Source organism: Leucopleurus acutus (assembly GCF_964270905.1).
Source record: "Leucopleurus acutus genome assembly, chromosome: 17".
Lineage (NCBI taxonomy): Eukaryota > Metazoa > Chordata > Mammalia > Artiodactyla > Delphinidae > Leucopleurus > Leucopleurus acutus.
In genome coordinates this window covers 27,213,133-27,357,311 of record NC_139159.1, presented here as the reverse complement: position 1 = coordinate 27,357,311, position 144,179 = coordinate 27,213,133, and positions in this window count along the sequence as shown.

Sequence of the window (144,179 nt, the reverse complement as noted above, 5' to 3'; positions counted from 1 at the left end):
GGGAGAGAAAAAGTGACTTCCTAAGCACAGAGTTGGTGATAGTGAGGTTCTACAATCTTTTTTTTTTTAAATTTTAATCAATGAAACACAGCTTTTTAAAAATTCTAGTCCACTGAGGTTTAAGCCCTTTCAATAATACATATTTGCTTAGATACCTTAACTAAATTATGAGCAAAAGGATAGGGAAAAATTATAGTGATACTGAAGTGGTCTTAGATAAAAGGTGCTATAAAAGTGTTATTTATTATCAAAAGAAGTATGGGAGAGACTGTTATGTCTCAAGGCAAAATTTGCTAAAATAAAAATATTCTGAAAAATACTTGAGTACTTCTATGATGATTCTAACCTTTGGATTTGTTAAGGCATCTGAAAAGTAGTAATTTTTTTCTTACAGATATAAACTATATTGAAAGATATGAAAAATTATGAAACATATAATGGTATATTATATGAGGTACATTTCTCTCCAATCACTATGTAGCTGACTTTGTTTTCAAGAGAATTTCTGTAAAGTGTTTTTCCCCAAACTCCACAATATTTTACCCCACTTTCTGTTGTAAATAACCTGAAAGATTGCTATGTTTTGTCACAGACTCTATTTCCTGCTCCTCCCAAAAGCTCTCATCCTTTTCATCACTCTTGTGAAAATTTACCTTAAAAGTAATAACATCTACCTGTCATTATGGTGTTCATGGAAGTGGTGAATTGTATACATCATGCAGGTAAAGAGCTGATTAGCCCCCAAGTTACTCATCTCTGATATCACTAGTTATCAAATAGTGTAAACATGTTCTTTACCAGTACTCTATCATTTCACCCCCAGTGGTCCAGATTCTCACTGATTGTTGTTGTTGTTTGCACAGTGTGCTTGCATTATCTTTCTAAGTGAACTTAAAACCTATGCTGCTTTAAGGTAGACATTATGGATATCCCGTCTTCATTTTGCAGGTTTGAAAATTATATCCAAGGACTTCCCTGGTGGTCCAGTGGTTCAGAATCCACCTTCCAATGCAGGGGATGCGGGTTCAATCCCTGGTCAGGGAATTAAGATCCCACGTGCCGTGGGGCAACTAAGCGCATGCACCACAACTACTGAACCTGTGCACTCTGGAGTCCATGCGCCTCAACTAGATACAAGTAAGCGCTCCGCAACTAGAGAGACCCATACGCCACAATGAAAGATCCCGCAGGCCGCAACTAAGACCCAATGCAGCCAAATAAATTAATTGATTAATTAAAAAAAAAGAAAATTATATCCAGAGAAGTTGAATCATGTGCCCTCTTAGATCACACAGCTTTTTAATGGTTTTAGTGCTTATTAGTCATTTTGATACATACAAATTTCACTTTAACATACATACAATTCATGCTTCCAGTTTTGGAGACTCTGTCTTCCTATTATCTTTTGGTTAGAGGTAAGGTCTTCCCTCCTGCAGTAGAACCAGAACATTCCAGTTACTTGCTTGCTCTCTCTGGTTCCAGGCCTCAGAGCATCAACATGTGACTCAGGAAGACATCATCTGGGACTGTGAATCTAGAGCAAGTGACCCAAAGAATTAAGGGCAGTTAAAAACCAACTATAACCACAGCCACAGTGCAGCACCCACGTGTGGTGTCAGTGCCAATAGTGTCAGTATGGTCAGTGTGGGGTCCAGTATCAGCAACAGAATGATCCTAGCCACTATTCCAATGGCATGATTTTGCCAAGTAGCTGTCTTAAGTTCCTAACCATTTCAAAATCTGTGGTTTCCAGCATTCCATTTAACTCTATGAGCTAACGACTTCCTTCCAAAAAAAATTCCTTTCATGGTTAAAACCCATATTTGCTCTCTTTTGTTTACACCCAAAATCTCTGAATATAATGTCAGTATTGAGTTAGCACACAGGCTTACCGACCCGTAAAGCTTTATTCTTTTTCCATCATATGTATCTCACTGCTTTCATAAAATAAATTTAATTTTCTAGGCCCTATCAGTGGTACCTTCCGCTGCCAATAATTTCTTTTAACTGTTCAATTTTTTATCCCTTTATTTATGATATAAATTGGGTTATAATGACTAACATCAATTTTTTACATAAATAGCTTATAGAGTGTAGGCAAGGTATTGACTTTTGTGGCCAATATTAGTTTTGCAACACTGTAAATCTGTTTCATCCTACAGATGAAGAGTGATTTATAAGTAATTAATAAACTCTGGAAAAGAAAAACAAGTAGTGTCTATCTGTAAATGAGAAAAATATTGGATGAATATATGAGAGACATATTTGTGCCTTCAATATGTAAGAAAGGACAGGTGGAACATTATGTAAAGTATAAAATGTATCAGACTGGTATATCTCAAAACTCCCAAACAGCTATGTATTTTAACAACTGACTGGAGGATAGTTTACCATTAAAAGGAAGACTAGTTAATAATCAAAGTGTAGAAATCGTTCATTTATTTACTTACTCATTCAGTTATTTGTTCATCAGCGAGCAGTTCCAAAAGCACCAAGCATGTCCCAGTTGTCAACTCTGGTTTATTACCTATGAAAGTTTAATAGTGCCTCTCACTGCCAGTGGACGTTTGTGCCCTGAAGTGCATGGGCGGGGGAGGGGGGTTACATGCATTGCATAGAAAGTTAAAAAAAAAATTGAAAATTGGAGCTGAAAATAAGATTTTCTCTAAATTTCTGTATCCAATATATGGTAGACTTTTCTAAATTATATATTAATTTATCTTAAAATGTGGCAATTAATTTTCCGATGTAACATTTTAGCAACATTTTAAAAGCTTAAACTGAACAACTAGAAAAAATTATGAACTGAAGAACTGGTGTGAAATGTACTTTCTTAGTAAGTATTGTTTGTAAAATTTTTAAAATGCAAAGCCATGTTTTATAAGTTAGCATTTATGAAACTTAAGATTTATCACAACATACAGACTTTTTACTAACATAAATATTATTTATTTTTGTAAATTCAGGATCATTTACTCTTTTAGTAACTTAATTTAATTATAACAGTAAATGACATTTTATTTAATACCAGATCACATTCACAGTTTTAATGTTATTAAACTCCTAATATTTTACTAATTGGGGGAACAAATAAACCAATGTTATATATTAATACACTTCTTATTTTCCTCCAGCTATGTCAATAAGTTGCAATCAAGGGCTTTTTAAGTAGGTCATATGCTACTTCATTGAAATATTAAAATATTTTAATTTTAGTTTCCATTAGAGGGTTATTGTCAGAGCTGTTAGAGATCTGTATTGTTTATGAACATCATTTGCTGGTCACAGTATAATCCATAATACTTGATTCCTTAATGTAAGCCACATTGGATGAACCTTAGGCTCCTAGTAATAAAAGTAAACTTTATATATTAAAATGGCAACCTCCACCATTTTCTCAGAAGTGATGGCAGGTGGTGTGTAGACGTCCCCAGGGGGTGGGGCAGGTGGTAATTATATATGCATTTTATTTGGTCTCTTCCCCTATCAATCACTCTCACTCTTCGCTCTCCCTCCCCTGCCTCCCACTTGCCCCGCCCCATGTGAATGGCTTTAGGTTAGGTACTGCTACTCTGGTTCTAGCACTCAGCCCCCACCATCCTCTTTGGTTGCACATTTGTGTTGTGTATTTGGCCCTTGAGGGCATCTGAGTTTGAGAACTGAGAGTTACTGCATAACAAGACTAAACATAAATTGGAACAGAGTGTGAAAGACAGAAGAAAGACTCTCCTCTTGCCTTTAAGGAGCAGAGAATTCAGTAGTAAAAACAAACAAATACTACTATAGCATTCAAAACAGCGGTACTCATCTATATTCCACACAGACATATCCAATGGAAGGGGTACATTTCCACCAGTATCGGTAATTGCTGTGCTGTGATTTTTTTTTTTTGGCGGTACGCGGGCCTGTCACTGTTGTGGTCTCTCCAGCTGCGGAGCACAGGCTCCGGACGCGCAGGCTCAGCGGCCATGGCACCCGTGTCCCCTGCATCGGCAGGTGGACTCTCAACCACTGTGCCACCACGGAAGCCCTGTGCTGTGATTTTTGCAGCAGTAGCAGAGTAAGTTCTCTTGCTGTAAATCAAAATATGTAATTAAAATCTCAGGGCGTTGGGAGGTGAAGAAACAGAAGCAGAGGTGAGCAGTTAGAAAATGCTCCTGAAGTGATTCTTGGATGCCTCCCCTTATTCACCTAGCTCTACCCTTCTCAACTCCTCCTCCGCCTCTTTCTGAGAATCACAGATGCAGACAGGGTTAAATGGAATCACATTGCAGGGAGTTTGTCTATAAGGATAACGATACCAAAAGGCTTCCCTGTCTCAGGGGTGGTTTTGCACTGTGCCAGCCTGGAAAGGCTGAAAACTGAATCTCCCGGAATTCCCTTTCCTTTGTGGTATTGGGTTAGGTTGGCCATACAGGAATATACACGATGTTTGGAAGGTGGCGATAAAGCATCACTCATTATCCTCAAGAGGTCTGTGCAGGGCCCCACGAGCCGCTGCATTTCACTCCCTCTGTGGCTAATTTGATGGCACCATATCGCACAGGAAAGCAGCCAAAGTGGCAGTTCGTTCAAACTCACCCTTCTCCCCATCCTCTTCCAGTTCCTTGGTGTCCTGAGTGAGGTGCATGTGCAGGTCCCTGATGAAGGCCATCAGTTTCTTCAGCAAATAGCCAACAACACTGAGTTTAGGTGTAGTGACAGATGGACATGGCTTCCGGTTTGTCCTTGTGGGTTCCAGAGTGTCCTCATGGCTCCCAGCTTGTCCTTGCTTTATCTCTGCTTTACGTCCAGCTGTCCAGTTGACTTACAAGGACATCATGCTTGTCATCACATGCGTAGGTAGCAGCTTTCCACAGAACTTCTTCACCACTAATTAGTGTTTTTTTCGGATCCCTCAATCACCCCTTTTCAGATCTTTATTTTCCCAGTGTTTCTTACAATTGTGAAATGTTTAATCCCAATAATAATAAAAAAATATCCCTTAGTCTAAACCACTCATGATGGTTCTGCTTTCTTACTCAAACTCTAATTTATATTATATATATGTATATACACACACATTTCATATATATATATATGAAAGCCTTTAGTAGTGCCTCAATTCCTGTGAGACTGGCTAAAGTGCTATTACCCAGAGAGGAAGAAATCCCTCTAGAGAGAATAATTAGGGACACATGAAATGTTGAGATGTCTGAAACCATATGATCCCGATAAGAACAAATACCCAACTCATGCAATTCCTCTCTGTACTTTACTTATCTTGGTGCCTTCCCCTCTGTAGCAAGTACTATGCTGATACTTTGCTACCAGTGATCTATATTCTAAGGAAATGTAACTATCTCCTGATTGTATCCTCTGCCTCCAGCACTCTCTGGCATTTTGTGTCTATTCAAGAATTACTTACTGAATGAATGAAGGAAGGAATGATGCAGTGAATGAATGAATGCTAAAGGCACTTTCCATCCACTGAAACTTCAACATAATAATGTTCACTGATTCTCTACTACATTATTATGCACAGTACTTGTTCGATTTTAAATAGAATAACCTGGAAGATAAGAATTATTATTGGAATTTTACAGATGAAGAAACAGAGATTAAGTAGGTATCTTGCTCAGAATCACACAGCCAGTGTATGAGAATAAACTTGTTTGTCTCACCCCAAAGCAGCGGCTTGTTCTGCTACATCAGGCTGCCTATCAAAAGAACCTTTTCTCTGGCGAAGCCTCACACAGGCAATTTTATCTTGACTTCCTTACCCACCCATCTCCCAGGAGCATGTTCTCCTTCCAGGGTCAGTTATTATTTTTCATTGTTTATTTGGTCAGCTATTCTCAAACACAGTTTTCTGCAGATTTAAAATGCCATCTGGTCCAGCCTTTGATTCCTGCTTCTCCCAAATTCTGCCTTGTGAGTATGACTCAGCCTGACCTGCTTCTGCTTTCCATTTTAAACCTGGCTAAGAATGACATCAATGGATAAAAAAAAATTAGTCATTGGCTTTTCGGGTGAGCTGTGGCTTTGGATTTCTTCTTTGATGTACAGGACATGTGACGAGATTCACTGCAGCTCTGAAGCAGCCATGCCGTCAACTATGGCAGCAAACCTAGTCCTCCTGTCCCAGTTTCCTAACTGTCCAGTTTCTTCCAATGCCTCCCTAGTGGGTGTACTCAGGCCACTTCCCAACTTCCTGGTTCTCTGTGGCTCTGACCTGGGTGCCCACTGCCTCATTTCCATCACAGCCGCAGGCTTGAATATTGGAGTGCTAGAACACAATCCAGGTAGCTGGAACATCAAACTTGTATAACTCCGATGGAATATTTTCACACAAAGTGAGGAGTGGGGCTTATCATGTCACTCAGATTAAAGGCACAAATCATTATTTCATATGTATTCTGAAATCACAGTAAATACATTAGCCCATTCACTGCAGAACAGCCACATCAGCAGTTCAGATTTGGTCTTTGTTGTGGTTGTTGAAATAAGTTCTTAATGTGCAATGCTCAGTAGTATCTGAGTAATACATTACAGTAGACATGAACCGAGTTTTGATATTTCCTCTTTGGAATGAATTATGCTTATTTACAAGTTAAGAGTGGGTAGTTCTAATTACTTACCCTGTTGTGAGTTTTAATGACTGACCTTAAGCTACAGAGGGTTTTCCAGCTATTATTTCCTGTAGAGTTTCTAAAAGCAACAACTCTTATTAATATTTGTAAAAGATAATGTTGGAAAAAAGGTAATGTTAAAATCAAGGCGCTCTATAGATATATTTAAGGACAGGAAAAGGTATTACCATTGAAAAAACTGTACATATTTTCAAGCACAACACAAATATTGTAGCAGTATTTAACTGAACTATTTTAAAATAGTGGCAATTATACTTCCTTACATACTTTTCTAATTTTTAAACCATAAAATTACAATTTGAATATACAGTCTGACATAATTAGAACTATGCACAGCTTCTAAAGCGTGCATAGGAAAGGAAATGCTAATCCACTTCAAGAAAAACTGCTTCTTAAAATGGCAAAACACTAGCATTTTGTATTTTTCAGGTTTTTTAATTTCCTGTTTTTGAGAAGTTGTTGAATGTAGGATAATATTTTGGCCCTGATTCTGTAAGGACAAGCAGTCTGGAGACCTGACTCCCTGCAGAGCACAGCGAGAATTATCCAATGTCATTGTCCTCTACAGATTCATAGAACTGTTGCTGTGAAAAAAACATGGCAATGAATCTAATTCATCCTCCAACTCAATGCCTGCCGGCATATCACATACCTCTCTAGAGAGATCGAAATGTATTCTATTTTTAAAGATTTCCAGAAATCCCATAACGTCACTCAGTAAATCCTTCCAGTGTGGAATTACTTTCCACACCAGGAAACATTTCCTTATATCTAACTAAAATCTTTTATTCTATAGTATCTTTGTGCCCTCTGCTTCCTCTTGTCCTATTTGCAGTCAAGATTAGGAATGGATGCTTTCTTAAATATATATATATATATATGAATCACTTTGCTGTATACCTGAAACTAACACAATATTGTAAATCAACTGTACTTCAATTTAAAAAAATGGATGCTTTCTGTATTGTCTTATTTATTGGTGTTTAATCTTCACTGGAATGAATAACTCATTATAACTTTCTTGAACATTTCAGTGTATCTTTCACTAGAAAGTTCCTAAATATTTCAATGTCTTTTACAAGTAAGTAGTTTTTATGTTAATACAATGTCTTACAAACTTCACAACAATTATTGGATTAATACAAAATGTTCATGTTTATCATCTAGCACAAGTGCTTACCTGGGAGGGTCTCAGAAAATATTTCTTAGTAGTTTACAGGAGTATGGGGTTTCCAAACTCTAGCATTAACTGAACAAGTAAACCCTAAAAAGATCAAAGAGTATTCAAATAACACCCCTGTGCTCCACAGCAAGAGATGAACACACTATTTTAAATTGTATTTCATTTTCATTAATTTAGTTTTAATAAGCCATACGTAGCTAATGACTACTGGATTGCACAAGGCATGTCTAGTAAATACAACTATAAAATTGTATATTAGAAATTTTATTTGGAAATTATTAAATTTTAGAAAAGTGAGTTTATGTTTTTTTAATCTCAGAGCATATCCTGTTACTGCAAGAGTGAATTCAGATTCTAAAAGTATCCATTTTGTATATACAAACTGGGAAAGTCTGTTCTTTCTTTTATTATATAGTTATTTTATGAAATTAGTATTTTCCAAGTGTCAGACAAAATATGAAAATGTACAGGTAGGAATACTAGCTATAATTAAAAATTCTTCTATTTTAAACTAAAATAAAAGAAATGATTCCTGAAGATAGTTAAGAACATTAAAGATTTAAATATTAAACTCATATATAAAATAAGTATATTGTAAGCAGAATAAATGTTTTCTTACTTTACTACAGCACATTTATCTTTGAATTTACAAGTAATTCATTACTAATCCAGCAGCTAATTCAATCCTTCATTCTATTCACTTCACAAGGATATATGGTTAATTTAACAAATGTGGTTTATGCTGATTCAGTAGAAACCTACAAGATAATAGCATTAAATTTTGGAAATTTTTGTCTGGGTTTGTTTGCACTTTCAAACCCTGTCTCAAAATAATTTAAGGATTGTTACCTTATAATTCAGTCTCTCACCCCCACCTCCATCCCCTAGGAAATAAAATTACAGATATATACTGTGAAATAATAATGAAAAATAATATTTCCTTTAATTCATATTTAATAAAATTGATTAAATTGGTTAAATAGTATATATATATATATACATATATATATATATATATATATACACCTGTAGATAGATAGATAGATACACACACAAACATATCTTTTCATTTTTTCATTACCAGGTTCTATTTCTAGCATCTGTATTCTTTTTTTTTCCAGTAGTTTAATCACCTAGTCCTTGTTCACCTCATAACTGAACTACTTCAACAATTTTATAACCGTTCTGGATCCCTCTAACCTTGCCCTTATCCAATAAGATACCATAAATCTATTTCACATATAGTTCGTGTAACACCACCCTCTTACCTAAAGCATCTCTGGAAGATTTTGGCATTTTGTCATCTGAATCTATGACATTAAATCAACCACCTCCTCATTCTCTCAACATTCATATTTCTAAGCATTTTTCAATTCCTCATTAACACAGTTTTATCAGTGCAGCCAAGCCATTCTTCCTCCATGACCAGTTCAAGATGGCTTTATTTTCTCCATATTTTCTTAGCCCTCAATGTCATATCAATATTCTCACTGTCACATATTCATCATTTCCTTCAAGCCCCTGCTAAAAACTATGCCCATGATTTGCTAATCTATCATTCACTAATCTCTTCTCTAATCTTTTGCTAATCTGTCCTGCTTTATAGTTTTCTGATCTCAAACCTCATAGCAATAAACTACAAAACTTCACATATTCATAGAGGTAACAGTCTTTATTATTTTACAGAACACACATGCACACTCACACACACACAAAATTTTGTCTTCCTGCCTAAATGCTGTGATTCTGGGGTATTCTCCAAATTCCGCTGTAAAGTCCTATTCCCCAAATATTTCATTTTGGGTTGATAAATTAATAAAATGACTATTTCTTACCTAAACTAAATATTTTAAATGGGGTTTAGAAATCTTAAGACCAATGACTTCACTAAAATATTCCAAATGAAAAACAATAAAATATTGATATTTAAATTCATTCCTTGACATCTCTTTCTATTTGCTACTTGAAATTGTTTGGTGAAATAATTCTAATTTAACTTAAATGCAAAATATAATTTTAATGTCTCTAAAAATACTAATGTGTTGTTCAAAATTATTTTTTATTTCAAAATTATTTTCTTACTAGGCTGTCCATGCAGATGGAGAACCAGATTTCAAAGAAAAATTCTTATTTCCTTCATGTAGCAGAAGAAAAAAAGCCAAGCATTTGAAACTTTATTATACTAATTAAGTTTCTTTTTGTTTCTCTGTTAATCATTTTCAAGATTAACTGCTTTTAACTTTTGATTTCTAATGGGCAAATAGCCATCAGCAAAAAAGTTTGGCAAGTTAGACTATAGTAAATAATAAGAAAGAAAAAGTTGAAGTCTAGCTAGTTCAGTATAGGATGATGAACTACATGAGCCAATAATTTAAAAGAAAATATCCTAAAATGATGAAAATTTTTTTCTAGAGATCAAACAATATAAGTTATGTATTTCACTGAAAGTCCTGAGAACATGGATTAAAAGTTGTTTTCACTAGATATATTTCCCCAGTGCCTAAGGTATTGAGCAAGATTTCGCAAGGAAATCTTGACCTTCAATTAGTGTTATGCTGGACAGAATTAATCAGACTCCTTAGGGCTAGACACATAATGAGAATTAGTGCAGGGTAAGTTTTAATTTAACTTTATGGTGAATGTCTGTAATAGCTGTAGACAGTACGTGGGAATTTATGAGATGCCACTCAAAATCAGGGAAATCAATCATTCTTCGCCTTCAGCTGCTCTTACATTTCTTCTCTGCTCTACAGTGTGTCAATCACACTTTTTTTTTCCTGGAAATTTGCTTGTCACAATGATCAGAGACAGTACTGGCATAGGTTGGTGGGGTCCCAGGTGTGTCTCCCTGCAATATGAGGGACAAAAGTACATATTGTAGAACTGTTCTGCATTCCACATGCTCTTCAATGTGCCTCCAGGATTGGAACTAGCATGTTGTTATAGTTTGTTTTATTCACTGTGTTACCAAGACTTGTTCAACATTTTAGAAGAGGTTGATAGCAACACCACTCATGCTGTTTGTGACACCAATACAGCACATATGTGTCAGTCTGATCACCATTGCTATGTTGTGGTGATTCTACATATTGCTGCAAACATCATGTACCCCACTGCACTATATATAGAGTTGCAAACATCCAATTACCTCATTTTGAACCTTGCCTAAACATTTACATATCGTTTAATTTTTCTATTTTATGACAAATAGATCATTAAATATATTTTTCGTATGAGGTATATAGGCAAATTATATTGTCTATGAATTTCACTTCAGATTACTAAAAGGGGTTTTAGTGTCTAACAGGGTTGAGAACCACTGTTCCAAGCCAACTGCGATGATCCCTTCTCTTTTACCAAGCACTCATCATTCTTTGCAGCAAGGGGAGGCCAAGGACAGGGAAAACTATAAAGAAGTAAAGAAGTCCTCTGGTGGTCTTAGAGGAAAACATTTACTTACTGCTTATTCTAAAAGGGGAAAGAGTAGAGGAGATCTTGTCAAATCTTTACTCTTCCATCCTCATGCCTTCAATGAAAACACAATTGCATTGTAACAATGAAGCAACAAACTTGGGAAAAAAAGGGCAAATGCCACTGAACCAATGGATCACCTTGGAACTACTCTCTCAGTCTTCTTGATATATCAGGTTAGAGGGGTTTACATGGTTTAAATGACTGTTATTTGGATTTTACACAGCCTAAATCAGTTGTACCTGGTACACAACTGAATTTATTGAATAATACCTTACCTTCAAACCTGGTTATTCCCCATTGTTCTATGCCACCATTTACCCAGCTGTTAATGCTAATAACCTTAGAGTCACTTTTATTACTGTCCATCTCCCACATTTAATCAGTCTTAAATACTATGGATTTGACCTCATAAATATGTGGAAGTCATTTACATTTTCATTTTCCCCTTTCAGCATCTTAAGCCAAATGACCATCACATTCTAATTGCATTTTCTGCTATAGCCTTCTAATTGGCCTCACTGGGTCTCCCTCACCCCCAACCATGTTCTATACCCATAACAGACTTAACTTTTTAACATACAAATTTAATCGTATTAGTCCTCTCAGGAAAATAAGCCTCCTGTTGTTGCAGAACAAATTTCCAAAGCCTTAACTAGGTACATAACATCAGTCCCACAATCTACACATTAGCCAGGTTATTCCCCTTGCCTGAAAAACCCTTCTTCCCACTGTCTCCACCACCCCACCCAAGTCCACACACAAACTCCCTTTTCATTACTAACTCATAGCCATTTTCAAGTGAAGTCAGCTTAAAACATCACTTCCTTGGAAAAGCCTTTTCTAACCATATATTCAGTCAGCCAGGTGTTACTCACTCTCATGAACACTAAGCAACATGAGGACAGTTGATATGACATACTTATCATTGTAGTCCTGCTTCCCTGCAGAGCCCTTGTCCTAGACTAAGTGATCAAATGATACTGGTAGAATGAATGGAAGAATGAACTATTTAATCTCCCCAATCTTATTCTAGATATGACAAACAATTTTCCTAGGATAAAATTTGGCTCTCTCCCTAGGTCGTCCTCAGGGAGGAAATGAACTAGGCATGTCAAACAGAGACCTGCCCTCTTAAAAGTTGCATTTGCCAATATAAATTAATCATTCTGATTTTACACATGGGTCTCATATGATTGTGATTAGTGTGAGACAGAAGTGCTCTTGGATGATCACAAAAATCAGATTCATTACAAAGCTGAGGGCTGTTCCCTGGAAGGTGGTAAATTAACCTAAGTAAAGCTAACTTGTGAGGCCCTATTGGTGTGGCTTTCCCAAAGGACTATTACCCAGAAGTAAACTGAAATCTTAAATTCTTACTGTGATAGGGCAAAAATATCAAAGTATAAATAGGCATAAGCTTTCTGCTATCTGCACCTTCTAAGAAGGACTCTTCCATTGCTCTGCTTGGCTCCAAAAACTCTTGTACTGATTTAAGAATTCAATGTAGAGAAAAATTAGAAGACCCTTTGAGAGGCTAAACTGCTTTATACAAGAATGAATTACATGCCACAGAAAATGTAAAGTTAAGAGGGAGAAGAGAGTCAAACTGGAATGAGAAAGGCCTGGAGCTAGAGCTGGAATTCCAGCTAGAGCTGGAGAAGTGAGCTATGGAGAGCTGTCTGGGTGAATCTGACCCTGTGAGAAAGAGAAGGAAGAAAATGATTTCTTAGGAAGTTTGCTTCATGAAGTATGGTGTATGATCCCGACCCTACTGTGCACTAAAAACATTGAGTAAAACTTCTAAGTAGAACTGTCCAGAGTTGGTTTTATATTTTATTTTAAGGGAGATCATGCCTTAGGGCAGGAATGTAGGATTACAAGGCTTGTCAAATACACTGAGTAAACTGCCTTCTAAAAACTTGAAAACTCTTACAAACTGTCTTCAGTCAGCATGGCTTTCACCAAGCTGGGTCAAAAGAAAAGTCATTACTATATATATAAAATTATAATTCTTAACACAGCTTCTAATAATTTATTCACGTAACCACAAGGAAATGTCTTTTAAAGGGCCATGTGAAATAACAAAGATCAGAGCAGAAATAAATGAAATAGAGACCAAAATGGCAAGAGAAAAGATTAATGAAACTAAGAGTTTTTTTTTTAAGGTAAACAACAGACCTTTAGCTAAACCTACCAAGATAAAAAACAGGGAGAATGCAAAGAAATAAAACTATAAATGAAAGAGAAGGCATTACAACTGATGCCACACAAATACAAAGAATCATAAGAGACTACTGTGAACAAGTATCTGCCAAAAACCTGAACAAGCAACAAGTATCTGCCAAAAAACTGAACAACCTAGAAGAAATGGATACATTCCTTGAAGTATACAACCTCACAAGGCTGAATCAACAAGAAATAGAAAATATAAACAGATCAATTACTAATAAAGACATTGAATCTGTAATCAAAAATCTCCCAACAACAACAAAAAATACATAATTAGATGGTTTCACTGGTGAATTCTCCCAAACATTTAAAGAATAATTAATACCAATTCTTCTCAAACTCTTCCAAAAATCAGAAGAGAAAGGAACACTTCCAAATTCATTTTATGAGACCAAAATTATCCTTATACCAAGACTAGATAGGGACACTGCAAGGAAAATAAAAGTATAGGCCAGTATCCCTGATGAACATAGACACAAATTCCTCAATGAAATATTGTCAAACCAAATGCAACAATATATTAGAAGGATCACACACCATGATTAAGTGGGATGTATTCCAGGGATGCAAAGAAAGTTCAACATCCACAAATCAATTAATGTAATACACCACATTAACAAAATGAAGGCCAAAAATCATACAGTCATCTCAATAGATGTAAAAAAAAAGCATTTTACAAAATTCAACACCAATTCATGATAAACACTTTCAACAAAGTGATTATAGAGGGAACATACTTCAACATAACAAAGGCAATGTATGACAAGGCCATAGCTAACATCATACTCAATGATGAGAAGCTGAAAACTTTTCTTCTAAAATCAGGAACAAGACAATGATACCTGCTCTTGTCACTTTTACTCTCCTTTACTTCAAATTGATGCCTTTTATTTCTTTTTCTTGTCCAACTAGGACTTCCAGTACTGGGTCACTGCTTGCACATGGCATGATCTTAAATACAGAAAACACTAAAGACTCCATCAAAAAACTGTTAGGACTAACAAATGATTTAAGTCAATTTGCAGGATACAAAATCAACAAAAATCAGTTGTGCTCCTATACGCCAACAAGTAACTATCAGAAAGAGAAATTAAGAAAATAATCCCACTTACAATAGCATCATAATAAATAAAACAATTAGGAATAAATTTAACCAAGGAGGAGAAGGACCTGTACCCTGAAAACTATAAGACATTAATGAACTAAATAGAAGATGACACAAATAAATGGAAAGATATCCAATGTTCATGGATGGGAGCAATTCATACTGTTAAAATGTTCATATAACCCAAAGCAATCTACAGATTCAAGGCAATCCTCATCAAATTCCAATATCATTTTCACAGAAATAGGAAAAGCAATCCTAAAATTTGTATGGAACCACCACCACCAACAACAACAAATCCTGAAAGCCAAAGTAATCTTCAGAAAAAATAACAAAGTTGGAGGCATCAAACTTGCTGCATTCAAACTATATTACAATGCCATAGTAATCAAAACACTGTGGTACTGGCATAAAAACAAACATAGATCAATGGAACAGAATATAGAGCCCAGAACTAAACTCAAACATATATGGTCAATTAATTTATGACAAAGGAGCCAAGAGTACACAATGCGGAAGGACTGTCTCTTCAATAAATGATGATGGGAAAACTGGACAGTCAGATGAAAAAGAATGGAAATGGGCATCATTTTATACCATATACAAAATCAACTTAAAGTGGTTTAAAGACTTGAATGTAAGACCTGAAATAGTAAAACTCCTAAAAGAAAACATAGAGGGTAAGCTCCTTGACATTGGTCTTGGCAATGATTTTTTGGATTTGATACCAGAAGCAAAAGCAACAAAAAACAAAAATAAACAAGTGGGACTACATCAAACTAAAAAGCTTCTACACAGCAAAAGAAACCTTTGACAAATGAAAAGACAACTAGTGGGATGGGAGGCAATATTTGTAAATCACATATCCATTAAGTGGTTAATATCCAAAATTTACAAGGAACTCATACATCTCAGTAATAAAACAAAAACAAAAACGAATAACCCAGTTTGGTTAGACCCAATAGGATCTAAATAGACATTTTTCTAAAGAAGACAAACAAGTGACAAACAGGCACATGACAAGGTGCTCAGCATCACTAATCATAAAGGAATTACAAATCAAAACCACAATGAGATAGCACCTCACATCTGTTAGGACATCTATTATCAAAAAGATGAGATAAATGTTAGTGAGAACATGGAGAAAGGGAAAACCTTGTATATTGCTGGTGGGAACATAAACGCATACAGTCACTATAGAAAACAGTATGAAGGTTCCTTAAGAAATGAAAAATAGCACTGCCATATGATCCAACAATCTCACTTCTTGGTATATATCTAAAGGAAATGAAATCATTACCTGGAAGAGATATACATACTCCCATGTTCACAGCAGAATTATTCACAATATCCAAGGCATGGAAACAACCTAAGTGTCACTTGACAGATGAATAGATAAAGAAAATATAAGATACAGGTAGGTAGGTAAGCAAGTAAATAGATATAGATATAGACACATAGATATTCAGCCTTAAAAAAGAAGGAAATCCTGTCATTTGCAACAATATGGATGAATCTAGAAGGCATTATGCTAAGTGAAAAAATAAGCCAGAATGAAAAAGAAAAACACTGTGTGGTATCACTTACATTTGGAATATTAAAGAACTGCTGAACTCATAGAAACATTAAGAAACTGTAGAAAAGTGGTTGCCAGGGGATGGAGGTGGAGGAAATAGGAGACAGTGGCAAAAGGGTACAAACTTTCACTTATAAGATAAATAAGATCTGAGGATCTACTGTATCAGTATAACATGGTGACTATAGTTGGTAACACTGTATTGTATAAATGAAATTTGCTAAGATAGTAGAACTTGAATATTCTCACCAAATAAAAGGAAAAAAACGTGAGGTGATGGCTATCTTAATTAACTCAATGGGGGAGGGGAAATCCTTTCACAATGTAGATGTATATCAAATCATCACATTGTACACTTTAAATATCCCACAATTTTGCCAATTATACCTCAATAAAGCTTGAACAAAATCCTGATAAAAAGGGGCCACATGAAAAAATGTTTTAATGGTAATTGCCTCAGGCATGCAAACAAAGACCTACACAAAAAGCACTTTTCCATGGTTAGTAATTGGCAATAACTTCAGACTCTCAAAAACTATCCTAGGATATTTAATAACAAATATATCTGTGTTTGAAAACTGAAAACCTCTTACATAAAGTAATTATTTTGTAATATAATAGGTTTCAAAGAGGAACAAAGATATTTTATGACACTATCAAATATGAATGAAAATATTTATATTTCATTTTAGAAGACTTTATTAAAAAATTTACTCAGCACTGTTAACACCACTCAAAGAACAACTTCCAGTCCTCTAACAAATTCTCACAAATCTCTTTTTAGGTGGTTGAAATGCTTTTCATAAGTTAGAAATTCAGTCAATGTTCAGTCTCATACTTTATAACAAACCTCTGTATGCCCTATGACCAAAGAGTGAATCTTACTTTCTGAGTGATTCATTGATTAATTGCAAATTTGCATTTCTAAAAGTAGAAATTTGATGAAAGTTCAAGATATAAGGAAATTATAAACATTGCCACAGCTGGAATCTATTTAAGTGGAGGGATAGATTTCATGAAACTGTAAGTTTATATTGTTTATGATTGAAAAAATATAAAAGAAGGGGTGCATTGGGAATACTGCTGCAGTAGGTATCTGTGTGAGATACAAAAATTATGAAAACACAAGTCCTGTCCCATAGGGGCATACAATCTAGATGGAACATGTACACATATAATCAAGACAGTATGTTAAATGACTCATTGGAGTAGTAATGACAGTAAAAACAACAGCTCTATGAAGGCCCAGAATTTGGTATTTATATTCAAGTAAAGTTATTTTCTGGCTTTAAACGAGTTTGCAATTCTTTTGTAGAGTAGAAAAGTCATAGGTTTTGCAGTCAGAGCTCAATGGTCAAATTCTAGCTGCCCAAATGGGCAGTGTAGGAAAACGGCTTAACCCCTCCAAGCTTGTGTTTCATTGTCTTCAGAATGGAGATGATAAAATCTAATCCATATCGTTGTAATGAGAAATAATTGAGCACCAAATGACAGCAGATTACTTGTCATATAGTTTACATTCAATGGGTATTAGTTCCCTTTCCATTTCACTAGCAGTTTTTAAATGCAGCCTATTTCCATATTTAATCCAATTATCTAGTCTCAATCACCTGCTAGTCCTGCAGCTGTGGGGAAAGTAAACTGTCTGATCCTCAGTTTCCTCTTTTATAAAATGGGAATCCAAGTGGTACCTACCCACAGGTATCACAAAAACATATCAACTGCCCTTTCAAATATCCTAATTTTATTTGAACTCTGTCTATTGAGATTTTTAAAGACTTATTTCTTCTCGGTATTTATAATTTCTGTATCTCCTATTGATTAGCTTTCCTTTTTCATTTATTATTCCTCATTAATTCTGGTTCAATTTATATAAATGAGGGGGATATAATAAAATTAAAAAAAAAACCCAGCAACTTGTTGAAGGGGTTTCAGTTTTTCAAAAGTTCTGAATTACTGAAGAGTATAACCAGAGAAAGAACCAGGTAAAAGCAAAAACAAGGGGGATCTTCTCCTCTGGACTTAGTACAGGGGGATTTGTATTACTAGCACTGGAATAGCAAATTAAAGGAAAAAGAAAACTTTCTAATATCTCCACTAACAAAGCAAGAATTAAATTAAAGAGATATTGGTGGATATAACTTTCTTAAATGAGGAGCATTCTTAATCAGCTTGCTTTAAAGTCTCTGCAGCTCCCCCTCCACAGCAGGGTAAAAGTCAGGCTTACAGATATATATCTCAATGGAAAAATTAACAATTATTGTATGCTGTGAAATTAACTTCTCTATGTCACTTTGCAAACTCTCACTCCCACCCCATTCAGTCTCTATAAACTTAAATTCTTTTTTTTCTTAAGTAAATTGAAAATATAACCAATGTGTTAAAATGCCAAAAGATTTATTATTACAAATATATAAGCACAATGTGCATTTCAAGATCTACTGCATAACAAGCACTTTATATACCCTCCAATAAAGTTGCGGAGCAACCATATTATGCCACAGATAAACAGCAAAAACAGAAACAAAAATTACTAACCTTAAGAGAACTAACTAGGACAAATGAGAAGACACTGCCAAGAGAAAAATTTCAGATTAATAACAGGACAGTTTGTCAGAGAGCACAGTCCAAAGATGGGCTATATTCAAGAACAGCGAGGTGGCCACTTTCTAGGGATATTGTAGATGCAAGTCAATTACCCACTGGCCAGCAAAGCAGTAGAAAGAAATTCAAGTCATCCCTGAGAGGTGGAAAAGTCCCTCTGTTCATGGGATTCTGTAATGCTAAGTACAAATAATAGAGTTAACCACCTTTTGAAATGGATACCCAATTACAAAATACACATTCAAAAGAAACCACAGTAAGAAATAGCCTGAGGAATAAACCATGTGAATATAAGTACGCAATATCATGATTGCTTTCGGAAAAGGAATATGGGAAAATGAATTCAGAGTTTAAGTTTCCTCTTAGTTATTGATCAGTTTAGAACGTTCTAAACAAAATATCTAGGTAATCAGATCCAAAGTGACAGTAAATTATTATTCAGTATTGAACTGGTTTTAATTGGGTATCACAAACAAGCATTTCACTTAAAGTAATATTGTATGATATCTAATGTTCAAAGGAAAAGTAACCCAGAACAAACAGAAGGGAATAAATTATTTATCACTATTGTTTTTGATAACTTTTTTTTTTACTATTAACAACATGATTGCAAAAATCCATGCTATAACAGAACCTCCCAGCCCCATCAGGCCCCCTCCCCATCCCAAGGTGGTCTCAGGTCCTTAAAAGCCCAGGGTCATTATCTACTCCAAGATAACTCCATTTTACCACTGAACAAAGATAGCTGAAAAAGCTCTTGCGAGCAGAGAAAATAACTCTTCTATCGATCCCCCTCCATCAAATAGTGCTCCAATCTTCCCTTCTAATTATAGCATTTCAGTCACCACAAAACTCCTTGCCCCTAATTATTTGTAGCCATTTTCCTCTAGAGAGTTTTATTTGTGTTTTGTTATTTGGCAGTATTGTCGCAGTGATAATGAGGAGGGGCCACTTGTCATTGTAAATGGTGCAGCACTCTGATTAATGTGCCTTTGTGAAGTGTACTGTAGCGCTCTGATCCTGGAGCAATGTACCCATGACTTGTTTTTACTTACTTATTTGCTTGCTTGCTTGCTTACTGACTTACTTATTTCATCTTGGGGACCTCAGGCAGACCAGTATAGTACTGGGTAAATCAGGGACAATATAGATTTCAGAAGAATATTATAAACCCAAGTAAATAAATGTAAAACTTGAAATCATGGGCAAATATTAGGAAACAATTTCTTCATTTTAGCAAAAGCTTTGCAAATAACACTCAATTCCAACTGCTTTTTCATAGTTCTACTTCTGTACAGCAAATGTTATTAAATGTTATTACAGTTGGCATTTGGGGCCTGTGAATTGGTCGACTGAAGGAGGTATTTGGCAGTGGAGAGTATACAGGGGTAATTTAGTTATAGGGCTAGCCAACTGTGGTGGGCATTGGCCATACACAGGGCTGCACACTGTCTTTTGAAAAGCCCTTTGGTACTTGAACAAATTTTCAAAATATGAGTTTCTCCATTCTCATTCAAAGGTCAAACTGATATTCCCAAATTCCCTTAAATTGTGATGGAGGTATGTGATTGAGGCTCCAGAAATCAATTGCAGGAATTGAGACACTTGCATTTGGATGGGAATAATGTGAGGAAGAAGCTCTTAATTCTGTTGGAGGTTTGGGGGTTTTGCTGTAGCCTATGACTATTCCTGGTAAAAGCATCAGGGACAATAATGACCCAAATGATGCAAGGTCAATTCTTGGCCCAGACTTAACCTCATTGGGATGGTAGGCATTCCTCCATCTTACTGCACAAGTAGCTACAGGGCTAATGCTCTTGTGACATGCTTGTAAGCTTATCTCCTGAAGACTTAGCTTCAAGTCTGGTTCTCCAGGATGATCACCAATTCTCTGAGTTACCAAATGCCTTATAATTAATACCTTTGCTATTTAAAGTCTGTATCCGTTGGTTGCAATTAAGAGCAATGACTAATACTGATTGGCTGCAAGATTGAGCAGCGGGGAGAAAAAATATGAAGGTAGACTCAAGAATCTAAAGCTCAGATAACTACACATGATTGACCTGCTGAGGAAAGGTGTCCAATCTGCTCCAAAGGATGCAGCAACAGAAGTTCTAGGGACCTTATTGTACCCCAGATTAAGTCAGAGACTGATGTGGGTTTGGATCTCAGCTCTTGTACTTTTTCAAGTTTTTAAACTGTAATACGTAATATCATTGTAAGAATTGGATATAATCTATGTAAAGTGCTTAGCACAGTTGTCAGTATAGGTTGTTTTTATACAGACAAGAAAGGGACAATAGCTGAGTATTCTGGGTGAATCACCTAATTTGTGGACATAGCCCCGGATAGAGGCAGGTATAAATGCTAAATTGGGTACCTGGGATCTTAACCAAATAAAATGGGTTTTAGGCCCTGGTTCTAGGTGTGGTCTGAAAATATGACAAACTTAGGTAAGAAGGCAAACCCAGGAGAAGTCAGCAAATATGGTGTCTGAATGGTTGCTTCCTGGACCTGGGGGTGCCAAGACACTAATCTCAGAGACAATGATCTCAAGGCGTAGAGCAGCAAATCTAAACCGGTGGTGTTAGGCTTCTCTTCCCTGTCCAGTCTGTGTAAGGGTTGCCTGAAGAACAGGTTTGAACTCAGACTGCAGGTGAGGGCTACTTTAACCATCAGTGAGTGGACCACAAATGTCAGAACTCTCCACTTCTCTCATGTTAATTTACATACACACACACATACACACACACCACAAACCTTCTATCATAGACCTGGAACCTATAAGAAAGTTGGTTCTCAATAAATATTTCTAGGATTGGATTAAACATATAAATTGAACGCTTTTGAGAAGCTGCTGGAACATGGTTTTCTTATTATTCTGAACTCCAGAAAAAATGTTCAAGGTCGATAAAGCAGTAACAGTTCCTGGTGGTTTAATTGCCTGGCATTGTGCAATGATTTGCTCAGTTATATCCAGACACTTCTATACATTAAATGGACAACTGACTGGGTAAAATAACCAGCTTTATAAAGTGATGTTCATGGCAATCTAGCTGCAAAACAGCCTGAGAGGAATGGATGGCAGTGGGACATTCAATGAGTTCTTGCAAGGTGAACTGAAATGAAGCAATGGTAAACAGAGGATGCAGGAAAAAACGCATGCAAGACAATTTCAAGAGCAGTCATACCTTCAAACAACAAACCTGGTCTCAGGAAAAGTCACAGCATTTCACAAGATGGCCTGGCACAAAGATACCAAATTGTAAGATCTTTACTCAAAGGGGATGGGATGAATTGGGAGATTGGAATTGACATATATACACACTGATACTATGTATAAAATAGATAACTAATTAAAAACTACTGTATAGCACAGGGAACTCTACTCAATGCTCTGTGGTGACCTAAATGGGAAGGAAATCCAAAAAAGAGGGGATGTATGTACACGTATAGTTGATTCATTTTGTTTTACAGTAGAAACTAACACAACATTGTAAGCAACTATACTCCAATAATGTTTTTTTTTTAAAAGTGATTTTGTCAACAGAGCCTAAGAGGCAAAGCTGCAGACACTAACACTCTGCAGAGAAGCTAAAGTTGCCAATTCCAATCAAAGCTAAGCAACACAAATGATTAGAAGACTAAAATATTCAGATGCAGTTTATGCATACTTTATATTTTCTGCTCAGAAAATAGACAATAGGAGCCTATGCCCTTGCCTGGATTAGAACCAAGATCAACCTATAGGTAAAAAGTAGTTTTAGAGAAAATATGAAGGATGCGTTAGATTAAAACTAAATAGGACAGATGGATGAAGATGTGGCACATATATACAATGGAATATTACTCAGCCCTAAAAATAAACAAGGGCCTCCCTGGTGGCGTAGCGGTTGAGAGTCCATCTGCCGATGCAGGGGACACGGGTTCGTGCCCCTGTCCGGGAGGATCCCACATGCTGCGGAACGGCTGGACCCGTGAGCCATGGCCGCTGAGCCTGCGCGTCTGGAGCCTGTGCTCCGCAACAGAAGAGGCCACAACAGTGAGAGGCCTGCGTACCGAAAAAATAAAAAAAAATTTAAAATAAACGAAATTGAGTTATTTGTGGTTTGGTGGATGGACCTAGAGACTGTCATACAGAGTGAAGTAAGTCAGAAAGAGAAAAATAAATACCATATGCTAACACATATATGTGGAGTCTACAAAAAAAAATGGTTCTGAAGAACCTAGGGACAGGACAGGAATAAAGATGCACACATAGAGAATGGACTTGAGGACACAGGGAGGGGGAAGGGTAAGCTGAGATGAAGTGAGAGAGTGGCATGGACATATATATACTACCAAACATAAGGTAGATAACTAGTGGGAAGCAGCCACATAGCACCGGGAGATCAGCTCGGTGCTTTGTGACCACCTAGAGGGGTGGGAGAGGGAGGATGGGAGGGAGACGCAAGAGGGAGGAGATATGGGGATATATGTATACGTATAGCTGATTCACTTTGTTATAAAGCAGAAACTAACACATCATTGTAAAGCAATTACACTCCAATAAAGATGTTAAAAAAAAAACTAAATAGGAAGAGATTCTAACTAATCAACAAGGGACAGGGTTATTCACCTTAGAGAGGATAGATTGGGCAGGCTCCTCTGAAGCCTGGAATCACAGATGAAGCAGTAACAGATAGAAAATAAGGTCATCAGTGGTTAAGGGATGGAGAGACCTTAACACAGTAAGGGTTAGAGATACCAGAGATTTCATATGGATGGGGTGGCACCGAAGGGCCAAGAACAGAATCTGCACAAGAAAGATGCAAAAATGGAAAAACAACGGGAAGGACAGCAAAGCAAAGAGGTCAAGAGTTTAGAGTTCTTAATAATAACAAGATGGAGGGGCTAAAAAATACTGCAGTAGTAAACATGCTTATTATAAATATTTCATAAATATCAACTCTGTATTATCAGAATTTCTATTTGTGTATACTCATGTACTCCAACATGTTTACTTTTGATCTTTGGACTGTATTACTTTTCAAGTCTCCAATAAAATCAACATTTTGGCATAAAAATTCCAGGCCTGAAAGAAACATTAGAAACTTTCATTTATCAATTTCCCCTACAATTAGAATAATTATTCATTCATTCATGCAGTACATATTTATTAACTCTCTACTATAAATATAAATACACTCTCGTGATAAACAGTAACCATTTATAATACAAAAATCAACATGAAGAAATAAAATTACGTTTAAAGAAAAGTTAGCTTGTCAGTCAGTCATTAACACCAGTAATAGAAGCACCTGAGGTTTACAGTCATCTGAATTTGGCAAATCTAATCATATACTGGATGTCAACTTGCTTCAATACTAATTTATATAATTTTAAAACTTAAGCAATGCAGTATTCTTTCCTCATTATTACTGGTATTGCATTATTTTATTCCGTATTATTATTGCAATATTTTATTTATTATTATTACTCACTGAATAAGTACCACAGAGGAAGATAAAATCAAGCATTTGTCCTTAACGAATTTCAGTTCAGGGTGGAAACATCCAAGCAGGCAAACCACTGCATTCAGAGTAATTTTGGATACATGAAATAACAGAAATTCATAGAAGGTACAATGGTGGTCCCAAATAAGGAGAAATTAATGCAGGTTGGAGGGTTGAAGAAGGCTTCATAGAGGGGAAGAACAGGTAGAGGTATAAAGTAGTAACAGGCAATCTGGAAGACTGCCACCCAGTGCATGGTACCTGAACTGTCCCATGGCAGGCCTTGGAGTTATAGTTATTAGGTAATGTCCCCATTAGCCTCTGTAAAGATCCCCAAGAGTAGGATGGAGTCTTTCTGGTTCACTGATATTTAACACCGGCATCTAGCACAGGGCCTGGCTTATTGTCAGTGTTAAATTTCCATTACTGGATAAGTGAAGGAATGTGCTTCCATATTCTAGAATATGGAAGCAGAAAGAAGAACAGGGCTGAAACAAGTGGGGTTGGAGAGGGACAGACTGGAGAGTGTTTTAAAAGACAGTATTGGTCATAACGAAAAAGAGTAGACTTTACTTCAAAGGTGATATTTCAACCAATCAAATTCATTAATTACTTAGAGAAGACATGAAAAGACCCATGGATCCAAAAGATACTATTGCGGTAAATATAAAGTGTTATGGATTGAACGGGAAGAGACCGTTTAGTAAATACAACAGAATTTTGTTTAACTTCTATGATGATGCTTTTCCAAACTGCCTTTTTGAGAAGAGGCTAATATTTCCTAATGCAAAGCACATGAGTACCATTGATCTAACAGGCTCTGGGAGCATCTTCCTAAGTAACATTAAACAGGAAGCTCTAGTTGGTAGCTGTACCTAGCCCGGTACACACCAAGACTATATACTCTTTGCCTCCCAAATAATTTTAATAGTAAATATAACAAGGTAAGTGTTATGCTGGTCAAACTACAATCTGGTTGCTGCCATAATCTTACACATTTCCCACTTTAGTCATTTATTCACTTAGGTCACTGCCTGGCCCCTGAAAGTATTTAAGTGTGTTATCCTAATTTACTTACAATACTCTTTTTTAAAACAAGATAGAAAGAGAAAATTGTAGAATTTAAAAGTATGGTAACAGAGTATTTCTTTTGAAAAACAATATAGCTTTCTTTTATGTAATAAGACACATTTTTTCTTGATTAACTGTCAGAATCACAAGCATTTCTTAATAGTTTAATTTGTATTACACTTAATCATATTCTCCTCTGTGAGATCATGGGTTGCAATTGCTATGAAATATAAACCAAAGAAGAAGTAAGTTCCTTTTCAAATTTCCCTCCCACTGTGGCAAATGCCTTTATTATAAAAATGAAATTCTTGTTACACAAGATCACATTATTAATGATAGATAAACATTTTAAGAAGTACTAGTTGTTTTAATGTGAAATTAGACACATTGGGGATTTTTCTAAGTGCGATCAGTAAACCAATTGCCGTACCTCAGGGCCATATCTTAAAATTTTTATATAAGTTGTTTTTGTCTTATTTTTAATTGTGAAAACATATCCGATTGTGGTTAGTCACCTGTTCATATGCAGCTTTTTTAGAGAGGGAGAATTAAGAAAAGAAAAACAATTCCTTTAAATTAGAGTAGAATTACTTAACTCATTTCTTCCTTTCAATTATAAAATATAAGACTGCTTATTCTGTTTGGCCTTCCAGTTTTTCAATTTTGTATTATTTACATGATTCTTTGCTGAGCTAGGTAGAAAGGGATCAATGTTAGGATTGATAAATGTATGTACTTTACTTGCTTTTAAAAGTGCAAGGAGGATGTATCTGATATTCCGAGTGAGCAGAGCAATGCTTATCTGCATTGCTGAAGGTCTGCAAAAGTCCCATAAATTGTAAAAAACTGACAGAACTAGTATTTCATACCACTGTGAATATAACTTGCTAACAGTATAAAGCTATCAACAGTAAATATTCTTTGTACCTTTCTGCGAGAGGATTTTCCCATGAATTTTCATTAAGAGGTAACATACAGAACTAAATCTTTAAAATACACCCCTTTGATAGAAATTATTCTTTAATGCCAGTACACACAACTGTCAATTTCTGATCCACTTTGAATGTAGAATGATTTAATTCTTTACTTCTATGATGAATACCAAATGATCAATGGTTAAGCATTTTATATCACTTTTTAGATTTTCTTTGCATTTGAGAGATTTGCATACTTCCATTGTGACTCTTGTTTCAGATTTGGAACAGTAGAAAAAGCTGGAGGCCTTACTGGGATTCTGCTTATCTGATATACATTATATATAGTGATTACAGCTAGGACAAAACACCAGCTTCAACAGACTTTCCCATCCAGATCATTTCTTTTTTCTGTAATATACTGATATAACAAAGGAAGCCAAAGCAAAGCACAACTTGACTAAACAAAATACTGCTCAGGCATGCAGAAGGGACATGAGATGAATCTGCATTACCTTGGCTGGCTGGGTCCCACTGTAGCACATCAAGGATTAATGGGCATATGAAGCTTAGGTCAAATGTTTATTTATTCAGTAAGCAATTATGGAAACCCTTGACTTATCCATCACCATTTGGAAATAAACATCTACTTCACTGATTTCTTTAGATAATGGAAACTCACGCCTTAAACACCAAAGCTTTTGGGTTAATTTTCATCTTCTGTGAAATGTATTAGATATTTCTCTGTTATGTCTGTGCTGATGCCTTCACGGTGATTAATGTGTGTAGGCCTGGTTGCTCTCATTCTAAATGACTTGGGATGACTATGCTTTTCGAGTTTTATAGATATGTATTTTTAAACCGTTCTGTACCTTCACTTACTGTCAAGGTATTGTTAACAATTTTTGCTACTGTGAATTTAACTGACTTTATAATGGGTTTTTTTTCTGTTAAAAATTTTCTAAGCAACGGTTTCCTGAGTAACAGTTTGGTTCTCCTCTAAAGTAAAGTAGATCAATTTTAGTGTAAGTGTGTGTGTGTGTGTGTGTGTGTGTGTGTGTGTGTGTCTGTGTGCACACATTTGTATTGCATTTAACTTGTCAGTGCAGTTTGATTAAAATATTTTTTTCTTATCTCTATAATGACAATGATAATAATAGCATTTACTCTTTACCATGTGCCATGCTCTGTGTTAATCACTTTACATATGTAACCTAATTAAATCCCCATTACAATTCTGTAAGTTATGATCTCTTATTGCCTACTATAGTCTACACATGGCAAAACTGAGGAAAAAGATGTTAAGTGAATTTTCCAGTTTCCCACTGAAGGTAGTGTTAAGAGATAGAGCTCAATAACCCAAGGCTGTCTGATTCCAAACACTCTCCCTTCTACAACTTCCAAATGATTGATATTTATTATTACTGAATAGTGAATTGAATAGTGACTTCATGATGAATGAAGCATATCTAAACAATGGTTTTCCTTACTACAGGTCCACACTGACATAACATGATTATAGGTATATCAATGCAAAACTGATTTTTATTATAGACAAGCAGTGTTTTTTTAACTTTTTATTTTAGATTGGAGTATAGTTGATTAACAACGTTGTATTAGTTTCAGGCATACAACAAAGTGATGCAGTTTACAAAACAAGCAGCAGTTTAAAAAAGGAAATATTAAGCACTAACTATGTGCCAGGTGTTAAGGAACTGCGTATCTACTAACCTCATTTATATCTCAAGCAACAATTATCTCAAATTTAGAGTCAAGGAAAACTGCATTCAAAGAGCTAGAATTGGAACTCAGAATTTCTACATGCTAACCTCTGTGTTTAACCAAGTTCAGAGGAAGGTTAACATGATTATGTAATAATAAGGATAATGCCACATATACTTGAAAAAATGGTAATGTTTAGTCCAGGAAAGGCAAGGCTTAACAGAGACATGATACCTGTCTCATAAAGTGAAGGCGTGATTTCATGGAGAAGCATCAGATTTGCATTAGGTCTTCCTGCTAGCAGGACTAGAAAGAGCCAAAAGTAAATTTCCGCTGAGTGTTTCGTTGTCATTTCCCTGTGCTGATGGAGGAGCTGTTTTCTAGTCCATCTAGGTTACCGTCTTTCAGTGGTTCTAATGTATGGAGTAGATCAAGTTACAATTTTGTTCACATGGGCAAATGGTAAATCACAAGCCTTGGTACCAAGACTGACCCCAGGTCCCCCCTCAGCGCTGGGTTAAGCCTGCCTTCAGTTCATGTCTGACCCAGTCTGAGTTTTGGCGCTCTTTTGGTATGTGGCACTCTTTGGCTCTTATGATCTTTGAGGATATCTCTTAATTATTTGTGAGCTCATCTATGCCTGCAAAAAATTTATTTTATTTAGAATGCCTAGGCTCTTATTTTGTGATTTCAGGTTACTAATTTTCACATATTTCCAGAAGCATCAAAATGACATTCCTTGGAAAACCATAATGTTCTATAAGAGCACTAAGTATCATCATTATTTCTATTAGTGAGATTCTAAATTATTATCACTGGAAGTTTACCTGAAGATATAGATAACTAGCAGTGAGACAATATGTTAGTTAACATTGGACTTCTGTTTTCAGGGTGATATTATACAGAATCCCAGAGTATAAAACAGATCAGAGAGGGCTGACTGATTTGAAAGTCTGGCAGCAGCTACACACTAAGTTTCCTCTCCACTCAAAATTTACATTAATGTGCTTGTTTTAGTAGAAATCTTATATGTTTCCCCAGAGAATTAGCTGGGTTAATATTGCTAATAACACTCAATCAGTTCCAAGATGTTTTATTCATTTCAGCACCACAGCTAATTTCAGCCTTTTAGATTTATTAAAATATACCTCCTGATTAATTGATCTTAACATCTTTAGTTCTTTTTGGATAATTCCTATTCTACATGCTTCCATGTTCCTAGTACAGTTAGATTCATTTCTTTCTATCACTTAGGAAATCAGTACTATATTTTAAAGCGCAAGTGTCAGCACTGTGGTCCCACTCTGTGACTAACACTCATCTCTATTTAACTTCCCTCACCTCTAAAATGGGATAGTGCATAAACTTCCCATTTTACAGAATTATTAAGAATATGAGTGTTGTAAAAATATTCTATAAAGTTTTATAAAAGTTGGAGCAATGTAAGGTATCTTTTATTCTCTAAAAAGAATTTATATTAAAAACAACAACAAAGACAAATATTTCATATCAAAACACTTTAAGCTATCCCTAATTTCTTGGTGCACTCATTTACTACTTTGGCTAATGCATAGTTTCACTTTTTCCTTTGAGTTGATTTGAGCTGTAAAAATTGTCCAATGGATAGAATATGCTATGGCACACAGCATGATGCTGGAAATTACCAAGCACCTAGTGAATGTGAGCCCCTCTTTATATTATCTTCCCTTAGAGAAAAAGTTGATAGTTAAGCAGAGAGAGAGAGAGAAAGAGAGAGAAAATAAAAAAACTCTATACACTTAAAAGGTGAGTTGAGTATCTTTTACCAGCTTTTACAAGGTGTATTGCATGCCTATTTACAAAAGTAAGGAAACTGTCAATTTGATGAAGTACAACTCACAACTCATTAGTGTGGAACACAGAAGTATTCCACATCAAAAATGACTGCTGAAATATTCACAATTACCAGCTGCTCAGAAACCATTTTATATGGATAAAAAACATGTCACATTTAATTTATCAGATGCTTTCTACTGTCATACTTTTCTTTCATTTAATGTACTGAAAAGTTATAAAAACAACTTTAGTCTCGCTGTAGCCATGTATAGACATCAAGAATAACACAAATCCATTATCTACCACGATATAATTGTATCTACATGAGTGAATAATCTTCTACAGCTTCTTTGCACTCAATTCTGAATTAAGTATTCCTTTAAAGATATCTGAATACATAACACTCAGTATCTCTGTTAGAAAACTACCATTTCAATATAAAGAAAAAAAAAACACATTCATTCCTGAAGCTGTATTCCTTGAATGAGCTGACATGATTAGCTCCATTTCTATAGTCACTAAAATGGGAAACATCATCAGAAAAACAACGCTGTATTAATTTTCTAACAATATTGAAACAAATCAAATGTGAAAATAGAACAGTAATAGTCTAGCTTTCCACTGTGTGTAATTCTGTGATGTAGGTTTCATGTAACAATGTAATAATCAAATTAACCCTTTGCAAAGTTCATCAGACACAGCCAACTGCTATGACCTACCAACTCTACCTTGAAAAGCCCAAGAATAAGCAGACTAAAACAACCGTATATACACTCACTCACACACACACACACACACACACACACACACACACACACAGTATAATTATCCCCAAATAAATACAAATGAACAAGCTAACAATAATCCATGTGTAGGTTTCAGTCTTGCATTTAATCCAATGTAAATAGTGTAGTGTTCAGACTAGTGTCTGCGGAGGGCCTTGTTCTCCTAGGCTCTCAGTGAGCATCATTTCTGCTCCACAACACTGCATGCCATCGGCTCAGTCATGTTCTGGACTCCGAATGGGTGGCCCTCACTTTCTGCTTTCAGTATCAGCTGCAGCTATGGTTATGGCTCTATTTAAACTGTCATCAGAAGCTGTTTAAAACCATGAAAAAGAAATAAGGCCTGCTTCTTTAGAGTTTGTCATCTAAAGAAATTTGAAAATTCCCTAATAATTAAAGATTTGTCTTATTTTTAAATAATTCCCTAACTACTCTAAAAGTATCTATTAGAACACTTAGCTCTTTATATACTTTAAAAATATCCTATCCTGTCCCTAAAGTATATAGAAAGCTATAATGAAGCTCTTCCCTGATATGAAATAAAATATTGCTATCTATCCTTCCTATAAATTTATTCATACTTTACTTGTTGCAAAAAGGATTTTTCTAATGCCAGGCTATAATTGAAGGAAAATGTGAGGAAATTCACTGAAAGAAAAAAAGAAGGGAAGGAAAATAAAGCCTGTGTTTTATCTATAGACAAAATATATGAACCTTGGAGTTTTGCACATTTTCTAGACGTGAACAAGCATACTAGCTCCAGTGGATATAGTGGTCATCACAAATGAAAAACATTCAACTGTAGTGTCCAAAACATTAAAAAAAAAAAAAAAAAAAAAACTACTGAGGAGAAGTACAGCTGTTCCTAGAACTGAAAACTGAGGGAAAATTCTCCTGTAATCTATGTAGAGAAGTTGCTAATAATAGAGTAGTATAACCAAACAACCTCTAAAAAATACAGATTTCTCAGGATGGTCTTACACTGTCACTTAGATGAATACAGTATAGTTTTTTCATGTTTAAATCAGTTCCATAGTGAGAAGCATCCTTCAAATGTTGACCACTATTCTGGAATAGCACACCTGAATGCCACTCATTCTAGTCTTTAATATTCATTAATTTATTTATTGAGCAAATGTTCAAGGAGAATCCACTACTTGACCAATTGCTCCTGGCTTGGAGAAACACCAGTAAAGAAGATAAACAAGATCTCAGTTTTCCAGTGGCTTATATTCTAGTTGAGAGGGGCAAAAAGAGAGGTGGCAGCAGTGTACATAGAGAGGAAATAGATAATAAAAGAGTAAAGAAATAATTGAACCTAATAGTTCTAGATCTGTGCTACAGAATAAGATAGCCACTAACTACAGCTGGCCCTTGAACGCTTGAAATATGGCTAGTATGACTGAGAAACTGAACTTTTAATTTCCTTTGGTTTTAACAAATTTAAATTTAAAAAGTTGTATGTGGCTAGCGGTTACCACACTACCAGCACAGTTCTAGACAGCGTCAAGTGCTATGAAAAAAGAAAACATGGGGAAGGGGGATATATGGCAAAGAGATTATATTTGAGCCTAATTCTGAATAACATGAAGAAGCAGCTATTCAAACACCTGGGACATGATGATCCAGAAAAAGGGAAGAATAAATACAAAGGCCATGAAGCAGAGTGCATGATTAAAGAGACAAATGAGTATGAGAGTTTGAAACAAGGCCCATGTGACCAAAAGCTTAACATCAAAGGCAAAGGTGGGAGGATGAGGCTAAAAAAGGGCAAGTCACCTTTACATATTTGTAATATTGGATTTTGCAGTAAATCTAAGAGGTTGACTCTAAGAAAACATGAATAAGCTGAGTTCTATACTGATTTCGTACTCCTTAGCCAATAACATATTCCTGGTCCAAAGAAACAGAGCCAAGTAAAATTTGGAATGCATCATAAATAATGTTGTTCTTTTTGGCTTTCTCAACTAGTGAAATAAATTTGATTAGAGATAGAAAAAGCATGTTTTGAGCCTATCTTCTTATAAGAAATAATATCTTTTCTATGTTCTTAAGCTCAGTCTATAATTTTGAGGGCAAGAACTGTTGACTCCTTTTTAAAAGTGAAAAAAAAATAAATCTGAATCTAACCAAAGAGGACCACACTAGTAAAGTTAATAAAGTTAAACACTGGGAAGGACAGGAATTTACATGATTGAGTGGCACTTGGAGTGCTCTAGAGACAGGACATTTTCATAGGATGCTTTATTATCAACTGTGCTATATGGAGGGGCAATCAGATGCCAGCTTGTAGTCTACAGACTTCAAGGCAGTTGACTTTGGAATGTAAACTAGAGGAAAACATTTTTCCTTAGTCAACCAGAATCTGAGAATCCATAGCCCCACTCACTAAATACATACCTCAGGTGATTATGGCAGCACCTCATTACCAAAACTATGGGTTCACCTCTATCTTCCCAAAATGATGAATTATGTCTCAATGTATCAAGACAATGTCATGTTTATAGTAAACTTTTCTTTTAATATGACTCACTTCTGAATGTAACCATTTCTGATTTTTATTTTAGACGTCATTTTTCTAACCTGGTCAAGACTTATTTTATGCCATTTGTTCCTGACTCAATATATTTAACAAATTAGAAACTAGAGGGCTTAAGTCTACATTTTCTGGACATAAATAAAACATTTTGCTTTTGTTTTGTTTTTAACAATGCATTGAAAAGAGGCAAGAGGGGAACTTCTTCAAGACAAGTAAGTTTGATTTGTTTGTTTTTTACCAAGTTCCTTGGATAGACAAATTTGAACTCTCTCATTCCACAAATCAAACCAGTCACACCAAGTTAAAATGATAGTGAAAGGACAGTTCCACAATGTTAAAATGACAGTGAAAAATACATCTTTTACCTGGACAACGGTATCACTGGAAGGACTACAGAAAGTACAGAAGAGATCATTAAAATGTATTCTATGATGCTGGCATCCAGGTTGAAAAGTTTCTTCTACATTTATCCCACATGTTACCATTAATCCATGTCAGATTACTTAAATATAAATCTAAAAAGAAATTTTCTGTGATTAATGCCTTTAACTCTAGAAGAATGACCTAAAAAATAATTCTCTTGCCTCAAAATCCCAATGTCCCCATTGTACTCAAAGTCAATGCAGAGATATTTAATTCTGCAAGAGTGTGGATAGAATAAGTCAAAGATTGCCCACATACACCCCAACGTCCATGCAAATAGTATGGAATTTAAAAAGCAGAATGTAGGTGTCAAAATGAAAGCACATTCATCTTGACAGGAACTAAATGCAATCAGGAAATAAGGTTTCCCCCATATGAATACCAGGGAGCTCATTAGTAGCTCCGTTGAAGTAGACAAAAATAAAGCCAAAGAATTCAACTTTCTACCTGCCAATATTGTTTTTGATGATCAAATATGTAAATGACTTTAAATATTGACTATGGTGAGCTAAATGTGTTAAAATCTATTTTTAAAAAAAGTATAAAACATGGTCTCCTTAGAGCTAGCCTCTCTGGTCAAATTCTAAAAAAAAAAAAAAATTACTGTTGAGGTGAATACTCTAAGGGATTTTCTGCATTAGAAAATATTCAACCACTGACTTTTCCAAAGATAGCTATCACAGCTCCAATTCCCACATAAGCCATTTGACTCAATTCTAGAAAGCCAATCTCATTTGACCCAAACTGGAACATGGAAGAATTTTTTCTGAAAATGAAGGAGTCTGCAAGCTTTCTAGACCAATCCACCTGTATTAAGGAGGAGATCATTGCTGACTCAGCCAGATAAGGAAGATAAGGTAAATGTCCATGGATTACTATTAGGGAAATGGGGGTAGACAATGAGTGGTCCTCTCAAAGTCAAAAGTTAGAAGACTTCATGTTTCTTCTAATGGTTCTTAACATTTTTCTATTTTAGCTACTATTAAGATGTAAGTATGATTTTCCCTATTAGACTGAGAACTTTCTAAGGATAGACTCTGCTTTCAATTCATGTTAATAGTTTCTATTGTGCCTCACACAGGTTATTTCATTTATATAAGAAGATCGCTAACATTAAAGGACACCTCTGGCTCTTTACTGGGCACTTTTATATGTCATCTCACTGATATTCATGAAAGACTGATCAAAGAACTAAAACATTGCATTTAGGTGTCCAATGTTAACATACAAAGGTGAGGCCATGAATTGGTTATTTAAAAGTGTAAATTCAGAGGGAAGGGAAAATGGAGAGTTATTAACTGCTGGGCATAAAGTTTCAGTAAGGTAAGGTAAATAAGCTCAGAGATGTGCTGTAAAACATTATACCTATAGTCAACAATAATGTATTGTTCACTTAAACTCTGTTGAAAGGATAGATCTCATATTAAGTGTTCTTACCACAATTTTTTTAAAGGTGTTAATTTAGAGTTAGCCTTCAGATCATTCTCCTGGTAGGGGAAAGAAATCAAAAAATTAAAAAAAAATAATACATAATTAACCATAGGTAAATGGAGTCCAAAGAAGCTATATTACTCTTCTGTAAAATATTTAAGAGTATTTCTGTCTTCCTCTCCCTTTCTGGAAATTTTGTTCCTTAGTTCAGGAAGGTAGTAGAGTACAGTCTGCTCTTATGCGTAAGTGGTGTGAAATAAAAGGACCACTGACATATTTTTAGGGAAAGCACCCAGGGACCTTCAATAAGATTTAACTGTCTGGGTTCACATGTGGATCTTAGATTAGTTTCCAGGTCACCCCTCCTCCCCTCTGACTCTTCTCTGAATCCAAAGAATGGCCTCTGGGGATGCATCTTTGCTGCCATTATACAGCATACTTCCATTAGAGTCCTTCTCAGGTTCTGAGAGTCACTAGGAAGACAGACACTAGCAGCCAGCAATAATAGGTTGGAGTTTAAAGTAATAAACTCAGAGACATTCAAAAGGGGAAAATCCTTAAAAACCTGAATATTATTATCAAGGTTCTTCATGAAATGTGAATAGTTAAGATGGCTCTTTATTAACCTGTTCCTTCATTGATCATTTGGTTACTTGTTTTTTGTTTCTTTGATTTTTTTTAATGGGATCAAATCTTGTATAATCCTTTTATTTGCATTTCTCATGCTCCTGAGTGACTTCTCCTTTCCCTTTGCCTTCTGTTTTTTCCTTTGAATCAGACTATCAACAAATAATGGGCACTGGATCAAACCTTGTGTAATGCTTTAATTTCCCTTCCTCAAGCTGTGGACCCTTCCACTTCCCAGGTGCCTTCTGTATTTTCTTGAGAATCTGACCCTGAAAGTACTAAAAGAAAAGTATGTGATAGGTAACTAGAACCATAAGGCTCAAAAAAATCAATAAATAAATAAGTGAGATGACACTTTAAACTGACATTTTAACAAAATGCCCTTCTGTTTTACACACAAAAGTCATTGTCTTTTCCTTATAAGGAAAGATATTATTTGAGAAAGCCACATTGCCTATGGAACCAAGAGAAAGTTACAATCCAGTAAGACATGGAAGTAAGAAAGCCTGTAAAAAGTAGATTCAAGAACTCCCAAATGTTGGAGGAGGAGTTATTAAATGTACAGTTAAATAGCGTTGATTATTTTAAGAACTTCATAACGCAAACGTAATTTCACATGATTCAAATAATATAGCCTATAGCTGTTTACTATAATGTATTGTACAAATTTAAGGAAACGTTAAGATTTGCAAGACTATAATTGTAGGGACTTCTCTGGTGGTGCACTAGTTAAGACTCCACGCTCCCAATGCAGGGGGCCAGGGTTCGATCCCTGGTCAAAGAACTAGATCCCATGTGCATGCCGCAACTAAGAGTTCACATGGCACAATCAAGGAGCCAGCGAGCTGCAACTAAAGAGCCAGTGACCCACAATTAAGGAGCTGGAGAGCCACAACTAAGGAACCCGCCTGCTGCAACTAAGACCTGACACAACCAAATAAATATACAAATAAATAAATATTTTAAAAAGACTATAATTGTGACTGAATCATTCTGAAAAGATGGAAACTATGTGTTTGATTACAGAATATTATGCTTAACAAGTCAAGGCATGTGTAATATTATTTGAACATTGTCATTGATATGAGAAAATAAGACAATGATAAACTGATTTTCTTTTTTTAATTAATTAATTGATTTATTTTTGGCTTCATTGGGTCTTCTTTGCTGTGCGCGGGTTTTCTCTAGTTGCAGCGAGAAGGGGTTACTCTTCGTTGTGGTGTGCATGCTTCTCACTGCGTGGCTTCTCTTGTTGCGGAGCATGGGCTCTAGGAACGCAGGCTTCAGTAGCTGTGTCTCGCGGGCTGTAGAGCACAGGCTCAGTAGTTGTGGCACACCGGGCTTAGTTGCTCCGCAGCATGTGGGATCTTCCTGGACCAGGGCTCGAACCTGTGTTCCCTTCACTGGCAGGCGGATTCTTATCCACTGCACCACCAGGGAAGTCCCTGCTTGACTTTATCTCTGCATAACTTAGTAATAGCTAAATTTACTTCAGTGACAAACATTTTGGGAAAAAATTAATTTGCATAGGCTTTCCAGGTAAGTTTTTCTTATTCAGAAAGCCTTTCTCATAGACTCTGACTATGAGCATAGTTACTGACTTCAGGATGCATAATGAAGAACGAGCTTTCAGGATTTCCCTGGTGGCACAGTGGTTAAGAATCCACCCGCCAATACAGGGGATACAGGTTCGATCCCTGGTCCAGGAAGATTCCTACATGTCGTGGAGCAACTAAGACTGTGTACCACAACTACTGAGCCCCCCTGCCACAACTACTGAAGCCCACGTGCTTAGAGTCCATGCTCCACAACAAGAGAAGCCACCGCAATGAGAAGCCCGTTCACCACAATGAAGAGTATCCCCCTCTTGCCGCAACTAGAGAAAGCCCCTACGCAGCAACAAAGACCCAACACAGCCAAAAAAATTAAATTAATTAATTAATTAATTAAAAAAAAAAAGAACGAACTTCCTGGGGATTTCTGAGGATGGCTTGAAGAAACCTGTGGAGTCCAAGTTCACAGAGTCTATAACCTATCCAAAATAGCAGCTCTTTTAAAAGGTAAATTTGGGTTTTACTACATCCAAATGATATGAGGATGATTATAAGAATTTGATGCTGTGTCTCCAGAGTTACACATACTGTAACTGTATAGGATAAGATGAACAGTCTTCTTTCTGTGATTCAGACACATACGCTCTGGGATACTGCTTTAATAGTAAAGATCACAGACAGTTTTTATAAATGAAACAACCGTGAAATTACAATGATGAATATTATGGTGACTAGCTGCTTGAATAGTTCTTAAAATATTACCGATACAAGCTCAGTCTCTACAGAGATGTTCTGATGAGCGGGGATAGCATCCTAAGCATTAAGATGATACAATGTACATTTTCAGTAAATCGAATAAATATTCACTATTCTGCCTGTTTATAGAGAAAGTATATTAAATTCCTCAATAAAATCCAGCTTAAAATATCAGTGTCTCTTTATCATTTTCAAGATGAAATACTGTCCATTTTGCTTAGCATACAACACCCTCCATGGCCTTTCTCACCAGGCTCAACTTTTAAATCTTATCCAAATGAACATAATGGTTTAGTTTTATAGAAATTCTTGAAATTCCTCAAACATACCACCATGTCTGTACCTTTGCACATGCTATTTTCCTTGCAATAAGTGTTTAAAATGTTGGTTATTACCCAACCGTAACCAATAATACCCACTGTATTGATTTCATGACTCATGACTTGTTCACCAACGACACTTTGAAAAAATATGACTGAGGGAGACAGTATGAGAAAGGAAATAAGTCTTAGGTAGAACTTTGTGAAATCTAAAATTTTACTGCTAGTTTAGGGAGGATGAGCCTTCAAAGAGAGGTGAAACCCAGATACTTAGAGGCAAATACAGGCATGCTGTGAAGGAGGGAAAGGGAAGAGTATTTGGAAAAGAAAGAAACTATTATTTTTACTCATCACTTACAACATAGTAGCTGAATGACAGCCATCTGATGAATGCACCATATGGTATTCCGCCAGCTCGCAGTGGATAATGACTTTGTTATTTCTATCAATAGTTCTCAGGACCAACAATGCTATCACATGAGCCGTCTTATGAATGCATCTTTATGCCCTTGTTCTACTATTTCCTTAGCATAAATTCCTATAAAATTATCAGAATGATGCTGTAAATAGCATAACACTTAAAATGTAGTATATATAGCCAAACTGTCTTCCAGAAAGACTGAAAACCATACTCTTGTCAACAGAAGATTAGAGTGTTTATATTTTTATGGACCCAAGCTACTGGAGCTAATACTTTTTATTCACCTTTATAATCAGATAAGTAGAAATATTAGTATTTATTTATGTTTTTAATTGGCATTTCTTTTATTTCACTGAGGTTATGCATCTCTTCACATATTTATTAGCCATTTCTATTGACATTGTGAACTTAATATCCACATTTTTCTAATTTCTGTTGAGATATGAGCTTAATTGTTCTGCAGCACGTGGGATCTTCCCAGACCAGGGATCGAACCCGTGTCCCCTGCATTGACAGGCAGATTCTTAACCACTGTGCCATCACGGAAGTCCCTATTTATGATTTTTAAGTTCTTTACATATTCATGATAATACAGTTTTTTCTGATTTACCAGTTTGTTTTTCATGTTTTAACTATGACATAGTGCTTTTAAAATGTCTTGAAGGGATTTATCTGTTTTCCAGTAAGGCAGAGACTCTCTGAAAAAACAAAGACTCATGGCTGCATCTAAAGGCATCAGATTGCTCTACATCCTCACTATGCAAAACAAAAGGTAGCTCGATAGCACAGTTGTCATTTAAAATGCAAGAAATTGATGGTAAATTAAATTATGAGGAATAAAGGAGTTCTAACAGAATCTGCTTATTTAATAACAAGTCACAGTGATTTATATTGCATTAGTAAAAGAAATACTTTTATTTATAACAATAGAACAGAAAAAATTACACAGGGAAACACTAAACCTTAAAACCTTATAAAAATATGGTAATATATGAAGTGAAGAAAAGTGCAAAAGTTCGTGGCTTAAGGCATTACCTTTCAAGTACACATTTGCCAAGGCAAGACTATTTTGTGTGTATATACAAATATCACACTCCAAAGCGATTGCTGTTGACAGGTGAAATTTAAGCTCACAAAGGACAAAGGTAATGCAGTAGGCAGGAATTATTTGAAGTATAATGTCTATCAGATTAATGTAGACTTAATGAATGATGATCATTGTGCATTAATACCATACGACAACTTCATGAAGAGCTCTTTAAAAGCTTCGAGTTTAAGAAAACTTGGGGTAACTTGGTTTTGAAGAAGTCACTCGGAAAACTGACAGATTTCTAGGTTTAGAGATTTCTACTGCTTCAAAGCTTACAAAGAGGGGCTTCCCTGGTGGCGCAGTGATTGAGAGTCCACCTGCCGAGGCAGGGGACACAGGTTCGTGCCCCGGTCCGGGAAGATCCCACATGCCGCGAAGCGGCTGGTCCCATGAACCATGGCCGCTGAGCCTGCGCGTCTGGAGCCTGCGCTCCTTCCAAAGAGCAATCCTTGTCTACATCTGGAAGGTTGACAGTCTTTTTCTGTGAAGCGACAGATGGAAATATTTTAGGCTGTGTGGGCCTTACTGCATCTGTCACAACTATTCAACTCTCCTATTGTAGCAGCAAAGCAGCCATAGATACTTGAGGTAAACAAGTGGGTGTGACTGTATTCCAATAAAACTTTATTTACAAAAACTGGCAAACTGGATTTGGCCCATGGGCCCTAGTTTGTGGATCCTTGGTCTACATGGTAAAATTCAAACACACAGAGCCCTTCACATCACATCACAAGATATCTCCATGGGCTCATCTCCTACTACTTTCCCTCCACAAACTCTCTACATACTGCCATATTGAACTTATTCCTGTTCTCTACATTGTGCCATTTCATGACACAGCTTGTTTTCATAGCCTATCTCACTACTGTGCAGGAAGAAAAGTAAATTTCCTCTGTACTTCTGAGTTCTTGGCTCAGACTCCTGTAATAAAAGACATTAACAGAGGAAAAACAAACAGAAGTTTATTAGCATGTATACCTCATGTATGCATGGTGGGTACTCAGGAAAAAATGAGTTTCCCTGAAGTGGCTTAGAATTCAGGATTAAATGCCATCTTAACAGGGGTAGTGGGGATGCAGGCCTCTTAGAAGTCAATTGATTTTTAGGAAAAATGAATGAGCCCTTAGAATAATAGATGGGAGGTATCATTGCTTGTTACAGTGTGTCTGGGTGTGGTGTGGACTTCCAGTCTCCTCTCCTGTGATAAAAGTCAATATTGGTTGATGAAAATCCCAGGGACGGGACCAGGCTGTTGACAGCTGAGTTTCTTTTGAAGGATAAGTCTTTAGGCAGATAAGCAGAGTTCAGAGAAAGCCTCTATCTGCATTTGCTGTTTTTCAAGTGTCATCAGCTCAAAATAATCAATATACCAAAGTGGCATATTTTGAAGTGACATGTTCTGATACATTTCACTACCTAGAATGTCTTAGCCTATTCTTCCCCTGGAAAATACATTGCATCATACTCCTATCCTCCACCCCTGCTTATCATAAGAACTAATTTATAATCTCCAGGGTAAAGATTATATTCCATTCATTTTAAATCAACTGGATCTGGCTTATGGTGAGAGCTCAAAAAATGTTGTCTCTGAAATAAGACCGGAGAAGTCATTAATATAGGAGGTAGAGACTGCGAGTTGCCTCCCAATAGCCATTAACATCCTTAGTAGTAGTAGAGTTGGTATTTTAAGCCAAACTCATGGCTGCTTAAAAAAATGACTTTTTTTTTCATGGAAAGGCATTTTACTTTAAATATAGCAGTGTGTACATTCAATCCAAACTCCCAATCTATCCCTCTCTCCCACCCTTCCCACCCGGAACCATAAATTTGTCCTCTGAGTCTGTTTCTGTTTCGTAAATAAGTTCATTTGTATCATTGTTTGTTTTTTTAGATTTCCCATATAAGTGGTATCATATGATATTTGAAAATGAGTATATTTAAAACCTCCCTGGCAAAAAAGTTCTGTCCAATGGGATCAGCATAGAAGTAATGTATGCAAATTCTGGGCCATGCCCTTAAAGGGAGAGGACATAGATTTTTTTTTTTTTTTTTTTTTTTTTGCAGTACGCGGGCCTCTCACTGTTGTGGCCTCTCCCGTTGCGGAGCACAGGCTCCGGACGCACGGGCTCAGCGGCCATAGCTCACGGGCCCAGCAGCTCCGCGGCATGTGGGATCTTTCCGGATCAGGGCACGAACCCGTGTCCCCTGCATCGGCAGGCGGACTCTCAACCACTGCGCCACCAGGGAAGCCCCCCAACATAGATTTTTATGTGAGAAAGAAATTATGTTTTTAAATTACTCTCATTGCAGTGTCTGTCATACATGATTACATTGTCACGTTAGTTATACTAAAAACAATATAATTATAATTAATATACTTAATGTTAGTATTCTGATCTTAAAATGTATTGCTACAGAATATGAAAATATTTATTTATTAGGTGGGTATATAATTTTTTAAAATACTCCTTGTTATTATAACTGTATTTTAAAATAAAAGTAGCTTAATGTTTAAGGCATAAACTAAATAATTAAAATTTTCAACTGTCTACCTGTTGTAGCAATTATTTCAATTGGGAAAAGTTAAGCAATTAGCTAAATGCAAAGAGAAAACACTCTAATTTTATCTCCTACAAAAGGAATGAACAGTCCAATTAGGACAGTAAGTGGCCATTAGCAGAGAAGTAATCAGAAAGGTTAGACTCTGATACAGTTTAAAATGGACCATGAGAGTATCTTAAACAACATATTAAGGATTAGAGTCATAAACAGAATTTTCCTTGAAATCCAGGTGCTATAATTTATACAATCATATATGGCACTATAATGTAAGTAATCATATATGTATATTAAATTGTTAATACTTATTATTCTTAAATAAACAAATGAGACACAAATGTTTTTATTATTTGGATTTTTTCCCAAGAGACACATGAAGAAGAATATACAAGAGGGTTAAATTCAGGTTCAGATTTGTCAGTTGTCAGTTCAGAGTTTGTTAGTTTTCAACTTGAAGGTGAAGTACTTCTGAATGATGACACTTTTCAAGCTTTGGCTTTACCACTGGTGGCTGAAATGAAGGCATGCCAAATGCCAGAAAAGCTGAGGCAATCAGGGAACAATGAGTTTAATATATTTCATCAGTTATGAAGAGTGATTTTGTAGTAATAGCAGAGGCTGTCAGAGACCAGTATAATTACAGGAATTTATCCAGGAAAGGGGAAATCTAAAATTCCATGAATGAAATTGACTAGGACATCAAGCATGTAATGTAACAGAATCACTTGGTCATTAAAAATATATGTAGTTTGATGATAATGAAATAATGAAGGTAGTATTCGAGAGTGAGTGGTGAGGTGCTCTGTCCCCATAACAGTGAATCTATAAAAGTGGACTTGGTGACCTCCACTGAACATTCCACAGAAATGTGGGTGTCTTATATATTATATAATATAATATATAAATATAAAGGGAAATCACACTCCTTTCCCACCAGCACAACCATCCTACGCTACAATGGGAAATGTTATTGGAAATCTGGGCATGGATAAACCATGTATACAGTTTGATCCAGGTTTCCTAGAATTACGAGTACCAGAGGAAGTAACAGTGCAGGAGGTAAAGAGCAGAAAGAGCCTGTATGATATATTTAGGACCATTTCCTAACGAAAGCATGGTGTTATGGGTTATGTGGGAGGCACACGTCAGTGACAGAATTATGAATTTAACACCTTCAGAATCCCAGGTAGGAGGTAGAGGGCTACAACTAGTTTCCCCAAGTGAGAAATTGTTTGGAAATTGACATTCATGCATTTGTGAAGTAGGAAGAAAGCAGGCTGCAGAGAAGCATGAATAGTTCTATAATATTAATACTAAATAGTGTAAAAACAAGAGCATCACACCAGTCACCAAAACTTAATTTTAAGTAAAGTGTTAACTGAAAAACGTAATACTGAAGAAACATAAACAGGGACTTGAAAAATTCCAAAAGGAATACAATCCTTGCAATGAAATTCCACTGAATGGGTTCTTAATATATTGAGAATTTTAATATGTTTCAGGCACTCTTCAAAAGAACTTGATGAGGTTAACTTTAAATGAGGAAACTGAGTCACACAATGGTTAAGAAAGGTCACTAGTAAATGGCTCTAGACTATACTACCAGTAAAAGTTCATCTTGTTTGAAGTACAAACTATGAATAATGTTACCCACAGTCATAGGAAGGAAGGAAGGCAGAAGGGAGGGAGGAAGGGGGGAACAAAGGGAGGAAGGGAAGGAAAGAGGAAAATTAGCCATGTATCAATTAAAAACTTGATTGATTCAACAGTAAAAGAACCAAGATATTCAATAGTCAAATAACCAGTAGACTTAGTTGAATAGTGCAAATCACCAATATACTAATCTTAAACCAATTAGTGAAATAGAGACCCTTTAATTCATCAAAATACATGTTTAGTAGATAGAGTATCATCACTCACAACCCACACACTATCACAAACACACACACAAAATTCACTGGAGCACAGTTCTATGGTTTTAAATATGCTATTAACTATATTACATGATTCAACTATAGAACACAAGAGACTCACAAAATATTTAAAAAGATGATTACATAACTGCTGTAGTGACATTCCAATCTCTTTTAACACATTCTAGTATTCCAACCCTGTGATTACCAGAATAATTGCTGCACTGAGTCATGCTGTAGCACTCTCATCTGTTGTAAGATGGCATGTTTAAAATTTTAACAGACAAAACACTTGTTTGGTGATGAATGATGGAAATCAGAATACAAGAGAAATTTCCTTTCATGGTAAATCCCTGGAATTTACAATGTGTGGTCATGTAGGCAGCCCATGATTTTCCTCATTCTGTTTATTTGAAGATATTTAATTTAGAACTACATTTCAAGCGCCTTTACCTACTATTGTACTGGTCTACCAATTGAACATTGTGCATTGAATTGCAAAAAGGAAAAGAGACTTCCTTTTTAAAGAGCTCAGCCCTAGGCCAAGAATTGGAATGACTTTTTGTTTGTTAAGAGACATATATGGAGATAAAAGGAAAGCATTATTCAAAGTTCCAAGGACAGCCTTTTTCAGAAACCTAGGTCATCTAAAACCTTCTATCAAATGATTTTAAATTTAAAGGAACAAGAAAATGAAAATGCTTTTTATAGCTAGCTTGTTAGATTTAGGCAAAATTTATGATACAATCGAGTTATATTATTTATGTGTTATATGAATGCCACACTGCATATCTTTGTATAAAATAGATTTAATTTTGTATGCAATATATTTATCATATATTTATGAGCTTTTCCTAAAACTTGAGGCATGTTTTACTATTTTAAATGATTATGAGGGATTGTAACTCATCTAACATTTATTAAAACAACTTCTATTTACAAATCCCAAGTTGGAGGAAACAGAGATGAGTAAGTTATGGTCCTTGCCCTTAAGAATCATGCGAAGTACTGCAGTCCATCTTTGCTTGGAGGAATATTATATCACAATTTAGAAGGACAAAATGACGGATTCCTTATTCTATGCATCTCCTCTATTTAGCTTCTACCCCAATCCTGGTCCCATAACCCAAAAATAGTTGATACTCTCAAATTCTACTTGCAATGTCACTAACTTTATTATAATAATAGCCTTTTCACTAATTTAAATCATATGAAGTGATGGATGTGGGGTACTTGATGAAAGCATCCTTGCATTCTAAATTGATCTGCAGAGGAAAACAAGGTTTACAGCAGAGGGGGAGGAAGGTCTGTGATCCAAGAGGGTTGGCTGGTGTCAGAGAGACTGGAGACTGATTAGGGAAAGGACATGGGAAAAACAGGAGCTGGTCACCCCACACATGGTCACTGATGAATGAAGCCATTCTAGATTTGAGGTATCCAGCTCAGCTTCATAAAAGGTAGCCTTAACCCCATATTAATAGAATAAACAAAATCAAGTCTTGGTTAAGGTAGGGTCTCTGGTTTTGAATCTTGACTGTCACTGACAAGCTACTGAAATTCTTTGTACTCTCTTTTCCCTGATGATCTTCCTTGTTCTGATATCTGCTTTCTCTGAAATTAAAATAGGCATGTCAGCTTTCTTTTGAGCATGATATATTTTTCTCCATCCCTTTAGATCTAAGTCTGTATCTTGAAACCCTTTCAGCTATAATCTCCCTATACCTATACTGGAGCCCTGTTAGCATGATGGTAGCATACAGAGAAGAGGGAGAGTTCCGTAATCTTATGACTAAGTCTTCGTCTTTTAGTGGCCCCATGTTCCAAGGTTCTGACCTACACAAATAAGGGTTTCTTCAGTCCCCCCGCAGCCGCCAGGTGACAAAGGAAGACAAGAGGTACTGTAGTGGCAGAAATCCCCCCTACCCCCTTAAGATCTTTTTCCCTGAAGAGCAGGTCTTTGTGATGGAGAACACCCTGAACATACTTCACAATGATTACTCTTCTTTTCTCTTTTCCAGAACCAAGAGAGGATCTTAGTTCCTCAGGAGGTAAAACCCATGAAAGTATGGGTGTATTCCCTAAGACTATACTACTCGGAATTTTTCACAATCACACTAGTCCACAGCCTCTAGCCATTCATGAAAATTATAATTTAAAGATTCCTTAACCAGTGTACTACTCCAGGGCTTCTGCTCCAGGTAAACAGATCTTGGATGTGCCTCTGCATTAGCCTCTCTCCAAATTTCAGCATGGCAGTTTGCCACGAGACCTCATTTATCTGATGCTTCCAAGAAAAGCCATTGACCTTCAGTTTGTTCAACTTTTTCTTGTTGTAAGGACATGACTGATGACTTCCAAGATCATTACATGTTGAAGTTAAAATCACAAGTCCTGCTTTTAAATCTCTTCCTTTCCTCTTTATTTTCCCGACAATCGACTTTCTTTCCCTCTTCTTTCTAGTATTAGACCAAGAAAAAGCTTTTTACCACCATACAAATGATAGTCTTCCTTAACCAATGACTTTTCTTTAGGAAATTTAGATATTTTGAGACATCTCAAAAAATGAAAACAAGTTGAAGAATGGTGCCATGATAGGTCATCAAGTCTAAGTAAGAATTACTTTCATGGAAAATTCCAAGGCATGGAATTCTATTACTCCTAGAAATTCAAAAGTTAGGCAATAAACAGAGACATTGCTGAAAGAGATAAAAACTTCCTAACAATCTTAGCTGGAACCATGAAGAATCAAAAATCATATTTTAATTTTCTACTCTAGTTCATTTGAGTCAAACAAACAAACAAACAAACAAAAATGGAGTACACAGAAAGGCACTGGGAGAAAAGAAGTCTTTATACCTACACATAGGAATAAGGTTATTGTGTTCCCGTACATAGCAGGTATTAAGTAACCATTTGCTGAATGAATGAATAAATGACTCCATTTCATTTTAACTTTAAAGCCAACTGCAAATATAAATTAAGTTCTGTATGTTTTGTATTTAATTGTATTATGCAGCCAACACACAGGACATATACGTATATAAAGTTGACCCTTGAACAACAACTGTTTGAACTGCATGGGTCCACTTATACCTGAATTGTTTTCAATAAATATGTATTACAGTACAACACAATCCACAGTTGGTTGAATCCAACCAATTCAGAGGGATGACTGTAAAATTATAGGAGGATTTTCTACTGCAGGAGGCAAGGTTGATGCCCCTAAGTCCCGCATTGTTCAAGGGTCAACTGTAATTACGTGTGGAATGCAACTTTATTACAGTGAAATAAACTGGGAGTGGGACACAGGTTTGTTTGTTTGTTTTGCCTGTGTGTATGTGTGTATATATACATATATACACACACATATATATATATATATATATATATATATACACATATAGGCTGTATGGCCATATATAGCCATACATATATATTCATGTGTAGGTATATATGGTACACATACAGAGAGAGAGAGAGAGAGAGAGAGAGGAGTGGAAAGGGGATTGGCAACCTGAATAGATAAGGAAAATTTCAAGCTTAGAATGCCCACCATGTACCTACCTATAGTTCATATCACTCTAGATTAGATAACACACATTATTAGTTGGTATTATGCCCTTCATGAAAAAACTAAGCAAATATAGTGAATCTGAATCTGATATCATTATTCTGACTTTGACAGATGTGTTTTCTTTCCTATAAAACCAATTCTACTACAGAAATTCAGAATTTCAACTATAAATGTTGGAATTTGAATATGGAGAAAGTGCTTACCCAGCTTACTTTTTTTTTTTTTTTTTTTGCGGTATGCGGGCCTCTCACTGTTGTGGCCTCTCCCGTTGCGGAGCGCAGGCTCAGCGCAGGCTCAGCGGCCATGGCTCACGGGCCTAGCCGCTCTGCGGCATATGGGATCCTCCTGGATGGGGGCACGAACCCGTGTTCCCTGCATCGACAGGCGGACTCTCAATCACTGTGCCACCAAGGAAGCCCCCAGCTTACAGTTTTAAATGAAAACATTTTACTTAAGGATTTATGTACAACTGACACCATTCATGTATTTTATGTATATTGCAGGAATCTTACATATACATTTTAAAATAATTTGGAGAACAAGAAACAGAATAAAACTGGTTACATGTTTGTATTCCACTTTCACAAAATTCCTTAGAGAATGTGTACCTTTTGAAAAACAATTCTTTTATGACTAACACCATTCAAAAGATACATTTCCTTTGGAAGTTTAACAGGAACACATTCTAATATATTTAAGTGATGAAAGGATGAAAAAAATGTGTTTCTTCACCTCAAATATATCTTCATGTTTCCTAAGTTTTTTCTATAAACAAATGACTCAGAAACTGTTAGTAATAAAAGCTTTACTTACCTTTGGAAAATATCGAAACTTCCTAAGAGACCTGTCTCCTAGCTGTGATTAAAGGAATAGGAAGTTAAAAAGATGACCAGCAAAGCACTCTGACCATGTCATTTGGTATCTGCAGCAACCTTTAGAAGAACTTAAGGAAACCCTCCCTCTGTCTTGCTATCACAGACAATGAGAAGGAATTTTGGTCCCGCTCCTCAGAAGGAGAGAAAGTTATGCATTTGGTCAGCTATTCACAACATAAATGCAGTTCTTTCTATTACGAGTATTAAAACTACCTTCAGACTAAGGGCAAAATCTGACCCCTTGCAGAGGTAAAACCTTTCCTAGAAAAACTTTACCATCTATATTCACCACGAAGACAGAGTACGGTGAAGAAATATTGAGAAATTATTTCCAGCTGACTTAAAACAGTCTTAGCATCATGCATAAATACAACAATTTCTCTATTTTAAATGTAAGTAGAACAAATCTATTGATTCTATGAATGTACAGTAGAAGGGAGACAAACCGTCTTCAAGATGTCCACTTGAACACTGTGTTCCAGCTCCTGATGCAATTGTATAATTGGCTGAAATTCAGCCACATAGGGAAGCATGTATATATCTCAGATTCACTTAAGAAAATGCTCTTGGTTGAGAATCAATGCAAAGAGTGTGTTAAGCACTTCAATTCACTTAATGGTCATTCCTAAGCAAACCAGTCTTACCCATATCAAAACCAACCCATATTCTGCACAAATAAAACCTGTAAGAATTAGATAAGGAGGAAAAATATAAATCATTTTACATTGATTTAATTTAAAATATAAATATTTAATATTATTTTAAAATATTTAATATTTTAAATATTTAAAAATTTTACAGATAATGGAACGAATGCATTAGCTTCATAGAATCTCACTCCCAGTTTGTCTAGATTATAACCATTATTGTAACAGAAACTATATCTGTCCTATTCTCCACTCTATCCTCATCACCCCCATTCTGCCATTGAATTGCTGAGTATTTATTGAGACACTTCTTTCTGTATGCCTGACACTGTGCTAGGCAGTAAGATTTTAAACAACAGGTAAAGACATTTGATCTTCCTGACCAAATGGCCAGGAAACAGTTAAAAAAAAGTATGCAAAACAAGAATACATTTATTTATAAATGTAACATTTATAAATGTAACATCTATAAATGTTACAATTGTTACAAAAAAGCAGCGCCACATGATAAAAGTTTGCCACAATTACAAAGTCAGTGGATGTTTTAAGAGGATGTGATGAATGATATGATTTGAAAGATAAACAGGACAGGAGGGGCAGGCAGAAGATATAACATATGCAAGTGTCCAGTGGCTTGGTATAAAAGGGGGAGTGAAAGAAAACTACTATGGCTGGAGACCAGAGTTAAGAGCAGGGACTAGTGTGTTTTAGACGCAGATGGAGAATTAGGATGGTAACATTTAGCTCATATTAAGGATGTAGGTCCTCATCCTAAGAACAATAAAAAGATCTCTTTGGGGATAGGATGGAGGACAAACTGTTAATCAGGGCCCAGGTTCACAGGAATGTAGCCTGTGCAGATGCCACAGGGTTACGTCCTTAGTTTAATGCTCTGCTGTTGCCATATTAAAGTTTTAATAAATTTTGAAAAAAAAGCCTTGCATCTTCATTTTGCACTAGGTCTCACAAATGATGTAGCCAATCTAATTGTAGGGGGTCAACAATGGATTAAGATAGGTTTTATGGATATTTTAGTTGTCTATAAAAGAAATAATTGTAAGACTAAGGTGAAGGTGAAAGGAAATTATATTTAACAGGAAAAAAGTAAGGGTGATAGACATAAATATTTAGTAAGTGAAATAATTAATTAAAATAATAAAGAAGAGGAAGAAAGAGAAGGAAGGAAAGAAGAAAAAGAGAAGCATAAAATAGCCAGTTTCCATGAAACCTAGGATGTGCTTTTAAAACTGTGCCAAATTACATTTCACTTGCCAAGATAAAAAGCACAGCTTTGATCATGACACTTCTCTCCTCAAAAAAGTTTAATAATACAGAGGGTATTAACAGTTACCTAAATAAAGTCTATCCCTTTTCCCTTTCCTCCTTGCTACCAGAGGCCTGACTGTGTTCAGTTGAAACCCCTCTTTACAAGGCCGTGTGCTTCAGCAAGCCAGTCAGGGCAAACCCATTCCCTTTGGTGGTTATTTGTTTAGAAACAGGGTGTGGCACATTTCTGTCCAATGTGATGTGATGGGAAATCTGCTTGAGAGTTTCTGAACGTACTTTCTCATTGCTAAAGAAACACATCTATTTCCTCCTCCCCTCTCCCACTTGACCTTGCCACATAACCCAGAATCAGTGCAGCCATCTTGACATGATGAGGAAAGAGACTACAAGCTCAGAATAACACGGCAGCAAGACGCTAAAATCCCGTGCTCAGCTGCTGAATTACAGAGCCTCTAAGCATCTACTTCAGAAATTCTAATGTGCGATCATAAAATTCCTTTTGTTTAATCCTCTACTAGATTTAATATCCTTGAGGTCAGAGGCTGTTTTATTCATCTTCGCTTTGCCCCAAGCATCAAACACAGTGTTTTCAATCTCATAACTATATCTTACGTTATGAAAGGTGAGTTAATTTAGGAGCCAAGGATTACATGTAGCTAAAGTATCACAAAATAATATTTGATACTGATTTACATGTACTTCATCCCTGCTCTTCTCATTATATTCCATTTAACTTGGAATCATTATATTGCATAAGAAGTGGGTATTTTTGCTTCTATGAATCGTAAAATCGAGTTGTGGAGTGCTTTTGAGAATACGTAACCTAGTTAAATGAAGTGTTATTAAATTTTAATTAACATCTGCTATTCAAAATTAATCAGATTCATAACTAAAATCGTGCTCAGCAAATGATCTCACACACACACACACACACACACACACACACACAATGAAGCTCTCTAGTAATTTCAAATTATGTTGTATTTCAAAAAGGGTTTAGTATGTTATTTTCTCTGCTGAAATACAGAACCCCCTATCTGGGTTTTTTTTTTTTTTTAATTGTATCACTTTATTGCACTTCACAGATACTGTATTTTTTTTACAAATTGAAGGTTTGTGGCAACCCTGCAAAGAGCTAGTCTATTGGAACCATTTTTCCAACAGCATTTGCTTACTTAGTGTCTGTGTCACATTTTTTTTTAATTTTTGAATTTTATTTTATTTATTTTTTTATACAACAGGTTCTTATTAGTCATCAATTTTATACACATCAGTGTATACATGTCAATCCCAATCACCCAAATAATCACACCACCACCACCACCGCCGGCCACTTTCCCCCCTTGGTGTCCATACGTGTGTTCTCTACATCTGTGTCTCAACTTCTGCCCTGCAAACTGGTTCATCTGTACCATTTTTCTAGGTTCCACACATATGAGTTAATATACAATATTTGTTTTTCTCTTTCTGACTTACTTCACTCTGAATGACAGTCTCTAGATCCATCCACGTCTCAACAAATGACCCAGTTTCATTCCTTTTCATGGCTGAGTAATATTCCATTGTATATATGTACCACGTCTTCTTTATCCATTCATCTGTCAATGGGCATGTAGGTTGCTTCCATGACCTGGCTATTGTAAATAGTGCTGCAATGAACATTGAGGTGCATGTGTCTTTTTGAATTATGGTTTTCTCTGGGTATATGTCCAGTAGTGGGGTTGCTGGGTCATATGGTAATTCTATTTTTAGTTTTTTAAGGGACCTCCGTACTGTTCTCCATAGTGGCTGTATCAAGTTACATTCCCATATATGACAAACCCACAGCAAACATCATTCTCAATGGTGAAAAACTGAAAGCATTTCCTCTAAGATCAGGAAGAAGACAAGGATGTCCACTCTCGCCACTATTATTCAACATAGTTTTGGAAGTCCTAGCCACAGTGATCAGAGAAGAAAAAGAAATAAAAAGAATACAAATGGGAAAAGAAGAAGTAAAACTGTCACTGTTTGCAGATGATGTGATGCTATACATAGAGAATCTTCAAGATACCACCAGAAAACTACTGGAGCTAATCAATGAATTTGGTAAAGTTGCAGGATACAAAATTAATGCACAGAAATCTCTTGCATTCCTATATACTAATAATGAAAAATCTGAAAGAGAATTAAGGAAACACTCCCATTTACCATTGCAACAAAATGAATAAAATACCTAGGAATAAACCTACCTAGGGAGACAAAAGACCTGTATGCAGAAAACTATAAGATACTGATGAAAGAAATTAAAGATCTTACCAACAGATAGAGAGATATACCATGTTCTTGGATTGGAAGAATCAATATTGTGAAAATGACTCTACTACACAAAGCAATCTACAGATTCAATGCAATCCCTATCAAATTACCAATGGCAGAACAAAAAATCTTAAAATTTGTATGAAGACACAAAAGACTCCGAATAGCCAAAGCAGTCTTGAGGGAAAAAAACGGAGCTGGAGGAATCAGACTCTCTGACTTTAGACTATACTATAAAGCTACAGTAATCATGACAATATGATACTGGCACAAAAACAGAAACATAGATCAAAGGAATAAGATAGAAAGCCCAGAGATAAACCCATGCACCTATGGTCAACTAATCTATGACAAAGGAGGCAAGGATATACAATGGAGAAAAGACAGCCTCTTCAATAAGTGATGCTGGGAAAAATGGACAGCTACAAGTAAAAGAATGAAATTAGAACACTGCCTAACACCATATACAAAAATAACCTCAAAATGGATTAGAGACCTAAATGTAAGACCGGACACTGTTAAACTGTTAGAGAAAAACATAGGAAGAACACTCTTTGACATAAATCACAACAAGATCTTTTTTGATCCACCCCCTAGAGTAATGGAAATAAAAACAACAATAAACAAATGGGACCTAATGAAACTTCAAAGCTTTTGCACAGCAAAGGAAACCATAAACAAGATGAAAAGACAACCCTCAGAATGGGAGAAAATATTTGCAAATGAATCAACAGACAAAGGATTAATCTCCAAAATATATAAACAGCTCATGCAGCTCAATATTAAAAAAACAAACAATCCAATCCAAAAATGGACAGAAGACCTAAATAGACATTTCTCCAAAGAAGACATACAGATGGCCAAGAAGCACATGAAAAGCTGCTCAACATCACTAATTATTAGAGAAATGCAAATCAAAACTACAATGAGATATCACCTCACACCTGTTAGAATGGACATCATCAGAAAATCTGCAAACAACTAATGGGCTTATTTTTAATGTGATCAGAATAGAGACTGATAAAGATTCCAAATGTAAAGAAGGGTAGTCTCTTAAATTTCAAATTCTTGAGAGATGCTGAGTTTAAATCATTGAATTTATGGGTACAGAATGAGAATAAACATTTGAACAATGTAACATATTTTATGCTGAAATAAAAAAAATAAAGAGATCTACCAGGGAAACAACTACAATTAAATTTAACAATGTTTAAGTAAATGGAAGAAAGGATATTAGACAAAATAGTAAATAACTTAAGATTTAGCTTTTACTCAAACCATACTTACCAAAATGCACATGTAATGGATAAAATCCACCTTTCCTAATTTTCTACCTAATTTTCTATATCAACTAATAAAACATGTTAACACAAGTATTAATAATAACTTGAAAAAACTTATGGAAGTTAATTTATCTTTCTCATCTTTCTCAATTTTGAGCATGATATTACACAATTACTTTATGAGAAAAGAATAATGAATGATTTAGAGTACCTGAAATATGGTCATAGAATGGAACTCCACCAGTAATTTTCCATACCTTTCTTAGCCAGAATTTCTGTAAATTGCAAACCAGGCATTTAGACAGACTTAGGACAGAGATGCTGAAGAGTAAATTGATTAACAAGAGAAGTTCTAGTAATTCCTAGGAAATCAAAGTAAAGATTGACTTTGATAAAATTGTGATAGAAACATGAATTTAAAGAACTTTCTAAATGTCTGATTAACTGGGTCTTAAAAGTTAGCCAAGTGGAAGACACAGATTTTACATACATCAGTAATCATATGCACGTGCAATTCCCTAAATTGAAAATAATAATTTTTACAAAGTATTAGATTCTTTGCTTTCTAGTCAAGTAATTTTACTAAACATGATCAGTTACGCTAAAAGCTAAATCTTACTCCAATTTTTAATGAACTATTATCAAAGCAACCTATAATTTTCATTAAGTTTAAAAATTCAAGGAAATATTATATACAATTTTAATACTTGTGTACCTGATTCAGAAAATAAAAAAAATTGGCCAGGCAGTGGAATAGCAGAATTTGGAAATTTCTCATTCAGATTAAATATTCAGAATTTGTTATAAACTATGCAGCTAGTGACTATCTTAGACTCAGGTTATATTCCATAAAAAGGCTACAAGAATCCTCATTGTATGCAAAGTCTATTTAACTAGGCATAGATTAACAAGAAATTGGGCAGCTAATTCAACCAACTTTGATCAATGTATAGATTCCTCTGAAATTAATAATCTTCATTATTTTGCCTAAGGTGAGGCAAAATTATATGGTTCAAAATTCAGGAAGTGCAAAAAAGGCAGTCATTGAAAGTCTCCTAACGTGCAATTCTCCCTCAGACCTGCAAGTCCTCCTCCCACAAGTTGCAAATTGTATCAGTGTCTTCTATATGAATTTAGGTATATATTTTTGCATATCCAACAAATGCATATAAATATTCTTTGCCTCTCTTTTATTCAAATAGCTTTATAAAGATGATATAAAATTAGTAAGCACACTGTTGGCATATCATTTAATATGACTGGGAGATGCTCACACATCAGTTCATAAAGGCTTCCTCAATACTTTTCAAAGGTGGCTATTATTCTGTAGTGTAGACTATAAATCACTTAATCACCATTTTCTTATACATATGGAAATATAGGTATAGAAAAATTCTTAGATGGATTGTGTGGATAAAATGTAATTTATCTGAAGGACATTAATTTTGTTTCCAGTGTTTTGTTATCATTAATAACATTAAGTGAATAAATTTTAGTCTATATCCTCTTATACACATGGGAATGTACCTACAGGGAAATTCTTAGATATGCATGGTAATTTCAATAGCAACTGCCAATTTGCTTTCCAGCTATGCATGAGAGCAACTGCCTCTCTAAAGCCACACACCAGAGAGTGATTTTGAAGGAATTCAATATGTTTAAGAGCTATTTATTTTTGTGAACGTTAACTCATATCTTTAGCCTATTTTTCTATTGAATTTTTCAACTTTTTCTTACAAACTAATATTAGCTCTTTATATGTATCTTGGAAAATATATATCACAGTCTGTCACTTTTGTCATTGTATATTGCTTATGGTAATGCACCGGCAAAATTTGTTTAAAGTGCTTACGTATTATTTTTTAATTGGGTTTGAGTTTTGTATCATATTTACAAAAGTTTTGTACACATGTATGTATACACACATATGTTATATACACATGTATATGTATTTGTAATTATTTTTCTTCCAATATTTTCCTGTTTTTTTTCTTTTAATTATACATGTATTTTGTGCTCAATTTGGAATGTTGTGGGTTTAAGGTAGTACACATGGTCCCAAATTTACTTTTTTCGAGGTAGATACAAGATTGTCCAACATCATTTATTGTATAATCCACCCGATTTGAATGTCACTTTTATTTTACATTAAATTCCTGTATGTATGTTTTCTATTTCTGTTTTTATTTTGTTTCTGCTTTATTGTTCTAGCAGTCTTTCTAAGTTTATATACAGAATCACATCTGTCAAATGATTGCAGCTTTATAATAAATCTCAGTGTCTAGTAAGGCTAGTTTCGTATCATTACTCTTCACTTTCTGATATTTTTCTTTTAACTATTTATTCTGGTTTTATTACTTAGATATAATGCCATCAGTTACTAAAACAAAATCCCCATGGTATTTTACTGGGATTTGGGGAATTTCAGAAATTTTTAGATAATCAGTCCTCTTTTGTAGAGTCAATCTTCCAAGCACATAGAATAATCTTCATGTAAGTCTTGCACATTTCTACAAGGTTATTTGTAGTATTTTTGCTTTCCTAGTAGAGTAAAAAGGAGTTTGAAAAAAATCATTCTATGTTTAAACTATGTTGTTTGTGAATAGAAAAAAGTGATTTATTTTCCTTGCTAAATTCTTCTATTGTTTATAATAGCTTTTCTGTTTATTTTTTTGATGTATTTTTCAGTTAACATCATTATTTGCAAAGATAATGACTGTATATCTGGAAAACATTATTATATACATATTTAAATAAATAAATATATATACTATGTAACAATATTTGTATGTATTAATATTTTCATCTTTGTGTAAGATTATTTGCCTCTTGTTATTTATTTATTTTTGGTCATAGTGCATTCTTCCATTTTTCTTAATTAGGTTAGCCAATTTTTTCTCTTTCAAAAAGTAGCTCTGAGATTTCTCTTTTTAAGAAGTTTTATTGTTCTTTTTGTTTTTTCAATCCATTATTTTCCCATTTTACCTCTATTAATGTTTCCTACTTTTCTTAAGTCCACTGTTTTCATAACTTAGATGCTTAAGATATTTAATTTATTTTTTCCTAATATAAATGTTTAGGTGTGTGAATATATCTCTGAGCTTCCTGCCTCCGTTCCAACTACTTAGATATTAACCATTTCTATTTTATAAATTTTCTAGAATTTGTACAAGGTTTTATTTTAGGATTACTTTTTCAAATAGAAGGTTTTTATCAACTATTTTTTCTTATTTTTAATACCACAGTGGTCAGACTCTTTAACTTTTTAATGTTGTTATTAATTTCTTGTTTTCTTTTTTTTTAATTTTTATTGGAGTATAGTTGCTTTACAATGTTTTGTTAGTTTCTACTGTACAGCAAAGTGAATCAGCTATACGTATACATATGTCCCCTCTTTTTTGGATTTCCTTCCCATTTAGGTCACCATAGGGCACTGAGTAGAGTTTCCCTGTGCTATACAGTAGTTTCTCATTAGTTATCTATTTTATACATAGTGTCAATAGTGTATATACGTCAATCCCAATCTCCCAATTCATCCCATCCCCCCTCCCCCTTGGTATCCATACGTTTGTTCTCTATGTCTGTGTCTCTATTTCTCCTTTGTAAATAAGATTGTCTATACCAATTTTTTCAGATTCCACATATATGCATTAATATATGACATTTGTTTTTCTCTTTCTGACTTACTTCACTCTGTATGGGATGTGTTTTATTACAGAATGCTTTCTGCACTTCTTCTACTTTGACTAATTGATTGAAACTGTCTTTACAATCTAAGATGTTATCAATTCCTATTAATTTTCCACTGATGCTATGAATGTATATTTGATCTTTTTAGGTTATAGTAGTGTAGAAAGATTAATTTAATGTATCTAATTATATTATTTAAATCTTCCTTATTTTTGTTTAATTTATCACTGACTGAGACAGGTAAATTAATGTTTGCTGATAATGTGACTCTATTCTATTTAATTCTATCTCATATGGTTTTTGCTTTTCTGGATGTTTTTGTTTTTCTGGATGTTTTTGCTTTTCTGGATTGCTTTTAGAGGTTTAAGCTATATTGTTTGTATACAAAATAATTGTAATTGCTATACTTTCATTGTATTATGTATACTTTAACATTATAATTGTGTATAAATTAGCAGTTGGCCTTAATTCAACATTCTGCAAATTAACAGTCACAGTCTTTGATAGCTGTTTATTGGCATTTTTTAATCATTGCCCATGTTTTTATTATCATGCTTATATTATCAATCATTAAGAATCATCTTATTATAGAAGTATCTGTTGTTTAAAGGACAAAATTGAGCTTTGATTCGTGATCAAATATAACATTATTTTTGCTTTAATAGTTATACTTAACCCATATTTATTTATTTATACCACAAATATTTGTCTTGTTCCTGACAGTTCAGTTTAATATATTTCATCAATTTTAATATGCACATTTTTTCACATTTTAACCTCTCTGAAATTGAGATGGATTATTAAAATCCATGAAGTAATACACTCTTCAGCCTCTTACAGTTGCTTTTGGGTAGGGGTTGTTACAACTTCACTGGCATGTACAAACTATCTGAAAAGCACACTGCTTTCTTCCTCATTCTAGGTGGCATGATTGGACACCTGCAGTTAACAAACCATTTAAGGACCATTTGACCATTGTCTGAAACCTTCTGTTGACCACGTTAGAAAGAGACCTTGAAAGCACCAGGATGCACCAAATCAAAGGCATGATAAAACCTGGGACAGAGGGAAGACTATTTTAGATTTTTCAAAGACTTAACACATAATAATATGTTTCTTGTCTTTCCATGTATTCCATGAGCTCTTATTTCTCTATGTTTGGTACTTGGTCATAGATGCATAAGATTTTTTAATTTGGGGAGAGATGGTTAAAATTTTTCTCTGCTATGTGGCCACATATTTTTTGTTTTCTGCCTTTTATGTTCATTTCCTTTTTCCTTTTTTTTTTTTGCAGAATCTTTGTACAGACATTTTGTTGGTTCCTTTTTGATTACTCATCCTTTAAGTCTCTGAATTTTTCCTTGATGATCTATTTACATATGATTTGTGTTTAGGAGGGATTATAGCTATTTCTTAAGATGAGTGGGATTTTCTTTTTCTTAAATAGAGTTTTGGGTTGAGGTTCAATAAGCCTTTATTTATTAACAGCTAGTGGAAATATGCAACTAATATTTCTTTTCACAAGTCAAGGACTTCCTTATTTACGCTGCTATGGAGACAGATGTCTTCCTAAAAGTACAGCTTAGGTGAATATTCTTCATTTATCACCACCCTCTGTTTGTGGGAAACCAACTATATTCTGGGAAGTTCCTGACTCAAGCCAATGCACCCCATTCTAACTATTTCAAATAGAGAACCTGGTCTTGTGTCTCAGAATGTTCCCTGCACCTTTGAAAAGTGAACTTGACTAGCTTTCTGAGATGTGCACTGTGGGCGTCTCCACTCCCCTTTCTTCTTTATTCTCTTCTCTCTCTCCACGGGTTTGGTAACCCTTCTAATTTACTGTCTCCACAAATATAATTAGAAGTTTGTTTTCTATTCTCCTTCTGGCCTTGAGTAATTTTCAGAAGGAGAAAGAGGAAATGTTTTTTCTGAATGTCATTTTTAATTAGTGTTACTTTAATCAATGAAAAAATTTACTTTAAAAATATATATGGCTATGCATTTTTAAAAATTTGTCTGTGAAAACATATAAACTGGAATTTAGAAGGAAAGATGATATACTTTCTACTTTCTTTTTACTTTTCTGATCAAAGACCCATTGTTTGTATTTTCCTAGGTTTTAAGGCAAAAACACCTGTCCAGGTGGATTTAGAGACTGATTTATCACATTATAGGCCAGGGTGAAGTATACACATAATCAGCTGAATCTAAAGGGAAGGAAGAAAGGCAAGTCTACTCTACATACATATGCACAGAGAAATTCCAGAAAAGTGGTTTCTATGTTCTTCCTAATTAACAGAAAGGTTACTGTTCCTCCCTCTGTAATGAATGCAAATCATCATGGCAGGTGCCAACATGAGTCCCCCATTCACTGGTGGCCTCAGGAGCACTGGTGGCTGCTTCAGGAGTTAGGTAAGTTGGCTATACTCACATAGATACTGTAACAGAACTTGTCACTCTTCCCCCATCCACTCAAGATAGAAGGACCTCGAAGGCTTTCAAATTGTCTAACTCTTTCCATGCTCTATGATGTACATGCTAAGACTGGGAAAAGTTCCCTCAGGGTAACTTCTGGTGTCTCTCCCCAGTTTTCTTGATCCTGATCTGAAGTACCAGAATACAGAGCTCTGGTAATTCGACTTACTTCCATGAGGATAAGAATTCTGCTTTTGTAGAACAAGTCTCCTAGAGTTACGGGAAGGCTTTGTGCTTCATCTTGGTCCAAGACCGTTAATCCTCAAATCCTCTGTCCACTTCCAATGCTCTTCACTTTCAAGCTGTGGTAGTTCCTTCAGCTGAACTGAGGGAAGGTGGCCCAGCCCTGCACCTCCTGGTCAGTGGCCTTGGGATGTCCCCTGAGAGGAGGTTTAACCCTGGCCCAGGCAGTTTCCTAAAGTTGAAGAGAGGTACCACTGGTACTTGAGGCAACTGAGGATAGGTGTATTGGCCCTGATGAGAGATCAAGGAGGAGCACCACTGAACCCACTGCAACACTGAAGCTTGACCAAAGCTTGTTAGATGATAGTCTGAAAACACTTAGCCTGGTAGACAGGGTTCCAGCATCAACTTACCTCGCAGACCCACCCAAAGTCTAGCTTTGGAAACAATATTTTTCTTTTTATTTATCATTTATAAAATGTCCTAAAAACTCATCACAGCCAAAATATTTGCTTAAGAAATCTTACTTGGGCATAGTCATAGACATCTAAGTTTTATTTTGAATGCTGTTGGAATAATTTTTGCCATTGATAAAGGTTACTAGTTTCCGAAAATCTCTTTGCCTTAAGATACTGGAGCTACATGTTCTTCTCTTGTTTTCTTCCCCTACAGATTGTAGAATGTCTTCCTTCATTTCACGTTAATATTCTACTTTACCTTCGGTTTTCCAATCCAAATCTTCCTACTGGTGTTGAACTATTCAGTAACGGAGGCTATGTCACCTCCTGAGATGAATGATCCCTATTACACTCAATTACCAACCAGTGTGGTTTCCTTACCATAAATGGAGGAAGAGTAAGAATGGGACTAGAAGGTGGAATATAAGCTTTTTAATAAACTAATATGACAAATGACACATTATGAATTCAACTTATACTCCTAAATTATCTATAAATAACATAAAATAAACAAATACAATTCAAGGAAGTTGAAAAACATATACATTCTTTTCATTTACTTCTTTTTCATGCAATTTCTGTTCCTTTTCCTCACATTTCACACAATTAAAACTATACAGATTTTTTTCTAATTGCCCCATATATTCCACTAAATTAAAGCTTATTCATATTTTCTAAATAACTATGTGCTTTTAATCTCCCCTACTTCCTGAACATATTGTTTTTTATTTTATGTGAATGAGCATATGTTGCTGAATAAACATCAGCTGAATGACTAGATGCATTATTAAAGGAAGGATCAGTGACAGCTAGAGTTATACCCAAGTCTTTTATTACTCCATATGAAGAATTTTTAAATGAAAACAATTTACCCTGAAACAAAAAACTCTCTTGATTCAGTTTTCATATGAGCAAATATTATATGCTTAATAAATGTTAGTTATATGCTTGGATGAAAGAATGAATAAATGAGTGAGGTTTTTTACTCAATAGTTCATATATGTCTTAGGTTTTAAGCTTAAAACAGAAAAACTAAAGCTATCTTCTAGTTTTATCACCTCAATTTCTCACTCTGTTAGGTTCAAGCACTTTTCACAAATCAGCTCTGTATCATTTGTTCCCCAAAAGTCATATGAAAAATAGTTTTAATTAAAAAAATGTAACTCGACAATAAAAGCCTTCATCACTAGTACACAAAAATTTCAAGAACAGAAACTGTTTAATGAGTTTACCACAAGTCAAGTCAGCATCTAGAATTCTCTAGAATCAGTGTTCTTTTCTCAAGGTACATAGTTCAGACCTCAAGCTAATCACACACCATTAACATTCTGCTTTCACTGTTGCACGATCCCATCTATTCTGATTCATTGTGATAAACTTTAATATTATGAAAAATAAGGCACCAAAACATCTAACAAAATGTACAGTTATGTTGAAGAAGCAAAATAATCCTATAACTTTTCTTTAAAAACTTGTGTGATTGTGAGAAAAGTAGAAAATCAGAAGTCACTCCTTTTTAAAAGATAGTGTAAATATTTGTAGGAATTCATTTCACATAGAACGTTGAAGAATGATTTTAAAGTGTTAATGGTTTTGAACTGATTAGAAAAAGAGAACTCATTTTCAAAAGAAGTAACTGAAGTTAAGGAATTGCTAGGTAAAAGATTTCACTAATATCACATTATATTAGTTAATAGGTGACCAGAAATACAAAATTGATACAGATTTAAAAACACAACTTTAAAACATGAAAAAGATATGATGAATTTTATATTTTATCATATATTTCTAATAAAAAGAGAGTGTCATAACAGAAATGTGTTTCATATATAGGCCATAGAAATGTGCATTTACTTCTGCTAACCTTTGAGTCAGATGGAAATTGTAATATCCATATAACCACAGAAGTGTACATGTGATATCTTTTTTCATCCAGTGGACCAAAAAGAAAATATTATTCTGAAGAAGAAAATAGAAATATGTAACTATTTTACTTATGATTGAGTGTTACATTATACCCGTGGTCCTCAGGAGTTTTGCAATTACTAAGCTTTAGTTTCAGGTCACACATTTCTGTTTTAAATTTCTTAGCATGGTTTAATGAAAGACTCCTAAATACCTACATCTTGCCCTGATTAGCTATCTTGGAAAACTAATTAAGTAATCAATAAACAGAACAAGTATAAGTCAATAGGACCTTTGATAAGCATGTGTGATCTTCAACCTACAACAACAGAGTTTTTAGCAATTATAGGTGAAGCTATACCTTAAAGTTCATTAAAACACACTTGCAAAGCTATTAAATGTTATCTAAAAGTGGTTTCTGTACTGTTTATAATGTGGCTCTTCATTACTAAATTTTATCTCAGTCTATTTTTAAACACAGTAAATAATAGACAACACATTTACCCAACTTAAATAAGGTAATTTGAATAACTACATACCATTTCTATAATTCATTCATTTATACATTCATTGAGCTAACATTTATTCATTATGTTCTTAATATGTTCCAGGTGCTGTGTTATTACAAAGACAGAAACACCAATATGTCACTCTATTGACCATCAGTCAGATTGCAGTTTAGTGGAAGAGACAGGCACATATAGAGAGTAATTTAATTTATTATTATAAGTGAAAATGTACCCTGAATGTTCTCTAACCTCAACAGAATATTGGTAAAAATGAAATGATATTAGTAGTAATATTCAATTTCTCTGGTTATAGACTCCCACCTACATAGCTGTAGGACTTAAGATGCTCCATCTCAAAGTCTCCCAAATTATTTCTGGGAGTGCCTCAGGTGTCCAATATAAATTCCTGACCAGTCATTTCCCATTACTCTGCTCCAGCATCCTTGTGAGTGCTCATTGCCTCAAAGGAATTTGGAGGACTCCCTTCAGCAGTGTGTCTCCCACCAGTGCTCTTTATAGAACAGTGTCTCTTCCCTCTGGTGCTGTCCCTTGTTTTCCAAAAACTGTTCACCCTTAAGCAGCCAAACAGGCTGACTTCACTTCTCATTATGCCAGAGCCAGATTTTATTTTGTACAGGGATGGTGAGAATGCTGCTAACCCAAACTCTGGCCACACATTGCCACCTGTGTACTGAAGCATTAATACTTGTGTTATCCAGTTCCTCATGCAAAAACACATTTTACCTTTATTTACAGCCCTCCTTTTTTTTCCTAAGCCTCCGAACTGGTCACTAGAGTGGAGTCAAGAAACTGATACCATGGCTCTCCATCATCCCTGACACTCCCCAGGAGAATCTGGACAAAAAATATTCTACTTCCGGAATTCCCAAAACCACTCCATTCATGTAAAACTCAGTTCATGCATATTAATTCCCTGGGGGCCCTCCAGACCCTATAATCATTTTGCTATACAAACCTGCTGAGTTTCCTGCCTCAATGCACAGCATATCCACATACTCCACTGTTTAAGCCTTACGTGTTACATTAATTAATTCTTCTTCCTTCTCTCCTATCTCCATCATTTGATTCATATTCAAATCCCCTCTAAACCTACTCCCCAACATCATTTCATTTTCTAAAATTCTGCACAGATATCTTTATAACAATGTGAAGCTGCCTACCGCATTTCTCTGCTACATATAACTCTTAAATGGCTTTCCACTGACCTTATGTAACCAAGCAGGACCCTCTAGGGCCTTCCTAGGACAGACTCTCCCCTCCACCCATCATGTCCTCTGCCTGCCTCCAGCTGGAGTCTCCCAGGCCTCCCCTGAGTCACAAAAGCCTGGTTCAAAAAGTAATGATAGAAAGGATGTCAACATGTAGTGACAAAAATTGCAGTTGGGCCAGGAGAACTAATAACAATTTAAACTTTAAATCAGCCATGTGACTGTCACAGAATCTTTAGTCCCTCCTTGAAGAATCTAGATAACAGTATCTAAAGCACACTTCCTGAATTGTTTTACAGATGCTAAAACCCCCACCAAATAGAAAAAGTTAACTACGTGATGACCATGAGCACATGGCCCCAAGCCTACTGGACCTGAGGATAGATAATGTTAACCCCTGTGATACCACCCTGTTACTTCACCATTAACCAAGCAGAGAATTGCTCACCAGCTGATCACATATCCTGCAATTCCCCTCTCTCAATTTGCCTTTAAAAATGCTTCCCTGAAACCCGCCTGGGAGTTTGCGGTTTTGGAGCATCAGCTGCCCACATTCCTTCTTTGGCACCTACGGTAAACACTGCACTTTCCTTCACCACAACCTAGTATCAATAGATTAGCTTTACTTTGTGTGGGCCAGGGGACCCAGGATTGGTTCAGTAACACAAGATAGTTCAGGCTCCTTACAGGATACTCCAGCTTTCATTAAAGAAACTTTCAGATATATTTTATGGTATGGCAAGTGCAATGGATAAAATATTGGATGCTGATCTACTCTTAGAAAGGAATATGACAATTTGCCAGGGCAAAGGAAAGATGTTCACTCAGTATCATAAGCTATATGAAGAGAAGATGCAGATAAGTACTATTCAAACTATAATTAATAAGTTATTTAAAATAAATAAAACATTTTAATTCTCATTGTTTCTAATTTTAATGCTATAATTTTTACTATAACTAACACAATAATTTAAATTACAGTATACTAAATAAATATTAGTTTTACAATTTTTTATTTACACTTTCAAGTAAGAGAGCTTTTGATGTGCTGACAAAAATGGAAAGGTCACAGAGCAGTCATAACTTCCCATATGGATTATCAAAATTACTTTGCATAGTTTCAGCTTGCAGTCATTTATACGGTCTCACACTCCCACACAAAGTAAGAAATACCTGTACTCTGTTAATTCTAATCTTACAACACATCAATCCACAGTCATCCAATTTCTTCCATGACCAATTCAACTGTTGCCTATTTAGCCTTCTAAATACATGTATATCTACTCCATAAAAGCAACAATGCCGACATTTCTAAGTCTCCTCCAGCAACAGATTAAAGAATAACAAACAGCTGATCAACATTACGTATCCGTTTAGTTATGCAGTAGTGTGTGGGTATCCCTCCCAGACCCTCATTATCCTCCTCTGATTGATTTTTTTAAGCAAGAGAAACTACAAATTACTTTAGATTTATGAAGAACCAAGTAAGCTTGGAGCAGATTTAATTTTTCCTACATTTTTTTTAAGTGGTATACCTCTCGGTCAAATAAATGCAAGAGCTGAATGTCTCCTTCCTTAAGGAAAGGGTAAAACAGGACATTTTCTTGACTCAGTGTGCCACATTTTTGCATGCAGAGCTCTGGAAACTGGATGGAATAATTAACATAAGGAGCCTGGGGCCTTTTCAAGGGAAGGGGAAGATGAATACAGTGAACAGGATAAAATGAATGTAGCAGCCCCAGGAAAGATGTATCCTGGGACATATGTGTGGGATTAAAAGCATTGTTCACTAAGATAATACTCTGGTTGATTGGGAATCTTTTGGCTTTGAACTCTCTGATCTGAGTTTAGTATTAGGAAAATTTCCATGCCTTGAATAATTATTACCTCTGTAGGAAACCTCCATTCAGCCAGTAGTAGATGCTACATTATTGTTTTGAGAATAATATACCTTCAAGTTACTTGAAAGACACATACAGTAAGAAAAAAAAAAAGAAGAAAAGGGGGGGCATGCTTGTCATGAAAACACAACTGCACAAAAAAATCTACTTCATAGACATTCTGGAGTCACACACTTCCCCCTCTTGAGGACAATACCTACATTGCAACTACTCACCAAGAGCTAACACTGCTTCCCCACCTCAGTAGCTTCTCCCAATCAGCTCTGAGCCTCCTGGTACCAGCAGAAGAAAGTATAGTTTATCTTACCATGTTTCAGGCACACAAACTTCATTAACTGATTTTGTTCAGAGAAGGTCTCCCTTCTATCATCAGCAGGACCAAACAAGATCAAGCGCTAAATGACACAAGGATTCTTAGACCCATACGGGAGACCTCTGGGTGGAACAGACAGCATTTGCAGAGAATACCACTCTACGGTGGAATGTAGGGTACAATTCTGAAGAAAACTGCTTTGTGTAAACAGGACATGAAATTAACATAACTATTTCATCTATTATGGAACCTTCAACACAGGACAATGGCATCTAAGGGAGGCAAAGAGAAGATGGTCCAATTGAAAAGAGAGAACAAGGGTTATCTACTCCCACACTCATCCTGCGCATTGAGAACCAAAACCACACTTTGGTGTATTTTTTAACAAAATTCTCAACAGATTCTGCCTTTAACTCCCCCATGCCAAAGCACTGTCAAAGCTTTGTGAGATAGCATTCTCCGTGACCTAGACAAGCAATAAACTCAGCCTTGTCTTATTAGCAGGTTCTGGTTAGTAATGTCTGGGGAGTGACAGACCATATGTGACAAAAGAACTCCAACCCACAACCTCTTCAGCAAGCAGCTCGGAAAGGGCAGGACTTGGGTCAATGACTGCCAGATTTCCCTGATTTTTGGCCCCACTTCAAACTCAGGACTAACCAGAAAGGGTCAAATATTCTCTCCAACCAATCACAAAAGATGTCCCACATTCTAGACAGCCCACCTCCAGCTTCCGATGTCAACAACCTCCAATCAGAGAAAAACGAACACCTTCCCAGGTTTTTTGTTACTCTGAGCTTTCCCACTCCCATCTGCCTTTGAGTCTCTGCCAAATACAGGTGATGGTGGCTGACTTCACTGTTACAACAAGCTCCAACTTAATGGCCTCTATTTTTCCCGTTTCAGTGGTTCTCCTTGCTTTCCACAGGAGCTGGTTTTTGACAACAGAATTTCAAAACTATAAGAGAAGCTTTTAGAAGAATGAATTGGCAGCATATTCTTCAGAACTACTAATTTTTCAGTCAAGCTTTTAAGAAAAATTAGCAAATTCCCTGCCCATCCAAGAGTTTAAAAGTTACTTTAGCTCTGGATACTACTGATTTTCTCATATGAAATTCAGGATAACAAAAGCAAGCATTCCTGAATAACATAATCTAGTTCACATACAAAATTCACCACCAAATCCTGCCACTTAAAAAACTATCTTCTACATTTTTCATTCTTTAGCTCCATACCTGGTTAACTAATCACAATTCACTTTTATTTCCTTCAGCATCACTTATGATAATGTTAAATTGTCAATTTATTATCTTTAAATCCTTCTTAAATGGCAGTGGCATTTTCTAAGTATCTATTTCCTGAAAAGGAACTAAAATAAATTAAAAAGAAGACTATAGAGGACTTTATTATTTTTTCTTATAGAGAGTGGAGAAGGAAAATATATCCTGCAATTTCATATGCAGGAAGAAAGAAAACATATAATGTGCCTTCGGAGAGAGACACGTAATTTTTCTCCAGCGCAGATAACTACTCAGAAAAATAGTATTACAGGTTGTTTTTCGGATAGTCAGAGCTTTCTGCAACAGAAAAAATAAAGAACTAAATTTCATACATAATAAAATGTGGAGAAACAAAGAAGAAGAAGGAAAATAGTGAGGAAAGTTTCAATTTGCCAAGAGTGGGGATCATGAATCTCAGCAAGATCACAAACAGTGAGGAGATGGGGACATCGATGTCTGATGACAAATGACAGCCTGTGAGAAGTTACAAGAGTGGGAATAACTATGAGACTGTTAATAATATTCCAAGGATCAATGTTACTGTTTTCTACACTGTACAACCGAAATTGTTTTTAAAAAATTGTGCTAAATTCAAGAGTTCTGTGATCATGATTGATTTGAAAAACCAAAAAAAAAAAAAGATGCCTAACCCGGAATGTACAAAGATGTCAGAAGACTGAGAATTCAGGGGAAATGTGAAATCAGGCCAAGAGGTGACTGGGAGAAATGTAGATCCCAAGTATTCTTACAGATAGTGTGGGGGAGTTGCTGACTTTTCTGTAATAATTGGAATGGAAACTTAGCTAAATTTCACTTACATATTAAAAGAAGAATAAAGGCCAGAGGATTTGGGAACCCCCAGGCAACTGACATTTAGGTGACATACAATTCTGTAACGATAGCCATATAAGTGTTAATTAATAGAGACACAATTAGGGATGGTTCTTTCTGTGTTTTCTCTCCTTCTCCTTATTTCTTTAAAAATTTCCCTTATTGGTGAGTTTGTTGGTATTTACAATGAATTATCTTGTTTGCATTTCAAATCTAGAAGTAGTTCTTTATCTTCTTTCCACTTTTCCCTTTATCATATTAAGCAAAAATGTAACATAGAAGTAATTTTAAAAAAGAATTTATTAGCATTACAAATATTCAAAGCATAAAAATGTGATGTGGAAGGGGAGGACTGAATGAGGAGCTATTTCCCTGGGGTTAAAGGCCAGGTTTTTAAACTGAGTTTTTTCAGTTAACAATCCCATGTTAGTAAGAAAAATCAGTGAGACTCAAATTTCAAATCAATACTATGTGGAGAATAGAATAGTATCCATTTGTAACTTTGTAACTTGGGGTTCTAGGGTAGATAGAATTGTAAATTATGTGCGTATATATACATGCATTTAACATAAATATGTTCACATATACATTTAACATATATACATACTCCATATGTATATTTTCCACATATATATTCCATATATACAGCTAATATATATTCTTAATATATGCATTATAGAATATACATAATCCCTATATATGTAGATTTTATATATAATTATACCTTTATTTTAATTACTTTCTTGGAATTGAACCATAAAGAGTTTGAGATAGTATCCTCCCTCATCTAACCAACAGCTCATTAGAGAAAGTATAATTGATTATTATGCAGCTTCACTGAGATTCTACAAAAATATAATGTCATTTTATTGATTATCATTTGAGATAAAATTTGTCATTTTTATAAAGGCAAGCCCTCCCCATTCAAATGATAAGCCCTCCTGAAACTGGATGCCAATTATATTTACAGTAAGTACATTTTTGTAGTTAATATACATTGCATAATATTTTACTAGTTTTAACTAATATTCTCAATCAGCAATAAGGTCATGTTATTAACAGGTCAATAAAATGTCAGCTTTAATTCTTGGGCAATGATTTAAAATCAATTTTTTATAATTCATATTTATTAGAGACATAAATAACTGATATTTTTGATATTCATAATATTTATGAAAATGTATATACTATATTAAATTTTTTTAATGCTTGCTCACTTATTCCACATAACATTTAAGACAAGTTTAAATGTCCCTTATTTCCCAAATTTATTTAATGTCTACTATGTGTCAGATCCATGGTAAACTCTGAGGAAACTAAGTATAAACAGTGTTCCTCACAGATCATTCAGTCAATCATGTCCCTTATTTAAGTAAATGGACCTCTCTCAGTGCTTGGCAGTTAGAAGACATTTAGTGAACTTATGTTACCCTCCCTCTCCTTCCCTCATTTCACACTTTCTACCTTTGTTGAAGTCTACAGTTAAACACACAGCATTGAAATTATATGCTTGTATGACTGTTTCCTCTAGAATGAGCTTGTAGGGTTTCATTTCACTATTTCAAGCCTAAAGAATACACAGTATCTATGTCCGAAAGGCAATCAATTCATTAATTATTTGAAAGGTGACAGAAGGATAAAATTAATAGACAAAGAAAAGAAAGAGATCTGGAAGATATCAAAAGCAGAACTACATTTCAATGTGCTACTTTTCCTCAATGATTTATGGCTCCTTCTGAGAAAAATTGAAGCTTTCAGAATTTAATGACATTTAAAGATGGGGACTCTTAAAAAGGCCAAAGTATGTAAACAAGAGGTGACAGTGGATGTGTTACAACCAAGAATATTTACTATAACAAGCTGAAACATTCAAGATACACATCCGGGTTTGCTGAGGTGAGAGGATGGGTGGTTGTTTCTGGGGAAGAGGGTGGGCAGCCAGAGAGAGGAAAGATTGATTGTCATTTAATGTTTCTTGTAAAATATTTATCCTCTCCTTTTCTCCCTCCAACAAGCAGTGATTGTCTTCTATGAAACAGAAATGTCAGTGTCTAATATTTCTCTAGAGCTAGGACATAGCAATTCCTTCTGCCTGAAGCCAAAATGAAGAAAATACCCTTAAGCTAGACATATTCTCTTACTGCAGCTGTTCTTATAAAAAACTAAGGAATTCAGTCAAAACTGAGGTTTGAAATTTACAGGGAAAAAACAAATACCTAGATTTATAGTTAACTCTTGGTTCATTTTACTGATTTTTCTCCCATTTATGAACTGTTAATCAGGGTTAACACTGCAGTTTTCTTTTTAAAGCAACATAAACACTATAAAAGAAAAAAAAAAAAAACTTCCTGAAACAGCAATTGCCAACAAAGGATTGCAAATGGACGATACATATATTTTTAAAGTTCAATCTCAGTGATAATTAAAAGTATGATATTCCATTTTTCACTTACAAATTGGTTAAAATACAAATACCATATGACATCACCTATATGTGAAATCTAAAACATGACCCGAGTGAACTTATCTACGAAACAGAAACAGACTCACTGACATAGAGACCAGACTTGTGGTTGCTAAGGGAGAGGAGGGGTGGGAGAGGAATGGACTGGGAGTTTGGAATTAACAGATGCAAACTATTATATATATATGTATAGCTGAATAAGTTTGCTGTACACCAGAAACTAACACAACATTGTAAATCAATTATACTTCAATAAAGTGAATTTTAAGAAAACATATTGGTCAAAATACCCACCTCCTAGAGAAATGGAAATAAAAAGAAGAGTAAACAAATGGGACCTAATGAAACTTAAAAGCTTTTGCGCAGCAAAGGAAACCATAAAGAAGACCAAAAGACAACCCTCAGAATGGGAGAAAATATTTGCAAATGAAGCAACTGACAAAGGATTGATCTCCAAAATTTATAAGCAGCTCATGCAGCTTAATAACAAAAAAACAAACAACCCAATCCAAAAATGGGCAGAAGACCTAAATAGACATTTCTCCAAAGAAGATATACAGAGTGCCAACAAACACATGAAAGAATGCTCAACATCACTAATCATGAGAGAAATGCAAATCAAAACTACAATGAGATATCATCTCACACCAGTCAGAATGGCCATCATCAAAAAATCTAGAAACAATAAATGCTGGAGAGGGTGTGGAGAAAAGGGAACCCTCTTACACTGTTGGTGGGAATGTAAATTGATACAGCCACTGTGGAGAACAGTATGGAGGTTCCTTAAAAAGCTACAAATAGAACTACCATATGACCCAGCAATCCCACTACTGGGCATATACCCTGAGAAAACCATAATTCAAAAAGAGTCATGTACCAAAATGTTCATTGCAGCTCTATTTACAATAGCCCAGAGATGGAAACAACCTAAGTGTCCATCATCGGATGAATGGATAAAGAAGATGTGGCACATATATACAATGGAATATTACTCAGCCATAAAAAGAGACGAAATTGAGCTATTTGTAATGAGGTGGATGGACCTGGAGTCTGTCATACAGAGTGAAGTAAGTCAGAAAGAGAGAGACAAATACCGTATGCTAACACATATATATGGAATTTAAAAAAAAATGTCATGAAAAACCTAGGGGTGAAACAGGAATAAAGACACAGACTTACTAGAGAATGGACTTGAGGCTATGGGGAGGGGGAAGGGTAAACGGTGACAAAGCGATAAAGAGGCATGGACATATATACACTACCAAACGTAAGGTAGATAGCTAGTTGGAAGCAGCCGCATAGCACAGGGAGATCAGCTCGGTGCTTTGTGACCGCCTGGAGGGGTGGGATAGGGAGGGTGGGAGGGAGGGAGACGCAAGCGGGAAGAGATATGGGAATATATGTATATATATAACTGATTCATTTTGTTGTGAAGCTGAGACTGACATACCATTGTAAAGCAATTATGCTCCAATAAAGATGTTAAAAAAAAAAAAAAAAAAAAAAAAAAAAAAAGAAAACATATTGGTCAAAATAAAAATAAAAACTGAGAATAGTCTCTTTTACCAAATCCATGTTGGCACACATATAGGAAAATGGATTCCCTTATACACTACTAGTGACAATACAAATAAAAAAAAAAGTCTGACAGCGATTTTCCACTATGAATCAAATATTTCAAAAGCATTCTTGCACTCACCTAGCAATTCACAACTCTTCCTTAAGAATTAATATGAGGTGTACATTGATGAAAATGCGTTGACTAAATTTTAGACAGACATTGTTCTGACTCTAGGTCCTAATTTCCCTTATCTTGGAGTGTTTACTTTAGAAAAGTTGAAATTATAAGTTCTCTCTCTGCCCTTTGAGGCTTTAAAAGCCTCTTGCTAGCTTTACAACACAGGAAGGTCTTTCTCAAGGACCTGGGAGCCATCCTTTAGAAATGTAACTATCAAATGAGACAGCTCCCCTATCTCCCAGTTTCTGTGAGAGGTGAGAGCCTACCTTCTGCCTGCGCCTTGCTCCAAATAATAAAACTATCTCCTGACACAAAGGTAAGAGAAAATTCACTTTTGCTTTGAGTAAAACCAATTAGCAAACACAGATGGCCTCTGGTCTTCCTCTCACCCCAGCATTTAAAAGTTCTCTTGCCCTTCATTTCTTAGAATTGAATTCAGTTCTTGTCTCTCTCCACTACTGTGATAGCTTTAAATAAAGTCTACCTTTCCTGCTTAAACTTGTCCAGTGCAATTTTTGGTTTGGAAGCATAAAAGGGTATGCATTACTATAGTGATGTGTGATTTATGATAGCAAAAAGAAAAAATATTAAATGTTCAATGATACTAATTGCTTAAATTATAAGTATTGTGAAGCAAATAAAATACATCAGAGAAAAAATTTTCCTTTTATAAATCTTCACACACAGATTTTTAAGTAGGGAAGTAAGTTGTAAAATGAAACTATCATGCATCTATTCCCATTCTTTGGGTCAGTATCTTTGTTGGCTAATTATGGTTTCAAACAGGGCATTAAAATGCAATAGAACAATAATGCACAACTAAAATGCAAAAGGAACACATGGTGACATTAGAAATCTTCCATATACACAGAATTCCATGTAATTGATGAATGCAACATTCTGCAACTATTTATGTAGCAAACTAAGCCATTGAAAAATGAGGTCCTGTCAGAGTTTGCACAGATGACAACGGAAGAAGAGAAAATCAGCAATGATGACATGACAGATGCCCCCAATGATTTGAATAGCGTAGGATTAAGAGATACTGCAGCACCATGGTCCTCAAACGTGGCTGCACATTGGAGTCAGCTTGGGGAATATTAAAAAATACTGATGCTGGGGGGCTGGCCTGGGTGTTGCGATATTTTTTAAAAGTCCCAGATGTTTCTAATGTGCAGAAATATTACAGAATCACCACTGTAACCAATAGGCTTGGTGCCCTGCATATATCCCTCAGTATCACTTCACCGTATCCACATGTACACTGGCCTGACTTCCAACCTGAGACTCAGCCTGTGGACTTTCTCTGTCCAATGGAGCTGGATTAATTTCTTTATTCCTTTTATTTCAGACTACCAGCAGTCCTTCATTTGCACAGTTCTATGGTAACTGAGATTTGATGGTAACTTGATTTAATCTCAGTAATCAAAGAACTGGGCCAAATGAGGATTGCCTGCATGTCTATCATCACAAGAAGCCCAGGATCCAAGGTCATGTTTCAAACCCAACAAAAATCTTTTACAGCTTTCTACATCCCCCTGATTGATACCATCACCCACCACTCTCCAATCCTGAAATCATTAGATCTTCCAGAAGTCATGTTCAATTATCAGCAAAATTCTTTACCCACACACATCCTTCTCTGACTATTCTGATCATCCTCTTACTCTAATTAAATCTTGTCTGTCTCTCCAGGATAATGCTTCTCCTACAGCCCTTCAAATTAAGGTGGCTGTTTTTCTCTCCCACAGTCCTTGAAACAATAGCTTTTCCTCTTTGCCACTACCAGTTCGTTTCCCTCCATTTTTCCTAAAATCTCCTAACTGTCACAAAATCAGATACCACCCATGACCCTTCATCATTTTATTAATCTACCAACCACCTTGTTAATTTCCCTCCTTTCTGGAGGATATCAGCTCCTGGTTTCTGTCACTCTCTCCAGCTCTAACTCAAATTTGTTGGTGATTTCAATGATCTTCCCAATAAACTGGCCTCATAATTTCTTGATCTCTTCTTTTCCATGATGTAATCTCTACTCTGTCTCATCCACACTTACCCCCATCACATCTTCACCTTTTTGTTTATCCAGATTATATTGTTTGGCCCATCATAAAGTGGTAACTTTCTGTATATACATCCAACTCCTTAACATATCTCTTGCCTCACTGTACTCACACAGCAGAAGGTCAAACTTGGATACATCTAACTCTCACCATACTTTGTTTCTGCTGGCACATAATCAACCATGGACAGAGAAAAAGACAAAGCTGTGTCATCTAATGGCTCATCCACCTTTTCAGTTACGCAAATCAAAAATACTTAACTCATACTTGACTTCACTCTTTGTCTCATACCATAAATTCAATTATCAGCAAATCCTGCCAGTTAAACCTTCAAAGTATATCTGATATCCAATAGTTTGCCACCACCTCATTTCTACCTCTGTGGTCTAAAGCACCATCATTTCTCACTTTTATTATTGTGATAGCCTCCTCAGTGGTCCCACTGCTTCCATCAACTCAGCATGCATAGGTATCCTTTCAAAATTGTATTACTCTTCTACTCAAAACTCTCCAATAACTTCTACTCTCACTCAGTAAAAAGAAGGTCCTCAACATTGCAGGTAAGTACCTCTATTATTCTGTCTGACCCCATTTCCTATGACTGTTCTCTCTCACGTACACCTCATCAGTCACACGAACCTCCCTGCCATTCCTCTAACATGTTAGACGTACTCTCACCTCAGGGCCTTTGCACTTGCTGTTCCCTGTTCCTCTTCCCTAGATATCCATATAACTCTTTCTCTCACCTCCTTCAAGGCTTTATCAAATGTCATCTTCTCAGTCACTACCTTATTTCAAATGGTAACCTCGCCATCCCAGCACTCCTGATCCCCCTTCCAGTCTCCACAGCATTTGTAACTGTCTATCACACTATATGATTTATTTTTGTTTATTCATTTACCTGTCTCCCACTAGTAGGCTTGTCCTTAGGTTTAGTCCCCACATCTTAAAAACATGAGGTGAAGTGTAGATATTAGTAACAATTTTTGTCATCTAACAATTAGCCCTCTATGCATTATTAATGATAACTCTTAAATCACAAGACATATTATCTATTCCCTGGAATAGATATACTTAAATTACTTCTTAAATCCTGGGACTCATGTAAGAATATTTTTTAACTGTAGCTTTGAAGTGTATTACTGTAATTTCATAGGCATGATAGGTTTGATCAAAGTTCCCAGCTCCTCAGAGGTATAAGACAGAGCAATATCTGGAATTCAAATAATATCCAAAATCTCATAAGGCTAAATTTATGTGCTGAAATGGAAAAACAAATGAATTTATTAAGTTTTTGCTTTTCAACATCATATACAATTATATTTTTCTCCCCTCATTTTTCCTTCCCTGTCCCCTCTTCAACTACTCTCCACTCCTTTGTACTTCACTTTATTTTTCCAGGAAGGGAATTCACTTGAATATTTCAGCTTAAATACAGACACCCAATCAGGCCTTGTGTTGAATATACTCGTAGCATTAGAAGTGACACTAATTTTAGGTCCCCAAATTATTATATCTTTCACTGAAATTAATAGAATTCAAAGTGGATATTTTAAAACAATGGGAAAAAATCTCTAGTTAGAAAGAAAGAATTTGGCCCTAATCATCTTTTGCCATTACTGGGTATGAAGAGTCTCTCCCAAATGAGTTTTAACCCATGTCTCTTTCATCTAATGACTTCACAGGCTCCTTTAATCCAAAAAGCTCTAGGAAATGCCCAGCCTGACTGTGGTAAGGTTAAATACTGTTAATCATCTATGAAATCTTTGCATTGAAAATCTCTTTATACTTCTACAGAGCTCTCCTTGAACAATCCTGTTATAAAATAGCAAAAATATCTAAACAAGAAAAAATTGAAAGCTACATAACTGGTCCTTAAATATTACTGAGTCATATATACTTAAGAATCTAAACATTACATTATTTTACTGGAAATGCCCTGGCTTGTTTAACAAAACACCAATGTCACTGTTATAAGAGAATAAAAATGAATTTTATATAGCCAAACATTATACATCTCTCTAACGCTGAACCACAGATGACTTTAGAAGTTAAAAAACAATCATCCGAACAGCAATTTTCTGCATTACTGCCTGATTTCTGAGAATAACTAACCTTTTACATAATGGAAAATTGGAAGAAAATAGTATTATTAAATAAGATATTTTCACACCTGGTAATCTAGGGAAGGAAAGACTTTATGCCTATCATTGAATAAGATTGCTTCTCATTGCAATATTTTGTTTAGCCACATTTTATTATAATACAGGAACAATCCTCTAAAGCCTACTTTGGCAACTATTTCCATCTATTTGTTGTTCTATCTTTTCTTTGCCTTTGAAACAAAATTACAGTGGGTTTTACAAATGATATCCTATTTTAATTGATTTCTTTAATTTGCTGTGCTGAAATTTCTTTTTAATTTCTTACCTGGTCTAGAAAAAATTAAATTTCTTTTTAATTTTTAAATTTTATTTATTAAATGCTCCATTTAATAAATACAACCAATACCTTTTATTACTCCACTAGAATATGTATTCACTTCTGAGTTTCAGTCATTTCATTAACCATGAGAATTATGTGACATCATATATGCTCCAAGTTTCCACCACTGAGGAAATTTCTAATCCTTTAGATATGCTACCCTCCTCCCCCTTGTCTTAGGTAAGTCCAGAAAGCCTTGGTGATAATAAGAGCAACAAGTCTAAAATGGATGCTTTTGGCTACAAATAATAGCAAATCCAACTAACTGAGGCCCAAATCATAAGAATATTATCAGTAATTGTTCACTAAAATGATCCAAGTTTCACTCAGTGATTATACAAGGACCTAGGTTCTTTTAAACAGTTGTAACATCATGTTGGAATTTCTTCCTCCGTTTAATTACATGATGGTCATCACAAGATAAATGCTACCTTTCCAGGAACATGTCCCCATACTGTAATCCCACAAACAAAGAGGGAGTGGGAAAAATGGAATGACGTTTTTCTAGGCAGTGCTGCTGACAAGCAGAGTAGGAGCATAACATGGATGTCAAAACATGATTTTTGCCTACAACAACTTGACTAAAGTCAAAAGAAAAAACAACAGGTGAGCAATGTCTAAGGAAAATACCCAACAGCAGGCTCAGGTTAGCTCTTCATTCTTAACTCAAAATTTACACATCATCCTAATTTGGTTACACAAATTCTTTCCAAATCCCTCTCCAAACTTTCTTAAGAAGCTAGCTATATTTGGATACACTTCTAATTACTAGAAATTTACCACATTTCTATGTAGATTATTTTATTAAATACCACTAAAAAACAGGGAGGAGAGGTATCTAACTTCTACGCCAACCAGGAGTGAAGCACATAATTCACTTAGTTGAATGCTTTGCTCCATTTTGTCAAGTTCAAATGGTTTTCTTGGCTCTCCTCACTTTTCAAAACTTAAAAAAATAAAAGCATTCTGTAATTTCCCATTCTGTGTTTGGTCTAGCCCATAAAGTCTTGGTGACATATACACAGTCACTTGATTTTGGTGACCTCACACATTTTATTTATATCTCTTGCTTAGATGTCTGCTCCTCAGCCATTAAAACAGCATTGTCCTTTGATCAATACCAATTCAATAAAAATGGCAAAACAAATATATAAAGAGGACCTTGCAAACCGTGCTTGAGTTTTTGTGCAGTTGAAGGATGAACCTTTGAGTTAGGAGCCATTCCCACCTCCCACCCACTGCTACCTTTCTGTTCCCAGCAGGCCAAAAAGTTCACAGTTTGAAAAGGATGATAATATAGGGTAACAAGAGAGAAAAAAAAATCAACATTGTTTCATTTACTCACTAATTCATCCAAATATGCTTTTGAAATTACTATGTGCCAGCTAAGCACTGGGTATATACTACAGAACAAAGTGATAGGGTCCCTGACTTTGTGGAACTTTCAATCGACTGAGAAAGAGGGTCTATAATCAACTTAACAAATACAAAGACCCATAATTAACATTTTTTCAGTGCTATATAGTGTGTATATGCTACATAGTACATGTAGTAATAAAGGATAACAGAGGGGAGCAACTTAGATAAAATTCCTAGGAGAGGAAGTTCTCTCCAAGGTACTTCCTAAGACAAGGACTGAAGGACAAGAGGAGGACAGACACATAAAGCATGGGGGGAAGAAATTTCCAAGGAGAAGAAACATCGTAAGACAGCAAAGAACTTGGCATGCTCAGAGAAGTGAAAGGATACCTCCAAGGCTGAAGCACAGGGTACAGAGAAAAGAGTGGAAGTAAGACAAAATGGAAAATGTTGGCAGGGGATACATCATAATAGAATTCAGAATTTGGGTTTTGTTCATGTAAAATGGGAGGTCACTGGAGGCTTTCAAACGAGAGTGGGAGGACAGGGTAAAATTATTATATAAAAATAAGTGTATATTATTATTATATATAATTGCATAATATATAATACATAATATTGCCATATGTATTTTATATATATATGAAATTTCTCATTACTTTCTATTACTTTCAGGTGGATAGATTAAAGAAAGAAAGTTTAGGGTAGAGCTTTAGGACAAACTAGTTCCTTCTGAGCTTTCTAAAAACTCTTTGATAATTCATATACTAGACTTGGAAGATGGTAATACTGGAAAAAAGAATATAGCATACTCCTGGGGGTCGAAGTTAAATAGTGGTACATACTCAAGAAAGAACACTCTGCGTAGAGTTATATTTGGCTTACAGTATTTAATTTTTTTCATTCATCTGTAAAAGCCTACATTTTTTAGTCATTTTTGAGAAAAAACATATACTCAAGTGTGGAGATATGAAATACCCCACCCCACTTTTCTCTCCAACAGAAAATGAAATTCAAGAGAGACCGAGCAGGGCTGCCCTGGTGGCGCAGTGGTTGAGAGCCCACCTGCCGATGCAGGGGACACGGGTTCATGCCCCGGTCTGGGAAGATCCCACATGCCGCGGAGCGGCTGGGCCCGTGAGCCATGGCCACTGAGCCTGCGCGTCCGGAGCCTGTGCTCCGCAACGGAAGAGGCCACAACAGTGAGAGGCCCACGTGCCGCAAAAAAAAAAATAAATAAATAAAGAGAGAGACAGAGCAAAATTGATATGATTAATCCATACTGGAAAAAAATTTAAATAACCTTGTATTGTTCATATATCTAGAAATTCTCCAGCGGTATTTAGGACATTCCTGTGTCCTGATTGACTTTAAGAAACTGCTCCACTTAGACCTCCCACCATAAGTTGGGTCTTCAATCCAGAATAACACTTAGAAAGCAAGCCATAATTTGATACATGCACCCCAATGTTCACTGCAGCACTATATACAATAGCCAGGACATAGAAGCAACCTAAATGTCCATTAGCAGAGAAATGGATAAAGAAGATGTCGTACATATATGTAATGGAATATTACTCAGCCTAAAAAAGAATGAAATAATGTCATTTGCAGCAACATGGATGGACCTAGAAATTGTCATACAGAGTGAAGTAAGTCAGACACAGAAAGACATATATCATGATATTGCTTATATATGAAACCTAAAAAAAAAAAAAGAAAGGTACAATTAACTTATATACAAAAGAGAAATAGAGTTACAGATGTAGAAAATAAACTTATGGCTACCATGGGGTAAAAGGCGGGGTAGGGATAAACTGGAAGATTGGGATTGACATAGACACACTACTATATACAAAATAGATAACTAATAAGGACCTACTGTATAGCACAGGGAACTCTACTTAGTACTTTGTAATGGCCTATATGGGAAAAGAATCTTAAAAAAAGTTGATATATGTATATGTATAACTGATTCACTTTGCTGTGCACCTGAAACTAACACAACACTGTAAATCAACTCTACCCCAATAAAAATTTTAAAAAAATTAAAAAAACAAATAAAATAAATAAATAAATAAAAAGAAAGCAAGCCAGGACTCAGGCCTAAGAAACATCTCCATAGGAGCATGTTAACACCCTTTCTGGTGTTAATGAAAGAGCTGCATAGCTATCCGTGCAGATTCTCATTCACTCCAGGAAGGGAAGTGTGAAAACACAGGCTCACAGCAGCCCAGAGCTCTAAAGCTGGAAAATAAACTCAAGTGAAGAAAGCAGTCTGACTACTCTCCATGTTTGTACATCATGGGATCACAAAAAATATGTTATCTCCTCCCAAAAGAGATTTGTTTTCATGTAGATTAATCACTTATGAGAGGCAACACACCATTCCTCTCTTGCTTAAAAAAAAAAAATTATGTATATATAAAATCTCAATTCAAATTGTCCTTCAAGAAATTGTGTGAATCACATAGTATGATCTAGTATGCACCAGTACAATTCTGGGTACCATGAATTCAAAGCTGAGATATGACATAATCAAGGAAACATGATCAGTGCAAAGCTGAAGTCAGGATATTTGAAATCTCAGGGACCTTTATTTAATGTGTATGGTGTTAAATCCAGAAATGAAAGATATTACTGAGTTTCTTATGCTACTTCCCTTTGAAAATTTCCAAATCCTTAGATTAGGACATATTGTATTAGGTAAACTTGGGAAATGACAAACAAAATTGGTATGACATTGTATATTTTGGTGTTTCAGGAAAGAAAGTGAATATATTACAACCGTCTTTCAGTGATTTTTTAAAAATATCTCTAAATTAATATTTTGTGTATAGAAAGTTGGGCATATTGTTCTTTGCCTATGAGCAATTCTTATCTAGTGACTTCAGAGATAGTCATTGAGATTTAATGCAAATACTTTGCTGTTGAAAGCTTTGAAAGGCAAATGCAAGTGTATTACTGTATACTCATGATTGAGACACAAATTTAAAGTTGGAGTTACAAAGAATCAGTAGACTCTATCTCTCCTATGTGCTAATAATTCTTTTCAGAGAAAACCACCAAAGTGCAAGTTCTTAAACTTACATAATTGATGACTTCACCAGTACAGCTATTAGGACTCAAGATTTGTCTCTATCTCCCACTCTTCAGGACTCTCAACACTGGTTCCTGGTGATGAGGTAACTGTTATATATATATGTGTGTGTGTGTATATATATATATATATTTTAATCTACCTTGATTCTACTGAGAAAATGGTGGCCAAGTGGAAGGAACATATTTTTTCACATTAAGAGTACTTTACCACACAGAAGCTTTATATGCATATTCTTTCAGCATTTTTATCTCAGCTCAACTGTTACCCCTCAGACAAATCACCTGTGATTACACTATATGAAGGTGCCCAGTCCATTCTAGATCATTCTCTTATTTAACTTCACCAAATAGGCTGAAAAAAGACCCCTACCCAAGAGGTCCATGATCCCATCCCATGAACCTGGAATATGTTATTTTATATGGCAAAGAGGATTATGCAAATGAGATTAAGTTAGGATTGTGAAATAGGAGATTATCCTGGATTATCCAGGTGAGCCCCAAATATAATAATCATGAGGGTCTCTTAAGAGGGAAGCAAGAGGACTTTCCTGGTGGCACAATGGTTAAGAATCCACCTGCCAATGCAGGGGACACGGGTTCGAGCCCTGGTCCGGGAAGATCCCACATACCACGGAGCAACTAAACATGTGTGCCACAACTACTGAGCCTGCGCTCTAGAGCCCACAAGCACTGCAACTACTGAAGCCCATGCACCCTAGAGCCCGTGCTCTGCAACAAGAGAAGACACGACAATAAGAAGCCCACGCATCACAATGAAGGGTAGCCCCTAGTTGCTGCATCTAGAGGAAGCCCACACACGGCAACAGACCCAACACAGCCAAAAATTAAAAAAAAAAAAAAAATTAAAAAGAGGGAAGCAAGAGGTTCAAAATCAGTGGTAGAAGATATCAGAATGGAAACAAGACAGAGGAGTGATGCCAGAAGGGGCTATGAGCCAGGGAACGCAGGGAACCTCTAGAAGAAAAAAAAGGCAAGAAACAGATACTCCCCCAAGGACTACAGAAATGACACAGTCCTGCCGACACCCTGGCTTCAGACTTCTGACCTCCAGAACTATAAGAGAATAAATGTGTCTTGCTTTAAGTCACTAATAGCAAAAGGAAATTAATACACTTAATTTTCATTTTCTTCGTAGCACTTGCCTCCACCTAAAATTGCCTTGTTTCTAAATTGTATTTTTTTTACGAAATTTCTTTCCATATTTGAATATAAACTTTCTACTGTAGGCACAGAACTTGTCTATCTTGTTGGCTGCGGAAACCCCAGCACTAGAAAGAACATCCCAAACATAGTAAGTGCTACATAAGTACTAAAGAAGTAAGTAGAATAGGTAATAGAAATACAAAATATATGGACGTGAACATTAAACTTTGTTCTCATGACAACTGTGTGCTTTCTTCACTGTTATGTCAGGAATGCCTTTATCTCTTAGGGGAAAAAAAATGGTGAGGACAGATTGGTGAGGGTAGATGTGTTTTAGTATAAAATTCTAATGTAGTAAGTGTAACTGCTTTATTGAAAAGTCCAAACTTCACTGGGTTACAAGTATTAAATCATTTTATTTTATTCTCTAATCCCTATACTACTCTTCCCTGTCCCTGAAGGATATGTACAGCACGTTTAAATTTAGCCCAATTTAAACTTTAAATTTCATACCTAACTTAACACTCACGTCTTCCTCATCCTCCGTGATTTATCCTTAAATTCCTTTCCATCCCACTGTTGTCTGCTTATTAGGACACAGGACCAGGTTTACCATTATTTTAAAAGGAATTATTATACAAATCTTGTTTTGAAATGCTAACTGTCCATCCTAAGGGAGACCTGTTCCCTACTTTAGGACTTGTTTATTTCCTCTGGGACTGTATTTTTGTTTCTAAAACTTATTAGCAAAACTTGTTTTTCAGAAATCCTCACTGTGAATGTCAAAGTATATTCTTAAGTATTTTATACTGAATTGTAAACTTTTTGTCAGAGTCTCGTTTTATACTTGTTAAACTCAGCATAATTTTTGGATAATGTTTAAACATTACTTTTCATACTTGGAATAAACATTTACTATTAAAAAAAGTAAAAAAAAAAATAGGATAGCTTACAGCAGGCCTGGATCAGATGCCTTTTAATAACTTTCAAAAAGTATGCTTAATGTCTACTACTTTCAACTTTGTTTCTCAGGTTGCTTAACTGAAAAATGGAGATAATAGCTTTCTTCCCATAAAAAGAAGTTGTCAAGATTCAAAAAGCACAAATTACAAGAAAGAGCTTTGTAAACTGAAGAGTGATAAATAAAGAGTTGGGGAGGCAAGTACCTATTAAGAGAGGGAAAGGAAATTACATTTGCTGAGCCATGTTATGATCCACAAAGACACCTGACACACTCCATAGCATTTAACCTTCCCAAGTGCAACTGAGTATAGGACAATTTGTGACACAAAGACAGTGAGAATCATGTCCATATTCACATTGGCTAATAAGTGGCAGAGCTGGGATTCAAAGTTAGTCTCCAGAGCTCATCTTCTTTCCAAAACATTACACATTATTAACAAAGAAACAAAAAAACAAAGCAGCTTATTATCAACGGGCTCTTTTTACTTCAAAGATTATGCTCTATATATAACTCATATATGTAAATGTCACAGTTAAGTTGCTATGTTTTAAGAGCAAATGCAACATGATTTCTTACATGTGTAGTGTAGGCTAGCGAGCTTGGAGTTGAATGATACCATATTTTTTTTAAGATTTTTTTTTGATGGGGACCATTTTTAAAGATTTTATTGAATTGTTTACAATATTGCTTCTGTTTTATGTTTTGGCTTTTTGGCCACAAGGCATGTGGGATCTTAGCTCCCCGACCAGATATTGGACCAACACCTCCTGCATTAGAAGGCGAAGTCTTAACCAACCACTGGACTTCCAGGGAAGTTCCCAGATACCATACTTTTAAAAATGAGTTTGCAGAAGTAAACTTAATTTTTTCCTTAAAGAACCAAAATACAAAGGTTGTCTCAAAGTTACTGACTCCTAGTTAACTCATGTCAGGCATGACATCCATAAAGAACTCTCTAAGAAATTTAAAAAATGGATCAGATGGCCTATTTTATCTTTCCAAAGGATGTCTTTGAGAAAGAAATGAATGTTCGGTTGAGAAAAAGTAGCACTGATTTTGTAAATTTAAGTTGCTTGTATAAGAACTCCAAATTTAATACTGGTATCCAACTCATGTATATCTGCCCCTTCCCAATACAGTTCTAAGATAGCATATTAGCAAGGTTAAGGGGATTGAATATATTTGCACAACGTACTCAACAAATAGGCTAAGTTTTCAAAAACATGAGAGGTTGAGAGATGGCAATGCCATTTTTTAAAACTTTCCTAGGTTTCTTCTCTTCCTGTGAAAACTGTTCCTTCTTCTACTCTATCTTGTTTTCCAGTATAAGCATGGAGCACAGAGACAGTGTTTCTTAATACTTTTACTAGAACTCTATAAAAATTTCTGAAAATATACAAAATATATTAGGCCTAAAGGCCAAAAGGAGTGGATTTATGACTTACATAATGTTTGTGTATCACGCCACCTGCTGGGTTGCAGCTGATCAGTACAAGAGAAACACCAGACCCAAGTAGTGTTAATTACAGGATCTTGATCCCCTGGACACAGGTGACTGACCCCAGAGTGACCTAAGCCTGGGCTATCAGAGAATATCTCTGGGATTTTTCACTCTGGTGGTCAAGATCTCAGATACGGATCTTTGAAGACTGTCTCTCTCATATGCCACATGGTGAAAACCTACCATGAGAAGAGATGGGACAGAGTCTGGGCAGAGTTCTGGACTTTCATGCAGCTTTGTTTTTTAAACCCTCTCTTCAGTAATATAGGAATCTTTCAATAAAATCTAAGTTTTTCCTTGGCTCATATGAATTGGATTTCCATGACCTATAGACATAAAATTTCTGAATTATACAAAAACATCAGGACCAAAGGAATAGTGTCTCATGGGTGTCAGCAAGTTTTACAAATGTCAGTGGTGAGATTAAAAGCAGAAATTTTCAGTTTGCTTTAATGTTCAAAAAAGAAATCTTAGATAAAAAAAGCTGTGCTTTTAGTTTTACTTTGGAAAATGAAAATCCTATTCTTTCTTCTGAGCTACTTAGCTAAATATTACCTAAGAGTGAGTAAACTTGGTTTCACGATACTGTGTACATATTATGCAGAATACTAAATACAGAATATACAGGTAGGACTCCGAATTTAACTGAGAAAACATTAGTGTATCTTCTCTCTCAATTATTAGATTTCAGTAATACTCAGCACAGCAAAATAATAATAGTTAATAAAATATAATTAAAAACAAACTATTACGGAGAAAAAAGGAAAGGGCTTTTACTCAGATTTGTAACGTTTATTAACAGTTTACTAAACTAAAGCACACAGGTGCACCATCACCACCACCACCACTATCATCACATTTAAGTATTAAGATTTTTTTAAATGTCATATTTATATTTAAGCAAAATGTCATTCTTGGAATTTGATTATGACCCTGGATTTTGGAGACCTCAGAGCAGCTTGATAGGGGAAAAATGTGTTCCTTGCCAATTAACTAATCAAAAAGCAAGTATAGGTTTTAGAATGAGAAAGGAGACAGGGATACAGAGGCAGTGGACAAGGGAGACACAAAAGATGTCTCTTCCATGCTTACATGTTCCTATTTTTTCTAAATAAAAAAATAAATAATAGCAATTTACATGGAAGCATGATGCTTACTGTATTTAAGTAATCCTGTATCTCTCATTCCCCACCAGATAAAATATATCTCCTCTCTCCTTTCTTATTATTATATTGTCTGATTTTTTTGCTCTCCAGTTCAGTCTTTCTTTGCAAGAAATATATTTTCATCCTTGATGACATCTCAAACAATGCTGGCAGCTAAAGTGAGATTTCTCCTAAATTCTACAAACAAAAATGGAGTTGGCACCCTCTACAATGACCCCCAACATCCCCATCTCCTAGTTTTTAGTCTCTTGTGTAATCTTATCCCCTTGAGTAGATATATAATGATTTATTTCTATTGGATACAATGTGGCAGAGGTGTTAGGGTTTACTTGAGATTTGTAACAAAACAACTGTGGCTTCTACTTGGATGCTCTCCTGCTTACTTGCTCTGAGGGAAGCCAGTTGCCATACCATGAGCTGCCCTTCAGAGGGGTCCACATACCAAGTACGTGGCCAACAGCCAGAGAGGACCTGAGGCCTGCCAAGGGCCACACATAACTGAGCCTGGAAGTGGATGCTTCCTCAGAAGGGCCTTGAGATGATTTGACTGCAGTCTTGCATGTGGCCCTGAGTAAGAGGCACCCAGATCCTGGATTCCTGATCTACAGAGACTGAGATAATAAATGTGTGATGTTTTAAGGTGCTAACTTTGACTAGGTAGTAATAGATAACTAATACAAAAAGCAATAAATTTGCCCTCAAACTATAAAACATTATGATCAACAAATTCATTTTCAGTGCTGAAAAATACAGATCCACCTAGGCAAGCTGAATAATTGCTAGACTGAAAGGCATCAACCTAGCAAATGTATATAACTATTTCTATATCTCTATATCCATATCTGTATCTATATTCATATCTATGTCATCTATCTGAGGGGGCTGATTGGCCAAAGAAAAGGCTGCAAAACAGAATGAACACGCTATTGTATCTTGATACCAGTGAATATCAACTTGATCTAATTAACTGCACTAATTCTGACTCTGTGTTTGTCAAGCAATTTTCTGATTATGATGTAGCTTATAAGCCACTCATACAGGCTGAAATCCTTGCCTCTGCTATTCTCCAAAATATTCCAATGTGCTTTCATAATGATTTATAAATGAAATTTCATTTCACTGCTATAAAGTTCTGTCTACAGTAGTAAATAAACTAGTCATATGGACACATATTCTGGCCCATGTGACAATGGAATTTCTCATTTGGTGATAAAATCAGGTTTCTCAGCCAGATGTTCCACCACAGTAAATTTACTGAGTTAATGAAAGACACTCTGAAATCACACAGGTAGTGGTCTCCTAGTCTTCTCCCCAGATGGATGCTTTTACCTTCAATGTCTTTCTTATAATTAAATATATATATACTTTTTCTACTAATAATAGAAAATAATCTTAAAATCCTATTTTGAGGGTAGCCTAATAAATTTTTAACAGCACCACTGAGTTAATTTAGCACCATAAAATTCACTTATTTTAATTCTCCAATTCAGCTTTAGCACATTTATACAGTTGTGCAATGATCATCACAATACATTTTAAATGCTTTAAATCACCCCCCCCAATTGCTTTGTGCTCATTTACAATCCCCACTCCCACTCAGCCTCAGGCAGCCACAGATCTGCTTTCTGTCTCTACAGCTTTGCCTTTCCTAGAACTTCAGTATAAGTGAAGTAATACAACAAGTAGTCTCTTGTGGGTGGCTTCTTTCACTTAGCAAAATATTTTTGAGATTCATTTGTGTTTTCAAATGTATTGGTAGTCCATTCTATTTATTGCTGGATAATATGCCATTTACCCAAAAAAATTGGAAAAAAATTTTTTTTGAATAGAGGACGTTTAATATTTCTGTGCTGGTCAAACAGAACACAGGTGGAGAGTACATAGGGGAGGGGGTGGAGGGCCCCCTGCCTCTTGGGAGGGGTGGCTTGTGAAGGGGTGTATGTGGGGGTTTCTTGGGAAATAATCCAAGGAGTCTTCTCAGCAAAGGGGCCTGGCCTGGGGTGTCAGAAGCATCAAACACACCCTGTCCTTGGTCTTAAGTTGGGGTCCCCCATAGGGGACCTCACAAAAACCTGCACAGGAATGTCTACAGTAGCTTTATTTATAATTGCCAAAATGCAGAGGCAACTTATATGTACTTCAGGAGGTGAATACACTGTGGTTCATAAAAGACAATGGAATATTATTCAGCCCTAAAAAGAAATGAGCTCTCAAGCCATGAAAAGACATGGAGGAAGCTTAAATGCATATCACTAAGTGAAAGAATCCAATCTGAAAAGGTTACATACTGTATGATTATGACTATATGACATTCTGGAAAAAGCAAAACTATGGAGACAATTAAAATATCAATTTCTGACAAGGAACAGGGAGATGAACAGGCAGAGCACAGAAGTTTTGTAGGGCAGTGACATAATCTATGTGATATTATAATGGTGGATATATGTCATTATACACTTGTCCAAACCCATTGGATGTACAACTCTAAGAGTGAACCCTACATTAAAGTATGGACTTTGGGTGATTACGATGTGTTAATATAAGTTCATCCTTAATAAAAATATACCATTTTGGTGAGTGGTGTTGATAATGGAAGAGGCTATGCAAGTGTGGGCCAGGAAGTATATGGGAAATCTCTGTACCTTCGTCTCAACTTTACTGTAAACCTAAAAGTGTTCTAAAAAATAAGTCTTTTTTAAAAAAAGTTATTTTCATGTATTTTGGAATACAAGTACTTTATCAGATAACTGTTTTGCAAATATTTTCTTCCACTCACTAGATTGTCTTCTTATTTTCTCATGTTGCCTTTTGAAGAGCAAACATTATTAATTTTGATACAAGTTCAATTTATCATTTTTTGGATTTATACTTGTCATACTAAAAAATCTTTGCCTAATCCCTAGATTACAAGGATTCACTCCTATTTTTTCTTTTAGAAGTTTTTACATTTATATCTTTTAGGTGCTATCATGAATGGGAATCTTACCAATTTTTTATGTTATTTCTGGATTGTTTCTAGTTTCATTTGTGTGTGTGTGTGTGTGTGTGTGTACTCCGTGACCTAGTTGATATAAAAATTTTGAATAGAAAGATACAACAGTTTCAACACAAATACATGCATACCAAAAACAATTACAGGCATTTAACTTTAATCATGTGCAGTCGAGAGCAAAAATGGATTTCTTATAAAGTTACAAAAAATATGTAATGTTTTAAAAATTGCGTATGGAAAGCTGTAATGAAGAAAGAGCTAATATCCCCAACCACATTGTGAATTTATAGCAGAATTTGAAAATTCAACTCCATATGATTGTGCTCACACTGGCATCCCATGAGATCTACCTCTAAGTTAATTTATTCACTGTGATTTGTTGTCAGACTCAGCCAATAGAAATTACTTTTAACTTTTAAACATGTTTAATTTGCTATTTTCAAAACTTTAAGAAATGTGGAAGGAATTTCTTCTACTTCTCCATTTTAAATAATAATTAAGAATAAAAGATATGGAATGTGGCATTCTATATAAACATTGTAGTGTTACAGTGTCATCCTTAGGCCAGTACACTGCATAATAATTTTTATAGAAAGATATGTGAAAATGATACACACACACAGGGATATATAAACTTTATCAAGTGGTCAGTTGGAAACTCAAGCCAAAAGGCTCCTGGTGTTGCACTCCCTCGAGCAACCAAAATCCTTTTACATTTCTTCAATATCAGCATCCTCCCTTTCCTTCTCTAAACAATTATTTTGAAGACCTATGTTTTCAAATGTTAATCTCTACTTTCAAATTTTCAAATCATAACCTCTATTCAAATCTATTTTTGCTTTTGTCTTTCATGAATCATCAAACTTTCCATATAGCATCTTTGAAATCTGTTATTTTATAATGAGTTCCAACATCACCATTCCTACTGACCATTATTGTGCCACTTCTTTCTTAGAGAGTACCCAGTTCTCTAGTCTCCTGTACTTGGTTACAAGTCAAATCTTAGAAGAGTTCTTGGTATCTGCAGGTATAAAAGAACCTTTGCTCTTTTGACTTGTTAAGAACTCTGCTGTCATGGTTCAGTCCTTTACTGGTGAGTGCTCAACCCTGCCTTCAAGTAATGCGACTCATATGCATGGCAATGTCTGAGTCTGTGGTCTTCTTTCCACAACAGCATTATTATACTAATAATGAGCTGTGTTTGCTATGATTGAGGCATTCTCACATTAAAATTATATAGTTAAAAACTAGTTTATTTGCATTCTTACCATTAAAAACTTCAGGAAATGATCAAGATAAACATTTCTACTATAATTTTAAAATACCAATGATCAAAAAAGTACTTCAATTAATGTTTATATTATAATTTTCTTTAATTTTCCAATGATATATTTGGATAGTTATTTCTACGATTTGACAAGTACTAACGCCAATTTCTCCCAATAAGTATTTATAAAAATAGGAAAAGATATTGAACATAAATATAGCATTGAATCACAAACACTCAGAGTTGATCTTTCTTAAAATAATAATTAGAATTGTTGGCACACATTAAATACTCTATTATTGAAATCATTTTGATATTACTAAGCCATTGTTAATTAGTCTTAACTATTAATTAAATTTAATGGACTACATTTTCCTGTCATGGACAATATGTGGTTTCTAATTCCTAAAGAACTTAAATTAGATATTGGAATTGAAACTAAAAGAACAGAAAGCCAAACAAGTAGTCAATTCAGGGAACAATTAAATAATATATTTTACAAGATAAAATCATTAAATAAGGACTACGGAAAAAAGCTACCTCTGGCTCCATCTGTATTCATGACAGGAGACCTACATCCCCACGTTTGTCAATCACTCCCACTAAGGATTCTGTTGAATAATGCAGTTGCTTACTAAAGCATTCAATGTGTCATGGCATAAGTGGCCACCAGTACATAAATTTCAAATTAATTAGATTTTAATTTATCTGTATTCACCAATACACTTCTACTCTGACTATGCAGTAGAGTCATTTTTTCCCATATTAATTATGTAATCCCTACAGTGTAAAATAAGAGATCTTGCTCTTGAAAGCACTAAAACCTTTAGAGAAAGAATGAATTATAAACTCACAGTGATCACCTGAAAAGCAGCAACCCCAGCAGTTTATTACATGTGTAAATGCTTTGCGATTCCACCGTTTACACTCAGTGCTAATTACTTAGTACTCTTTCATTTTCTGGATTTATTATATGCAGTAGGGAGGGTGTTAGAATGACTTTTTTAAATGTCTTTAATTTGACTGTATATACTAACAGATTACTGTATAACATGCAAGCCTTTCCCCATCCACCCCCCCCCCCACCGCCACCTCCCTGTTAAACAGTATGCTTGCCTTGCCTTAGAAGAACTTAGATGCCAAAGAAAGCAAGGAACGGTTCATTAGGATGTGAGATGGCAAAGGGCCCATCCCCATCCAGTCTTCCCCCTTACTGGAGAATGCTACAGCACATGACAGTCAGCAATACTTTGTTATAGAAATTGCTTGGATGGAATGGACTGAACAAAACAACCATCTTGGAAGAAAGCAATAGTGCTATGATAGCCTCTGTTCTACATTTTCACTTCCAATTAACACTGAAAATTGTGACTATACTATAATAATTATAGTTTTTTCTTAATTTGTAAAGTGGATATACCTATGGTTTACTGAAACAAACATAGAAAGGAAATAAACTACAAAGTAATATAATAAACTACAGAAAATGCATTTATTATTACTGTTTCCCTTATTCATAGTTTTATTTTACTGGATTTTATTTTACTTTAGGCCAAGTTTACCCCCAATAATTCCTTGATAAACACTAGGTTTTGAACCTATACATTATACACTGGGTTGCAGATTGCTTTTTTTTTTTTTTTTTTTTTGCAACTCAACATAACAGAGTGGTGTCTAAATTTAAGATATTTTCATCATCCACGTGCAAAACGAAACCGTATATATTAGCAGTCAGTCTCCCTTCCCCCTTACAACCAGCCCCCAGAGACCACTTATCTACTTTCTCTATGGATTTGCCTATTCTGGACATTTCACATAAGTGGGATCATACCATGTGTGGTTTTGTAACTGGCTTCTTTCACTTAGCATAATGATTTCAAGGTTCATCCATTTTGCAGCATGTATCAGTACTTTACTCCTTTTTTATCTTAAATGCCCTTCCATTGTATAGCTTTACCACATTTTATTTATCCATTCTTCAGCTGATAGATATTTGAGTTGAGTTGTGCCACCTTTAGCTATTATGAATAATGCTGCTATGAACATTCATGTACAAGTTTTTGTGTGAACATATGTTTTCAATTCCTATATGTACATACCTAGGGGTGGAATGCAGGTCATATGGTTAACTCAGCATGTTTAACATTTTGAGGAACTGCCAAACAGTCTTCCAAAACGGTTGCATCATTTTACATTCCTACCTGCATAGAGGGATATGAGGGATCTATTTTCTCCACATCTTCACCAACACTTACTGTTTTCAGTCTTTGATTATAGCCATCCTAGTGGGTATGAAGTGGTATTTCACTGTGATTTTGGCTTGCATTTCTCTAATGGCTAATGATGTTGAACAACTTTTCACATGACTATTGTCCATTTGTCTGTCTTCTTTGGAGAAATGTCTATTCTGATTCTTTACTCATTTTTAAATTGGGTTCTTTGTCTTTTTACTTGAAGTTGTAAGAAATTCTTTCTGGGTTCAATTTCCTTTGCACCAGAGTACAATCTAGTGGCTCCTTCAGCCAAAATCTTTTGGATGGTAGACTTTTCCTATGTTTGAAAATGTCATTTTTTTCACATTTATCTTTTCTTTATCTTCTGGTGACAATCTGCTACCCCTGGGCTGTGGAAACATCCCTGTAGGGAGGTTTCGTGTTTGCTTCTGTTGGTCCCAGGAGGTTTCAGGTGTTTCACTTTGGAATCTCCGCATCCTACACAGTGTTAAATCACACTCCACATTCACGCACGGCCCAGCTGGGGATTGAACTCTCCCAAAGAATCCCGTTTTTCTACTCACAGCCTAAAGAAGTGACCTTCAGAACTTCCTTGGTCAGAGTTTTTTAATCCTCCTTTCACTGGGTGAGGAGGGGGTCCCAGCTTTTTGAAAGAGTCTAAGTTTTAGGTCCCTACCTTATGCAAGCCCAGGCTGCATCTCCTATCCTCCTCCAGGCATTGGACTGATACTCCCTGGGAAAAAGTATCACCCTTGCTTACTGTTCCACCTGTGGATTTCCACATCATTTCTTCCACCTTGAGATTTCCTATTATTTCTTTGGAGCTTAGTTTTGTATTATGTATTTCTACAGTATGTGTTGGGTTTCAGATTTCTCTTAAGAGTGATGCCTCTCAGGGAGGTGATAATGGCTTGTAAGTGAATGGGTATGGCTGAAAAATGCAGAAGACTAACGGCCGTCTAAATAGCCTCTATGAAATAAATGAAATGTTGTCATCAGTTCATGACTGCAGCTATTTGAAGAGCCCCTCACTATATCAGAGTGTCTCTTAGAGTCCTGATCTCCTGAAGCATTTGCTAAATAAAGATGTACCCTACTTCTGATAGTTTCATGTCATCTAGGATTAGCCCTACCATTCACAGCTACCACACATTGTTTAAGTTATTCTCAGTGATTCTCACAGAAGTTTGCCCTCCAGTCCTCACTTGAAACCATTCTGCTTATTATCCAATTTTTTAATGACCTGAAAAACGGAGCAAGTTTGACACTGGTAAACATTGATAGTCCTGGCAACAAGCCTTTGGGAAAATAAAATCAGCAACAGAGTAGGCTACCACCTGATGCTGAATCTTGTATAGTCAAAAGTTCCTGGAGTTCTTTCTACTCTGATTTCAATTGCAGTGATGGAGTTTATGCAAACCCTGGTGAAAAATAGCTCTCAGTTATTGAGCCTAAACTCTGAATTATTTTGGTCCAATCAGATATATTATAAGGTATTCTGTATCCAGTGCAAAAACATCAGTGAACATTCAAGGAACAAGCAAGTTGTGTTTTTCGATGCAGATATCTGAGTCTGCTTTCCTGCTAACAGATATTTTTAAGTGGCATTCTAGAGATGAGAAAAAGAATGTCACATAGTCAAGATGTGGGTATCCATAACAGTGTTGACTCATAGTAAACACTCAGTAAATATCATTTGAATGAAAGCTCTGGGGGCACCTTTGGAGGTACAATAAATATGGAGCAGTGGCTTCCTTCCAGGACCTGATAATTTGGCGATGGAGGTATGACAAAAACAGAGTGAAAGGCAGTGCATAAGAGGCATCAGGCACTCTGGGATTAATCATCAATGTCTACTTTAGATACTGTAGGGGTGCAGAATTTAGGACATTTTAGGCAATATAGCTCAAAGGGCTTAGAATTAGAGCTGGGTATTTTGAGGGATCCTCAGGAAAATAATCAAATGAGTCCTAAAACTCATAGATTACCACAAAACAATCTTTCTTTCTTATGTAAAAGATGCAAAGGATAGATTATGATCATTTTCCTTTATCAAGGCTGCCAAGCAAGATCACTCTGCCCTTTCCTGTAAGATTCCTGCAGTTCTGCTCTCAGAGTGAATAATGAGCACATCTGCTGCTTAAGTCCCCATGTTTATACTCTTTCTCAGTATAAGTCCCTGAATACTGATGAGGGAGAGAGATATCCCTTTGTTTCTCACACCAGTTGAAAGGATTGGCATTTACCTACTGAGGTAGTAATTTGATTTCACCAGGGGCTCTCAATCTCTGTCCCAGGGAAGGTAATGAAAAACAAAGGGTCAAAACACCCCTTGCCAGAAGGCTAGCCTGATTTGCCAGACCCAACTTTGACGTCTAGGACAGTTTCATATTTGCAGATTCCCACCTTCAGAACTAAAGATAAAAGTGATATTGAAAAAACCCTACTATCATCTGAAACTGCATTTGATAGGAAAGAAAGGAAATATAATATCATTGGTCTAGTTTTCATGGAGCTCTGAAGTTTCCTTGTTATTAAAAGAATAGGACCACAGTCTATTCCAGAGCAAAACATTTCCTAGTTGGAAAGACATGAAACAAAAGAGGACTAGGGTTTGAACAGGCAAAGTGTGCCAGGGAGTACACTGAAGGTGAGAGGAATGAAATGGGCAAAAATTGCAATGGCAAAAAACCAAGAGGTGTATTTAGGGGATTTAGAGTGAGCCAACTTGTCTGGTGAAGATGATTTCTATAGAAATATAATGGGATATGAGGCATGATAAATGGGAGTTGAAACTAGGCTGCCGAGTAGTTTGAAAGCTATACTACAGATGAGCCTATAAATGTCAGGGAACCATTTAAAGGTTTTGACTCGGGCAGCAGCATGATCAAAAGGAGTTTTAAAAGATTATTGTGGGGCTATATTTAGGTGAACCTAGATGGACAGGGTGAGAGAAAGGAGGCTCATGGAGTTGGCAACTCAAGATATGATCAGGCCAGAATAAGGAACGTGGGAAAAAGAAAGGGGAAAAGGGAATGAATATGAAAACTAAAACTACTCAAAGACTGTAATATCTGATCTTGATAAAAAATAATACATTAGTGGGGAGAAGGCTGTAAGTGGCACATTTCAAGACTTGTTAACTAGGAAAAAGGTGGCACCTATTAAAACCAATCACAGAGTTATTAGCAGCTCCCTGAACCATGCTGCTTGAACTGACCAATATACCACTGAGGTCCTCAAACCTAAGACACTGTGAAACAGAAAGAAGAGAGAACCACTCCTCCTCATGCATTCCTTCCCTCTGGATAGCCCAGAATTACTTCCCAATCCCAAGGGCCGTACCCTTAATCATATCTACAAAGTCCCTTTATCTACAGGGTAACAACATTCATAGGTTCAGAAGATAAGCATGTAGACAACTTTTAGGTGTCATCATTCTGCATACCACAACCACCTAGACATGGAAGCCTAAGGAGAAACCTGTTTCCCTTTGGAAAGAGAAAAGAGGTAGGAAAGAGCAGGCTTTACAAACACTTCTAGTTCATGATAGTAGTTTTCTTCATACAATCTCCCCCATCTAGAACCCATCCCTTTCTATCCTTTAAAGTTCAGCTGTAGTCCAATCTCCTTCAAAACCCTTTTCAAAGCAACTTGAGCTCATATTATTTCATGCTTTTCCACAAGCATGTTAAACTTGTAAACTCATGAGCAATACCTCAGTTTTTCCTACGTTATTTAAATTAATTCATTCAATCATCCATTCATTCAACAATACTTACTAAGTTTTGTTAAAGGAAATCCTGAAGGTGTAGCCACCATAAGTATAACTATGCATCATTACTGACTTCAAGGAGCTCATGTGTTTTAGGATCCTATTTTGTCTCTTCAACTAAAACACTAGCCTCATGAAGGAAGATTCACACATTTGGTGCTTTAGCAGAATGCTAAGCCAAGGCACAAACATTAAATATATGAATGACCAAGTACTAAAATTAAAAAATATCAGTCTTCAATACCAAAGTAATATATTAATCTTTGATCAACAACTACAGAAATTTAAGCATAAACTAGTGATTTAAATTGTATTCAGAATGGAAGAAATTGGCATTATTTACTATCCAACATCTCATTTTTTAAAAATTAATTAATTAATTTATTTTTGGCTGCGTTGGGTCTTCTTTGCTGCGCGTGGGCTTGCTCTAGTTGCAGTGAGTGGGGGCTACTCTTTGCTGTGGTGCGCAGGCTTCTCATTGCGGTGGCTTCTCTTGTTGCGGAGCATGGGCTCTAGGCATGTGGGCTTCAGTAGTTGCAGCGAATGGGCTCAGTAGTTGTGGCTTGCAGGCTCCAGAGCACAGACTCAGTAGTTGTGGTGCACGGGCTTAGTTGCTCCATGGCATGTGGGATCTTCCCGGACCAGGGCTTGAACACATATCCCCTGAATTGGCAGGCGGATTCTTAACCACTGCACTACCAGGGAAGTCCCATCATCTCATTTTGAAAGTATCTTGTCAGGTCATAATTACATAAGATTAATAGAACCATATATTCCTTAATATTACAGCTCTTTCTGTCCTGTAAATAAATAGATTTAATCCTATCAATAGAAAGTTTCCCGTCAAAATACTTCAAGAATGACTGACAACTATACTACAGTTATGAAGAATAAACTGAAAACTTTGAGATAAATCAATAGATTTGAGTCACACACATTTCATTATTAAAAATAAGCATTTAATACAGGAGGCCAATATTTAATTAAAATGTGGAAGACCAAAATTTCACACTTTTTTTGACTAATAACAGCTCATCTTTAAAGTAATCTGTGTTTCATCAAAATACAGTTGGAGACACCAAACTTAGTTCAATAGTGAGGTGTAAATTTGTTACTGAAGAATTATATAAAGTTGCATATAGCTTCAAAATTGATTTGACCATGACTCTCAGCAAGAGGTATATTTTACACTGTGACCAACTACATACAAATGTATAAAACTCAAACAAAGCTTACATAAAACATCTATTCTTTACTACATGCCTATGCACTCTGCTATTTTCCATTCTAATTTAGTTTACTCAATTCTATTCCAGTCTTTTAAAAATGCTAAATTTAACCTAAAATTGATTTCATCAGCCACTAATAGATCACCAATAGGTTGGAAAACTATTGTTCCAGAACATTCTACACAATTCATCTAAAAACTTAGAAACTTCTTTTCTCTTTATCAATTCAAAAATCTGTAGAAAATAACTCATGGTAGCTATTTTACAGAACGGGATATGACAGACAATTTGCGAAATTACACTTAAATGCTGTATCTTTCACTATACAAAGAGTTATAAAAGCCAATAAATCATAGTTTGTTTACTTTTTGTTTACAGAAATGTTCAAGAAACAGACTCAGACTTTGTTCCATATTTATTATTTGATACCACCAGAAAAAGAAATTATAAACATTTTGATAAACACATTGAAAGATGGTCTGTTTTCAGCTTAGATCTGTAAATACTCTTAGCTCATAAGTAAACTGGAAATGTTATTTTGAGTCTCCAGTGTGAATCAAAACAAACATTCTTATGCATATACAAGCTGCAATAAAAAAAGTACACTATATTTTTCCACTAGTGAAAGAACACAGTTGCCAGAATGAAATGTTAAATCAGAAGACTAGGCTTGAAACACTGAAATTAATAACATCTACAAACAGAAAACCTTATCCAGAACTTCTGATCTGGAACCATGACTCTTATACTCACTGGTATCATGCAAATTTCTATCAACAGAAAAGAGCTGACTTTATTGCTATGATAATATTATATGTATGTTACTGATGAAAAAACTATTTTTAAAAATATAGCTTTGAGTTGAGTAAATGATGAGACAAAATTTCCTCTGTCAAGTGTTGTATTATGTTGTCTATCCCCAGGCAATTCATTTATAAACATATACGGATTTTATTTTTAAACTTACAAAAATCTGAATTGATGCAATGAACTTATAAAAAAGCAATCTAGGGCTTCCCTGGTGGCTCAGTGGTTGAGAGTCCGCCTGCCGATGCAGGGGACACGGGTTCGTGCCCCGGTCCGGGAAGATCCCACATGCTGCGGAGCGGCTGGGCCCGTGAGCCATGGCTGCTGAGCCTGCGCGTCCGGAGCCTGTGCTCCGCAACGGCAGAGGTCACAACAGTGAGAGGCCTGCATACCGCAAAAAAAAAAAAGAAAAAAGAAAAGCAATCTATATATCTTAAAATCACTAAGATGGCTAATTTAATGTTGTGTCATAAAGCAATAAACATATGTTGAAAATGAAATTTTCAAACACCAATGCCTAGAAAATGAATAAATTTAGATAGAATTAATGAAGACATGCCCAAACATTTTGGACAAATATTGTAGAGCCATATTTTCTGATCTCAAATTAGTATATAGAGAGAACTTTTATTATATATTGATCAATAAGTGGTAAATAAACGCAAATGTGACTCAGGATTTTGCTGAGATAACATAAGTCAGATATGTATTAAAGAATTTGATTTTAAAATTATTTAAAAATTAATCCAATTCTACCTAACATTCAAAAAATAAGTAATACATAATAATAATACTAATAACAATAGTAATAAATGAATCTTTGGAAACAATTTACTATAGTTACACAAAAGTTGGTGGTACTGATCATATTTAACCATAATTAATGCAGCAGAAACAGTTAAATAATCAATATATGGATGACAGAAATTTGCAAACCCAAAATTATCATCTGCTATATTTCAGAAAGTGTTTATCTCACCTCAAAATTACAAAAAAATAACTAAACAGACAGGAAAAGCATAATCATAACAACAGAATTAATGGCAAACTGATTTACTCTCAGAAAGTCAGGATTGTTAGGGCTTTTAATCAATATGGAGAGAAACATCATTCATATAATTTTTAGGTGATTACTTCTATGATCTTGACAAAGGAGCAATGTGATTCCAGAGCTCACATCTTCCTTCTCTGCATGTTACTATTTTCCTGTTTGGCCAATGTAATAAGGTACATACATCTATGACCACCAACAATGGCCACTAAGAACCTGCCTTACCCCTTTTACTCATTAAGAGGTGTTCCTACCATTAAGAGGTGCAGTCAGTTTCTCCTCCCCTTTTATCTGAGCCGCCCTTGTGAGTTGCTCTAATCAACACAATGTGGTTGATAATAAATGTGAGGTGACATCCCTGGACTTTAGAGTCAGGCCTGAATAGGACTGGCAGCTTCCACTTCTCTCTTAGAACCCTCAGACCACCACGCCATGAGATACCAAGCTAGCCATCTGGGCAGGCCACGTGGAGGAGAACTAAGCTGGAGCTCTGGCTGAAATCCCAGTCCTACCACCAGCTGAATGTAGCTTTGTGACTGATGACATCTAAGACCAGCAGAGGAATAGTCAATACACAGAATCATGAGGAAAAAGAGAATTATTGTATTAAGCCACTAAGTTCTTTTTTTATATAAATTTATTTTTATTTATTTATTTGTTTGTTTATTTATTTATTTTGGGCTGCTTTGGGTCTTCATTGCTGTGTGTGGGCTTTCTCTAGTTGCAGCGAGTGGGGCTACTCTTCACTGCAGTGTGTGGGCTTCTCATTGCGGTGGCTTCTCTCTTTGCAGAGCACAGGCTCTAGGCACCCAGGCTTCAGCAGTTGTGGCATGTGGGCTCAGTAGCTGTGGCTTGCGGGCTCTAGAGCACAGGCTCAGTAGTTCTGGCTCACAGGCTTAGTTGCTCTGAGGCATGTGGGATCTTCCTGCACTAGGGCTCGAACCTGTGTTCCCTGCATTGGCAGGTGGATGCTTAACCACTGCGCCACCAGGGAAGCCCCAAGCCACTAAATTCTAATGTGGTTTGTTACACAGGGATAGGTAACTGAAATGATTGGTTTACTTCTTCATATGATCTTAACCTTACTGCAGGAAATATCTAACTTTAAGTGCAATCCTTCCTGTACAGCTGTCAGAGTAGGAACACAGATAGAACATAATAAAATAAAATCCGTAATAGGTGTTTAATGCAATCCAGAATGACTCTTCTCTATTTCTAGCCTTTCCAGGGAATGTGCTGAAGCCAGATATCGCTGTCAAATCTGGCCACTGACCTACAATAGCCCGGGCTCCACTCTTGGGGGTCCTGACATGGGATGCAGGGGGTATGCTCACATAGTGAGACCTTCACGCAGCCAGACTTTTGAAATATGTGGTGTGTTATCACTGTTTCTTCTTAGGCACTGTTTTATATGTATGCTTTTCTGTTGTCCTTGCTATTCAGAACAATCAAAAAAAATACAATAATTAAAAGTGGCATGAAAAAGACAGGCAGTGGTTTGATCATTTAAAAAATTAACCATGCATAAAAAGGAAAAAAACATATTTCTTAATGAATATCTAAATGAGCATGTACCCCGAATGTCCAAATCAGACCATTTCAGATATTTTTATCTATAAAAGAATGCTAAACTACCATGAGGAAGAGGATATTCTGGTCTCAAATATCATGCTGATGGAGTATCCCTGTTCAAGTCGCTTAATTTCTTTATGCCTCATTTTACTGAACAATTAGAATGATAATCCCTATCCCTACATACATCACAGGACATTTGTTCAAATAAATGAGATAATATATATGAAAGTACTTTTGAAGGCTACCCAAGAAGGCAGTTACTGACACATGATAAAAATGTAAGGCATGGGATATAGGAGTTGGAAGGGAATTTAGAAGTCAGGCTAAGCAACATCTCTTCTGCATTATCATTCACCTTGTGCTTAACCTACATTGTAAAGGCAGGTCATTTCATTTTCAGACAGCTCTAATTGTTAGTAATGAATTTAACTAATCTGCGTCCTTGTCACTTCTGCACTTTGACCCTATTTTATTCCTCCAGAGCAAAGAAGAACATTTCTATTCTACCCCCAGTTCAATTCAGTACAAAAGCATACTATCAAAAATTGAACTAGGACTTGGGCTACAGATATGAATAACACACAATACTAAGATGAGGTCTGTGCTCTCACATCCATTGCAGGCTAGTGGAGAGAGGCACATGTGTCAATAAATTAATGTGCTTCAATGTGGTAAGTGCTGAAACAAAAAGGATGGGGCAGGGACACAGAGAACACAAAAGAGGGAATGATCCATCCACCTGGGACCATCAGGCAGGTAATCACAGAGAAGGTGTCTCTAAAATTGAGTCTTGAAAGGTAATTACGAGAATAAGTTAGTGGGGAAATATAAAAAAATGAGTTTGTGAAAAAGCATAAATAGTAACAACCATTTAGTCATTTGCAGGTAGTTAACATGCTCCCAATATCACCTGGCTAAAAATTTCTTAAACAGTATTTACATTAACTTCTTGGTACATAATTTACAGATCTACTCATCACCCAGTCAAACTGGCATCATCTTCTGAATGTGTTACAGATCTGAAGAAGAATAAGGAAGAGGAGGAAAAGCAACAATATACCAAGTTCTAGACACAAATTTTGAAATAGAGAATGTCTTTTGTTGATACCATCCAAGACAGCAATTAGTTTGTTTGGGTAGGAAAAGGAAGGGAGGGGAGGGACTTCTCTGGTGGCACAGTGGTTAAGAATCTGCTTGCCAATGCAGGGGACACGGGTTTGAGGCCTGGTCTGGGAAGATCCCACATGCCGCGGAGCAACTAAGCCCGTGCGCCACAACTACTGAGCCCAAGTGCCACAACTACTGAAGCCTGGGTGCCTAGAGCCCATGCTCCGCAACAAAGAGAAGCCACCACAATGAGAAACCCACATACCACAATGAAGAGTAGCCCCTGCTAGCCGCTCTCTGCAACTAGGGAAAGCCGGCGCACAGCAACAAAGATCCAACGCAGCCAAAAATAAATTAAATTAATTAATTAAAATTTTTAAAAAAGGGAAGGGAGGGAAGGAGAGGTGCAAAGAAATTATCACTTGTGTACAAAAAATATCTAGTCCATCTTCAAACTAAGCCTTTTAAAGCCTGGCTTTGCTATCCTGTCTGTAGAGCTGTATTTAATATTTCAACCTAAATGTAACATTTCATATTTATTCCTCTAAATTATCATTTTGTTTTCAGACACTGATTCCAGTTAAATGAAAATAGCTGAATCTGACTCAATGCATGAGGCACTCATGCCATTCAGTTCATATCTGAAATCCTGAAAAGCCCACTCACTTTCTATGTGCTAATCTAAATCACTGATTAAAAAAAAATAAATAGCAGAAGAGAGTAATAAGCAAATCCCACTGCCACGATATTCCACTTTACTGAAAAATCTGATAAACCACACTCTGTGTGTGTGGCTACCTCAGCTCCCATTCTTCCAGCACCAAATAAGCTAATGATTCTCAAATTGATGTCTAAAGTCACTAGTTCTCCTCTAAGTTCCAGTACTGTATGTCTAGTTATCTTCCAGAATTTTCACACAGATACCCCACAAGGACTCTAAACCCAGTGTTGCAAAACATCTAGTTATTCCCATGTGTCCTCTAAACCTGCTTTTCCCCTGTTGCTATCCAACTTGCTTAAACACAGCTTTATCCTAATGGTCTCACTTGAAACCATAACTCATTATTTTTTTTTTCATGAAAAGAGCTTGGTCCTTAAAATATAAATTAGTTTAAAATACTCACAAACCCATATGATTAACCAACATTTCATCCCACTTAAAATCTTTACTGAGAAAATGAAGCCAATGTAATTTCAGAAAATGTACTTATCCAGTTAGGAAAGCTTATAGAATCAAACAGAGAAAACATGCTTTTGGTATGATGTAAGTCTATTGCCTACTGCCCTGGAGTCACTCCCAGTCAACCAACAATTTACCACAAACCAAGCATGATATAACTTCTGACCTGGTATTAGAAGGCATATGTTAGTATCACCATGATGATGCTGATGAAAATGTATAATACCAAAAGATTTGTCTGCTATGAATTTTAGCATTTTATGGCTGTACTTGGCATTTCGCAGTCCCATTAAATAATTAAGTGGGTCTTCATTTCTTCCAAGTGTCATTGTTCTAAGTATGACCCTTCAACTCCAGGCATAGCCTTTGGTAATTGGAATTTAAGTAGGCAAAAACAATGAAATCCTGCATAAATTTTCCACTATAATTCGAAGATTCAATAATCTGTGACCTAATGCTCCATAAAGTAATTCAGGCTGAAAGTGGGGCTCTACCAACCACCTGAATGTGTTCCAATTACTTTTACTGACAATATTGTTCACAAATATTTTTCCCAGCAAGTTTTCTTTATTTTAACAAGAATAAAAATTTTTGTCAAAAATTTAAACTTTTTAGGGGACTTCCCTGGTGGTCCAGTGGGTAAGATTCCAAGCTCCTAATGCTGGGGCCGGGGTTTGATCCCTGGTTGGGGAAATAGATCCCGCATGCATGCCACAACTAAGAGTCCACATGCTGCAACTAAAGATCCCGCCTGCTGCAACTAAGACCCGGCACACCCTTAATTAATTAATTAATTAATTTAATTTAACTTTTTAAAATCTCTACTTCTCAAAAGTTTATATTCAGAATCAAAAACTATTTAATAAACACCTGCTGTGTTCAGACATTTACACCTCATAAGATTCTTATAAAGTACATAGTGTTTGATAGGTACAGAAGAAAATGGGTAAGGTTATGACTCAGGGGACAGAAGCCTGGTTCATTTCCTAGGCTTACATGTTATCTGCTTCGATAAATTACTTGTAGTTGAATTTCCTGTTATGGTATCTACTCCCTAGAGTTGTGTGAGAATTAAGACATTCATGTAAAGCCCTTAGAATAAGAAAAGTAAACTGGGACACACAAAGAGAGGTTAAATCACTTGTTGAAAGTTATATAGTCAAGAAGTAGCACTTCCCTGATTCTGATAACTTTCTGTTACCTGATTCCAGTTCACTTTCTCTACCACAACTGCATGAAGATTCCTTTTTTTTTAAGATGTAGACAAGATGGGGACATCAGTTAGAGCCAAGATTATTCTAAAGGTTCTCAGAACAGCAAGCACAGCCTTTAGAAGTTGTTTTATGTCAGAGAATATCTTTTAATGTAAGTCACTCCCACCTATTCCACAGGAAACCTTTTGCCTGCTGTTTGATTTAAGAAAACGCCTTGACTTAGTGAAAACTGATGTGTAAAAATACAAGTTTCTGCTGGCAAATAAAAAATGCTTTTCAGAAATGGGAAATGTTCTTCTTTGTGGAAGAACATATGTTCAGAGAAAAATACCCAGCATATACTTTTGTATGTAACTCCACTCAGCTTACACATTTGAGGATATCATATTAAGGCTAAAAACTAGAACAGAGATGTGGCAACCTGCAACAGCTGACAGATGTCGGCAAACAAGCCAATGCATAGAAACCTTCTCCAACCTCAGAGATAATTACACCCTTCACCAGTATTCAGACATACCCTTTGCAACTCTGGCCTTTGGTGGACCTGTTAATTGTGGAAAATTGCTTCTTTTGCTATGACGCTGGGTATTTCATGATATTCAATCCATGTTTTTCAACATATTTTTAATTGAAACCTTACTCATAATTATAATAATTTTGTTAAGTGGTATCCTTACTTATGTTCCTGTTTACTAAAGGGGAAAAAATCTTCTAATTTAGTCTACAGTGATATTATATGCAAATCTCATTCATTCATCTATTTCCATAAAATTGGTTTTGAAAAACTTAAAAAAAAATTCCTGAAAGAAAAAAAAAACTCTACATGAGTGAATTTAAGCACATACAGAGTCATTTTGGATGTGCAGTTACAATTTTCATGACTTCATTTTACACAAATATTTTATTGAGTGTCTACTGTTAGGCAACATTTTATGGATAGAAACACAAATAAGGAAAATTTTCTCTATAAAAAAGTTAAACTCTTAAGTCTGGACCTCAAAGCCTTCCACACAACAGTCCTAACAGAACTCTCCAGAATAACTGGTACTAACCTCCATCAATGACCTGGAGCATCAGTTAAACCCAGCTTCTTTTGAATTTTCAAATACACTCTGAACTTACATACTCCACATATTTTTTTCTAAAATGTGTTTTTTTCATATGCTTCTCCCAATGCTGTCTAAGTTTAACATACTTTTAACATTATCTCAAATAATCCTTCCATGATCTCCACCAACCAGAAATAGTCCTTTTCCAGCAGTTGTAAATCCCTTTTACATGACGTCTCAGGCTTTACAGTCTAGTCATCTAGGTTTGGCAACTCTTTAGTACTATAAGGGAAATTCTGGAAGGCAGAGTCTGCATCTAAAGTTGTATGTCCTATACAGTCTGGTACATTACCTAACACATAAAAGTTATTCATTAAGTACTCTTTGAATTAAGTTTTTAAAATAATTATGATTTTCGGCGTAAGCATGCATCATTTTGTGATACAAAAATGACATACCTTTACTTTTTCATTTCATTTAACATATACACACTTTAGAATTCCCATAGTACTGATATTCTGGAACTCAGAATACGTTTTCAAAAGCCAAAGGCAATTGGAGTCCTCAGGAAGAATACTTAGGCTAGGCACAGTTAAAGGAGAAATTACCCATCCCTCCCACCAAGGCAATTGACTTCCCTGATCACAGGGCCTGAAGATCCTACAGACTTTTCTAGATCAGCCAGTTGTGGGGACTGTGTTAGTCAGGGTTCTCCAGAGCAATATATATAATGTTACTATAGGAATTGGCTATAGTAACATTATATATATTGCTTTGGAGAACCCTGACTAATATGGAAGGAAGTGAAAAATGAGGCACTGATATTTTTAAAGAAAAGACCAGAACACATGGCAAAGAAATAACATTCAAAAATAAAATACTTTAATTCAAAACCTGAGTTTGAAAACTGAAAGGGATTACTGATTATATTTCAACTTAATTTTTAAAAATTGCTTTATTATTGCATTTTTTTATCCTTATTTCAAGGGATAAGGGGGGAAAAGTCCAGATTAAAACAAAACAAAAAACAGGTCATATACATAAGGAATCATGTTTGCCTCAGACTTCTCCTCTTCACCACTAAATTGTAAAAATCACTCAAGCAGTGTCTACAGAAACAGTAGCTATCCATGAGCCAGATGGGGCTTACAGTCATTTTTTCCTTCCTCGCTTAAAAACAAATTGAATATGAATGCCTTCAAAATAGGTCTGCACCTCTCCCTTTTGCCATAGACTTTATCTAAATATCTTATAACTGATACACTTCATGATTTAACTTCCAGCTTGGACCCTGCATACATTTGTGAGTTCCCTTTAATCTGTAGTCTACAGAGAATTTTTAAACTAATTAATATTGGAATTCATGTCTGAGGCAAAAGAACTTGTCTTCTGATATTCATGGCACTCTTAAAACTTATATCCCAAACTAAGCACCAGTTGTCTAGAAATAAAATAGGTAAGAAGAATAGGCAAGACATGGTTTACTAACAGTGTCAACAGAGTATTAAATGTTTCTCTCCGTGTTTGTCTTACACTACAAAATATAATTGTGAATATCTGTGTCTTAAAGATAAAAACATGACAGTTAACTTTAATATTATATCAACAAAACCTGTGAAATAGGTGAGTGGGGGCATAGGAGCAATAAAGAGTGCTATTTCTTTCATTCTGCCCTCTAATAGTTGATATAATTTCCCCATTAACATGAACTTAGGTTTAAGTAAAGTAAAAGTTTTTAAAGTAAAATGGAACTAATAGGTGAATCTGTAACAGAAGGTAAATCTTCTCTCCAAATCATTAGAGAGAAAAAATAAAAGGAGTGAAAATAAATTTCACACATCAAAAGAAGGAGGCAAATCATAAACAAACAAAGCAGAAAACAGTAAATTTTAGAGTAACAGCTCTAGCTCTTATTAGCAATAGTAAATGAATTAATGCTCCTATTAAAAGACAAAGATTTGAAGACTGAAAATAAAAATCAACCATATGTGCTTTCATAAAAAACTATTTAAAAGAAAATATCATATAAGGTAAGATAAAAAATATACACATGATTATTAATTTCAGTCAAAGTGGAATTTTTTTTAAAGAATGTATTTTTTAGTATCAGTCCCCTTAACTAAATTCTAGACTCCAAAAATGGAGAGAAGTTTGTTTATTTTTTAAATCACAATTTAATACTCTGACCTAAATCACAGTGGGAACTCATTAAATATTGAACAGATGGGGGCATGGATGAATGAAGGGCAGGGTGAGCAAATGAATGAAACATGGCCCAAACACCCTGCCTGGCTCCAGTTGTAAGGAATTCTTCCTTCATCTGTTACACTTCCTACACTCTGCTTCCATAGGACCTTTCATAGACCTTTCCCATAACATTTTCTCCAACTGCAGTTATCAGCTTGTTTTTTCTCTTTCCCACTAGTCTGTAAGCTCCTTGAAAGCAGTGACTACATATTATATACCAGTATTTCTAGCCCTCATGTTTATTAAGTGAACTTCCTTGTATCTAGGTGCAGCTTCCTACAACAGGGAGATTAAAATACCAATAAATGTAATATAAAATATGATGAATGTTATCAGAAATGAATGACTAAGTCACATAACACAATATGCCAAGTGCTGTGCAGAGTGCTTATGCACATATTAACTCATTTGTTATTCCAATATCTCCAGGTTGAAGGTCCCATTTATCACTCCCATTTTACAGAAGAGGCAGTTAAGACATAGAGGGATAAAATAACGTGGTCCATGTCATACAACTAATAAATGGCAGGGCTTCCCTGGTGGCACAGTGGTTGAGAGTCCGCCTGCTGATGCAGGGGACACGGGTTCTTGCCCCGGTCCGGGAAGATCCCACATGCCGTGGAGCGACTGGGCCCATGAGCCATGGCCGCTGAGCCTGTGCTCCACAACGGGAGAGGCCGCAACAGTGAGAGGCCCACTTACCGCAAAAAAAAAAAAAAAAAAAAAAAAAAAAGACTTGTAACATCACTTAGAGCTTCTTTATCTGTCATATTGCATACAAGGAACACTCTTTCAACATTACTTTTTAGAATTTTAAGAAAATATTTAATATCGGTGAATTAGGAGCAATTAGCTTTGCAAAGAAGGTATAAAAATCATCTGACATGCCTGAGTAGAAGTAGACAAGGGAGATACTCTTCCAAAGTATGACTTTAGAATGGTTGCTTTCTAATATACTAAGGTTGGAAACAGAAATTGGGCTACTTGGCACTCTATTTTCTATTCATTACACCCTATTTTGCCTTTAACTTGCTAAGAAATCTGTAGTAAAAGTCTCTAAGAAAGTACATGGCAGACTCTGTTTGAAAAAAAATCACCTTTCATACTAAGGAAAATCAGTATAGACTATAGTATTAAATTTTGTGTGTGATTTTTTCAAGCAACTAAGCAGTATGTTTATACTATTTGTTTCCATTTTTTTTTTTTTTTTTTTTTTTTTTTGGTGGTACGTGGGCCTCTCACTGTTGTGGCCTCTCCCGTTGCGGAGCACAGGCTCCGGACGCGCAGGCTCAGCGGCCATGGCTCACGAGCCCAGCCGCTCCGCGGCATGTGGGATCCTCCCGGACCGGGGCACGAACCCGTGTCCCCTGCATCGGCAGGCGGACTCCCAACCACTGCGCCACCAGGGAAGCCCGTTTCCATTTTTTTAAATAAAATCCACATAGTTCCATATTTCTATCTTGCAATTTCTTATAAATTAATGTACTAGGCAAAGTTTTGTATATAACAATATCAAAAATGGCCATTATTTCATGGGCTAATAGAATAAAACACATTTAAAACTGGAACACAACATCACCACACTAAATTTGAATATAAATTAAGTAGATTATGTATGAAGCTAGGACACACCTGAAGTTCTGCTTTCTACCAACCAACTGCTCAGATGCTTATGTGGATTTGAGTTCAAAGAGAAAATTTTTTAAAAATCCAGAACAAGATGTTAACTGTTATTTGACTGTCATGGTATCAGTTGTTGATTGTTAGAAAGCCTGTTTCCCTAAAATTAAAAAGTATATGTATGTAAGTAGATTTTCAGTTTCCTTTCTATATTATCTTAGCTATTTAATGAACTAAGACATTGGACTTTGTGATAAACTAATTTAAAATAAAACTAAAACCAGAAATTCTGTACCAATATTTTTATAAATTTTAGACTTGTTTCCCAAACATTTTCCTTAATGTAAGAAATTTAGCTTTTTATATTTTTCCTGTTATTGTGTTATTAGTAACTCACTTATGTGTGTATAAAGAAAAAAACATTGCACTGAAAATAATAACAAATACATCAGGTATTATTTTTCATATTTTCTCTCAGGGAATTTTTTTCAAGACTTAGAATCTTCTCTAAATGTAGTATAGTATAGTGAAGAAGACATTCTCTAAGACATCAAGAAACTGAGTTTGGTCCTGGACTTGAAAATTCTCATAGCATCCTTTGATTTTCTAGAACTCAGCTTAGTTTACTATAAAATGCAAAGTGAATCCTCAACTCTTTTTCAATTTTAAGACTATAGAATTCCACATTCATCTTTTATCACTTCCTCAAGTCTTTGTATTAAAAAAAAAAGTAGAATTGTAAAAATCAAGTTAAAAGTTTCAGTTACTATCTCAGAAATGTATTGGTAAAGTTATAAATTTTAATAGCTTATTGATAAAATTTAAGTTGCTGGGGAATCTTAAAGAGGAAGTTTTAAATGACAGTTGTACTGTGGTTACTCTTCATTGATGTGGATCTCAGATAGATGAGAAATAACCGTTTATGTGATCTCTTCCACTACATCTGTTTAATTGAAAAATTTAGAGAAATCCGAATAAGTGTCAAGTAACTGTATCTGGCCAACTATAGTAAATTCTACTGGGGCAAAGGAAGAACATAGTAACTTTATAATTTAGTTAGTCAAATTCCAGGTACTCTTCTTTTAATTTCTTACCTCAATTTGGTAAGGCCAGATTTTTAAAAAGTATCTCCTTTCTTCTATTTTTATATTCATCTGTTTCAATATTGTCTGCATAGATCATTGTCGTTCATGGTGTTGTCCTTTTTATCACAATGAATAACTACTTTTGTTCAAGAAATAGTTCCTCCATGACTATGAAATAAATAAATATATAAGAAGAGAGGCATGAATAAAAAGTGATGTTTCTTTCTCTCTCTTTTTCCCGTCCCCTCTCTTTATTGATTCTCAACTCAAAATCTCCAATAACATCATAAGAGATAACGAGAGAGGGTTAAGAGGAAGAATTTTTTCCCCATCTGCAGCTTCACAATGTAAATCTACAACCAGGAGAAAAAGTTTTGGATGTGAACCCAGGATGACTAAGGACTATGCAGAGGCAGACTGTATTCACAGCAAGAGAAGAGGGGATCAAATTACTGTTGCTATTTTAGGGAAACAATATTAGAATAAACATTAATGATGTCTGAATTCTGACAACCAGGAGCTCCTAAGTGTATTAAGAGGGACGAATCAGGTGTTATCCCCTGGGAAAGGCATGGCATTGTTTGCCTATCAGCAGATTATTTGGCCCAGGTTTGATACAGTTATTGAGTAGGACCATTACTGACTTAATCTTTACTTTTAATTATTCCCATGAGCCCCTGAATCATCCTCAAGCTGTAAGACTAGACCTGGTAAATTTCTTTATGAATATTCTGAAGAGATGGCTTGGGACAGCCTGATGTACCCAACCAAACTTGATCCAGTCAGATATTTTACTACCTAGCATATTAATTAGTGATCCTATTTTTTTCCTCTTAGGTACATAAAGGAATCCCTTAAGCAAATTAAGGAAGGAATAAAGCCACACGAACCTTATTGCTGATTATTATTATTATTAATATGGCTGTAATTTATTAGTTCAGTAATATTAAGTGTAAAAATTGTTAATATTTTGAAACTTTTCACTTAACAAAGAGCTTTTATAAAACATATTCACCTGACATAATAATACATAGAGGGATTTTTTTCCATGTGGGTGTCTTTTTAAGAGTTATAAATTAATGCAAAGCAAGGTTAGTCTGGGTCCCACCGTTTACTAAATTTGCATAACTGAAACTCTGGCAGACTCTTTTTACTGTTATCCCTGCCTAAACAGCAGAACTGTGAGCTGGTTCACTTAGTTTAGACATGTCTGGATTATTACACTTGAAGGGATACTTTATTCCAGGTTCTTGGAAAATAATAAAAGAAAGTATTTTTAGAAAAGAACTTTATAATAGAATTTAGAATAACTAAAACTAAACTACAGATTTACTTAACAATTCACTAATAACTAACACCCGCATTCTATCATGTACTACAATCTTCTAGGTTTGGGCCAAGTTTTTTACACAATTACATCATTAAATCATTGCACAAAGTTGCAGGAATAAACTTCAAACAGACCTAAATCTTTGACTTGCTAAAAGACACAGGTATTCTAACCTTGAGGAAAATGCAGTGAGATGTTGGGAGTGTTAGTTACATGCACCTAATGAGCAATTCATAAATATTGCTACAAGCCAAAAGGGGCTAAGGCATCACATAAGAATGGCAAGGTAAACACCAAGAAAGACCAGCCACGTGGGCGGCCTTCCAGTCAGGGGAATGCTGGGACACCTCTGACGTACCTGAAGGTCTGGGACATTTGCTCCTCTAATGGGGATAAGGAGGAAAGCCTCCTGCTTTGCACAACCCCTGCCACCCAGTTAGGTTCTTGTAAACTTCCTTAAGTTAAACAAATTTGTATGTTTGGCCTGTGCTGTCTTTCCACAAATTATCATCGCCATTTTGACAATCACACAGATGCTATAAAAAGATATTTCTAAGCAACTTATTTTACAGTTGAGGGATCTGAAGGCCACATTGCCTAAGTTCATGTAGTTAGGAAGTGGTAGAAGTAAGATTTGGACACAGCTAGTCTCACTCCAGAGCCTGTGTTGTCAACCTTCATGCTTTCAAAGGGCCATATACGACTTATGACACTTAGAAAATAATACTGGTGGATGATAAAGTCTTTTTTTCTAGAATTGGTGAATTCTTCTACTCAGTGATGTTGAAAAGCATCCATCCATGTCTTTCCTCCAAAGCCAGCTCTTTAGTCCATGCCACCAAAACATCTCACCCGGACTATGGCCACAGCCTCCTGCAGGTCTATCCTCATGTATACCTCCTCACCACCAAACAGGTCTCCAAGCAGAAGCCAAGTTCAGCTTTTGGACCCTGCCCAGTTCTCCAGCCTTACCCCAGACCACTTCCCCACATCAACATTGCTCTAGCCACATTGGCAGCCTTCTGTCTGTTTCTAAATGTGCTATGGTCTTTCCCATCATGTCTTCTATGACAGTTCCCTCTTTCTTTACCTGGCAATCTCTTATTTCATGCATACCCCTGAGTCTGCCCTTCTCCAGGCTAAATATTTACTTTAATTGTAATAAATGTTCTTATGAAAATACGTCATCCAAAACTACTGAAGCATATTAGACGTGGTAAGTCATATACATATGATCAAAGAGCTAATGACCATAATAACAATAAGACAACAATTTCCTCAGTATCTAATTTACTTCCTTTGAGCATTTTGTATCTGAAGCCTTGTCTGAATCAGAGTCCGCAAGCAGAATTTGCCAGATTGCTTTTAGAACACCAAATAAGAAGTCTACATTCCCTTATACTTATTACACTTTGGTAAAAGTATTTGTTGATAACTCAGTTTGTTCTAATAAACAGTGTGTCAGAAGTTGCTAATTATTTTCCAATACCCATTCTCTTCTTCCTTTCACTGAGACAATCTTCTCAATGGGTCTTTTTTTTTTTTTTTTTTTGCGGTATGTGGGCCTCTCACTCTTGTGGCCTCTCCCGTTGTGGAGTACAGGCTCCGGACGCGCAGGCCCAGCAGCCATGGCTCACGGGCCCAGCCGCTCGGCGGCATGTGGGATCTTCCCAGACCGGGACACGAACCCGTGTCCCCTGCACTGGCAGGCGGACTCTCAACCACTGCACCAGCAGGGAAGCTCTCAATGGGTCTTTTGTGCTTCTGCACATCTTACTAGCAGAGAAACTTACTGTCCTTTGTTCCAGATTCTCTTTCCAAAAGTGTTTGTATACCAAACAACCTGATGAGTTAGACAGTGCCTCCCTCTGGAACAAGGGTAAATTCTTTAATGGCAAGTATGAGAATAAAGATCATGCTGCCTTCCAGTACAAAGTTGGAGCAAGTTTGTTTGCAACCCCTTGAAAACACTGAGGTTTCCTAAGCCTCCTCAGCTGTCATGTACACCTACTACATGTGCAGCACCCAACTAAGTTACTCCACCCCTCCCCCATGCCCTCCATGGGTCTTAAGGAGAAGAGTAACAATGTGAACTTGAAAATCATGCTGCCTGCTATGCCCTGAACAGTCTTTCGCCTCTAACCTGGAAGTCTTGTATCTTCTGCCAGCATCTGAGATGCTGAGAACACGTTAAGAGCAACCTCAGATGCTTTACAGGTCTTCACGGATTCCAAGTAATGGCCAGCATCCATCTTTAGATGTGAGTGTAGGAGACTTCTGATGATTCTGGCTCCCAACTTCTGATTCTTCCAGCCAATCCCCAGATTCTAGCAGAGACTAGCCACAGCTACTGTGCTGTCTGCATTCACGACCCACAAAAGTGAGAGATTATGAATGATCATTTGTGTTTTAAGCCAATATGTTGTGTGGGAACTGGGTTAGCAGAAAAGACAACTAAGACCTGGGAGTGAGGTGCTGCCCTAACAAAAACCTAAAAATGTTTCAGCGGACTTGGGCCTATATGGTGGGGAGAAGATGGGAGGGTTTTGAAAAAAATCTGTTAGAGGAAGTCTGATGGCCTTCAGGATGACTTAAAGGAAAGTAAAACCATGATACTGAAAACTGGAAGAAAGAAGACCTTTGCCCTGTGGGACAACTCTGGCTACTTAATGCTGTTCAGAAAAATCTGCCTGTGTACTTGGATAAACATAAAAAGGGAAAATAATGCAATGGTGCACAACTTCATATATACAGTTTGCTTGGCCAATAAAATTATTTGAAGCATAGAATATAAAGGGAATATTAAACAGTTGTCCTTAACGTTAAAAAGTTTGCAATCCTCTCTTGTCATGATACTTTATTTTTCCTGAGAACCAGTGGAAAAAGTATAAGCTTTTGAAACAAGCCTCATTTAATCTTAGTTGAATCTCGATGTCTTTATATGTTAAATGGGATAACTTCACAGGCTTACTGGGAAGTTTATTTTAAAAACAGCAGTAATAATATAGTTGCTTCTATTTCATTGTGGCAGATTGAACATGTATGGCCATCTCCTGTCCTTCCTCCTAAATTAGTAAGTTGGTAACAGAGAACAAAATTGTACTAAACTACATGGACAAAGTGATAAGAAGAAAGAAAAGAACAAGAAAGAGAGGCATACCCATTTAAGTTTAGGGAAAGCACTTAGAAGAATAACAACTGGAGTTAGCAGAGCCAAGCCAGTCTGACTTTAAAGAGAACTAGCAAAGAGAGGGGCACTGATTCATGTCCTCCAGAACCCCTAACTCAGAATGCAGGTCCCCAACTCATGAACCCCGATAGGGACACCCTCAGGCTGCTACACCATGACTACACAATCCTGCAAAGGGGGTATCTCCTAAGAAACAAAATCTGAGAGACCCTGGAGGGGAGGACCTTCGGCATAGCAAAGGGAAGAATAAGGCAAATTAAGTCATGAAGCAAATTTGTGGGGGAGGAGCTGTAATTGAGTCTATATATTTAACTATGGGACCCTTAGCTCTTTTCTCCCACTGAGCTTCCAGAACTTGGATAGAGAGGTACACACCCCCCAGATAGAAAACTAAAGTATTCCACCCTGGAAAATCTGATGAACTTCAAAGAAAAATTCTGGGGATACTGATGCTTGCTTGGAAGAGCTCATCGATAGACAGTTCAGCCCAGATCACTGGTTCCTCTCTAGGAAACCCAGCAGCTGTCCCGCCCACCATGTTCCCACTTAATTGTCCAACCCCACCCCAAGCACACAGAGCTTTAGTGCCTTACTGTTACATATCAACATAACTAGGGACCATGAGACATTTGAGGATGCTCCCAACACACACAAAAATGGGAGACCAATGAAAACAAGAAGAAAAATAAAACCAGGAGGAAACAGAGACCATGAAAGGAAAGAAAAAATTACAAAGAGCAATCATACTGACAATGCACCTTAACTTACTAAAAGTTGTGAAAATATGAGGAGGGGAAGTATCTCGGTGTGTGTGCTCATGCACATGTGCATGATTGTGTGTGTATGTGCATATTTGTTTAAGAGAAAAGGTATGTGTAATAGAAAATCAATGCCTGTATTATTTTAATATATGCAGGCAAATATTAAAAGAAATATTTAAGAGAACTAAAAGTGCTTTTCCCTTTTAATACAGGGAGGTAGAGGGTGGGATTTTTTCTTTACAAGCTTATTACTACTATTATATTTTTAAGCTATGTGCATCTATTGTTTTAACTTAAAAATACATATTTTTAAAATGCACAGTGCTGCTCCTAGGATATAATTGGTTCTCAAATTTGATCCTCTTTAGTTTACCCTTTCCATTGTTTCGGGTTAAGCTGAAAAGTCTATTGCTTAGCTGGAAAGAGTTTAAAAGTTACTGACTCAAGGTTTCCACAAATGGTTAATGCACACCAGTCTTGCCTTGAGAACATAGTTAACCATGAGGGTGAAACAGAGTTCGAAGCACTCTCTCTTCTCTCAGAAACACAATAGCACTTTCTGTCTATTTTATTCATGTGGCAATGAGTCATGCTATCATTTGTGACATTTCTTCTATCATCTTGAAGCATTAAATTTCCCTACAACAATGCATGTTCTTTGAAGATATTTATTTCTTTGTAACAGTGTTACACTTAGTAGGCACTCAATAAATATCTGTTGATTGGAATTGATTATAGGAAAGAGGCCAAGACTTTCAATATTCTAGATCTCAGGAAGTCAGGAGGTCAAAATCAGCAATACCTCAATTGACACTAATTAGAATTTTAGAAGACAGTCTAACACACCAGATCAGAACTGAAGAGAATTCTAGATAGAATGATTTTCTGGAAAACTCCAAATTTTCACATTATTTAACTTCTAAATAAAGATAACTAATCAAGAATATAATTGTTACTTAATTTTATACTTTTATAAATCAGCTAAATTCACAGGCTAGGGGAAAGTTTTTTGTTATTCATTTGTCTCAATTCTGGTTTAGGAAATATATATAATTTTTACAGCCTCCAATAATACTGACAAACACTGGTAAATAATTTTAGAAAATAGTCATTTCTGAAAGTGATTCTTCAACGATGAATTAAAATACTGGCTTTCTATTTTTCATCTATCACTTTTTCACTGTAAAATCCATTTTGAGGAAAAAGCACCAGATATGATTCAGTATTTTGGCACATACACCAGAGACAGAGTGCCTTAGTGTGAATCTTGGCAGCTACTAGCTGAGTGATCTTGAGTAAGTTATTATCCTCACTGTACCTCACTTTCCTATTAACCTCACTGCACCTCACTTTCCTCATCTGTAAAATGGGCATAATAATTACTATGTCACACTGCCATGAGGACTCAATGAGCTGACACAGGTCAAGGCTTTGAGCAGTGCCAGGAACATTATAAACACAATGTAGCTATTTTTAAAAAGTTTTCTGCAGATAAGCATATTCTAATTTACGACGTATTTACTGTTCTGATGCAATTAGAAAATGCCCCCATGGTTCAATGCATGACAGGGATCAATTACAGTTATCAAAATATCAGAATATTTTTATTTGAGTTGATCATGAATGAATGATTAGCTATATAAACGTTCAGTTGGTGAGAATTTGTTCAGCCCCCTATGATGAAAACATCTTAATTTTTAAAAAGACATTTCCTATTAACTCTGGAAGTGTCAAACCAAAAACGGGGGGAAAACCAACAATGTGATTGGGTAGCTTCATGCTGTTTTTATATGTTGATCCCCAGTATGTATAAGAGGAAGCTGCTACATATTACAGGGCCGTCTGGTGTCTGATATAAGATGCCTTTATCGGGCTTCCCTGGTGGCGCAGTGGTTGAGAGTCCGCCTGCCGATGCAGGGAACCCGGCTTTGTGCCCCGGTCCGGGAAGATCCCGCATGCCACGAAGCGGCTGGGCCCGTGAGCCATGGCTACTGAGCCTGTGCGTCCAGAGCCTGTGCTCCGCGACGGGAGAGGCCACAACAGTGAGAGGCCCGTGTACCGCAAAAAAAAAAAAAAAAAAAAAAAAGATGCCTTCATCGCTTTGACAGCTGAGGTCAAGTCCATGGTTCACAGTATAGCTTCTAATTCTGACCCGGAAACAGGATGCATGGTATAGATTGTCATAAATCTAGACCATGTGGAATTCATTGTATTTTTTTATTAGAAAGCCAGAATTAACACACTGAGAGGCAGCAGCTGCCACTGTGCCTTCTGCTTTCAGGTTGCTGTGTCCACTTTGAACGCGTTATCCCCCACTAAGCCCCAAGGGAGAAGCTCTCAGGTTCCCCTTTCTCCTCCTCACACCCTGTCACTGCTGCCTCCAAGGCTTTACCACTCTCCCATCTTCCCCACTGCCTCCCAGCTAAGCTCAGTCAACACACCTCTCTGATCTGATTCACTGGACTCATATGAATTTCAAGACAATATAAAAAGGAAAGTTACCCTCTACTAAAAATGTGAGTCTTTCTGCTATAAGGTAAGGAACAGCTGGCTGACGTGCTCTAGTTCACAGAGCAAACATTAACTGTGCACCTAGGATGCATAAAGCATCGTGAAAAGTTCTGGAAAAAAATATGTACCCCCACTTTTGAGAATAGATAATTATAGTCTTTTGAAGGAGAAAGGGTAGATCATACTTCAAAATATTTTAATTTTGCTAAATGCTATACAAGCAATTTTAGATTAATTTTATGACTGAAATTAATGTCTTCTTACAAGTTCATATTTTAACAGCTATTTTCCAAATACTTTTATTTTTAGAAGGAACGTTAATTTTTTTTGGAGATGATGTTTCTTTTTCTTATATTTCCCAGTTTTATCAACTCTTGTTTCATATCCTCCAGTTTTTTTGTCCATTCATATTCTGAGTCTTAGAATTTCCAATTTTGCAATGCTCTTTCACATATGCAAATATTGGTTTAATGATATTTGTTTCATGTTACATTTTCTTCTACTCTGTGGATGGTACTTGGGAAGTATAATCATCTGATAAAAATATTAATTCTTACTTTTTATTTTCTTCTTACAGTAATGTACTTTGGATATTGCTTGATATTTTCTATTCATTTTAAATGATCTTGGGATTTTGTGCCTCAACAAGAAAATGGTTCTATCCAGGAATGAAGGATTTGAAATTTTTTAGTGTTATTGTTCAAGAGTACCTTCTTCTTTGGTATAATAAGTGTATTTCATTATACTAAAATATAATACATTTTATTATATTGTGCTTTTAATTAACTATTTAATTTAAAAGTGTTTTTTTTAATTAACTATTAAGCAGAAAGAGGATGATGCATTGTATGATTGCATGATACTCTTTCCCCTCTTTAATACCTGTGATTTCTACCAACTGCTTCTCTCCTTTCCTTCATCTCTCAGCCCTTAAGGGTTCCTCCTCTTTTCATCTCACCCTTAGGCAATGCCTTCCTAGGCTGCTGCCACCTTCCTTATATTCCCCAGTAGCCAGGGTTGTGATCCACCAGGTGCCTGACCTGTTCTCAGTACTTCTCCCTCCTTCTTGGGAATCATCTTATCTGTGTTTACATCAGCAAGATCCTCATGAACTCACCTGTCTACTGCTCAGTCTCCACCTGATTCTCCATTCCAGCACGGGCTTTGGAACTGGATGTGCGGATGTCATATAATTTATTTCCCATTTAGAAGTACATTGAAGTCTGCTGTATTCTTTGTTTCCTAGTTACTCTGTAGGCATGGATTATAAGCAGTCTTACTTGCTCTCCTCATTGATTTCTTTCTTTCTTTTTTTTTTTTTTTTTGGCAGGATGTTTGGAGAGACTAAATTTAGAGAGCCATCATTATCCTGTAGGAATCTAGATGATTTACCATTTAAGAACCACACAGGTTTATTTACTAATTAGGAACTAGTTCAATAAATTACATTATATCATACTCTTTCCTTCAGTTTAATAAACTTTTGGTAAAGTACATGTCATCTCCCATTATTTTGTTATTTTCTACACTTGTCTTAAGCCTGGAACCATATTCCTTTTGTTTCCAACTTTTTCTTTTGCATTTTTACTATGTCTGTCTTTTTTTTTTTTTTTTTTTTTTTTTTGCGGTACGCAGGCCTGTCACTGTTGTGGCCTCAGCTCCGGACGCGCAGGCCCAGCGGCCATGGCTCATGGGCCCAGCCGCTCCGTGGCATGTGGGATCTTTCCGGACTGGGGCATGAACCCATGTCCCCTGCATTGGCAGGCGGACTCTCAACCACTGTGCCACCAGGGAAGCCCTGTCTTAGTTTTTTGATATGGTAAAAATGTCATCACTGCGGTTACTGTATGAAGATATTGTTTGGAAAATTATACTGAGTGATCAGAAAGCAGGGTCCTTGCAACATCTGTACCTGGCATACACAGGGCAGTCTTTTGTGAACATGTTCTCCAGTGGGCCCTCCCTAGAACTCTTTTCCTTTCAGCACAGACCTGTGTCTTACATTGAAGTGGCAAGTTGATCACCTGAATTAGGCCAGATTCACTGTACAGTAGAACAGGTATCCATTATGAGCAGGCCCCAATTCTACCCAAACACTCACCCCTGAATGGCATCAAACCAACCAGAAATGACCTACAGGGAGAGTAATTCAGAAAAGACAAATCAGAAACTCTTGGTAACTTCATCTGACAGGAAAAAAAAATTCATTCTCACTCAATTCCTTGCATATGCTTAGCATAAACTTTGATTACTATCAACTTTGAGTACTATAAGTAATTTGTTTGCATTGTTTCTTTTTCATCCTGAGTAACTTTATATTATTGGAAAGATGCAAAATCAAAAACTTGTTCATAAATATGTGACTAAAAATGCATTGCAGTTCACATCCTCCCAAATATGCCGTATATACATTGTGTATGTGTGTGTATACACATTGCAAAATGTATTGCTCAGGTTGATTATATTGGATGCATGTGGTACACTTAAACTATCTGGATAAACAGTGAAACACAGCCATATAAACAGGTTTAAAAAACTGGAACCATATTGGTTATATATGAGAAATTCATCAGATAATATTTAGCATTTCATATCAATCTAGCTTCAACTGATTTGAACTGCTAATACTGTACTTACTAAAAGCACTATGAATTATCAGCTGCTGTGTTGAGATGCCAGCACCGTTGCTGAGGTAAGCTGTTAATTTGGAGATTCCATTCCTGGAGTTCTCCTTCTATGATTTATATATCTTTTATATCAACATTTTGCTGGACATTCTGAGCTTACTTTCTGGTCATCCCAACTTCCAGTTGTCTTCAAATTATGCCAACAAAAATTAGTTTAATACAAATTTAGGACAGACTAAAATTCAGAACTGAAGTTGCCTGACTACCTTTCCAGGAGACACAACTGGCAACTGTTGATCAGCTACAATGAAGGCAGGTAAAGTGTCTCAGAGATCTTCCCCACCAGATGGCTCCCAAACAACTAAATGTATTCATTGACCACAGGCGAAGAGGATAAGTAAATGCATTATTGAGGGAACCTGATATCTATACAAAGTTTCTAGGCTCTATTTCTGGCATAGAAAATCCACAAGAAACTAAGGAATGGTAAACAAGTCAGAAGATTAAACTGTTTTGCTTAAATTGTTTAGCCTTCATAAATGAATTTAATGGACCCTTTGTTAAATAAAGAAATTACTATGATATTTGTCATTCTCTAACTTACTTCACTCAGTATGACAGTCTCTAGGTCCATCCATGTTGCTGCAAATGGCATTATTTCATTCTATTTTATGGCTAAGTAATATTCCATTGCATATATGTACCACATCTTCTTTATTCATTCATCTATAGATAGACATTTAGGTTACTTCCATGTCCTGGCTGTTGTAAATAGTGCTGCAATGAACAATGGGGTGCATGTATCTTTTTGAATTATGGCTTTCTCCAGATATATGCCCACAAGTGGGATTGCTGCATCATATGGTAGCTCTTTATTTAGTTTCTTAAGGAACCTCCATACTATTCTCTATAGTGTCTGTACCATTTTACATTCCCACCAACAGTGTTGGAGGGTTTCCTTTTCTCTATGCCCTCTCTAGCATTTACTGTTTGTATATCATATGATATGGAACAAATGAACTTATTTACAAAACAGAAATAGAGTCACAGATGTAGAAAACAAATTTATGGTTACCAAGGGGGAAGGGGGGGAGGGATAAATTGGGAGATTGGGATTGACATATACACACTACCATATATAAAATAGATAACTAATAAAAACCTACTGTAGAGCACAGGGAACTCTACTCAATACTCTATAATGACCTATATGGGAATAGAATCTAATAAAGAGTGGATATATGTATATGTATAACTTATTTACTTTGTTGTACAGCAGAAACTAAAACAACAACTATACTCCAAGAAAAATTAATTTAAATTTTTTTTAAATAAATAAAAATTAAAAAAATAAATTTCTGACATCTGAAACGTAACTTCTGGGGAAAGGGATAAATTGGAAGATTGGGATTGACATATACACACTACTATATATAAAATAGATAACTAATAAGGACCTACTGTATAGCACAGAGAGCTCTACTCAATACTCTATAATGGCCTATATGGGAAAAGAAGCTAAAAAAGAGTGGATATATATGTATATGTATAACTGATTCACTTTGCTGTACACCTGAAACTAACACATGGTAAATCAACTATATTCCAATAAAATTTTTTTTAAAAAAGAACTAGTGATCTAATGTAAAGCATGATGACTATAATTAACAATGTGGTGTGATATATATAAAAGTCATTAAAAGATTAAATTCTGAGTTTTCCCCACAAAAATAAAATAAAATGTAATTTCCCATAATTAACATTATTTTTATAGTTTCTTTTAAATCAAATGTTTAATTTCAAAGCATTAGCCTTGTTATTCATAATCATATAAATAAGTGGATTTAGAATTATACAATGATCTCCAATGCAAGATCTCTAACCCCCCATGCAGAAATACTCCTTTATCAGTTTTCATGAAATGAATTTTTTTAAATGAGAACAGTAAATACTACTTATTGTTAAGTCTGCCTTTTTTGCACAGGGTCAGAGGGTAAATAAGCGCCTCAAAAACAAGGACACATTTTATTCATTTCCATGACCTCAAGCTAAAGCAGGTGTATGGCAAGGTAGATAATTAACTTGAAAAATTACAAGAATTTTCAAAAACCTATTTTCTCACATTTCATACATTTTACATAAATATATTACTTTTTCACTCACATATCTTTTGTCTTTCATTCCCAGAATTCTGTTTCAGTAGTCATGCAGCTCACTTCCTTATGGAGATGGAAAGGTTACTCAGTAATTTTCAGGCTGCCAGGGCCAGGAGACACTTCTGCAGTTAAATCAGCCTAGAAAGGTAATGGTAGTTTTGGAGTTTTCACTCTATGATTTACAGGCCTAATGTATCAAAATCTTGCAAAACATTCTGAAGTTATCTTCTGACCATCACAATTTCAAGTGGTCCTTAAATTATGGTAACACAAATAGTTTAATACAAACCCAAGAGGACAGTCCAAAATTCAGAACTATAGTTGTCTATGACTGTTGTTCAGGAGACAAAACTGTCAATCTGAGGTATACCTGTAAACCAGCTAAGGTCATGAAAACTTTGTTTAGCCAATCCCTTAGAAGGTACATAAAATAAGGGTCATGAAAAGAGAATCAAAAGGACAAAATGATACCCCTTATGTGAATTAAGTCCATAGATAGATCCGTGAACTAGGTAACTAAGAAGCTCTTCCAGACTTTCGAGGGGACTTCAGTAAATAATAGTGAAATATATTGTAAGTATGCTTGGGAAAATAGAACATTCTAGAAGGAATAATGATTGAATAAGTTTATAACACTAAAAGTATGGTAACATTAAAGTATAAACACCAAAACTATAAACATCAAAGTTATTATTTTGTGATATTCTAATTATATCTGTTAGCTTTAGAGAAGAGAAAAACAGTTCAACAAATCAGATTTAAAAGGCAGAGGAAGGATGAAGACAGGGAGTAGGGAGGGAGGAGGGAAGAAAAAGGATAATTTTTCAACCTTAGTCCTGGCATACAAAGTAAAAAGGACGGATTCCAAAGTTATATAGTGTAGAAGCGGGGTGACAGATAATAGAATATTCCCCTAAACCAGTTTGCCTAACTGACTTCTTCACCTGTATTTCAAACTCTTCTGAATATTTTGTATTAAAAAATGTCTTAGGGTGGGAGGAATTGGGAGATTGGGATTGACACATATACACTATTGACACTATGTGTAAAATAGACAACAGACGGGAACATACTGTATTTCACAGGGAACTCTACTTAATGCACTGTGGTACCCTAAATGAGAGAGAAATCCAAAAGGGAGGGGATACAAGTGTATGCATGGCTGATTCATTTTGCTGTGCAGTAGCGGCTAAGACAACATTGTAAAGCAACTATATTCCAATAAAAATTAATTACTAAAAAAAAAATTAATGTCTTAAACTGAAATTGCATTAAAGTTAACCAAAAGTAAAATTTCTGTTATAATTAAATGAAAATAAATATTGAAGAAGAATGCAAACAATGAATGAAATTTTCCTAAAATGTTCAAAAGAGACAAATGGAAAGGGCCACTTAGAACAAAACAAAACTTTCTAATGTTTCAAATTCAGTAAATACTTTAACAAAATTAGGTCAAATATCCTCCCAGACAATTGATTTTAAGATGTTGCAAGTTTTATTAAACCATCAACAGAATGAAAACGCAACCTACAGAATGGGAGAAAATATCTGCAAATCGTGTATCTGATAAGGAATTAATATCCAAAATATATAAATAACTCACACAACAGCAAAAAAAATCTAATTAAAAACATGAGCAGGGCTTCCCTGGTGGAGCAGTGGTTGAGGGTCCGCCTGCTGATGCAGGGGAAACGGGTTCGTGCCCCGGTCCGGGAAGATCCCACATGCCGCGGAGTTGGCTGGACCCGTGAGCCATGGCAGCTGAGCCTGCGCGTCCGGAGCCTGTGCTCCGCAACGGGAGAGCCCACGACAGTGAGAGGCCCGCGTAACGCAACAAAACAACAACAACAAAAAAAAAAAAACATGAGCAGAAGAACTAAATAGATGTTTTTCCAAAGATAACATAGAAACAACCAACAAGTACATAAAAAAAAGTGTTCTTCCTCACTACTCATCAGGGAAATGCAAATCAAGGAGATAACACCACACACCTGTCAGAATGGCTATCATCAAAAAGACAAGAGCTAAGTATTGGAGATGGTTTGAACAAAAGGGAACCCTTCTGCACTGTTGGTGAGAATGTACATTGGGGCAGCCATTATGGAAAATAGTATGAAGGTTCCTCAAAAAAATTAAAAATACGATCCAGGAATCCCATTTCTGGGTACATATCCAAAGGAAATAAAAACAGACTCTCAAAGAAATATTTGTATTCCCATGTTCATTGCAACATTATTCACAACAGCCAAAATGGATGAATGGATAAATAAGATGTGGTGTGTGTGTATATATATATATAATGGAATAGTATAGCCACCAAAAAGAAGAACATCCTGGCATTTATGACAACATGGATAACCCTTGAGGGCATTATGCCAAATGAAATAAATCAGACAGAGAAAGACAAATATGGTATGATGTCACTTATATGTGGAATCTAAAAGAGCCAAACTCATAGAAACAGGCTGGAATGGTAGTTACCAGGAACTGTTGGGGGTTGGGGGGTGAGTATAAAGGGAGACATGTTGGTCAAAGTATACAAACTTCCAGTTATAAGATGAATAAGTTCTTATATGTATGGCAGAGTGATTATAATTAATAATACTGTATTATATAATTGAAAGTTGCTTAAAGAGATTGTAAACATTCTCACCGCAAAAAAAGATAATTGTGATGTGATACAGGTGTTAGCCAATGCTATGGCTGTAAACATTTTGCAGTATGTCAGTGTATCAAAGCAACATAAACTTACCCAATGTTATATTTCAATTATATCTCAATAAAGCTAGAAAAAATAAATAAAAAGACATCTTACAAGGGGGATGAATGCTTTAATGGGGATGAATGGGCAAGGGCACAAAGAAAAAATTTACAAATTGAAAAAAAAATATGTTGCAAATTTTTAAAAAGTTGACAGAAAGGAAAAGACATTCCAATGAAGGCAAATCACTCAAAAGTGGTAGCTCTTTCCAGATAAGAACAGGAAAGTTTAAGGAGGTTAAATAACTTGCCCAAAGTCATCCATCTGGATCAGTTATAAGAGATATTTATATCTGTTAAATATATTAAACCAATCTCTCTCTCTTACAATTACAGATCAAATATTTACTCTCCATGCCATATTGTACCTTGGTCATCAGGTATAAAAGCCTAGGAATCAGGTGATTTCTGTTGGAGAAATGAGACAGAAACATGTCACTTTATCACATTGAATAAAAAAAAGGATAAAAGTTATATGTGATAGTGCTCTTAAAAGCAAGAATCTTTTTTTTCAGATGAATCAAAAGACAAATGGACAAATCTAAGAAATGCCAAAGCTAAGAAATGGCCAAGCAAAAAGGACTAATTAGCAATGTCTAGACTCTTCAGAGCATATGATCACTTTAACCGTGGAATTTTTTCAAAAATCCCTAATGTACTGAAAATTAGGGGAGTTACCTAGCTTTCCTTTGTATTTCTGTTTGTAATTTGTACCAGAGAGAGGTACAAAATAATAAATAGGTAAAAGAGCTGCCAAAAAAAATTGGAAAGAAAGGCAAGGTAGTCAAAATTGCAGCAGGATATTCTAGACAAATGTGAAAGGAAAGCCAAGTGTACATCAATGGCACAATGGCTACCTAACTGAAAGTTTCACAGTCAACATCAAAAGCACACAAAGAAAGGAAGCCACTCTCAAGTAGGTGATGAGAAGTAACTTAAAGAGTCTGAGCTGTATAATGACATTTCCAACACCATTTTAGCAGTGGTGTTAGAATAGACTAAAGACAAGGAGAGAGAGAAACAAGACCAATTAGAAAGCTAGTGCATCATCAACACACCGAAGAGCCCAGAATATGATGATGGTCCAAGTGGAATAAAAAAGAATGGATGGAGAATTAATGGGACTTGGTATGCGGTGAGGGTGACCACAACAAAGAGAGGGAAATAGCAAAGAAAATTTCAGTGTTTGAAATGGAGGGACTGGAAGAATGGAGGTGGCAAAATGGCAACACGGAAGCAGCGCCAGTCCTTCCTTTCTGCCTCAAAATTGCGAAACTAAAATATTAATTCTAACTCTACTCAGTTCCTAAACTATAGAAGACAAAAGCTGGAGTGAGTTAGGTGCTTTGAGCCCCTTAGCTGCTAGGTTTGGAATTAGTCTGTGACAGCGTCGTAAACATACCCAGACCCAGGACCTGCCACAGTAATAAACATGTCTCCACCAAACCCATCAGTTTTTTTCCTATAAAATGGAAGCCTTTATTTTTCTCTGTTAAAATATGTCATAAATAAAAATCCAAATATGACAAAGAAAGAAATTACCCATAACATAATTGCCAAAAGATATCTACAATATGTCAAGAGATTTTCCATATCCACAAATATTAATCTACTTTACCACTTTCAATGGCTATATTTTTATAATACATAGCTTTTAACTAGTTCATTCCAGATAGGAATTAAAGTTGTTTCAAGTGTTCTAATCTTACACATAAATTGATAACTGTATAAAATGCCTTTGCTGAACATCATTTTTATTAACTTGTATGACTATCTCTTTAGGGTACATTCCTTGATGTGTATATATTATATGACTAAATATATACATTTTTTAAACATTTTCATACATATTAACAAAATACAATCCAGAAGGACTACACCACTTTATATGCCCTCAAAGAGTATATTCAAATGCCCACTTCCAAACACTCAGAAAAATACTGAATATTGTTAACTTAAAAAAATAGTTTTCAAATGGATAGGCTAAAATAACATCTCATTATCAATTTTTTATTTACTAGATTATTAGAAAATCTGAATATATCTGCCTATTTTATTGGTCACTCATATCTCACACGTTGAAAACAATTTTCACATTTTTCTTTCAAGTTGTACATGTTATTTCTTTTTTTTTTTTTTTTTTTTTTTTTGCCATATGTGGGCCTCTCACTGTTGTGGCCTCTCCCATTGCGGAGCACAGGCTCCGGACGTGCAGGCTCAGCAGCCATGGCTCACAGGCCTAGCCGCTCCGCGGCATGTGGGATCTTCCCGGACCGGGGAACGAACCTGTGCCCCCTGCATCGGCAGGCAGACTCTCAAACACTCAACCACTGTAGGGAAGCCCCTACATGTTATTTTATAGTAGAAAAATTTTGTCTTATGTAGCCAAATGTTATCGTTTCTCTTAGAATCTTTGCCCTTGGTATCACTTACTAAAAACCCCTTTACATTCCAAATCACCCAAATTTTGAGTACTTTTATTGTTTCAATGTTTAAAATTAAATCTCTCATGCATTTGGAATTCATATTGGAATAAGGAGTGAAGAAATGACCAGACTGTTTTTCCCAAATGACTACGTTTTATCAAGGCCTCTTTTGGAGTATCTGCCTTTTCTATGATTGTCTGAAATGTCAACCTTTCAGATGCTAGGGAGGCCAAGATACATGAGAAGCTCTTCCAGGCTTCTCCAGGAAGAGAGGATATTTAAAAAAGCAATTGCAATGGAATCTTACAGATACTGTGGGAGAAAAGCATAAAGACATCAGAATGTAGTGAGGACATCAAATAAGGCATATTATTTCCTTGAAGATCAAAAAGGGAGGGGTGTCACCTCATAGTAAGTGCTTTCCTCCCACAGCATCTGTAAGATTCCATTGCTTCTGAAAGAGTGCTACTATATGAGGCTTGCTAAATATATGTGGACTGAATAAAGGCAGTTTAAAATGGAAGTTAAGAGCAAGGCTTTGGAATCAGAGAGGCTTGGACTTAACGTATCACCTCTGCTATTTAATGGTTGTTTGACTCTGAGTAATTTCCTTTTCCTCATAAGATTCTGTGTAAAGGACTTAGTACAGTGTTAGGCATCAAATATTGATATGTGCTCAATAATGGTAGCTATTTGTAGCGAACAGTAATAAGAAATATTAAGTTGTGTCCATAGTAATGACCATACTAGTATGAAAATTGAAAAAAAAAGGCTCCATTTCTACAGGATTTGTAAAAATCTCTCTTAAGGAGAATAACTAGAGAATAATTTACTATACAACTAATTTATATTTAAACTTATGTAAATACATACGTTTTAAAATACTACAATTTGCTTTTGTCACATTATTCATAAGAAAATTTATGAAATTCGCAAATATAATTAAATTTAAAGAAACACAAGTTCTGTTTATGCATGTTATTGTTTATTATTTTCCTCATCCAAATTAAATAAATGAATTTGTGTCATTTTCACAAGCTGTTCTATAATATTTAATAATGTTATGGGGTTGGTAATAACTCTCAATGTATAAATTATCTCATAAATTTTATGAATTTAATTATCTTATTGAACAAAATGCAAAGTTCTTTAATTAAATCAGCTACCATAGAAAATTTTAGGAATTGTTACAAATATTTTTTAAATAGAAATTTGAAGAAATTTCTATGTCATTATGTAGTCTGTTAGTTCTAATAGAGATTAACAATGAACCCTGTATCTGTGGACTCTATTAGGTTAAATTTTATTTAGTCAAATATACATTATTTCTTTGATTTGTCATTTATGTCCTATCTACTTCTCAAACTAATTAGGGATGGCATACAATAAAAGGAATATGTAAATTATTTTAGTAGTTGTCCATTTTTTAATATCACACTCAAGTTCTCCTATTTTAATTCTGCAAACAGTTTTATTACCCTGTATTATATAATCAGATTTTCTTAACATGGGAAGAAAGTCATTGCAGGTCAGCAGCCATGGGTTCTAGTTCCGGTTCTGCCACTGCAAGAGTACTTGACTTCAGGTGTCACATAACTTACATTTTCATCTATAACATGAGAAAGTTGGACAGGAACTACCTCAGGGTTTATTCTATCTATAATTTCTCTTTCTTCTAAAAGATCCATTCTCTTTTCTGACTCTGAAGTCCCTACTTATTCTCCAGTTACTCAGATTTTAAACCTGAGTCAACTTAACATGAAGTGAGAGATACGAGCATCTACATAAATGATTATGATAGGAGTGAAAAAAGGTGTTTGGGTTAGCGTGGCCTGTTCTTGGAGTGACTGAGTCTCAGTAATGAGACAGGAGATAGATGGGCCCCAGACTGAAGAGCCAGAGTTTGCCCCCTGTGGACAGATGCTTCACAATAGCAGGAGCAAGAGAAGAGCTGAGCCCTGCCCAGATCAGAGATAAAAGACCACATATTCCCCATTCTCTAAGTAAAGGAGACCTTCCCGACTGACTACGCACATGCAGAAAGGCTCCTTGAAGGTCAAAAAGGGAGGGGGCGTCACATCATAGTGAATCCATCTTGGCTAAGAGATGTGCAAGCACACATGGGAGGACCCTGAGATATACCAAACATGGACTCAGAACCAGGCAAAGCAGGATGATTGGTCAAAGGAAACCTGGAAGAAATGCCCCATTGTATTGCCAAAAGCCCATTTTCAGTTTTAAGGTTCGTTGGATTCGCTGGCAAAATAACCTCTTGTTTCACACAAATAAACAGCTTTAATCAATTCTTTAATGAAAGGTGATTTAACTTAATTTTAATATACACTTGTTAGAATGAAAGGAATAAGAATATCACAGAAGCACAACAGGGTATACATCACCGAATTGGGCCGACACCTACTTCCAGATCCAAACAGCAGCTGGGAAGTCCTGAGGGACAGCAATCTGGAGCCCCAGTTGGGAAGGGTCCCAGGTGGTGCGTCCACCCCACGGATGAGACTTCAGGTTGGAGTTCTGGGGACTTCCGTTTATAATTCCAGGCTGCAAACTGACATCATCAGTTTACGTGCAAAAATGCAGCTCTGGATGCACTTTAACCATGCTGTTGGTTTCACCATGTGAGTCACAAGATTTTCCAGACTCCGGGGGACTGGCCAGGTGCCCAGGGCTCAAGAAATTCCAAGACCCACTCCCTTTCTTATCGAAAGTGCTGCTTGACTTGCTAGCAGCAATTGTTAGGTTGACTTGCTAGCAGCAGTTGTTAGATGTGCAAGCAGGCGCGCAGTCCAAGCAGGGTCACAGGTCGGGCAGAGGCCTGCTTCTGCCTCTGAAGCCTGAACAAGACTCCTTTACTAGTTTTCCCAATACCCATAAAAGTGATTCAAACTACCACTACCACAAGGGCGCTACTCTCTCTGAGTCTGCCCGTGTGTCTATCCACACGTACTCTTTTCCTCCCAATAAACACTTTACTTGTTACAGTACCTTCCATCTCTATGTGGAAATTCATTTCTACACAGCTGACAGGCCAGGGTCTTGTCACTGGCCACTGGTCTCTTGTGGTCTAGTGGCTAGGATTCAGCACTCTCACTGCCTCAGCCTGACTTCAGTCTCTGGCCAGGAACAGAAATCTTGCTTCAAGCTGCTGCAGGCCGAGGCCACCTGAGATCAGTAAGACCCCAAGTAAGATGTTAATTTTATGGAATAAATAGTTCCATATTCCCTCTGAGTTGAAGCAATACAAGGGGAACTGGGTTATTACCCACTTAACGTGCTTTTCCCCTCTGTGCATTGAGGACTGCTGGTCCTCTACTGTGCATTCAACAGGCTCATTCTTCAAGGATCAATTCCAATCCCAGTACCTCTACGAGACCATCCTTGTTTTCCTGATGAAGACACAGAGCAATTCATACACACTTCCATTATGACTCTGAACACATCCTATATCCTCTTCAAGGACAGAAAATTACATTTCAGATTATTTTGTGTACCAAAGAAACTGGAAGTATGCCTTGTTTTATAAATTCTGTCCAAAATATGGCTGAATGATTGCATGATTGTCTGAATGTACACATGTATGTATGTATACAAATTGAATAAATGAATGAGTAGAATGAGATGAAACTGAAGATCTGGGACCTGAGTATTAAGCGCCATTTAAAGAAGAGACTGGGAGGATGTTTAAATCACAGCATGGAAATGAATGGCATATAAGTTCTTACATATATTGCATGTGTGTGTGTGTGTGTGCACGCGAGCACCTACAAAATAAAACTTTGATGAGTTATTCACATTTAATACAGTGCATGATACGCAAATACAGTGCTTCCTGTTTCAAAATTTTGAAGATTCTTTTTGAAATACTGATGTTCTTACCGTTTCCAACTCTACACAAAAGTTGCAGGATTTTGTCAGTTCATACTCTTTGTGTCCAGTGTTAGTCTTATTCTCAAGAGTCTAGTGTTAGGATTTCCTCATGGCGCAGTGGTTAAGAATCTGCCTGCCAGTGCAAGGGACACGGGTTTGAGCCCTGGTCAGGGAAGATCCCACATGCCACGGAGCAGCTAAGCCTGTGTGCTACAACTACTGAAGCCCGCGTGCCTAGGGCCCATGCTCCGCAACAAGAGAACCCACCACGATGAGAAGCCCGCACACCTCAACAAAGAGTAGCCCCCGCTCACTGCAACTAGAGAAAGCCCACGCGCAACAATGAAGACCCAACGCAGCCAAAAATAAATAAATTTATAAAAAAAAGAAAAAATTGTCTAGTGTTAACCCAGCCATCTAATGGTCAAGTGTACTTGGATTAGCAGTGCTATCAAACTCCTTCTTTGCTGGTAATTTTGTACGTGCTTCCTCATACACTTGAAAACTTCCCCTACACCCAGGATGGAGTTTAAGTTCTTTAACTTGTCTTACCCTTGTCCATTTCATGGCCCTCCTCTACCTTCATTCCCCCATAATACGCTATTTTCTCTGACTAGAACATTAACTACCGCAATCACATTCTGGGGGCTAACATATTCATTCTTCATGTCTCAGATTAAATAACACTCACAAGACAAAAAATGTTCACTGAACACTCAAGAATGAGGGAGCATCTCTTCAATTCACTCCCTTACAGTTCTATACTGTGCCTAGTGAAGCATTTCTCTCACTGCATAATGTTATCTGCTTACAAGTCTGTATTCTCTGCCTAAATACATGTTCCCTGTGGATCAGGAGGTTGTCTTTTAACTTGCAGTGACAGGCACAAAGTAGTTCCTTGATTAATATTTGATAAACAGATACACAATTGTGACATATGATAGTAATAATTTAAAAAGTCAAAGAAGAAAAAATTGTTTTCTAAATCATGATTACAATACTGAAAATAATTTCTAAGACTTGATGCATGGTGCCTAATGACCCATAACTACTGTAATCATAATTAATCCTTATCAATTTTACATCATTCCTTAACAGTAATAGGGGAGTCAGAAGGGATAGCTGACTGGGGAAAATATTATCTCAGAGTGTGACTCTGATGCTACAAGAGGACACTCAGATGAAAATACCAAAAAACAAAATTTTTAAATAAAATTATAAATTGTAACCGTGGAGAAGAAGATTACATAAATTTTGTTTCGTAAGTACTGACCGAATTGTCATTTTCTGGTTATACCTACAAATAAGTATTGAATTCCCTCTCAATGCAACTTTGCATAAGACTGAGCTAGCAAGAATTATACACAAAGTTTTTAAGAATGATAGCACCTAGAACAGCAGCTTTCAAACGTTTTTTTATCACAGTATTTTCAAGAAATACATTTTTTCTTGAGATCCAATAAAGACAGGTAACATAAATATGTACAAACACGTAACTGAATCAAGTTTCATGAAATACCTAACCTACTACAGGCACAATCTATTTTCCAAAAAACCCCTGCAAACATGCATAGATTATCATACTTTCTTAACAGACTTCTGAACAATAATTTCTCCCAAATTTAAAACTTTAAGGAGAGGGATTTTATGTTTCTTAGTTATATTCTTTATAGTTTGACTGATGGGTTGAGTAATAGTTGCTTTATTTTTAATGAGTAATAAGAATACATTGAGGGCTTCCCTGGTGGCGCAGTGGTTGAGAGTCCACCTGCCGATGCAGGGGACACGGGTTCGTGCCCCGGTCCAGGAAGATTCCACATGCCGCGGAGTGGCCAGGCCCGTGAGCCATGGCCGCTGAGCCTGCACATCCGGAACCTGTGCTCCGCAGCGGGAGAGGCCCGCGTACCGCAAAACAAAAAAAAAGAATACATTGAAATAATACAGATAAATGAAGGTGTGAATGATAAGTTTAGGTACTCAACAAACATCTAAATAAAATATTAAGTTTTAATCTGAATAAGCGTATGAAATTTGTGAAGATATATGAGATCTTACCTGAAGAAATGCAGCACCTCTTTGATCTAAATAAACAGGTAGTCATGCTTACCCCTCGATACATTATTATGTTTTTGATATGCTGCTACCTATAGTGATTGGCTCCTCTACTCCTGTTAAACTCACTAAAAAACCTACTTCTCATTATTTCTCAGTCATTCATTCCTTCCAAAGCATATTGGATCTGCACATGTGTCAGGCACAGGGCTGGGTGATAAAGATACAATGGGGAAAAAGAGAGACGTGGTGTCTGTCTTCATGGAGTATTCATTCTAAAGAAGCCAACTGGTAGCAGCCAAGTAAACAGCACAAACAGTCTGGATTGTGCTACAAAGGACATATACTGGGTGCTGTGAGAGAGGAAAACCTGAGTGGGAGAAGGCATACAAGGTTGAGGCTAAAGAGCCCCTCTTTCAGTAGGTGAAATAAAACCGGAAACCTCAAAAATGAGAAGACATCAGTCCTGCAAAAAGCTAAGGCCAGAATTCCCAAGCAGAGAAATGGCCAAGAATCTGGGCAGAACTAATGCTTCCTTAAGGAACTGAGAAAGACTCTATGGCTGAAACATAATCAGCAAGAAGGAATAAGACAAGATTAGAGAGATAAGCAGGAACCAAATCAGGCAGGGCCTTGTAAGTCATTGCAAGGAAGCTGGATTTTGCTCTAAGTGTAATGAAAAGCTGCTGAAAGGGTAAGTCAACTCATGCCATGATCTGATTTACATTTTTGAAAAATCACCTCTAACTGTTATGTAAAGAATGGATTAGAAAGTATAAACATGAAAGTCCGGTTAAGAGACTACTTCAGTAAATCTAGGCCAGAAATGATGTAACTTGGCCTAGGGCAATGGGAGATAGGATAAAAAGGTGGAAAAATTCAAGATCCATTTTGTAAGAGAACCTGTAAGACTTGCCCAGGATTAGAAAAGAGGGGCAAGGCAAAGAGAAGAATCAAGGCCAATCACATACCCTCAGCTCACAACCGAAGACTTGGTATTTTTATAGCATTCTTTCCCCCATCCCTTTAGCTCTGTTGGTTACATCAGAAGTTACTTGGTTATCAGTGGCATATGAACCCTGAAGGACCTTTTGTGCATCAGGGACCAGATTACTATTGGCCAAAGTGATTTACTGTATCCTTCCAGTGAGGTTTTACAAGCCCATAAAATAATTTTATACATAAACTTCCATGGTACAGATGAACTTGTGCTCTCCTTTCATCATTTCCCAAAGTGAGATAGAGGAAATTTTACACATTCTCCACACAGATTTAAGCATCACCATCTTAAGGAAACCCTCCCAGGATCTTCTGATCAATAAAACAGACCTATGACTGTGCCTCACTGTGTTTACTTCTATGATGGCACTCAACACACTGCACTTTGATTCAGGATCCAGGTTATATATTTGTTTCTGTAACTAGCTAATACACAAGCATTGATAAATATGCACTGTTGGAATAAATAAAGTTAATTAGTGTGTTAATACAGCACAGATTAACATGCAGGACAGAACATGGTAGGCGTTCAATAAATAATCTGGACTTTTACTGATTTACATGGATGAATTTCAACTTATACTTGAAAGATATTTTTTACTTATTACAAGCATAATAATTACTTACTTCTGCATGTTGCATGTCATTTATATTTTACAATGTACTATTTCAGAAAATAAATAATCTCGATTGTCCCTCAAAAAACTCCTGAGGGGACTGATATTAATGTACCCATTACACAGATGATCAAGCAATGCTTATTTTACTTGCCTAATACACAGCCACAGTATCCATTTACTTCAAAATATTTAAAATAGTTATACTATATCTAAACACAAAAATGGATAGTTAAATCATAGATATAAAAAAATACTTAAGGTCATGAATAAAACACAGCAATTTTCTGCTTTGTGTTAAAAAATCAAAGAAGATTGGCAGGCTCTAGGAAGATGGGCTGCACCAGAAGTTGAAGAGTATAGACATTTCCCCTCCAGATGCACTCCAGTTAACCTACATCCAAGTATATCAAGTATATGGATACTGAAACATAAGAAATATTATGTTTTTCTCGCCTTAATTTTAGATTTCCTTTTGTGTCATGATAGGATTGGGAAAAACACATTTCTATTACTTGGGCTTGTGATATCTAATAAAAACAGGTAAGTTTTATTTAGCATTACTTTGAACATTTTATAACACTTTGTTTAATACAAGGTACTTTTTTACGGTACTTTGTTTAATTCTTTAAATACTCTCTTTTGAGCAATATCATTATTCCATTATATGTGGACGAACCCCAGGTTTAGAGAAAAAAAAGTAACTTGCATAAGATCTCACTGCTAGGAATCAATACAGCAAATATCTAAACCCAAGCTTTCTCTGGTTCACACACTTACCCACAATGCTATACCGACTTCTCTCCATCAAATGCTATTTCTTGTTATTACCTCCATTCCTGTAAAGAATTCCTGAGTTATAACTACTTGTCCCTCTACAAATGTGAAAATAATTACTTGCAGTTCTGTTTCTCTTTGTGCATATTATGTATATATTCTACTCTCTATTTTCCTAGAAAATTAATTTATTTTTAAATGTTGTTTATGTTGGTACCAAAACCTCCCAATAGAATTAATTAATGAATATTCTCTATTCATTGTAATATGCAAAGTAATAAATGCCTTCTCAGATTAACGGCTGAGGCAAAACTAAGATGGTTAATGAATCTCAAAGCCTATTTACCCCTAGGCAATAGTGATTATTGTTCTTTTACAGTCAACCATATCATTAGGAGGAAATACAAAAGAAATATATTTTATCTCACCTGAAAGTGTTGAAGATGATGGCTGTGTAAAGGGTTCAGCACAATACAAGCTAATATCATGATATAAATATTTAATAGAATATTTTAAATGATTTAGAGTTTATTGGGGTTTACTATGACAGTACAGCTTAGATTAATAAATGCATTAGAGATAAATTGTATGAAGTATAGGAAAAAATATATATATTAATAATGTACTTCTAATCACTTATGTACAGATTCTATTTAATTTTTCCAGACTGTGGTTTACAGAAATTGTTCTTCTTGTTTGGTTTAATTGCATGAAATTCACTGCAAAAAAAACCTCAAAATGAGTGGCTAGTTTCATCACCTGTGGGAAATAAAATATTGGCTAATATGGAAATTGTTTCAAATATCTATTATGTGTGCATAAAAATTATGCTCTTATGTAAAACTCAGGAAGATATTTGGAAGTGGGGTGTTTTTCTTTTTATTATCATTTACCATAATCTTCTAGAAACATATTATGAAACAGTGAGCTCTCTATCAATCATTTCTGGGATAAACATTTCCCAAAGGTAATGTTACAAGAATATCTGCTTTCCAGTTGTCGATTTATCAGGGACAAAAATATACCATATTTCTCCATATACAGAAATACCGTCTTTTGACTCACAGTAAAACCATACATATTATATCAAGCCAAATCATTCCAAAATGTATTATACTTATATAAATGACAAATTGAATGACTGAATATATGGAACAAACAGGTTTCTGCAATCTTAAAATACTTATGATGGCATAACTGATTTTTTTGTTGTTTGTTTTTTGTTTGTTTGTTTTCGGTACGCGGGCCTCTCACTGCTGTGGCCTCTCCCATTGCGGAGCACAGGCTCCGGACACGCAGGCTCACCGGCCATGGCTCACGGGCCTAGCCGCTCCGCTGCATGTGGGATCCTCCCAGACCGGGGCACGAACCCGTGTCCCCTGCATCAGCAGGCGGACTCTCAACCACTGCGCCGCCAGGGAAGCCCCAGCATAACTGTTTATAATAGTAGCAGCATTAATCTCAAAGTAGTAATACAATATTTTAAAGAGATGAATAATAGATTATCTAGTCACACTTATCTACCTTGTTAGGAAAACCTGGATGACCATATCAAAATATGCACTTGAGAGTATCCAAACTTTCCAGAGTACCCTAGTCAAACATTCATTTAGATGACTAGGTTAGGAATATCAATGTAACTAAAAAGTCGAATCGTGGGCTTCCCTGGTGTCACAGTGGTTGAGAGTCCGCCTGCCGATGAAGGAGACGCGGGTTCGTGCCCCGGTCCGGGAAGATCCCACATGCCGCAGAGCGGCTAGAGCCGTGAGCCATGGCCGGTGAGCCTGCGCGTCCAGAGCCTGTGCTCCGCAACGGGAGACAGTGAGAGGCCCGCTTACCGAAAAAAAAAAAAAAAAAATCGAATCTTTATTGTTGTCATAGCCAGAAAAATAAAGGACCCCATTTTCTTTAGTTTCATATCATCCAGTCGCAGGAAGAATGTTTGACCAATCTCAAGATTCCTATTTGCCCGTCTACATGTCTTCTATTATCATTACTTTTTAGGAGGATGGAGATAGCAGTAATCTTCTGGTGCCAGTGTCCTTATTTCCTTGCCTTGTAGAGCCTACTATCTGTGTTATACCCAGTCAAAGTTACTATTACTTAATAATTTTCAATATTAGAATTCCTTTTTATTTCCTTTTGTTCACATACTCTATGCTTCATCATGCACCCTCATCCACTTCCCTTGAGGAAAATATGCTTACTTTCCCTACTTTGTTAAGAAAAATAACACAGAGGTGTCCTATTCATTTTAACTTACATTTAATACAAAGTGTGAGTGAAAAATAGCAAGCTGATCATTACATTAAAAAAACAACAACAACACATAAAAGCTACAAAGTACACAGTCAGCTTTTCTTGCTTATGGTTTTTAATTTATGTTCACTGTAACTAACTCCAGGCCTCAGTTTGACATCACATGATCTAAGCGTATGCACTAAATTTTCCAGGTTCCAGGATAACTTGAAAATGTCACTGAATTGTGATTCAGATATGGGAAAATCATACTGTTAGCCTGTTGGAAGAGTTTAAAAAGAAGACTTCCATTTGGCATTGTGGCTACTACATCATCCACACCCCTTGTGTTTATTGTTCATCCATTTATTCATTCGTGAAAGAGTCATTTAACAAGAACCATACACTGGGCCCAACGCAACAAATTTGCATTAAGTTTATCATATGCCCTGGATGATCAGAAATCATGTAGTAGGCACAGAAGAGCAATAAATTGATTGCTGGGATAAGCTTCTTCAGAGCTGTGCACAGGTGCTGTGGGAGCCAAGAGGAGGGGCACATTCTCCGCAGGGAGTGAAATGTCTTTGGAATTCTAACCTGTGGGGCATGAAGGTCTACCCTGATGTCAATCCATCAATCCACAGTATTTCAAAAAACTATTGCACCAGAAATAGTCATCTGAGGATTCTTTGTCATAAAATTATTGCACTATTTTATAACATTTTAGGCACGTATTCTTCACTTTCTAACATCTCTGAAAGAAAGCAATATTATACAATTGAGAGCATAGCATAGTTTAATTGACAGCACATTCTCCCTTATCAGTGCATAAAATAATGATGCTTCTGACCGTCACAGGCATCTTAGAGTTGATGATATACAGGAAGCTATCATTCTGCAAAACACTGCTTGGGCAATATTTCTATTGGGATAGCATAACTAACCCGATTAGCTTCTCTCCAGTTATAACGTGTTATATGTCCCACTGACTCTCCACAAAGACTTAAACACTATCATCATCACTTGGAAAGAGGCTTGAATAAATTGTCGATGACCAGGTTATCCACTTATGAGAAATGGTTTCAGCTCGCCCATACTTTTCATAAATGGTGAAATAAAATGTTCCAAAATCTCTCTTCTAAAGAGTGTAATTTTTTCCAGGAAACATGTTAATACAATGCTTAACCTACAGGATCAGTAAAGAGAACCAGCTTATAAAATATCCTACTAGTTTTATCCTCAACCATTATTTTACAGCCTGATTATGCAGGGCATATCAAAACAGGCATGTTTATGAAACATCAAATAGTAAGAGAACTATTTCCAAGAATGATCTACTATAAAATCTTTCCAAGCATTCTGCTTTTCAAGTGGATCTGAGGATTTCTATTATACATGGAACAAGTTGTACAAGCCTGAAGAAACATCTATATGATCAAGATATATGAGGGGTTTAAAACACTTATATTCTCACCTTTAACTCATAATTATTTCCTTCTCAGTGTATTGCTGATCTAGGCTTAAGTGTCGGCCTCCAGTTCTTTAATAATGTATAATTTGTCATCCTCTTTTGATAATTATTTTTATTTAATATTGTACACGTACAACTTAAAAAATAATTTAGTTCAAATATATTTAATATTTAGTGTATTTTAAATACCTTAAGATGTTTTCAAAATTGGTTTTAACATGCATTTCCTAAACCACTTTTATTTTGGAAATTATAATAGTCTCTTTTTGTAATAGAAAACACTGACCTTAAATAGCATGGTAGATTTTAAAAACTAAACTCATGCAGCAAATTAAAATGCAAAATGTGCTTGTCTGGAACAATTATTCACGGAGAAACAAGGACACACTAAGTGGATCACAGTTCTGAAAGAGCTTACCTACTGAAGGTAAGATTTACATATTAATGACAGAAAGTTTGGGCAAGCTCAGAGGCTAAGCTGTGTTCAGTGACCAGCATGCGGCTTCTATTTATAAAGGACTCTAACCCATCACAACCTTTTGTGTTATTATTACAGACATAAATCTACTAGCAGCATTAAATATGTAAGCTAGGTCCAATGTTATTTCAGGACAAGAACATAGAATACTGATTATGAGACTCATCTGATCTGATGCACCATCTCTATCTGGAGAGTGAATTAGCTCATATGGATTAATGAATAGAAGAATGATACTAGTACAATGTGAAAATCAGTTGGTTTTACATGCAATGTCCTATTTGGTAGCCACCGGTCACTTGTAGTAATTGAATGTACATAAGTTAAAATTAAATTAAAAATTCAGTTTCTCAATCCCAGTAATGACATCTTATGTGGTCGTTAGCCATATGTAGCCTACTGAACAGTGCAGATATACAACACTTCCCTCATCACAGAAAGTTCTACTGGATAGTGTGGAATTAATTAAAGAAACCTCAGCTAAAATTAGAGTTGGGATAGGCCTAAAGGGGGAGCTCTCACGACCCATCAGACATCCTCCCATTACTCCAAACAGGGAAAGACAGTAGGCCTACATCTCCCCCAGGAAGGTATTGCCTACTTCACTAACCAGCAGGAAGAACAAATTTTTATCTGCCAATGACAGCCCAGTGAATCAGGGACTGTAGTAACCCAACCAATGAGAAGCCTCCATACTTCCTCCAATGGACTCTTTCGGTATTAGAGCTTCTCCCGAACACCCCCTTTTCCCTCATAGCAAGCTCCCCTTCTTGTTCTCTGGATTTGCCTATGGTCCACCACAGTTCGAATATCCTCAATTGCAATTCCTCTGGCTATTCCTGAATAAACTCACTCTGCTGGGTGAGATAAACTGGCTGTTTTATTATTCAAGTTGACAGTAGCACTGGTTTATACTTACTATTGCCCAAAAAGTTAAGGATCTATGCCACCAAGTAGAAGCAAGTGAACACAAAGTCCATTAGCAGAGCTGCAAGCAACAAGAATTCCTTAATGTAGTATGCCTCCTTTATCCTCTTGACTCAGATACTCAGTCTTAAAAGTACTTATTGCATGCTTCTTCCTGATCTTTGTGCATTTCACTCACCTCAAAAATATCACAGTGTTATTCTTTCCTTACGCCTCCTTCCACCTGCCACCTTCACCATTTTTTTTTTTTTTGGCAGTATGCGGGCTTCTCACTGTTGTGGCCTCTCCCGTTGCGGAGCACAGGCTCCGGACGCACAGGCTCAGTGACCATGGCTCACGGGCCTAGCCGCTCTGCGGCATGTGGGATCTTCCCGGACCGGGACACGAACCCGCGTCCCCTGCATCAGCAGGCGGATTCTCAAGCACTGCGCCACCAGGGAAGCCTGCATCTTCACCATTTTTTAAGGTTAATTCTTACATCTGTTCTGTTACTTCTTTTTTTATTAGGAATTTTACATTTCTTTTAAACACTGCTGAGATTTCTATTAAAATAGTGTTATTTTTCTTTATGATCTGGTTACACAGACTTACAGTGATAAAAGCCTAGGTCCATTTTCCCCATAAGCCTTATAAATTTTACTGCATAATTTAGCAAATTGTTTGATTTTTCAGAAATGAATATACTGTATCATAGCCAAAATGTCTGTACAGTCTCTGAGAACAAACTAGGATCAGATTCAGGATCTGGCATCCCTGCAAACTACTCAACATGTAAGGCCCACTTTCATGTGTACCACAGGGATAATTACACTTGGGGTCATAGCATAATGAGGAGGATGTTTGTTATGTGCCTTATGAACAGTAAGTGCAAATGTGTGGCGTTATTTACAGAAGCAATCATTTACTTACAAATGTTTCACTGAGACTGTAAATTCTGACTCCATAAAGAATTTCTTGTGAGTATATCTTTATATGGGAGAATATTCACATTTTCTCATACAAGTAGCTGGTACAGTTTATTCCAGGAAGTGTGTACAGTGATGAGAAGGGAGACCTAAATTTCGGTTTATAACTTTCTGTACCATTTATTTTTATGTGTGTGCCACATGCATACATTAGTTACTCAAATGAGTCATTTTTAAAATGTTCTTTAAAGATCCTTTGTCCATGTTCTTCTCTTCGACCTTGGGGCTGGGTGAGGTAGTGTGGGTTGGATGACCAGAAATCACAAAAGTCACCCAAACATCCTCAGAACTAAAGTATTGGTTGGCTTATGGATTAAAGATAAACAGGCCACTGTCTAAAAGACAGAGAAAACCTACCTAAGTAGCAGGGAAAAGTTACAGAGAAAAATGAAGATGCAAGTGGCAGAATAGATAAGTTAAGAAATATGATCCAGAACTTTTTATAAAATAATTAAAATTTTAATGTATCTGTACTTAATATAGTATCCCCCTTATATGAGTAGTATTTTTAACGTAAGATCACTTACATTATACAGAATCAATAAATAATAAGGTATAAATATTCTCTTTATAAACAGAAAGGATACATTTTAG